This window comes from Mytilus galloprovincialis, chromosome 2 (genome assembly GCF_965363235.1).
Source record: "Mytilus galloprovincialis chromosome 2, xbMytGall1.hap1.1, whole genome shotgun sequence".
NCBI classification, from domain to species: Eukaryota; Metazoa; Mollusca; class Bivalvia; order Mytilida; family Mytilidae; genus Mytilus; species Mytilus galloprovincialis.
This window is the reverse complement of record NC_134839.1, coordinates 35,383,355-35,527,533: the sequence shown is the minus strand read 5'-3', so window position 1 is coordinate 35,527,533 and position 144,179 is coordinate 35,383,355. Positions and strand designations below refer to the sequence as shown.

Below are 144,179 nucleotides of genomic sequence, written 5' to 3'. Positions count from 1 at the left end.
TTTTTTACACTTACTTTTCTATGTGTAAGTTAATTTAATGTTTTAATTTACTACAGAACGGGTCATCGTTCTCAAAGATGTTGTAAAAAAAATGTAGGTGGCGCTGTTTAAAGGCGTAAACATTTTACATACGGGTCCTTTTTGAGTCGACAAGTTGACCTTTATCTGTCAGATTCAGGCGTTTGCCGTTCAGCGGTAGAACAAAGGAATGAAATCAATTTTTAATAATTTACAAATTTCTGTCAGTAAGCGCTCTTACTTTTAAATGTAAACCTCTAGTCATCAAGTTTTATGATCGATTATTGATAATTACGATTTTCACTTTCACGTTTTGTTATCTATTGATAACTACTTAATTTATTTTTTGGTCCATATAATATATACTCTAGGGATGGAAATTAAAATTGTCAATAGTTTGGTGGACTATTGTTATATGATCAATAAAAAATGTCGAAAAAAGGAAGCACACCTCAAATTTTAGGGGCCATATGCTGCTGGGCACTTGGTAATACCAAACCCTGTGCTCCACCATCAAGATTATTTGTAGGCCCTACTTAGGAGCATTATGTTTTCCGGTCTGTGTATCCGTTCAATTGTCCCTTGGTTCGTTCGTCCGTCCGTCCCACTTCAGGTTAAAGTTTTTGGTTAAAGTTATTGGTCAAGGTAGTTTTTGATTTTAATGTCAAATTAGAGTTTTGAACCAAATTTCAAGGTCAACTGAACATAGAAAATGCTAGTTGGAGTACTATGGACACATTCTTGTTTAATTTCTTAGTGAGAATTAGGTATACTACATTACGGATATGTAAAATGAAGGCCAAGTTGTTCAAACTGGTTCAATGTTCATAGTTTTCATTTTACTTATTCAGAGTTACGGCACTTGGTTGTTTTTGTTTTGTTTCTAGATTTTTTACCCCTTAACAGAATATTTTTCCTAAACATTTTAAAATTCAACAGATATTCACAGTGAGTTAATACAGAAACAAAATCATGATCTCTCAGTTGCTGCAGGCAGGGCTATCTGACCACTAGATCATTTCTCTAGTTTCAATTGGATTGTCAAACTGGTTTTTGTTCCTCAAAAGAAATAGCAAATTCATAAATAATGAATTTAAAATTGCATTTACCATATACGTATGTTATTTTATATGTTTTTTAAGAAAGACCAAAAAGACAAGATAATTCATGATAGCTTTTTTTTCTAGTTTTTCACAGACTGTATCCTGTTTTCAGGACTTCAAATTGAACAAAACTATCATATATATATATATATATATATTTATATATATCCAAATCACCATGTTAACCGCATGTTTTATTTCTTTTCAGTTCACCATAGATTGTACCATTTCTATGATAAGATAATACAAGACACCGTTCTAGATAAGGACGTTCTTGATCTATTGATTTCCAAATGTATCCTTAGGATTGAAGATAGAGCAGAAATAGAACAACATCCAAAGCTATCTGACCGCAACAAATGTATCTTAGACCTTCTAATACAAAGACCAGAAGATTCCTACAGTGTATTATTAGAGGTTCTTAAAGAGTATCCTACTTGTTCTAAAGATTTGGTAGAATGTATGGAAGGGCAACAATTTTCCCATCATGAAGTTCTTTCACAGTCCAAAGTTAAATCATGTAGTGAGTATTTAGTTTTCATTCTGATTATTTGTATGAAAGGCAGTGTCTGGTAAATGCCAATCAGACAAAACCAGTTATTTGAAATTTCAAACCACCCTAATTTGTCCTGGGCATGCCTTTATCCTGAATAGTGGAATTACAATAGGTACAATAAAAAGTAGTACAGGAAAAGCACTATATATACAAATCAGAAGATGTGATATCATTGCCAATGAGACAACTATTTACCAGATACCAAATGTACTAGATGCAAGTAACTATAGGTATGAAAGCTATTGCCTTCAACAATGAGCAATGTGTAGAAAGTTATTAAAGACAAACACCTTATTCAAAGAGGAAAAGTAACTGCCAAAAAAAAAAGAAAAACAAATACGAAGAAAGCAAACAACTACCACCACTAAATTACAGGGTCCCATATTTCTATGGATACCACTCGCGCCCCTTTAATAGAAGACTTGTTCCTGTATTATAAATCACAATGTATGGCTAAATGATGGAAAGATTGGTCTGAATTACATTTAATTGATTTATAAAATAAAACAATAAAGACAACAACACCCATCAATTACCGCATGGTAAGAGTTTTGTGTTTTGTGGTTTAAATGGTTCATTTTGTTTCTGGTTCCTTCCTTTTTCACTAAGTAAAATGCCTGGTATTCCGAATTATTTTGACTTCGTGTACTTATGTATGGTATGTTAATCTTCAGTGATGGACTGCTTCTTATCTGTATGTTTCTGTAGTTGCTTCTGTTTCCAAATCTCCAATTCTTTTTTCCTCCCACATTGTTAATAACTTTATTGACTAACTTTCACTTAACTATACTATATTCCTATTTTACTTTCACTTTCTATTTATATCTATAACGTCGTCATAACAACCTCTATTGTTCGGCGAACCACAGAACCGCAAAATTTGTACTTCACTTTTTGATTTTATGTGTAATATTGTCCTGAAGACGCCACCCTTGTTGGCAAAATATGTCGACCAGAATAAACTCTTACCATGCGGTACTTGATGGGTGTTGTTGTCTTTATTGTTTTATTTTACTTTTATAGTGAAAGACAACTGTGAATACTTTTCGGTATCCACCCAATATTACCCAACCGCACAATAACCACTTCAGGTGTTGGTTCATCTTGTTCAAATTAAAGTTAATTGATAAATGTAAGGACTCTTGCCGTAACCTTGATATCATTTTGCATTAAATAATACAATGTAATACAAAATGTATTAATTATACTGGTCAAATTTACCCAAGTGAACTAACTGTGATTTGGTGTTAAAGCAAACCATAAGAACAAACTTTAAAAATCATTTGACAAGGGCATGATTATCAGATCAACAAAAAGCACAAAAAACAAAAAGACTTAAGACACAAAGTACCGACCGAAGAGTACTCACAGCTACTGAATGTTAGTTAAAAGCCAATTACAAACACTACAAACCATTAAAGTCTGAAATGGCCTATATCTGTACTAGACTGTACTGATTTTTACTCGACCAGTCTGAATTGGTCTGACTTTTTCTCGACTTTACTCGACCCCAGTCTGAACCATACTCGACTGTACTGAATCGTACTTGACCCTTTTCTTTGCTATATAAAATAGTCTGAACTACTACTCGACCAGTCTGAAACAGTCTTGACCCATTCTCGACATGAACTCGACCTATTTTTCAAGTCTAAACCATACTTAACCAAAGGTCTGAACAGTACTCGACCAGTCTGAACCATACTAGACCAAATAACCTCTACTTTTTAACTGACATATATAACAACAGCGAAAACAAATTATAAATTGTTTAACCTTATATAAGAAATAAATTTATTATTATATTTAGGATAAAAAATATCATATTATATATAATTTATATCAAAAAGGGATAAAATTAAATAAATAAATAAAATAATTTTTCTGATAAGTGGTGAAACATAAAGTATTACCTCTGCTTGGGGCAAACTCATAAACAAGATGACACCTGGTCAGAGGTATTAAATTCTAAATAACATTTATTCAAAATTGCAACATCCTGTTTAACTTAAATAACAAGGCCTTTCAAATATACTAAATAAGTAATATACGAATTTAAGAAAATAGGACTTTCTTTTTACCTGTAAAACACACATGTACTGAGGTAATTAGACCATATTAAAGTGCTTTATTTATGCCATGTCTCTAATTTGACAAAAATTTAATTCCTTAAATTAATTGATTTAAATTTTAACTGTTACTTTGGAACACATTTCCTTTTTTAAAAAGGTTATCAAGGATAGCTATGGAAATTATATTATCATGATTATATTAAATTCTTGGTTTGATATAACAAAACAACTAAGGTCTCATTTTTAAAAATCTTTTAAGTTGTTTGATATACAATGTACTATTTTATATATATATATATATTAATAAAAAAAAAATATTCACTGCATTATTAACTGAACTCAACTGACACCAGAAATCGATACTAGGGTTAAGTCAAATAGTGCAACTAGTCTAGTTACCATAAAAAATACTTCTGAAATATTCATAAAATTTTAAATAATATTAAAAATATTAGTCACATTTCATTTGTTTGATTATCATGATTATTTGATCAGCGTGTTTTTTTTATATTTTAAAGTTGATGTATATTATCATGTAAATGTTGATTAATATTGTGTTGAAGTTAAATTATGATTGATTATTGTGAAATTTTAATTCCAATACTATATTGAATACATTTTAACTTCATTTTTATTAAAGATATTTCCTTAATTGATAAAATTCAGTTGATAGATACAAAGAATAGGTCTAGGTTGGTTAAGACTTGGTCGAGTATGGTTCAGACTAGGTCGAGTACGGTTCAGACTAGGTCGAGTACGGTTCAGACTAGGTCGAGCATGGTTCAGACTCGTATAAAATGGTTACTACTGGTCAAGTACAAATTCAGACTGTTAAGTATGGTTCAGACTACAGTCGAGTATTACCAAGTAAATTTCAGACCATTTCAGACTGGTCGAGTAAAAATCAGTACAGTCGAGTACAGATATAGGCCATTTCAGACTTTTACTGGTTTGTAGTGAAATAGATGTATAAATTGTTTCCCAGACTAAAATATCAATTAGTACACATCCAACAGATTTAATTATATGTAAAGACATTTTAAATAATCTGTGAAAAAGACAACCTTGGGCAATGCTAATATACAAGTATTGACAGGATGTAAGACCATAAGAGTGTATTCTATATTGCAGTATATATTTAGTTATGTTTAATTTATTAATAACAAAACCACTGTTAATATTGATAAAAAGTGATGAAAATTTAATTGTCTCAATTGGAGAAATATCGAACCACACTTGATGCAGTGGTGTAAGCTATATTTATAGGCTCTATAAAACACCGTAAACATAATTTATCTTGCATTGATATTGGCGTCTCATAATTGTGCTCAATATTTAACTAAACAAATGAAAAGTCATAGCTTAAGATAATATGACGACTGTTAATTCCTTCTCTTTGATTTAGTTACAGGGAACCATTCAGTCAGGTTGCAAAAGAACTACTACAATCTGATTCAGAATTTATCTGATGTTAGAAATGTCATTGATTCATTAATATCAAAGGGAGTTTTAGAACCAGATGACCATGCAGATATAGCTTCCAATGGAGTGTCAGCTGAAATGAATAGAAAACTAATATCTAAGATCAGAAGTGAACAAGATTATATGTTGTTTCTGGATATTCTGAAGGAGGATCCTGTGTCAGCTAATGCAGAGCTGGCCTCTGTCTTAGAATCAACTGATGTTAACCAAGATGAATTAAATCAAACAGGTTCAGTTATTTCATAAACTATCTAACAGAATGCACAGCTGCATGCATAATTCAAACAAAATAATCTTAAACGTTGAAGAGAATGATAAAGCGAATGAGGGGCACCAGAAGGGCAATCTTTTTGTTCTACTTGGTTAACAACTCAAGTTTTATCAGAAGTAAAGTGGTCAAAACTATAAACTGTTTTTGGCCGAGTTGTTGTCTCTTTTACACATTCCCTGTTACCATTCTCAGTTTCATGGGTAAGATACATACATATCAAAATGGTTTGGTCTCCAAAAATGTAGACTTTGTGTGTAACCAATGGTAGACTTGCAACTATATAGACATGATATATGATTTGATAAAACAATGAACTGTTAAAAATAAAAAAATATATATTAGTTTTGTCCACACTTTAAACTAGTAAAAATAAGCAGACGGTGTTTATATATCTCAACTTGTACGATTCGCTCGTGTATGTAACAATGTTTTAGATTTTAACGAGAGAAATTTATGTATTACTGACAAATTATTACACCAGGGTTTTCGATATCATAAACTAGTCAAAACATTTACTAAATTTTATCATCGGTATAAGGACATCATTCGTAAATATAGCTCAACATGCAGACTTCTTATACGTTCAGGTATTTCACATCCAATTTTTTATAAAAATATTCTTTATAAAGCACAAAGGTGTCAGTATTCACCTCAAAAACTAACAAAACCTTTGAATAGACTTATTAAGAAGGGATATAGTTACGATACTGTTGTCAGGTCATTAAAGATTGCATATTTTGGCGTTAATATTGATTCACTTATAGGGTCTTTACATCGGAACTAAACACATTTATTCAAAAACCAGTTGTTGACATGACACGGGTTATGTTCTTCTCATATATGTTATGATGGTAGGATACTAATCCCCTAACGGGAAGGATTGTGCCTGATGTTCATATGATGAAATCATAATCTTTCAGTCAGTTTAATTGAAGTCTGGAGCTGGCATGTCAGTTAACTGCTAGTAGTCTGTTGTTATTTATGTATTATTGTCATTTTGTTTATTTTCTTTGGTTACATCTTCTGAGATCAGACTCGGACTTCTCTTGAACTGAATTTTAATGTGCGTATTGTTATGCGTTTACTTTTCTACATTGGCTAGAGGTATAGGGGGAGGGTTGAGATCTCACATACATGTTTAACCCCGTTGCATTTTTGCGCCTGTCCCAAGTCAGGAGCCTCTGGCCTTTGTTAGTCTTGTATTATTTTAATTTTAGTTTCTTGTGTAAAATTTGGAAATTAGTATGGCGTTCATTATCACTGAACTAGTATATATTTGTTTAGGGGCCAGTTGAAGGACGCCTCCGGGTGCGGGAATTTCTCGCTACATTGAAGACCTGTTGGTGACCTTCTGCTGTTGTTTTTTTCTATGGTCGGGTTGTTGTCTCTTTGGCACATTCCCCATTTCCATTCTCAATTTTAAGTATTGACAAACAACAATATTTTTATATCCTTTTACAAGATTGATACGATTGTTGACTGTTTACATCCAGTGGCAAATATTTCATGCTTGTTCAGGATGATATCCTTTTACAAGATTGATACGATTGTTGTCTGTTTACATCCAGTGGCAAACATTTCATGCATGTTTAGGATGATATCCTTTTACAATAGGGCTATGACCAAGATAAAATATATGTGTGTGTCCTATTACATGCCCAAAATGGCAGTTAGGAAAATCATTTTATTTTGAAATTATTTTTTCCGTATTGAAAAAATGGTAAATTGCCAAATGTCCATTTATGAGCTCTACATCTGTTGTAATTGACAGCAAGTACTCAATATTAAACCTATAAACCTATTTGAACAAGAAATAATGCATTTAAATATATAAAATGCAACGTGTGTATGCATTTTCATTCTAGTCAGAACACAACTTTTTGTGGTCTTAAGTTGAGCTTAATTTTATCAAATTGGGGGAGGGGGAGGAGTATGTGTCCGTATGCACACAAATGTCATGGCAGGATAATCAGTTCGTTGATAGTGGCCATTATCCGCAGAGAAAAAAATATATACCATATGAATGAAACAGTTGCAAGGCTGGGTTAGGTAGATAATGGTGAAGGTAGAATACTGTAAACGAACTTATTTTCGCGGATACTTTCTTTCCCGGTTAGCCCTTACTAGCCTTTTTAGCGAAGATTTAATTTCCTGATTTTCACTTTTGCTTGATGTAGTTCAATGAAGAAAGATCCAAATTTTACATATTCGCGAAGATCTATATTCACGTTATAATATTTACTTGCAAAAGACGTAAGTGTAAATTGCTGGCGAAAATTAGTTGGTTAACAGTACTTTGACAGACATGTATCCTACCCTGAAAGATTTTTAGATTTCAATTGTATACTCTAACTTCTTGATTTTAATGGGAGGCATCTTCCTCAGCTATCAACAGTTGAAAAGCGTTCACTGCTTGCTTGGTTGCTTCCTCTGTAACATCCTTGAAACTATGGGATAAGATTTCAAGAGCATCAGATACTGGAACAGTTCACTTGAATTTAAAGTCCCTCACATAAAAAAGCTGTACAACTTTCCCAATCGTCAATGTGGGAGACATTTCATGGATTTTTCCGGTTAAAATTCATTCAGTAAATTCCTTTTTTTTTTAATCCAGTCATGATACTGAATAAATATATCAATACAGGTAGTAGAAATTAAAAATTGGGTCAATTGCTCACCTGGTCCTAAGGGCCAAGTGAGCTTTTCTCATCTCTCCATTAACTTTTACAAAAATCTTCTCCTCTGAAACTACTGGGCCAAATTTAACCAAACTTAGCCACAATCATTATTGGGGTATCTAGTTTAAAAATGTCTCCCATGACCCCGACTGCCAACCAACATTGCCACCATGACTAAAATTAGAACATGGGGGTAAAATGCAGTTTTTGGCTTATATCTCTGAAACTAAAGCATTAAGAGCAAACCTGAAATTGGGGTAAAAATGTTTATCAGGTTTAGATCTATCTGCCCTGAAATTTTTAGATGATTCATACAATCTGTTGTTGAGTTGCTGCCCCTGATGTGGTAAATTTAATGAAATTTTGCAGTTTTTGGTTAACTTATCTTAAATAGTATTATAGATAGAGATAAACTGCAAACAGCAATGATGTTCAGCAAAGTAAGATCTACAAATTAGTCAAATAACCAAAATTGCCCATTGACCCCTCAAGGAGTTATTGCCCATTATAGTCAATATTTCATAAATTTTCTAATTTTTACAAAAATTTTCTCCACTTAATCTACTGGGCCAAATAGAATTAAAGTTAGCTACAATTTTCAATAGGGTATTTTGATGGAAAAATTTATCCGATGATCCTGTCATCCAACCAACATGGCCGACAGGGTTGAAAATAGAACATACGGGTTTTACACCAGTACCCATACCCTCCTTCCTTGATGGGTGCATTTTACATAGACAAATATAATCGTATAATATAATCAAAATGAGGATGTTAATTTGATGTATGCCTTTTTGTGCTTCTTCGTTACATTTGTTGTTTTTATAGTGATTAAGATGATAACACAATGTTGACTGCTGTACCCCTATTTTTGACATTTTTACCTATTATGTCTGTTTGTTTTGTTCACGCATCGGTGACTATATAATGGAATTTGATGCGACTGTCATACAAGTGAGAGGTTTAGCTAGCTATAAAACCAGGTTCAATCCACCATTTTCTACATTTGAAAATGCCTGTACCAAGTCAGGAATATGACAGTTCTTGTCCATTCGTTTTTGATGCGTTTTGTTATTTGATTTTGCCATGTGATTATGGACTTTCCGAATTGATTTTCCTCTGAGTTCAGTATTTTTGTGATTTTACTTTTTACTATCGAATTCTATGGGAAAATTGTAAAAAAGAAAATATCAAATGTCAAATGGGCAGTTGAAAACTAATTTAAATAATAATACTTTGTAAGGGGTGTTCTGTAACTATTGTAAGACTACAATGGGATTACCTGCTTTAAATTAACCACCGTGCCAAAAAAATTTGGCCTCAATCATTATAAGGGTATCTTGTACTTTTTATTATGATTTTAACCTTATTTCACATGATTTCGAAAACAACAGTAGATACAAGTTAGCGACACAGGCTCTTGGGAGCCTCTAGTTTCTCTTTCCTGTGTGAACACTCATAGACAGTTATTGATAATACACTTTAACTAAAGGCCATGGTAGTTGCCATGCTGTTTTTTCAGCTTCACTCTATATCATACAAATGCTGATTGTATATAAAATTTACAATGAAATCAAACGTTTAAATTTAGATGCGAGTCAAAAGCTATTCTGAATGAAAACTCTTTCCTGAAGAAAAAAATCTGGTTTAAAAAAAAAAATTTTTGACGTCAATAAAATGTTTCCAATCATGGCTGAAAGTCGGTCGTGTACCTGGGAACACCCATATATGTTATCTTGGCCATACATCATGTACATAATTGGTTAATAAGATAAACGTATCAGATATCAAGTTAAGAGATAAACTGTATTGTATTTTCAGCTTATTTGTATGCTTTGAAAAAAAGGAACATTCAAGGGAGAAATGTAAATATTTGTTTATTATTTAAAGAAATCACATTAATTCAATCTGGATTGTTTACCAAGCCTTTTCACAATTCTTATATTTGGAAAAGTTAAATGATGTCTCCTAGCACAATCAAATCCATGTGGACTGTACATATAGAAAGCAACTCAGACAAATGTTCAGATCAAATACAAATACATTCAATTGAATATGACCAAACATTTCTCGTGTTAGATATAATATATAGATTAAGTTTATTTATCATGTCTTTTTTTTACAATAGCCAACCCACCACAGCTAACAAACAGACCAGGATTCCAGACACTGGAAACATTAGTTTATATTGTTAAAGCTGTACAGAGTTTAGATACAGAACCAGAGAGCCATGATACGGGATTAGCAGCAGACTTATTTAGACTACAGTCTTGGTATAAAAAGATCATTAAAATGTCATCGATGGATTTAGATAAATATCAACAATTTGCTCAAACAGTAAATGAAGTAAGATATTTTTTGTAGTTTACACAACTGTGCAGTTTGCCATTACTTTCCACAAGCTAACTATTAACTTTGACATCTATGTCAACTCTGAAACTACAGTGTCAATTTGAAACTGATGTAGCAATAATCTATTTAAGATTCTTCTTTAAATAACTCATTTGTTCCATGTGAACAAAAGGGCTTTTATATGCCAATACATATCTTGATTGTGCTTTGTCCATTCTCAGTTTCTCGTACCTGTCAAGTGACCCGTATTCTGCGAGGTACACCCGTGAATTTCTCCGTTCACATTGGATTTTTTAAATAACAGACGGAAATTCGAATAACCCGGGTATTTCTGACTAGTATTGTTTCTGGTATTTAGAAATGAAAAATATGTTTCGGTTTTATCGGCTCATTTCCTGTGAAAAGGTAAACAATTGAAAGTCAAAACGTAGGACTTGTTTATTTACCGTGCTGACGAAAGCTATCAAAACATTACATTTGATTCGAGACTTGACTCGTTAATTGTACCCCACTAAGTTGAAGCCAGTCAAGCTTAACGTACAATTCTATGTACTGATTAAAATATTTGCCGTTTGCAAATATCAATTGTCCCATAAAAATCATTCTAAAACAATTTGAACCTTTTAATACGTTTCTGTCAGAAAGAATAGTTTTAATATGACTTAAATGTAAAATCTTTTAATCAAATCCTATATATGCTCTAGATATTACACTGAAAGAAAACACACTAACTTCTTTCGATGTATCTCCCTTATGTGTAAAGGAACACATAAGCTGTTTTCTAATTACATGTATAGCTGGGGTTTATGACATTCATTGATACGAAATAGTGTGAATTAAACAATAAGAAGGCTTCCTTTAGAAAGATATTAAATTAATGGTAAATATTTATATTATAAACCAATGCAGAAGTAAATATTTGCTGGAAACTCAGTGGTACATGTTTATGTTATGGTATATAAAAAAACCTCTAAAATTGAACCAAAACAAAAATTCTTACACGTAATGACATTTTCTTCTTTAATGTATTTTCAGTTTCAGAAGTTGACATGTATGGTTTCTTTTCTTTAGACATGTTAGACTACAAACATGCCAAAGACAAATTGGGTCAATACAGAAAATTAAGATAGTTTTGCTCTGTTTTAATTATAGCGTAAATTCCACATGACAGGTTATGCAATAATTTTAAAAGACTCACATTTTATATTTTGAAAGCATCATTTGTATTCAGCATTTCTTGAAATTGTTATAATTTCCCCCTATGGAATGCAGTGAAGGGGACATAGAAATACCAGACGTCCATTGGTGGAGAGTTATGGCCTTTATATTTTTGATACAGGTAAAAAAACATAGGATTTGACAAAGGGATTAGTAGTGCTTTGATTTTTAGGAATATAAATTTATTCTATATAATCAATTTAATGTTTAGGTTGATTTGTAAACAGGTATTGGGAAGAATCAGTGGAAAGAATGATCCTGTTGTTAAAGAAACCACACTAAGCACTGTGATGCAAAAACAGGTTAAAAAGATGCTTCATAGTTTAAAAGGTAACTTTAGTGACATGAATTAAATATAGCCAAAGACAATTTATTATCTCTTCTAAGAAAGACAAAGTAAAAAGGTATTATGAAGGTAGCATTCACGAAACACTAGACAAAAACATAGAAGTCTTAGCAGCAACAGTCCCAATAAAATTGAAGTTAAATGCAGGGGACATTTTCTTTCTTCTTCATTATTGCATTTGGCACTCTCTTTTTTTGTTTAAATCTAATACGTATCAATTTGTCATTTGTTGAATAAACAATAACTTTTAGGGGCATGACAAATGTCTTTTAGTAATACCCATTTCAAGTTTTACTTATTGAATATATAAGGTGCGGGAGTTTCTCGCTGCATTGAAGACCCATTGGTGGCCTTCGATGGTTGTTGTCTCTTTGACACATTTCCCATTTCCATTGTCAACTTTATGTTTGCTGTTTTGGTAACAAAATCACATGACCTGAGTGATAGATGTCTGCTTCGTACGACTTCATCTGCTGCAATTTATACAGTTATGACAAATTATGAAAACAAAATCTAATGAGATGTCGGCTTGAGAAGATTACTGATCCTCTTTAAGTCTTTGTTATCTTAAATAAAGAACAATTGACATTAACATTATACAAATGTGGTATGATTGCCTATTAGATGACTATCCACAATAGTTAGTTAAAGGGAAATTTACAAAAAGAAAGAAGGAAAAAATGATGTTATACAATTTATAGAAATATATATACATTCATCAATGGTAAAGTTTTATTCTCCTGGATAAGGGATGATAATAAATTGTAAATCAAGACTATCTATTTTTGAAATGGGGCTATCTTGACAGCATCTTTGAAAGAAATCATCATGTGATATCTAACTTCATCATTTTGACAGTGATTAAAACCTTGGTATATATGCCATGTATGTTTTGAGACTCTTAAGGTACAGTGAAACCTGAAAAAAATTACGTCGTTAGCACAATCATTTGTACAATTCTTGCCAGACGTTTATGAAACTTATACCATAGGTTTAAATAAGCAATGTCTGGGATGAGTTCAAAAATCAGTGTCGATCATTTTTTTTTAAAAAGAGTTATGCCCTTGGAAGCATTAATTATTTGTAAAATTGCATTGTTAGCGCTCATGTGTTCAATTCTTGCCAGATTTTTATGAAACTTATATCACAGGTTTATATCAGCAATGTCTTTTACGAGTTAAAGAAAATCAGTGACGATCAATTATGTTTATGCCCCCACCTAGGGGTGTCATGTTGTTTGGTCTGTTCGTTTGTCTGTCTGTCCTTTCCTTCATTCGTCTGTCTGTCTGTCCTGCTTCAGTTAAAGTTTTTGGTTAAAGTTTTTGGTCAAGGTAGCTTTTGATGAAGTTGAAGTCCAATCATCTTGAAACTTAGTACACATGTTCCCTATCATATGGTCTTTTTTATTGTAATGGCAAATTAGAGTTTTGACCCCAATTTTACAGTCCACTGAACATAGAAAATGATAGTGCAAGTAGGGCATCCGTGTAATATGAGCATATTCTTTTTAAAAGAGTTAAGTCCCTTGGAAACATTCATTATATGGGAAATTGCATTGTAAGCCATCTCATGTTTACAATTCTTGCCAGAAATTTTGAAACTAAAATCATAGGTTTATATTAGCTATGTCTTTGAAAAGTTTAAAAATCAGTGCCGATCAATCATTTGTAATAGAGTTATACCCCTTGAAAATATTGATTATGTATATGGAAAATTACCTTAAGAGGCCTCTAATGTGTACAATTCTTGCCAGATGTTTATTAAATTCATATTATAGGTGTATATCATCAATGTCTTTAGAAAGTTTAATAATCAGTGGGAATCAAATATTTTTTAAAGAGTTATGCCCATTGGAAATATTGATTATATGAAAACTTGCATTGTCAGCGCTCTCATGTGTACAATTATTGCCAGAATTTTATGACTCTTATATCATAGGTTTATATGAGCAATGTCTTTGACACTTTGGAAAATAAGTGCTGATCAAATATTTTTAAACGCGTTATGCTCCTTTGAAATATTAATCATAATGGAATTCACGTATTAATGCACAGCGAGGAATCAAATAATTGCATTAGAGCGTTCCTTATGTGGTAATTGAAAAGTGCTTATGATGCATTTTATGTTATTATGAACATATTAAAAGATGCTAGTAGAATGCATTTTTTAATACAATTTCCTTGTTTAATAAAGTATAATTTAAACATTCTTTTCTGATTTCAGAAAAAGAAGAAAATTCAGATCTTAAAGATAAATTGAAGAAAATGGAAACTGAGCTGGGTGAAATAATTCCAAAGAATATTAAAGGTATATTATAAGTTTATGTATTTTGACATTTTATAATTTGACAAGAAAAATGGACTGCACCCTTGCAATCTTTGGACTTGCGTGTCGCTTTGTATGTTTGATATTTAGTGAGATCAAAGGCTTTTGAACCGACCTCTAAAATAATTTGTCAAATGTGGAAATAGATAAAATATATTTGGTATATTGGACCATTGCAGTCTCCATGGCTGTAAGACAGAGTATATCTGACCTTCACCTCATTGAAATCAATTAGATGAATCATTGATGATGTAAAGTTTATGTGATACGTGTAGTAAAACCTCTTTTATTTTTAAATCCCCATTCGAAAAAAGTGGGGTTATACTGTTTTAACTCTGTCTGTCTGTCAATTCGTCAGTCCTTCCATCCATACGTCAGTTCATCCGTCAGTCTGTCCGTCCGTCCCATGAATACTTCCGTCGCATCTTTCTCAGGAACTACATTACAAAGATTTCTGAAATTTGGTTTCAGGGTTTATATAAGTCAGCTATACTGTGTGATGCATTTTCAGATTCATCACTCAATAATTTCCTGTTTACTGAACACTTGTATCATTTTACACATGATAGTCAAGTTGAAAATTTTCGTCACATTTTTTCTCAGGAACTACAATACATGGATTTCTGAAATTTGGTTTCAGGGTTTATATAAGTCAGCTATACCGTGAAATTCGTTTTCAGATTCATCACTCAAAAACTTCTTGTTTACCGTCAAGTATGTGGGGGGTATAATTAGTGAGCAGCTGCTCGCAGTTTCATTTATTACTCTTGTTTTTATGTTCTGGTCAAATAACAGGTTTTAGGCAGAACAAGTTAAGTACACTCGTGCAAAGCCCATGCACAGTCAGATCTCAGTAAGCAAATGATACAACTTTTGTCTGTTTACATTGACTTATGATACTTGGGACGGTGTGTTGTGTATTGTCATGACCTTTATATGACCTTGACCTTTGACTAAAGGGTCAAATTAGTTGATTTTTGAGAATGTAAATTTAGTACATGGATTCAACACCTCAAATCAATGTATCCCATACCATTGAAGATGATCTCTACCCTTTAACAGTTCAACTCAAGCGCAAACAATTTATTTGAAGAATTCTAAACTATTTTCATATAATTATACCCCTGCTTTAAAAAAAATGTGGGGGTATACTGTTTTAACTCTGTAAGTCCGTCCGTCAGTTCATCCGTCCATCCATCAGTCTGTCCGTTCGTCCCATGAATATTTTTTCGTCGCATCGTGTTTAGGCACTACAGTACAAGGATTTCTGAAATTTGGTTTCAGGGTTTATATAAGTCAGCTATACCGTGTGGTGTGTTTTCAGATTCAACACTCAACAACTTCCTGTTTACCTTATACTTTTAGCGGGGAGGGGTATCATTAGTGAGCAGTAGCTCACAGATTCACTTAATTTGAATGATTTTACAATTATCTATGGTTAACCAAGACAATGAATTATTGTTTTGCTAGTAAGAAATTTTATGAAAACAAGCAGATGAGGTATGATGCCCAATTCAATGGGACACCTATCCTCATACGGACAAGTATATAAACATTCACAGGTAACCATCCAGTCTTCAACAATGAGGAAAACTGGTGAAGTATGATGGTCAATTCAATGAGACACCTATCATCATAAGGACAAGTATGTAACATTGCGATAAGACGTGTCACGGTACTTGTCTATCCCAAATTCATGTATTTGGTTTTAATGTTATATTTGTTATTCTCTTGGGATTTTGTCTGATGCTTGATCCGTTTCTGTGTGTGTTACATTGTAGTGTTGTGTTGTTGTTCTCCTCTTATATTTAATGCGTTTCCCCCAGTTTTAGTATGTTACCCCGATTTTGTTTTTTGTTCATGGATTTATGAGTTTGAACAGCGGTATACTACTGTTGCCTTTATGTAAGCATTCAAGAGTAACCATCCAGTCTTTAACAATGAGGAACATTTGTACGGTTAAATAAGGTATACAAGGTCCTGAGAGAGTCAAAATGTGAAACAACTTTCAACATAGTCTCAATACATTATTTTACGTCTGTTTGAAATAATCATATAAATAGTAATTTTCTTTAATTAGCTACATTTATATATTTTTCAGAGCTGATAAAAAAACAAATAGAAGACTGGGAAAAGAAAGATAAAATGTTCGTGTCTACAAGAGCCAGTGATTACATTCTAGAACGTTTACAGGACAACAGTTGCTTGACTATAACCGCTCCATCAGGAGTTGGAAAATCATTTATTGCCAGACATACAGCACTTGTTTTAAAGAAGGAAGGATACAATATAATACCAGTGTACTCACCAACAGACATTAGAACTTATTATCAACCTGGAAAACAGACAGTCTTCATTATAGATGATATTTGTGGAAATTTCACGGCAAATCAACAACAGATTTATAACTGGAAACAACTGTTACCTGTGATTAATACTATTATTGAAGACAAATGTTGTAAGATTATTGTATCTTGTAGGTTACAAGTTTATAAAGATGAAAAGTTTAATACATTATTACCTTTTAAATCTTGTGAATGCAATTTGATATCAGATAAGTTAGGTCTTACATATGTGGAGAAAACAAATATAGCAAATACTTATATAGGCACAAGCATGACAGATATTCATGATTTATCACAAAAATGTGATTTTTTTCCACTATTGTGTAGTTTATATCATGAAAAAAAAGATGTAGATGTAAAAGATTTTTTCAAAAATCCTTTTGCTGTCTATAAAAATGAGCTAGACAAGTTAAATGAGCATGGCGATGAAGGGAAATATAGAACATGTAGTCTTGCTTTATGTGTTCTCTTTAATAACCACCTTGAAGAGAAATGGTTCCTGGGTAAAGTTACAAAGAGACAAAAACAGATGATAAAAGACACATATAATGCTTGTGGATTGGACAGAGGTATATCAAAGGCAAAACTGCAACATGCCCTTGACACCCTAGATGGTACATTTATATGTAAACAGATTGGTATTTACAGAACTGTACATGATAAACTATTTGACTTCCTTGCTCATTACTTTGGTCAGAAAATGATTGAATGTTTAATAGACCATGGTGATAGTGATTTAGTACATGAGCGTTTTGTTTGGCAGAAATTACCAGATGACAAAAACAGTAATATAGACTTCATTATAGAAATACAAGAAGATTATTTTGAATCCTATTTAGAAAGGTTGATAAAGGACTGGTCAGTAGGAAAGGTAAGAGTTATATTCATGAACAACAATATGACCGTATCATCATTTAGACAACAGTTATTACAGCACTTAAAACAACTGACCATATCACAACAAGTAACATTAGCAAACACCAAGGATACAGTGTTACCAAAAGATCACCATGGATCTGGTACTACTCCACTAACAGGGGCTTGTTATGATGGTTATACTGATATAGTACATTGGTTGTTACATTATGTTGCTGATGTGGATCAATGTAGAGATGATGGGGTTACTGGACTGATCATGGCAAGTCAGGAAGGACATACTGATATAGTAAAGTTACTACTAGAGAGGAATCCTAATGTTGATCTATGTGATAAGGATGGCTGGAATCCACTGTACTTGGCAAGTAGGGATGGACATACTGATATAGTAAAGTTACTGTTAGAGAGGAATCCTAATGTTGATCTATGTGACGAGGATGGCTGTAGTTCACTGTTCTGGGCAAGTAATACTGGACATACTGATATAGTAAAGTTACTGTTAGAGAGGAATCCTAATGTTAATCTATGTGACAAGGATGGATGTAGTCCCTTGTTCATGGCAAGTTATAAGGGACATACTGATATAGTAAAGTTACTGTTAGAGAAGGATCCTAATGTTGATCTATGTCACAGGGATGGCTGTAGTCCTCTGTACATGGCAAGTTGTAATGGACATACTGATATAGTCAAGTTACTTTTAGAGAAGAATCCCAATGTTGATCTATGTAACAATAATGGTTTCACACCACTAATCCAGTCATGTGCCAATAACCACACCAGTATAGTCCAGCTATTAATGAAACATAAACCAAACATTAATGCCCAGACATTTGATGGTGGTAATGCTTTATATTTCAGTGCACTAAATGGAAACATAGATATAATAAAGTTACTGTTAAAGAACTATGCTGATTGTGATATATTTATCCTTAGTAAACAGTCTGTAACAGATACATTATATAACCATCCAATTAAAACATTGGACAAAGAAAAACAAGAATTATTTGATAGCCTGGTAGAGAATACATCATCACATGTAACAGATTATGTCAGTAAGAAGTCAGTAGATTATGCCTTTGATGTAGTAGCTGGTTCCTCTCCATTACACATAACCTGTTTTATGGGTAGGAAAGATGTTGTTCGTTGTCTTCTGGACCACAATGCTGACATCAACATGACAAAAGAAGATGGAACTACACCATTATTTTATGCATGTGAAGTAGGACATGAGGATATTGTACGTTTATTGTTAGATAAAGGAGCAGATACACAGATAATTAGACTTGATGGAAAATCCCCTTTAAACATTGCTACAGATAATGGACATACATCTATAGTAATAATGTTAACAAATCACACAAAGAAGGAGGACAAACTGTCTTCTTAACTCGTGTTCTTTTATCAGTGGTTCTCTATGACATTTGAAAAAAAAACATGCAAGGGGTGTTGAAATATCTTCTTTAAACTTTTGTTCTTTAGTCAGTGGTTTGATGACATGTAAAAATCATACAGCTGATTTTTATTTATTTTCTTGTCGATTGGTGTTTGTTTATTGTGTTTTATATATACAGTACTATACTCTTTCCATTAAATTGTTTCTAACTTTACTAAACACATGCAGCTTTGCGTCCCACTACACGGAATAATCCTTGGTTTTATCACACGGAACAGAAGAACCTATTTGATTTAGATGTACTAAAACTGTTCTGGTCATGCCAATTAGCACACCGCTATACTTGGTTAACATTGTAATTCTACCATTACTTAGTAGTTGTTTTCTAAAGACATATTTCTTTCTACTTGATGAGTTCTGTCAGTTTTTGTCTTATTTGATGCTCATATTAAAAGTTTCTTATTTTTACTGATTGTATGACATTGTTACACTATTGACTACCATTGATGTTTATTGCTATATTGGTTCATGTTTTCTTTGTATATGTATATCTTTCGATATCACAAACTAGTCAAAACATTTACTGAATTTTATCATCGGTATAAGGACATCATTCGTAAATATAGCTCAACATGCAGACTTCTTATACGTTCAGGTATTTCACATCCAATTTTTTATGGAAATATTCTTTATAAAGCACAAAGGTGTCAGTATTCACCTCAAAAACTAACAAAACCTTTGAACAGACTTATTTAGAAGGGATATAGTTACGATACTGTTGTCAGGTCATTAAAGATTGCATATTTTGGCGTTAATACTGATTCACTTATAGGGTCTTTGCATCGGAACTAAACACATTTATTCAAAAACCAGTTGTTGGCATGACACGGGTTATGTTCTTCTCATATATGTTATGATGGTATGATACTAAACCCCTAACGGGAAGGATTGTGCCTGATATTCATATGATGAAATCATAATCTTTCAGTCAGTTTAATTGAAGTCTGGAGCTGGCATGTCAGTTAACTGCTAGTAGTCTGTTGTTATTCATGTATTATTGTCATTTTGTTTATTTTCTTTGGTAACATCTTCTGACATCAGACTCGGACATCTTTTGAACGGAATTTTAATGTGCGTATTGTTATGCGTTTACTTTTCTACATTGGCTAGCGGTATAGGGGAGGGTTGAGATCTCACATACATGTTTAACCCCGCCGCATTTTTGCGCCTGTCCCAAGTCAGGAGCCTCTGGCCTTTGTTAGTCTTGTATTATTTTAATTTTAGTTTCTTGTGTACAATTTGGAAATTAGTATGGCGTTCATTAGCACTGAACTAGTATATATTTGTTTAGGGGCCAGCTGAAGGACGCCTCCGGGTGCAGGAATTTCTCTCTACATTGAAGACCTGTGTGTGACCTTCTGCTGTTGTTTTTTTTCTATGGTCGGGTTGTTGTCTCTTTGGCACATTCCCCATTTCCATTCTCAATTTTACTTCATATATATATGTGTGTCCCTTGTATAAGTGTGACATATACTTGTATCGTCAAGTTTTTAGAATGGCAGCGTTTACAATTTTGTTGTTATGTTGCTGTAGATAAATAATTTTGAAAATCTACCAATTGATAAATTACAACACAATGATGACAAGATGTTGAAGTCTATCCATGGGGTCACAAGACAGTTATCAAATATAGCTAGTAGACTTGAATGTAACAGGAATCCAATATTGATTTTCTCATTATGTTTAATGTATAATTATTATATGCGACTACTTAAAATACATAGACATGATAGAGAAAGAATATTATATAGTGTGTTTACTAGAATATTATATAGTGTTTTTACTGCAAATCAAGAATTATCTGAACAAATTCAAAATGCTGGTTTTCTACCCTAATTAAATATCTAAAGTACTTCCATTTGATAGATAATAGTGTTTTAAGAATAGTCTAATAAGATATCATAATCAGCACTCTGACTCACACCTACAAAAATCATATCTAGAGATGTGGACAATAAATTGATGCTTTTCAGTAATATTTTTGTTGTAAATTTTGTTACCTTCCTATCTTGAAACTACCAAAACTATAAAAAGGAAAATTAACCAACTACGTATAAGGGCTAATTGTTTAAATATAGGGCGGGGTAGATATAACAAACCCAAAATTCCAAGAGAAGAACGTTTTAGCAAACTCTGCACTGAAGTAGAGACAGAAGAACATTGATATATAAATATAAAGATAAGGCAAACTTTTTTCCAATCTTATGGTTTAAAGATTCGCATAATAATTATCTTTCAGTTTCTAACCTTTTAAATCCACAAAATATTATATTAAGAAACAACACTTAAAATTATGTGTTCAATTGTATTATTATATACTACATGTGAAACCTTGAAATGTTGTTTTCTATATTATCATATGATTTGTAATGGAAAACACTAATTAATAAAGAACCTGAATCTGAGATAGTTAATTATTTTTTAAAAGTTAATTTTCACCATCACAGCATTTACTGTTTTAAGGTTCGTGTAACGTCATTTGTTCTCTGGTGGATAGTTGTCTCATTATAACTTGCTATACAGTATGGTTTTTATTCATTGTTGAATCTGTACAGTGACCTATTTTTGCTTACATGTACGTCATGTGTTCTCTGGTGGATAGTTGTCTGATTATAACTTACTATATAGTATGGGTTTTTATTCATTGTTGAAGCTGTAGAGTGACCTATTTTTGCTTCTATCTACGTCATTTGTTCTCTGGTGGATAGTTGTCTCATTATAACTTACTATACAGTATGGGTTTTACTCATTATTGAAGCTGTACGGTGACCTATTGTTGCGAACAACTACGTCATTTGTTGTCCGGTGGATAGTTGCCTCATTATAACTTACTATACAGTATGGTTTTTACTCATTGTTGAAGCTGTACGGTGACCTATTGTTGCTTCCATCTACGTCATAAGTTCTCTTGTGGATAGTTGTCTCATTATAACTTTCTATACAGTATGGGTTTTACTCATTGTTGAAGCTGTACGATGACCTATTGTGACTTACATCTACATCATTTGTTCTCTGGTGGATAGTTGTCTCATTATAACTTACTACAGTATGGGTTTTACTCATTGTTGAAGCTGACCTATTGTTGGTTACATCTACGTCATTTGTTCTCTGGTGAATAGTTGTCTCATTATAACTTACTATACAGTATGGGTTTTACTCATTGTTGAAGCTGACCTATATTTGGTTACATCTACGCCATTTGTTCTCTGGTGGATAGTTGTCTCATTATAACTTACTATATATTATGGGTTTTACTCAATATTGAAGGTGTACGGTAACCTATTGTTGCTTACATCTACGTTCTTTGTTCTCTGGTGGATAGTTGTATCATTATAATTATACGTCAATTTTTTCACATTTATCAACAGACTGACGACGATCAAGTAGGATCGCTTTTTTGTTTCCGTGACAACAGGTCAGGGTTAGGGTAAGGGTAAGGGTTAGGGTTAGGAATAGGGTTAGGGTTAGCCCTAACCCAAACACTAACCATGACCCTAACCCTAACCCTAACCCTAACCCAAACTCGACCCTAACCCAAACACTAGCCCTAACCCAAACACTAACCATGACCCTAACCCTAACCCTAACCCTAACCCAAACTCGACCCTAACCCAAACACTAACCCTAACCCAAACCCCAAATGTGTTTAAATTGTTGTTTTGGAGGCCTAGCTTTATTTCGGAAAGGATAAATCTAGGAGGATAACCGATTGGATTTTCGTATTAAGTTTCTCAAAAATCAGAGTTTTGGAGGGATGGGGGGACAGGTTATGGTTTTTTGTACTTTTCATAGTCGATCTTTCCAATATTTCAACATGATCCTATGCTTCGATTGGCTTGACGTTAACAAATCGGACCCACTAGGGGTAGCACTTTTTGACAATTAAGCCCGTGATGAAGACCGAAAGTCTTTATCTTTTGTAGTTTGGGAGTTGGGGTTTATTTCGGGGTTAGGCTTTACTCTCGCATAAACGTTTCTTCAGTGATGTAGGAAAGTGCGGCCGTACACTACAGTGATACCAATAAGTTTTCGTCCTCTAGATCGCCTTTCTTTCTTTTAGGAACAGTTACCTTTATGAAAATTTCTCTATTCAAATCCATTATACAACTGTTTGAAGATTGAATTCAAAGGCACTTTTCATACTCTATACTAAGAAAATATTTTTTGAAATTTCTGACGCATGCGCAGTCACAATAAAGGCAGACATGCGCAGAAGTGACAATGGTCACCTCACTAACCCTTGTAAAAGTACACTACCCTGTCCCAATCATGACCCTAACCCTAACACTTACCCTAATCCGTACCCGTAATCTAATCCTGACCCTAACCCTGACCCTGACCCTAACCCTGACCCTTACCCTAACCCTAACCCTGACCCTAACCCAAACACTAACCCTGACCCTAACCCTAACCCTAACCCAAACCCTGACCCTAACCCAAACACTAACCCTAACCTAAACCCCAAATGTGTTAAAATTGTTGTTTTGGAGGCCTAGCTTTATCTCGGAAAGGATAAGTCTAGGAGGATAACCGATTGGATTTTCGTATTAAGTTTTTTCACGAACTTCTCAAAAATCAGAGTTTTGGAGGGATGGGGGGTCAGGTTATTGTTTTTGGTACTTTCATAGTCGATCTTTTCAATATTTCAACATGATCCTATGCTTTGATCGGCTTGACGATAAAAAAAATCGGCCCCGTTAGGGGTAGTACTTTTTGACAATAAAGCCCGTGATGAAGATTGCAGGCAGGTCTTTAACTTTTGTAGGTTGTGAGTTGGGGTTAATTTCGGGGTTAGGCTTTACTCTCGCACACACGTTTCTTCAGTGAGGTCGGAAAGTGCGGCCGTACTCTTCAGTGATACTAATAAGTTTTCATCCTCTAGATCGCCTTTGCATCTTTTAGGAACAGTTAGCTTTATGAAAATATCTCTATTTAAATCCATTCTACATCTGTTTGAAGATGGAAGTCAAAGGCACTTTTCATACTCTGTACATAGAAATATTTTTGGATATTTCTGACGGATGCGCAGTCACAAAAAAGTGCAGATATGCGCAGAAGTGAAAATGGTCACATCACTAACCCTCGTCAAAGTACCCTTACCCTAATCATAACCCTAACCCTAACCCTAACCCCTAACCCTAACCCTAACCCTAACCCTAACTTTGGACAGCCACATACAAACATCATGTGGCAAGGTTAAACATGTTAGCGGGATCCCTATCCTCCCTTACCCGGGACATTGGTATAACAGTACAACATAAGAACCAGCTATAAAAATCAGTTGAAAAGTCTTAACTCTCAGATGGATAAAAATACAAGTAGACGTGGCCTGGTACTTGTACATCCCAACAACAAAAAGACAGTAGGTACAAATCTGAGAGTACTCGCAGTTATCTGACAGCTAGTCTTTATATCCCTCGGTACAAACAACAGTACGGACATGTTGGTATGTATGTAGCTGTCAGTAAGTCAACCAGTTCCAAATACAGGGAAGTAATTATAAAATAAATCTTTAAGAATTCAAAAGACCTGTACTCCTATTCATCCGTAACATGAGGAGACCATTTAGATTTTGCCACAGTCGACTGTAAAAGCAGAATATTTTTTTGGCGGATCAAAATATGGTTTATTTCTTGATTAACAATTATTTACGCGCATGCGCAATCAAATACTAGGTAATGGACTGGATGCGCAGTCAGTCTTCCAGGTAAGAGTATATTCAAGCTAAATCCAGTTTCAGATTTCAAAAAGTCTTTTTTTAATTATAAGGCTTTATCGACATTTGCAAAACAATCAACAATTACGGATAAGTTTTAACCGCGACAAATGACGATCACTTAAAAATTCCTGCATACTGAAGGTTCCATACTGTATGTTTCTATGTTTTGTATCCTTTTCTTTTTCCAACTTATAAGTTTTAAAGTTTATCCTTTAATTTCAAAATTCTTCGTTTAATTTTTTTCTTACGCATGCGCAGTCGATCCTTCACTTAGGATTATAACGACCTATGCGAAGTCTTTTTTTTTCAGTTACACTTTGGTCTCTCCTCGTTTTTCATGTCCATAAATAACAATAGCAGGTTAGGGCTATTCGCCATATTAAGAAAGCGGTGCTCCTTATATAATAAATTTTAATGTCACATGACATGTATTGGCCAACTGTGACAATGAAAACAAAAATGGTGGTGACAATTTGAGCCGGGTAATTGCCTGAACTTTCATGAATTTGGAGTTACTTAAGAGGAAAATACTTGCCCGGGTGTGACTCTTTATTAGCTATGACTTTAAGGAAATCGAGACTATAGGTAAGAACGTCGTACAATACGTAAATTTTAAATCGGGCAAGCAAAACATGGTTTGGGATCAAGCGCTTAGATACGAAAAAGGCGTAATCACATTGATAACATGTTTAGTGTACAAAATAACCAAAAGGCGACAACCCGAACCATAACCCTAACCCTAAACCTAACCCAAAAACTGCAGAATTAAATTATCTTTCTAAAACGCTAATCAGTTCATAAATTGCACAACTAACGACAAAGCTACGTTTTTTTACAAAGATTGCTTATATTCATTATCAGATTATCCCCCCTGCTTCACTATATGCTAAAAAGTGTACTTTTTTAAGAATACCCTTAACCTAACCCTTACCAAACCATAATCCTCATGCATGCGCAAAAGGCAAAAAGGTGCGTGCATGCGCAGAAGTAAAAAAGGTGCATCAATCTCGCAAAAGTCCCCTTCCCTAACCCTAAACCCTAACTCTATCCCTAACCATAACCCTAACCCTAACCTTAACCCTAACCCTAACCCTAACCCTAACCCTAACCCTAACCTAACCCTAACCCTAACCCTAACCCTATCCCTAACCCTAACCCTAACCATAACCATAACCCCTAACCCTAACCTAAACCCTGAACCTCAATCCGTATCCTAACCCTAACCCTAACCCTAAACCCTAACCCTAACCCTGACCCTAACCCTAACCCTAACCCTGATCCTAGCCCAAACACTTACCATGACCCTAACCCTAACGCTAACCCAAACCCTGACCCTAACCCAAACACTAACCCTAACTCAAACCCCAAATCCCAAATGTGTTAAAATTGTTGTTTTGGAGGCCTTGCTTTATCTCGGAAAGGATAAGTCTAGGAGGGTAACCGATTGGATTTTCGTATTAAGTTTTATCACGAACTTCTAAAATATCAGAGTTTTGGACGGATGGGGGGTCAGGTTATGGTTTTTGGTACTTTTCATAGTCGATCTTTTCAATATTTCAACATGATCCTATGCTTCCATCGGCTTGGCGTTAAAAATCGGCCCAATTAGGGATAGTACTTTTTGACAATTAAACCCGTGGTGAAGACCGCAAGTCGTGGAAAGCCCTGAAAAGCCTCTCTAGGATGAAATTATTGTTTGGTCGTTCATTTAAAACTCCTCCTTTTTCATCCAATCTGTAACATTGCAATTTGGCCGTGTTTGCCGGCTCGTATCTTTGCCGTTTCTCAAGCAATCGGAAAAACATCTAAAGAAATTTCACTCGTTTTTTTCTAGTTCTTTTTGAATAACCTCAGGTCGGAGACTTCATTCCTGTAACAAAAAAGTTGGGTTCAAAAATCAGCCAAATTCTTTGTCAGATTTGCATTTTTGCCACAAGAATAACGAAATCTCTGTCATTTTACTACCTTAATGCTGAAACTTGGTTGTATACCCAAGGTGACAAAAAGTGGCAGTAATTGGTGTAGATAAGACGTGTATATCTAGCGGGGTTATTGAGTAACAACATGAAACGTGTTTGAACAAAATCGACGAAAGACGAAATACGCCGGCTATTTCACACGGTCAAAAAGAGTTTTTCATGGTTTCTCACTCTCAGAATTAGATGTATGAAATTTAAAATGTGTGGCTTACTTGCAAAGAGGAAATCAATATAGTTAACAAAAAAAGAATTATAACAAAAACTTTCTTCAGTGAGGTAGGAAAGAGCGGCCGTACACTTCATTGATACCAATAAGTTTTCATCCTGTAGATCGCCTTTTCATCTTTTTAGAACAGTTGATTCTAAGAAAATGTTTCTATTCAAATCCATTCTACATCTGTTTTGAGATCGAAGTCAAAGCACTTTTCATACAATGTATTTAAAAATATAAAAAAAAAAAAAAAAAAAAAAAAAATTAAACTCATTCACCCCAGCATGTGGCATTCAAGTCCTCATTTATTAGACCAGTACTTAAATATCAAATGAAAGAAGAAATGTTGGCACTTTTTATTTCTGTGGACAAAGTTTTTAGCCTCCGTCGACTCAAAACTATGGTCCAAAAAGAATAAAATAGGATTCCGGTATGGAATCAGCAAGAAAAAGGTCAATGTTGGCACCCTATATTGATGAGAACAACACATTTAGCCATTTGAAACTTTAAATCCTTCACTTTAATGTCTAACATTCAATTTTGAGGTACAAAAAGTACTCAATTACCAAGCCGGTACAAGAATATTAATCAAAAGAAAGAAATTATATCGTCTTTTATTGTTATCTACACAAATAAAAGTAACCGTAGACTTATACTGCTCTCATTTTGTGTCAAATTATGCATCATAAGAAGAAAATGTTCATGCCGGCACAGAAGTATCACTAAAACGGATAGATATTGGCACCATTTATAGATACAGCCAACAAATACAGTAACCTGACACTATCATTTCTTCACTTTTGTGTCTGAGAATCCATTTAAACTTAAAAATATTACTTTATTGTCAATATATCATAAAACATTTGCAATTGTGTGGCTATTAATTGTTTTGCGACATAAATATAGACTTATAAACCTCAAATTATGCATTATTATAGTTATCTTCAAAGGTTTTAGTAACCATAACTTCAAACCTGTGTAAAAATATCAATCATGAGGTACTGACAGAATAGAATGTTAATGCCGGTAAGTAATAACCCAAAAAATGGTCAATATTGACACCTTATATTGCTGAATGCAACAAATATAGCAATTACAAAACCTTTATTCTTTCATTTATATGTCTGACAATCCATTTTTAGGTATCAAATGTCCTCTGTGATCAGACCAGAACAAGAATATCATAATAAAGTTGAGACATTATCGCTTTTAATTGTTTCGCGACATAAATATAAGTAATCGTAGACTTATAAATTCCTCAATATGTGTCAAATTATACATTCTTATAGTTGTCGACAACAGTTTTAGTAACCGTTGACTTCAAACCTGTGTGAATCTGTCAATCCTGAGGTACTGACACAATAAAATGTGAATGCCAATAAGTAGTAACCAAGAAAATGGTCAATATTGGCACTCTATAGTGCTGAATGCAACAAATATAGCACTTCAAAAACCTTTATTGTTTCATTTTTATGTCTGACAGTTCATTTTTAAGTGTCAAATGTATCAAATCCTTTTTAATATCGAACACAGTCGTCTTTTAACCTGACTTTTACTGTTCTTATTTTTGTGTATTGTAGTGTGATATTCTACATCGGACAGAGATATAGGGGAGATGGTTGAGGTCTCACAAAACATGTTTAAACCGGATTATCTTTTGCACCTTCCTCTGACCTTTGTAAATCTTGTGTGTTATTTGAATTGTGGGTCATTAAATGTTTTGGAGTTTATTGTCAGGTCCATTTTCGCTGAAGTACTAAAGTTTTGTTAACGGGCCAGCTGAAACTCACCCGGGTGTTGGATTTTCTTGCTGGGTTTGAGTGACTTGGGCTTGTATCTGCCATTTTGTCGAGATGTTGTCTCTTTCACATACTCCCGGTTTCCATTATCAATTTTATGTATTTGCACTCTTTGCCTCTATACATATTTTGCTGTGATTTTTTTCTCTTAATGATCAAGAAGCAGTTTTTTCGTGATCAGAGCCCGAATAAATTTGTCGTTTCTTAGTTGTTGTTGAAGACGTTAAAGTTTGTATCACAGAAAATAAGGTATTATGGTAGTATGGTGGGAACATTGAATTCCTTGAAGATCAGCTGTTACCGCATTGCGTAAAGCGAAAAATACTAAACATGTATTAACGTCAATACGGTATAATTGTATTATAAACAAGTCATAAACATGTTACATCTGTCTCTATATTAAAAACTAAGATTATGCAAGGAAATTCGAAATTAAACGAAATTGTTTACGGTAATCAAAGATACCAGGCTGTTACTTTGTTACAGAAATTGTTGGTCTTCAAAGAGGATTGTAAATTACATGAATATGTGACATCACAGCAATATCAGCCATACTTAGCCAAGCGTCGTTAATAATATGTTTACAGGAACAAAAAGAGTATTTGATATAGAAACTTTATGTGTCAATATATCAACAATAACAAGTTTCCTAATCAAAACACATCCTTCAAAACTTCATAAGATATAAGTCTATCAGCCGTTGGGCAATTATGTTTTAGTGGGGTGTTACATATTTGCATAACGTCATTAATTTGAAAAAAAGCCTTGTCTTTTTAAAAATATTTGAATGTAACATTGGTTACAATTCCATTCGATTCAGGTTTTTGTTTCGCCCTTTTTTGTCACTAGCTTTTTTTTTTTAAACAAACGGACATTTAAGGTCAAAGGGTTTAAATGCGACATGTTTATAGCAAAATACTGACATTATAAGTACTCTTTCTATGCTTTTCCGATTGCCATAAAACATACGAGACTGCACCAATTGGGTGCTGCTAAACACAGGTGCCACTGGTTAACCAGGCCATGCAAACACCTCAGGTTACTCATGGGTTTTTGTAGCGTATGCTACGTTCAGTCTAAGGTGTAATATAGGAATGTAGTGTGATATGGACTTGGAGTGTTTTTGTTATCGTTCCGGTATTTTGCATGGTATTGAATTTCAACTTATAGATTTAGATGTTCCGTTATTAAACGCTGCCACTTCTTATCAATCTTTGTAGCAGGATATATGCTGGTAAAACGAAAGCAGGCTAAATAACAGACTGTATGTTAAAAGATCAGACATTAACATAAATGCAAACGAAAAGTTAAATCAACGTTACTAGTCTGATATCAAAAACACTTTATCTGCTACATCGATTAATTGAAAATATATATCAGGCCGTTAGTTGTCTGAATGAAATTGTTATATATTGATTATTTTGGTGTCTTGTAATAGCTTTCTCTGAGGTATTGAGTTTTTTTTCTTATTGCTGAAGGCCATATGGGGATCTATTGGTGTCAATGTCTATGCCATTGTGTCTCAGGTAGAGAGTTACCACATTGCCAGTCATATCGCAGCTTCCTGATACTCTCTCAACAATTTAACCATTCTCCGAGCACACCGAGAGTATTGGTGGATTTCGAAACTGCGAACTGTAATGCCATCATTGAAGCATTTACTATTGTCCGTCTTGCAGCTTTGAAAATGAAATCAAGTTATAGTTAAAAGCTTCTCAGAAGTCTATATGATAAATAATAGTTTTTATAATATACGTATTTATCCAAATGCCTTTTAACTTTTGTGTTTTATTTAAAAATTGGTTGGGTAATTTTCAATTTTTACCTCCATTCATTTCTGTCAAAATTAATGTCATTCATGTCTCCTCCAACTATGACCATCACTTAACCTTTTTCATTATCACATATTTTACTTCTTCCATATAAATTATGGTCAATCTGGAGCATGAACTAAAGTGGATCTGCTATCTTTAATTTCTATGTTGATTTAAATCAAGTCTGAATGTTATCAATCAGTTTATTTTCTATTTGATAATTTTTGTGACCGAAAGCTCCCTTGGTTGTTGATTGCCATATTTTTGATAAATATCTCCTCAAAAAAGAAATGATACCCAATTTTTTTACATAATATTTTCTATCAATAAAAAAGATAAGTATTGCGACTAGCTGTATGTTCGAAAAGAGTCATAAGTCTGTAGGTAACTGCACTTTTGTTTTTGTTATATCAGAAAATAACGTCATTTTAGCGAATTTTTAAATTTTAAACGGAACCACATTTATGTCGTCCGAACACCTGTTTTTAATTTAATGAGGATGATTAAATATCCGGTCAACACAAGTAAACAAAAAGTTATTTAAGGTGACATCCAAAAAAGCCGGGTTCATATGCCTCGTCTACGCCAAAATGAGCGTGATAGAGCAGTGGAAATGGTACAAGCAGGTTTGTGCCATATTGTCGTTGCAAACGACTTTGGTGTTTCCAAATTGACAGTAACAAGATAAATGAGTCATTTAAGACAAACTGGGTCCTCTAAGGACAGACGACGTAGTGGACTTCCAAATGAAACGACATTACGCTAAGACCGTCGAATAAGATTCACTCATCTCAGGGATCGGTTTTTGCCAGCTACAATAACCGCAAGACAAACACATAGGAGGCATAATCCAAGGATATTCACTCAAACTGTACGTTATAGGCTAAGAGAGGCTGGTTTGCGTTCACGACATCCAGTAGTAGGAGCCATTTTAAAACTGCGCCATCGAACTGCACGCCTACGTTGGGCAAATGCACGTTTGTATTGGAACCGTGTTAGGTGGCAAAACGTCATTTTTAGTGACGAGTCCAGATTCCGCTTATAACTTAGAAGTGATGGAATAATGAGACCGTACAGACGCCAAAATGAACGTTATGCAGACACTGGTGTGCATGAATGTGTGACCGCTTTGGTGGTGGTGGTGTGATGGTCTGGGCAGGAATCACCCATTGTGGACGCACTGACTTGAAGTTCATAAACGGAAGTCTTACTAGACTTCGTTATCGTGAAGAAATTCTTTCTCCAATTGTACAACCATTCATTGCAATGCATGGAAATCGGCATACATTCGAACAGGAAAATGATAGGTGCCACGCGGCACGTGTATGCACACACTATCTTAGGCAGAATAACATTGACATTCTTTCCTGGCCAGCTTTATCGACAGATCTAGCACCCATTGAACATTTTTTGAATAAACTTGACAAATGTGAACGCAGACGTAATCAGCCAACCGAGTCAGTCTACCAGCTACGAGCCGCCTTGGTGGAAGAGTGGTATAACATTCTACAACCATTTATTCAGCCTTTAATTGGATCAATGCGTCGGAGATTGACTGCTGTTATCAACGCAAGGGGTGGCCATACGCGATATTAACTTTTCAACTCTTGGTTTTGACAACATCTTTAAATGGTCCGTGCAATAAGGAAAATGAATTGTTATCAGTTATCTTGTTAAAGTTTGTATGCGTTTTTATATAAAATAATATTATATTTATTGTTCCATAAAATACAAAACTCAAATTAAATTGTTGACAAATAAATTAACTATTTTTTTATAAAATCTGGGTATCGTTTCTTTTTGTTGATAGTATATAAATGTACAGTGAAAAATTCAAGTAACAAAAATACAAATGAGAGGTTTATCTAGCTATCTATTAAATCAGATTTAATCCACAATTTCCAACGTCAGAAAATGTCTGTACCAAGTCAGAAATCAGTTGTTATCTATATGTTGGATGTGTTTGAGCTTTTGATCTGGCTATATGATTAAAGATTTTCCGTTTTGAATTTTCCTCGGAGTTCAGTACTTTAGTGTTCGTTTGTCGTATATAAACCAAAAACAGCAGTGCTGCATTTTGGTTGGCAAAGACCTTTACATTTGATGATTACATAACACACAATTCTTACTTGGATAATTTTCGAAGGCACATGTCTGTATTCATTCAAAAAAGACAATATGCAATATGGTACGATGATAATTTACCTTCTTCTTTAGAATGTTGTGCCTAAAGAAATTGTGTTTTCTTCGTCAAATGTAATTGCTCTGTTTTTAAATTGAAATACAGAAATTGCATGTGTATTTTCGTCGCTATTCGGCTTTTTACCACGATTCTGTCGGTTTCTATCCTACACTAATGAATTGTGATTGACCCTAGTATTTCTAAATTCATTGATAAGATAGAAGAATCAAAATACTTTTAGTCTTCGGTATGCATATTCTTCACATACAAGCTATTTAAAACTGTGTCAAAAATGCAGTCTAGAGGCATCTTTCAGTATAAAACAGTATAAGTGCTTACTCAGTACAACAAACGCTACACGTTATTTTATGTCAAAGAACTATTCTTCATGACGTTCACAAGCTCAAAACTTTAATTTTACATTATAACCTTTGCTTTTATCGTCATTTATAATTCTTGCCTGATCACGAAGGGGTAGTTTGGATGTAATTTGAACGTAAGGGTAACGATCCTGATTATTGATTTATAAATAAGAATAAGAATCAAAATGTCTTAGATCGGAATCGGTTAAGATTGTACAATTGGCTTGATTAATCTATGAGAAAGATGTGACAGAATCAAACACATTACACATGATGTCAACTGTCTATCTTTTACCGTAATGATATTTTGATGTACACATAACGGTTAATTAAAATGCAGTGTGTTCTACAATTCTATAAAAAAAGTTGATGCAATTGCTTCATAAAGAAAGAATAAATAAATCAAAACAGTAACGTCTTCTTTCATCCGCACACTTAGCTGTCCGGTATAGCAAGAAATGTGGATTTTGCTTCGTTTGTATGAATTCACTAATGACTTTGCAGTTCAACACTTTCAGCACCAGCGTCAGTATTAGGACTACTTTGGCCTGATTTTTGAGCATCTAATAATGTAGTGTGTTCCCTTTGTGGGGACAGAGATAGATTGTTTCCTGCATTTTGGCGTCTTCTAAAACAGATGCATAAAATTTCATACTTGCAAGAAACTTTTGTTAAAATTTACGTAGAGAAAGTAAAATCATGATGATTAAAAAAAAATGTTTTATTTGGTAATATATCAGACCTGATTTTTTCGAATGAAACAATTTATAATAATAATTTACATGGTCTACATCTGGAACTTACTTTCAAATACTTCTTTACCACTCATTGTTTGTTTTTATTATTTGCGTAATTTGTATGGCAATTAAAGTACATTCATTTTCTTTGGTGTTTTTCAGGAATTTACCCTGGGTATAGATTTGCGGATTCAAGCCTTTTCGGCTGATTTGTTAAGTTTTGTCTTATGCTATATTTAACACCACTGTTCGAGATTAGGGGAGGGTTCGGCATGCTGCATACATGTTCAAACACCAACATTATGTACGTGCTTGTCTCGAGTGAGGACCGTTGAAGCTGTATTTCATAATATGTTGTACGTTTATCATTTTGTACATAAATCAGTCCGTTGTTGTTGTTTTGGTCTGTTTTTGCTTGAACTGTATTAGATTTGTCATTTTTAGACTTTTAAACCAGACTATACGAATTGGGCTTTGTCTTTTGTTGGGCGATGTATGGGTATCTATATTAGTTCACCTCTGTGCCGTTCGGCCTCTAGCTGGAGCTGGTTCATTTGCAGTATCCATTCGCTTGATATGTTTGAGCTTTTGATTTTGTTATTTGACTTTTTTCACGATGTTCAGTTTTTTATGCTGTTACTTTTTGCAAACATGCCACATCTTCGTATTTGCTTATTTGTGGTCTATATTTAATTCCTGTCAAAGTAATATTTACTGATAACAAAGGCGACATTTGTTAACCAATGTTCAAGTCTCTTTGAAAAGTGAAAATTCTAGGTTAAAAACCAAAACTTAGACAAGAGTTTCTGTGAAGTGAGATAGGGTGCATAGACAGAGTATGATGTGCAAGACAAAACATTTTATTCACTACCTACTTAGACTTCATATATAATATTTCAAAAACGAATATCATTCTGCTTACTAAAGTAGTTATTGTCTCACAAAATATTGCACATCAATTATAAGTAGAATGATAATTCTCGTTATGTTGATATACCTCGTAATAACCCTTACCCTAATCCGAACATCACTCATCTGTGTATTGAAAGAAACCATAATGCCCTCTTATACATTATCTTAACGCGTATGAATTAGAAATAAGGATGCAAATTGATTCAAATAAAATTTTGCCAGTGCAATTATTTTTAGAATCATTTATATTTTAGAAATTACAAATGTGTATAATGTTTTAAACCAATCTACCAATTATTGTTAGAATACTAATTACTGTCAGACCTTACCCTTTATATATTATCTTTCCTCCAACTGTTGTCAGATGCTTATTAATTTCATACCTGACCCCTTTTATATTATCTTTCTTCCAAGTATTGTCAGATAATAATTACTGTCGAAACTAACATTTTTTTTACTACTGTTACTAACTACTAACTTACCGGATACAAAATATCACTACTCCAATTATTGCCAGAACACTAATAATTGCTAACACTGGGATAATTATTGAAACACTTACTGAAAAAAGTAACAATGTCAAAATTAAATAACCTAACTTTTATAAAATGGTATATATTTAAAGACTAAATTATTTCTTTCAACAATTTTATGTTAAATCTCTTGCACAAAAACTTTCAAGAAAAGTAATGTTATTGACAAAACGAACACTAGCACAACCGGTGGTAACACTAGCAAAAATTTGATTCTGGGGATATTTTTGCCTAATCTCTTGTTATTAAATTTATAAATTCTGTGGTAATTAAACTCTTTCCAAACCCATTGTATAAATATAGATTCTACAACTGCATCGAGTGTAACGTCATCAGACATGATTGCATTTTTTTTTCTTGACAAATAAATATGAAATTTAGAGAAAAGCAAGAAAACCCAACGTCATAATCGGATTTCGACCAATAAAGAACTAACATCAGACGAAACATACGTTCATCAAATAGAACAGTCAACAAGTCAAGAAAAGCACAAATCGTTCAACAATTAGCAAAAAAATTAAATCAACGTATGGTTTTCGATGATCTCAGAAAATGATGGAATAGTTTACGAATAAATCAAAATGTTCTAAAATGGAATATTGAAAGCAGTCGAAAAAATGTCATAAAATAAAAATGTATTTGAAAATCATTTAAGAAACAGGTTCTTGCATAGTTACTCGTTGATTATCGTATTTATCCAATCTCCATACAGTAGTTGAAATATGAATTTTAATTACCTCGATTGGAAAAATCCGATAATCTACTGGTGACGATGTATGTATGTGTGAGAGAGATATGTCAAATATGGTCTAGTCTCTTTTTATTGTTCACTCTGAAAAACATTTTCTATATTCCTTACATGTCGAAAAAGTTAAATTCCCAGAAGTAGTTAAAATCATCATTACGTAAATCCTTATATTATCAAAGTTAAGCAAAAAATGAAAAAGTTAAATTCCCAGAAGTAGTTAAAATCATCATTACGTAAATCCTTATATTATCAAAGTTAAGCAAAAAATGAAAAATTTAAATAATAACAAATGTTCAGAGAAAAATTGTAGGTCTTTCACCCAAATTTACTTGAGTAACAATTTGGATGAAAAACTATGCCTGGTGTTAAATAGCATTCAGATCCTAAAAATAAGGTTTTTTTAAATACACTTTAGGTGGAAAAAAAGCATTTGCTTGAAATAAGGGTGATAAGGTTCTAATGTTTTACAACCTTTTATTTACGGTATCATATGATATATTTCTTCGCACTAATACAACAAAAAGTATACTTCTTGTTTCTTTTAAATGAATTCAAAGCAGAAGATGTCTACTTCCAGTTTACAAGTTCGTCACCCCCGGTGAATTTTTTTATGTGGATATATCTTCCAGCCATATTCTAAAGACTCCATGGCTTTATCAGGTAGAAATACTAATTAATATAAAAGTTTGACTGTAGAACTCCAAATTTAGTTTTGAATTTGACCTTAATATCAAGGCCAAAAAACAATAGCATCAAATCAAAAGAACCTTACTCTTTACAAAAGATGGTTAATGAGTAATAATGTAATACAGATATTTAAATGCATTAAATTGGCATGTCATAATAATATATATGTTATTGCATTTAGTACCTTGATAAAATCTTTTTGTCGATATCTGACGAAAAGTGATAATAAGATAAAAAGAAAATTTAGAACAAAATATTTACATTAAGCTGTTGCCTCATTACCTCATTACCTCAAATCAAAAGATGCTCGATCTCTTACACGAATGGTTTGTGATATACAAATACATTTCACTTATATCTTCTATCGTTTCGGTCATAATTTACAAAAAAAACTGAGAATATAAATAGCAATTTAGAAAAATTAATATGTTGCTCACTTTCTTTCACAACGACAAAGTTCAGAGTAAAAGATATAACAAATAAAAAAAAGTGTCCGGGGATATAACTCATAAAAAGGAAGCTTATCGGTTAAACTATGTCAATTTCATAGCGTATAAATTCTTCAATATTATATAGTAGATATCTTAGCTACATCTTTCGAAAACTACTCATAAGAATCAAAGTGGCGGAAGAAAACAAATATATAAGTTTTCATGGAAAAGTGAAAAGACCCAATTAACTCTAGACTTTCCACATAATTGAAAGTTCAAATGGATGAAATATAAAAACAACGATGTCAATGGATGTCTTAAAGGCATGTCTTTTTCAAATTTGATCATGAAAAATAATTTTCTTATAAAAGGAAAATATATACCGGTATCTGGGATCAACGTAGCCATGGTGACACTATTATTGGTGGTGGTTGTGGAAATATTAACATCTGTGGAAAAAATAGCTGTTATTTGAAATGTAACTCCTGGTGAGGTTGGAGATAATTTGGTACTTGTCATCTTTGTCGAACTACTTGGTGTTGGTGATATGGAAATTCCTATTTGAAAATAAAGATCAAAAGTTCAATTCAGTACTTTTAGTTAATATTCTTTTCGGTGCAATCAGTAGTTATTCCAAGAAGATATTGTCTCTTTGTTTTCGCCATGTTATTAGGACAACTGTTATAAGGAAGGGGATCATAATGAATTTTTAGAAAATAATTAAGCGTTTCAGTGAGAATACCACTTTTCGAAGAGATTAACTATCACTTTATCTGAAGGATGTACTTAGGTGAGGGTTTGTGAAATTAAAAAAAATCAAGAATTAAAAATTGATACTATAAGTCGAAAGAGCATTGATTAGGAATCGAAATAAGCAAAAAATATTGATAGGTCATGGACCTCCTTTTCGAGATATTTGATATTTAAAATATGTCGGGAAAAGGTTGACTCGGACTTTTACCTTATATTTGCATTGGTATTATTTGGGTCTCAAATCAAGACAAAGAAAATTAACAATCTGCTATCATTTTGGTAAATGACCCAATATGAGCTATAAAATATTGTATAAAAAAATAAAGGGGTGTTATGGGGCGAAATAGTTTACATTGTATTGAATGGAAAAACGCCAAGGAGTCCGAACATTTGATACAAATGCCAAAACCTCACCTAAGTACATCCTTAAGTGATAACTTTTACGTTTACTTATCGTTCCACCAGATTGTTATTTTGACAATACTATGGAGGCATTTAAATTAACATATATTTGTCTGTGAGCGTACATGATGTTAAAGCGTTTCAGACTGAGGAAATTTATAAAGTGTTGTTTTCATATCTTTCAGGAATTGTAAGAGTTGAGTCTACATCATGCTACCTGTATTTAATTTTCTTAACTTGACCTAACATCGTGCATTTCCTTAACATAGAGTGAAATTAAAGAAATTGCAATGAAAATGACTATTCTCTTTTTCAATGTTTTTAGAACCCTTATAGAGATAAGTAATCTAATTTTGACCTTGAATCTAGTTCAGTGAAAGACAGTTATAAAAGCATTGTGTACAATTTGGAGTTTAGTAAGGCGTTCATTATCACTGAACTAGTATATCTATTTGTTTCGGGGCCAGCTGAAGGACGCCTCCGGGTGCGGGAATTTCTCGCTACATTGAAGACCTGTTGATGACCTTCTGCTGTTGTTTGTTCTATGGTCTGGTTGTTGTCTCTTTGACACATTCCCCATTTCAATTCTCAATTTTATTTTAAAATGTGTGCACATGACATACACCTTTACATTTAAACATTGCACTGTCCAGTTGTCACTTAAACAATAAATAACTATTCATTTGGTTTCAGGTTTTTTTTTTCATTACTAGTATTAAATTCAGTTTGATACGTCATGTTTTTCATATATCTCTGCAACATTTCGTTTTCGAGTACTGTTGACCGTGTTTGAATGTATTGGCTTGTTTTGCATAAGAACTTATTGCGTCGAGTAGAAAATACTTCATCCACATGTTTATGTGACATGTAACATAAAAGTTTATCAGAAGGTTACAACAAGGATTGTATAAAGATAAATGCTTTTGAATGGGATTTTAAAGGTAATCATTTAACATTATTCAAGAACTAAATCTAATATTTTGTCTAAGAATAGGTTGCACTTGTTTTGTTTGGGAAATTTTTCTTTGAAAATGAAAAAGATAGTGTATTCTTTGGATTAATCATATATACTGATTCCATGACAAATATAAGTTTTTTTGTAAATATTTCATAACAGTAGGATTATATGTTTTTAAACGCAAATAGGAAAACTGGAATATAATATCACGTGAATATGTAAATAAAAAAAATAAACAGTTCATTCTTTAGCTATTACTCTGAAATTTTACAAGTGCAAAAACACACTGTTAGGTTCATGCCAGTAGAGTTTGAGCAAAAGACTTAATGAAGGAATGCACTCGGTGATTCTGTTATCTTAAAACATTTGTTTATCTTAGAAATAATGGAAAAAAATAGTATTCCACATTGATTATGACGATAAAAGAAAACAGTTTTTTTAGTTATTTCCTGATAGATATCTATATATATATATGTCAATATTTGCAATCACTAAGTTTATTGACGTCAGAGACTTATATGACTTTAAACCATCATCTACCCAGCATTATGTAAGTGCCCGTAATTTACATAGGGGCACGCTACATTGATGGAACACATTTATAAAAAAAAAATGCTTCAAAGATACTTCAGCCGGTTACAAGGCGTTAAGTTCCGATACCAAGGTAATTTCCAGATCAAACCAAAATCTGCCACAGTCGATGCAACCTGGAAGCTACCTGTACCTTTAATAATTTACGCATCACTACCTATGATTGGCCTAAATGTTTTGCTACATTTACTACGATGCTTACAAACAATTAAGGCACCGAAAAGGGGATCTTTGTTTAACTAAGTTTAACTAAAGTGTTCTGGTAGGGTTTTATGTGAATTATATTCAATTTTGTAAAAGTATTGAACGTTGTGTATATAATGAATTGTAGAGCTTAATTCAATCCTGTTATCTGTTTACATGTAATAAGTAGGCCAATATTAATGATTTTCTGTGCTTCTTTATTGAAACCAGTGCCTTTGGTGTTTTCTGCTTTAATACATCTCTATTGCCGTTTAAGTCAGCTACGTTACCGGTAAATACTTAGATTGTAATTCGACACCAGGGTTAACAAATGTATACTTTAATTTATCAATAACAGTCACCAGAGTGTAATCCTACATAAATACAAATACTTTTGGATCACACTCACCCATCCCGAAAGAGTACAAAAACTTTGCAGAACTAGTTTTATTACACTTTACTTTTTATCAACTTTCATGACAAAGTTAAATCAATCTTTAGGAACGCTCAGAACATGTATGCAATAAAATGAATTTTACTACATCATCGACATAAAATAGTGCTTTCTTTACCTTTGCTAACTTTCTAAAGATATTCCCTTTATTTTTTATCAGCAGTCACCACATGATTTATTATTGTTGGTTGATTGTACATTAGGGATTCATGATGTATAAAGATAACAGCAGAATGCTGCTGTTTACATGTAAGTAATAGATTCAGTGAAATCTTATGCGGGTTACCAACTAAAATCGAGGAAACACATTGCCGGCAAGAGGAAAGCACTGATCTGCAACAAAAACTAACGAAAACATACATAGAAAAAGAACATTTGATAACAACTGCCTAATTCTGACTCGGTTCGGGACATTGAAAGAAAAACATGGTTGTCGATCCTGGTTACTGCTAGCTAAATCTCCCGCATATATAGTAAAGCTATAAAACCGTAAAAATGACAACACAGCGTGACAGGAATACAGTACAATAGACGCATAATTACTCAGCACTGAGAAATGTCTTAATAAATATTATATATGTAGTTTACAACATGCAAACCGTAAAATGACAACAGTCACAAAAACGAGCACGACTTCAAAGTTTAGAAGGATTTTTTTTTTTGCTTTTCTTTTTTGTTTTAATTTTAAATTTTAAACATATTTTAATATTCACCTGTTACATCAACCCTAAGTTGCCCAGCTTAGAATGATTTGATTGAACATGTTCTTGAATATTAGTATCACCAGAAACTAGTTTCATTTGAATTTAGATAACTATGTATAGGTGAACAGTCTAGAATGCTTGAAATTTAAATAGATTTATTTCCCTCTCCGATGTTAAAAAACAAGGCTTTTCTAATGGCAGATCCTCTTCTCATCGTTTGCATACTCAAACTTTAAAGCAAAACTTAACCCTTTTCTGGAACATCCACCATCATCAAAATACTTGATTTAAATTGCTGTCAGCTAAGCTAAAATGTTTGGAAAATTCAGAAGATAAAATGCTTACCTGGCCATTTATTTGTTGGAGCATGTTTGGAAATACATAACGTATACAACTTAATGGAGCAATCAAATAGTTTGATTGAATACACCTTTCTGTGTCTGTGTATAGCGGCACACCTTGTTGGGTATAATGGTAATGCTAAAACAATAAAATTCACTGAACTAAGATCTTAATTCATTAAATTTGCATGAAAGACAATTTTCTGTTTTCATAAAAATTTGATATACCAATTTATTAACAACTTATTTTCAGGTTCTTACAACTTTAGAGATTTTCGGAATCATTTAGCTTGATCTGTTTGAATGCCTTGAAACATTTTGCCCATTGACTCCCATATTTTCTTTTATAAATCTTTTACCTCAAGAATAGATTACCTTAGCTGTATTTGGCAAAACTTTTAGAAATTTTCGGTACTCAATGCTCTTCAACTTCGTGCTTTATTTGGCATCTTAAACATTTTTTGATTCGAGCGTCACTGATGAGCTTTTTGTAGACGAAACGCTTGTCTGGCGTAAATTTAAAACTTTAATCTCAGTAATTATGATGAGTTTATTTACATGTATAAATATAAGCAATCTGTAAAAAGTCTTATAAAATCGTTGTTATTTTCTAATAGTTTTTGAGAACGTTAACTTGCCAATGATAAAGCTATGAAAAATTTAGAGAGAATAATTTCCCACCAAAATTTCAATGGCTTATATCTCAAAAACAAGTACATTGACCTATTTTTATTTTGTTTTTCTATTTGGTTCCTTTATTGATCCCCTATTAATATATACTAGTGTTATGAAAAGCTTGTTTTTTTGAAACTGAGTAGCGAACTTCCTTAATGTACCGATTGTGTTATACTATCTATTTTGGCAGTTGGTGCATTTTGAAATTGTAACACGATGATGACTGCTGAACACATATTTTGACTATTTTATTTATTATGTCTGTTTAGTGCACGCATCATTGTAAATTTAACAGAATTTGATGACACTGTCATAAAAAGTGAGAGGTTTATCGCTATAAAACCATTTTTAATCCTCCATTTTCTACATTTGAAAATGTCTGTACCAAATCAGGAATATGACTGTTGATGTCCATTCGTTTTTTATGTGTTTTGTCATTTGTATTGCCATGATTAGGGACTTTCCGATTTGATTTTCCTCTGAGTTCAGTATTTTTTTGAATATACTTTTTGTTTTACCTTGATACGTTTTGTTTTGAATAGATATATGAGAATTCGAATTGCGCCTGTGCAGGTCTCAATTAGGGTTGTAAGTCTAAATATGGACATTCCTACAGTAGCAGGACGAAACTAACGACTTCGTGTTATTTAGTTGTGACTTTTTATACTTCTAGATGAGGTTTTTATATTTGTTTTCCATCTATATTTTTATATTTTTATAAAGTTAAGTACATATTTAACAACGATAGTGGTTAAACAGCCGTATTAATGTGTCCCTCGAAAACATGTTATTTCCGTTAACAAGTAAAATACTCACTCAGGACAAAACAGTGAGCATTATGAATGGCATCTAATGAGTTAAATTTGTTTTAAAGGTCAATACAAATATGTATGAATATATCAATGGTCATTTAGTTCGATTCATATAAGTCTAGAAAACAGAACAAACTTGAAACTGGTTGAGATTTGTTAAGCATATAATCTCCGTGGAATGGTGTTTTATAAATTTACGGCAATTTTGAATATACATTGCACATCCAAAAGATATGAGTCGGTGCCCATATTAATATTTATTAAAACTTTCCCTACAATGATTAATAGTTTGTACACATGTCGTGCGTTTCGTCCATAAAAGACGCATAAACGAAGTTAACGAATCAAAATTAGTAAATTAGTAAATTGTTAACAGCAATAGTGTGCAATAAAATAAATAAGTCACGTTAACAAAATAGAAACAAATTACGTAAGAGATGATGATTCTTGAAGACCAAAAATAAGAAATCGATTCCTCGGGAAGAAATCTTTAGTATTTCGAAAATTTTAAACGTTTTGTAGTTATTACCATGTTTGTGGTAATTTAATTTCTATACAAAAGTGATGCTAACTTGGTTGGTGACACCGTAGAGGATTAAACTCCAACTAGCAGTGGCATCTACAAAGTGGTTGTTAAAACACATTTGATTTATCTTAGAATGACGTTCTTACAATCAAAGTTCGGTATGTGTGTGTGTTTTTTATTGTAAATAAGAAATATGACTTTGAAAACAAATTAATAAAAGACCACAAAACACTTTAACAAATCATATATAATAGTATATGCCACAAACATGTGCCTGAACGCCTATTACAAGTATCCAAGATAGTCAGCTATGCAATATATAAAATAATAAATGTTTATTGAATTCAATAATATCATTTCTTTTTTAACATTAAACCCAAGAGGATGACATTGACAATTCTAAGGTAGTTGTAATCTAAACTCGGTATAATGTAATTTTTCATAATCTGGATTTGTTGATAAAATCACGTCCTGAGGAAAGGGTTTTATATTACGTCAGATGATTTCGTATGTCCATCCCAGTACAGACAACTTTTATAAGTCAATTTTAGTTTATCATGTATTCATATACGATCAAGCAACTTACGTTTTTGAATGTCAAAATCATTATAATGTAACCCATGCAACCAATATTGTCCCTTTGTTGAAGAGGATAATTCACCTTCGTTTAACAACCTTGAGGAAATGTCCTTACATAATTTCTGTGCGTCATACCATGACATCGCATTTCGTTCTGAAATAACAAAATAAAGGTAAGTTTTATTTTATGTTTCCGAATTACCTTTAATGTTTGATGTTGGTTAGTCTTACCTTTCTTAGTGTATTCCGTAGATTTTTGTGTATCTTTTTATCGCTTTCGTTGATTTAGACATTGAGGTGTCAGTATCTCTTCGATGATGTTTAAATGTTCATCGATATTTTTTGCCTCTATTGTATTATTGGCATTTCAAGCACTGTTTGAGAAAATATGCAAATAAGATGATTAATAGATACCACGATTCATTTAATTTCCAGACGCGCGTTTTTTTCTTTGTTTTTTTGGGTTGTTTTTTTAAGCTCATCAGTAACTGAATTGCAATATGAACAAATATAAGATCCAAAAATAGTAAATATTTGAAAGCAAAATGTCTCTTGATTTGACACCGCTGTTTTGTTAGAACGAACACATTGAACCACGCATTTATGTATGGATATACATAAACCAAGGACCTCAAATCAAAAGACTCTAGTCCTCTACTGTATATTGTTCATGAGTTATATTACCATACGTATGATATTAGATGTAAAAAGGGGAAAACTCGCGTCAAATGTCTACGTACCCTTTCGACTAAAATTTATGTGTTACTACATGTCGTAACTAACAATTTTATGAAAATATTTTGTCAATATCTTATATGATTTCTGAACATAAGAGATCACAAGCCAAAATCAAAATTTTAATAATGACCTTGACCTTTGACCTTGACCTCATTTTCATTTTTTTGGACCAAGGACCTCAAAACAAAAGACCCTAGGCCTCTAACACTTATGGTTTTCCGGTGAAAAATGCATATCACTTATATCAAATATAAAAGGGGAAATAACTCTCATATGGAGTCTCCGGATAGCTTCGGTCAAAATAAATCAAATCATCCTGAGGATATATCGAGCAATTTGGTAAAATAAATTTGTCGGTTTCTTATACGGTTGCGAATATTAAGTGATCACAAGAAAAACAGTGTTTGGGGAGATAACTCTTACATTGAAAAGATTTTGGTTACGCGGTGTTAGTTACAAAAGCGTAATAACTGTTCGATATCATGTACCATATGTCTAAGCAACATCTTGCGAAACAAAAAAACTGTGAAGGAAAAAAAAGTTGGCGGAAGAAAAAAAATAATAATTAAAAACCAATTGTTCAAAGAACAATTGAAGGTCTTTCCACCAATAAGGATCTATTTTGATATGAAAATATTAAAATTCAGTTGAAAATGTCAGTTCCTATGGCTAAATGATATATAAATATGAATTTCAAGCAAAGGTCAAAATCTAGAACGTCCAATTAACCTATGACTTTGACCTCAATTTCAAGGTCATAAACCAAGGATCCCAAATTAAAACACCCTAGGTCTGTATTATGTATGGTTCATGAGTAATATCACTTTACGCATAATTCTAAATATAACAGGGGCAAAAATCCCATTTATTCTCTTCGCACCCTTCCAATCAAAATTTATAAGTTACGACATGTCGCAACTAACAATTTAGTAAAAATAATTTGTTGAAATCTTATAAGGTTAATGAAAAAGAGTGAAAATAAGCCAAAATCAAAATTTAGAATTTGACCTTGACCTTTGACCTTGACCTAATTTTCATTTTTTTGGACCAAGGATCTTAAATCAAAAGACCCTAAGCCTTTACTTTATAATGATAATGAGTTATATTACCATACAACTAATATAAGATATAAAAGGGGGAAAAGTCGCATCAAATGTTTACGTACCCTTTTAACTAAAATTTACGTGTTACGCCATGTCGTAACACACATTTTGTGAAAATATTTTGTCGATATCTTATAGGATTTCTGAAAAGAAGAGATAACAAGCCAAAATCATATTTTTGAACATGACCTTGACCTTTGACCTTGACCTCATTTTAATTTTTTTGGACCAATGACCTCAAATCGAAAGACCCTAGGCCTCTATCACTAATGGTTTTCCAGTAACAAATTTATTTCATTTATTTCATTACAAAAGGGGAAATAACTCTCATATGGAGTCTTCGTAAAGCTTCGTTGAAAATAAAACGTAACATCCTGAGGATATAACGAGCAATTTGGAAAAACAAATTTGTCGCTTTCTTTTACGGTTGCGGAGGAGATCTGATAACAAGAAAAACAGTGTTTGGGGAGATAACTCTTACAAAGAAAAGTGTTCGGTTAAACAGGGTCAGTTTCAAAAGCGTATAGACTGAATAATATCATATACAAAAAAACTAAGCGACATCTTTTGAAACATTTTTACACCGCAAGAAAAAAATTAGGCGGAAGAAAAAAAAAATAATCAGAACGAATTCAATAGGTCTTTCCACAAGAAAGGTGGAAAGACCTAATTAAAAACCAATTGTTCAGAGAACAATTGAAGGCCTTTCCACCAGTTTATATCTATTTTGATATTAAAATATAAAAAATCAGTCTAAAATGTCAGTTCATATTGCTTTATGATGTATTGATATGAATTTAAAGCAAAGGTCAAAATCTAGAACGTCAAATTAACCAATGACCTTGACCTCAATTTCAAGGTCACAAACTGAGGATTTCAAATCAAAAGACCCTAGTCTCTAATATGTATGGTTAATAAGTGATATCACTTTAAACATAATTTAAGATATGATAGGGGCTAAAACTCCCATTCATTGTTTACGCACCCTTTCAACTAAAATTATTTAGTTACCACATGTCGCAACTAACAATTTATACAAAATAATTTGTCGATATCTTATAAGGTTAATGAAAATGAGTGAAAATAAGACAAATTCAAAAATTAGAATATGACCTTGACCGTTGACCTTGACCTAATTTTCATTTTTTTGGACCAAGGACCTCAAATCAAAAGATCCTAGGTCTCTATCACTTATGGTGTTCCAGTTTAAAATACATTTCAAAATTTCAAATACAAAAAGGGAAATAACTCTCATATGGAGCGTTCATATTGCTTCGGTCGAAATTAGACAAATCATGCGAACGATATAACGAGCAATTTTATAAAATAAATTTGTCGTAATCTTTTACGATTGCGAAGGAGTTGTGATCACAAGGAAAACAGTGTTTGGGGAGATAACTCCTACAAAGAAAAGTATTCGGTTACGCAGGGTAAATTTCAAAAGCGCATAAACTGTTCGATATCATATACCAAATATCTAAGCGACATATTGCGAAACAAATGATTATCGCAAGAACAAAATTTGGCGGAAGAAAAAAAAAATAATCAGAAGAAAAACAATAGGTCTTTCCACGGAAAAGTGGAAAGACCTAATGATGATTTTAATAGATCATAAGTATAAGATGATTTTGTAAATTATCGCTTTGTTAATTTTGTATACATATTTACCAATTGCTGTGCTACCATAGCAATAGAACTTCTTATATGTCTGGCAATCTTCTTCTCCAACAAAAACATTCGAGGTGCCTAGCGAATATCCTACAGGACATAAATCTTTGTCTAAAATAACATCTGCAAACAAAACAATTAACAAATTGGTCGAGAAAGCGCACAGTGAGGTAATTGATTACACAAATTTCATCAAAGCTACCTAAATTTTATTTCTGTAAGCCAGTGCACGTTTCGTCTATAACATGGATCATTGACAATGCAATAAAACTACAGTTAAGCCTGCTTAATATTACGTTAAAATCTATTTTTTACATATCTTCTTAATAACGACACTTGTTTGGAGTTTACAGAAATTTCTTTACGTTAAATATTAACCATACACATGATTACATGTGAAAGAAGGACTGATGGTTCATCTGTTCATAACATTGCAATTTTCAACTGTGATTTAAGCAAACAAACTAAATCATTTGAAGTCTGTCTGTGGATTAAGCATGATAATTTATCGCATCATATTTTTATTAGCAATACCATATGGCATCTGAAATCATTTGTCTGAACAATGAAGTTTATATTGACTAATATTTATTACATGCCCATGTATATGAATAGTATAAATACGATTGCGTTTTTAACAGCTGCAGTATTCTCACCATGTGTAAATACTTAACATACGCAAACTAACTATATCGTTACTTTAATTGAAATTAAGAATTATAACTGCTGTTAGAAACTATGGATTCCGTGTGTGTTTTCATTTTACAATGCAAAGATCAGCTCTGCCGCTACATTTTTGAGAGGATTTAGATCAATTATAATGCCAAAATGTGATTATACAACAACGGAAAATATTATCTCATAATTCAGTCAATACAATTAATTCACTAGATACGTATTACGACTGTCAGACATTTATTTGACTGCAAACTGCAAAGTTAATCTAGTTGACACGCACTCAACATTGTTCAAAATGAAAACAATACTCAAATATATTTTCAACATTCATGCAAACTTTTTTATTAATGAAAATGTCAATTCAAGAAAACATAAGTTTATAAACAATTTGGGATTTCCATGGCAGAATCATCAAGACTTTTATCTAAGTGATAAGTAACCTGTCAACTATATGTTAAGAATGTGAATTTAAGCCCAGCAGCTGTCAAAGCATATTAGACATCAATCCAAATTAGCCAGGTTTGCCAGTTTCCGGTCAGAACTTGGTAGGTTTTTATAGTTATTCCGATTTCCTCTGCCAAAAGAAAACCTGTTCGCCATTATAACGATGAACACGCTTAAAGATGCGCTATATACTGACAAAAAAACAAAAACCAAAGCTTTATATGTTCTTTTATACCACTCCTTTTCTAATAGGTCTTAAAATTAAGAAAAAGATAAGAATGTATGTTATGATTGCTAACTAGATAACTCTCTTCTAGATACCACATGACGTATCAGCTAGCACATATACGTCACCGTACAGTCTTCGATAATGATAAAGCCCATACATCATTGTAAGCAAATATTTACTGTCTGCAATGTGGATAAGAAAATTTTGGCTTACGTTTTTTAATGTCGTAAACTTTCATTTTTAATGCATTTTCACTATTTTCACTATGACAGGAATCCTCCGAAATAGCATGGGGGTCGTCAATAACCAGTTCATTATCTGATATACAATAACTATTGTTTACCTGGAATAAATTAAAAAAGAATTTACATTGCAATCAATGTTTCGTTATCATTCTAAAAGATATTATTTTAAGAATATTAGTCAACTGGCTTTTTAAATAGCCTATTCAACTGTAAGACAACAGGGACTAAGCAAAACAGTAGTATGCTTAAGGTACGAGATACAAGATGTCTGTTAGTGTCCAGTTTGACGGATTGAAAAATTGTACTTGATTTGTAAATAGATAATATAAGTCACGATTTCAAGAAAAATATTCCGTCTTCAAAATGTTTCGATTTTCTCAAAAACACTTCAATAAGATTTTAGAAAAACGTCTTGCTTTAAGCGATAGAACATGTAGCCGACTGTGTTTCCTCACTTGATTTTTAATGTATACAATTTTATAAACGTTCTCTTCGAAATCGAAATTATAGAGAGTTAAATCGAGTATAAACTGTCGCATCTGTTTCTCTTGTCATATCTAAATGTTCTATTAAACAGGAGAATGAATTGTTGAAGACAGTTCTTTATTGTTTCTGTAACATCTTTTAGCAACTATAATAGACTTAGAACAATTTAAACCTATACATAATCTATAGGCACATGTCTGTAGGTGTTAATTTCCTTCTAGATGTATGTTGCTAATTATGGAATCTTGCTTGCTGTCATTGTCCATTTCATTCGTATTATTTTTTTAAAGATGGCTGGTTTATCAAATGCATAATTTTATATTAAACACAAACTAAGAGAATGTAACGATCGAGACCAAAAAAAGTATAAAATAGAATTCGAGATTTATAAAGAATTCTACCTTCTTATCCTGATTTTAATAATTTCATGCCTACGAAATACAGGATTCGATTAACTTAAAATTCAAGTTGTATATATGTTGTCTGTTCCAATTGTACAATCAAAAAAATGTTACAATTGATTTCATCTCCAGCTTCGTATATTTCTAGGGTTGTTTTTTTGGTAAACGTACGTCATTAAAAAACATAGCGAGGTTTTTATTGACGCAAATATTGCAACTGGCTAAGTACATTTATATCGATTCTTTACTCGTATTTAAAATTGCACGCAATAATTTATGAATTAACACATGATTTTTGAAACAAAATAACCAATCTACTATCGAGTGTATCCTATTTTGCACTTCAGAAAATACAGCACTTTGCTGCCAAATTGTCAACTCGATTTCTTTTGTTCTGATCATCACTGATTTTGCTTCGTGTATTGGAGGAGTTTTTTTTTTTTGGTTTTCGGAGACATATGAAATCAAGTAATATACACATGGAAAAAAGTATTGCAACACCTTGATTTTTTAAAACTTGAAAAATCAGTCTCTTTTTTGGGATGAAATATAATAAAATATGTGTACAATATTATTGAAACATAGTTTATGATAACATTGGCATTGAAACGAACAAAAAATGTTTGAAAAAAAAATGATTTATATAACCACAATTTTAATAACAAAATGAAGTGTTTTTTGTACAAAAAAATGCATTTTACAACTTTTACTGTAGTCGAACTTTACAATGTCAGACATTTCAAAATTAGTCTTCAGATGACTGTTCGCATCATGGTTGAAAGTTATACGCCTAAGAATAAGTACTCTGTGCGCAGCCTCCATTCAAACGGATAACCGCATCTAAACGTCTTCTGATTCCTGCCTTAAATCGACTAATTTGTTGCTAAGGTAGCAGCAACCATTTCTGATGAAGGGCATAGTTTATTTCATGATGTGTTTGAACTGGGGTGTCCTTTCGTGCACTTTCCGCCCAAAAGTGTCCCAAATATGCTCGATATGGTTCAAATCCGGGCTACGATCGGGCCAAGGAAAATGAACCGAATTCCATTTGAACATTGGATCTTCCTCCACGATGCTAATTTCCAACTTTGACGAGCTCTGCACTACATTGGAACTGTGTGTCTGTTCGTTAGCAAAGGTCTCCGAAATGGTCTTATCGCACGATAACCAGTAGCGATGAGTCGATCTCGAACAGTTCTTGTTAAAAGGCTCCTGTATGGCCACCACTCTCTTTTTAGGATTGTCTTGTATGCAATGGGTTTCCTTCTGACCAACCTTCATTATGCTTGATTTTCCCTAGCAAATGGTATAGGGGGTCTTCATTATCTTGGAAGGTCTTTAACAGCGTTTATTGCCTGATTTTTATTCTCATAACGACTTATAGTGGAATGGTGATGACCAACAATACGTGCAGTTGTTACAGCGACATCTCTGCTTCTCTTATGTTGATAATCTGCCATCTTGCTGCAGTTAAGACTTGTCCAGGACCCATTACAAGGTGTCAATCACATAACTTTAAAAACTTGAGTATTTAAAGTGTTGAAAACAATGAAGATAAAAACATCTGTTTTGCTGTTTACGGGTACAGTAGCTACATGTGCAGATTAAAACTTATCGAGTCGATATTTATTGATTAAACTCAGGTGATACTTAAATAATGTTTAACTAATTCTATTTTACCAAATTATATCACAAAAAAATAAAGAGTGTGTTTTTAATTTTAATTTCAATTTGGTGTTGCAATACTTTTTTCCATGTGTATAGATCAAAATAGATCGATAGGTGTCTGTTTGTCAAAAGAAAAATTATATTTGCTTTTTCTGTAGTGTTTCTGTTGCTTCGTTGTTTTCCTCTTATATTTGATGTGTTTCTCTCAGTTTTAGTTTGTTACGCGGATTTAAGTGTTTTTCAATACAAATATGACTTTTGAACGACGGTATGCTACTGTTGCCTTTATTTCTGACGAAGAGATTTTCCCTGCTTTTTACGCAAATATAAAAGCTCGTACACAAAAATATCCATTGGATTTATTTCAAACGATTTTATGATATAATATAGTTGTAGACATTGAAGAGGATGCACACATTACTGCAGACTTGCAGAATATGATGTTTCAGTTAATTGATATATAAATGTACCAACGTTTGCTGGTTTAATTGGCCTTCTGTGTATTGAACCAATTTATTCGATCTAATGTCATCAAGTCATGTAATTGACGATAATGTATAGTTTGTTTTATCAGAATGCATTAGTTCATACAAGGAATTAGGATGATAATAAAACATTTCAAAGTGAATATAATAATTATGAAAAGGCGAGCGTTATCAATTCCATTGTACTTTTTTAAGATTATGATGACAATTAGAGAAAAATAAAACATCAACTAATTAAGTTTTGGCATTTGATATCATTTTTAACAAATCGATTCGTATGTACTTACTTCAATCCCCAGTTTAGTATGTTTAGGATTGTCACACAGCCTGGCACATGAAATAAGATCGGTTGCATTACAATCTATGTGATCCAATCCGTTTGAATGAGGGTAACAACCTAAAAAGATAATCTTGGTAGCTGTTTATTATTATTTGATCTCTAGAATCTTATCGAAAATAGACAGATTAGGCGTTTTCTGTCACTTAAGTGGCACTTCTCGAATTGCTGATGCTGCAAACAATTAAAGTGACATGATTCTATGCGTTGATAATGTCATAAATGAAAACTGGAGAAATCAATTTTAGTTAGGACAAATGGAACATATTTTTTTTCTTTTTGGCAGTAAAGAAACAGGGAACTCTGTCCCAAGACTATAACTACACACAAAAAAATGGTTCGCATTTAAAGATTTAAAGATTACTTTTTGACATGGACTTATTGTTTTAAAACAAAATGAAGACATGATATTATTGGCAATGTGATAACTCTCCCGGTTAGGGTTTGGATTTGGGTTAGGGTTAGGGTTAGGGTTAGGGTTAGGGTTAGTTGTGCCAAATACGGCTAAGGTAATCTATGCCTGGGTTAAGAAAATACTTAGTTTTTCGAAAAATTCAACGTTTTGAAAACAGGAAATTCATAAAAATGACCACATTACTGATATCCATATCAACACCGATATGTTGACTACTAGGATGGTGATACCATCGGGAACGAAACGTCCACCAGCAGAAGCATCGACCCAGTGGGGTAAATAGTTATCAAAGGTACAAGGATTATAATTTAGTAGGCCTGAAGCGTTTGTCGTCTATATAAGACTCATCAGTGACGCTCATATCAAATATTTATAAAATCAAACAAGTACAAAGTTGATGAGCATTGAGGATCCAAAATTCAAAAAAAGTTTTGCTAAATACGGCTGAGGTAATCTATGCCTGGGATAAGAAAATCCTTAATTTTTCGAAAAATTCAAAGTTTTGTTAACAGGAAATTTATAAAAAATGAACTGTTGACTACGGCGCTGGTGATACCCTCGGGGACGAAACGTAGACCACACATGGCAGGATATTTGAATATCCCTTACAACTAAAAAGACACAAAGTACATATCTGTTCATTCATAGCCCATAACAACTCGTAAAAAGCATGTCCCTCAGTTTAAAAAATCTGTCAATACACCTCTAAAATCATTTGATTGTGTAAAGAACATGATCAGAAGATGTGTTGATAGGAGAGGGAATTAGTTCATATTAAATTGCTTATACATTTAGGGGTATTTTGACATCTCAGTAATGACGTCATTTAAATTGAACATAACATAAATAAGGAAAGAAATTATAGATTAATAAAAAATATGTTTTTTTACTTGATTAATATTAAAAAGTATGCTTGTCACAATAATGAGAGTAATTTTAGTACAAACAATTTATATAATGTCTAAATATAAGCAATATTTTTGTAATTAGATAAAATACATGTAATAGTGGCATTGTCCCTGGACATTTTAATCTGATTAATTGCTGGGTTTTTTTACAGCTTTTAATTTTTATTTTTATAATCCTTTTGTGTGTACTAATTTGACAAAAGATTGTGTGCAGTGATAATAAATTATAAATGAACTGTCTAAGAAAGATCTTTCACACATTGTTTTTGTTTTTGTTTAACAATTAACCAGGGGATTAGTTACTTAGCAATCCATTTAGTTAACATGGTTAAAGATTTTTTATTTAAACTGAACAACACTAATATAAGATTCTTACATTATTTTTTTTAAATTATAAGGATATTCAGAAAAAATTTCTGTGGTTCAAATAAAAAATATAAAAATTTCAGAATAAATTACAGACTTCACGTATTAATAAAATATGTGATATCAATATTTGAAAAATAAATATAGTTTTACAATTTATATTATTAAACATAAATTATTAACACCATAAAAGTACATGTAATTGAAATGTAATTCAAAAGTAATTGAGCATTACATGCTTTTTTCATTGTAATTGATTAAATTACCATTACATGTAATTTTAAAAATGCTGAAATACGCATTACATTCAATTACATGGAAAAGTTTAATGCATTACACTTAATTACCATTACATTTTCAATTATCCCATCCCTGATTATGACGCAACAATATTTTTCATATAAAATTAATGTTAAGCATTAAGCTCCTCGTCAAACACGTTTATGAAATTTCTTTCTAGTTCTTTGTGGTATTATTTTGGTGGTTCTGTACATTTGAAGAAAAGGAAAATTTGGAATTTTGAATTTTCCTCAAGCACAAATGTCTAAATGTCCGCTCAACGGAATTTGTCTGTACTCGGGTTGCCATATTTGCTGTTTATGGATAGTGACCCATTCGCACACAATTTTTTTTTACCTATGTAACTTTCTTTACAGTTGTTTCATTTTATACGATAGAGTAAATTTTCTGATTTACATGTTATATTTGCGTTTATTGTAAATTTCTCACATTTTTTTTAAATATTTCGTTCTGCCGATTTCTAAATAATTATTATTGTTTCATTAACATACTCAACAGCGGGAATCGCCATAAGGACGTTTTGTTTCCAACTCTATCGAATCGCGCTCGTATAAGTTGGCCTTTTTCAAATTTTTCGGTTGTCGTCTACTAAAAATGATTGATACTTCTGTTACCAAATTTTTCATAGTTTCATTTTGATGTATAATCGGAAAATTCAACCTTGAAGGCATTTTGAAATTTGATCATGAGTAGTCACAAAGGGGAGGACATCAATATCGGTTTCTGTTCCTTATGTATACATACGCATTCATTTGTTAATGTAGGGCAAAATAACGCCCGAGAGGGAGAAAACTCCTGAAGAAAAATAGGTCTAAAACACATCTAACAGTTGATCCAAAAATATGAATTTGTCCAGCATAGCGTTGAATGACAATGAACTGAAACTTCCTAATAAAAAAGGTTTGAAGTTTAAGCCAACTCCCTCTGTGGACAATGGAGAACTTAAAAATGACATGTTGACATTTTGTCGTAGATTGAGACTATCTGAGTAATTCGTCGATAAAGAACGTGAGGAATTTTTTTTAGTTGGAAACAAATCTACTTTTATTCCTAGAAGTGGAGGAAACAAGTGTTTGTTTATATGATTATATAGAAAATGTGTCCAACTATCCACTTACACAACAAAGTCAACAACAACTTATTTAAAAGAGAAAGGTCAGCACTCCAAAATCTGAAAACGATGAAAACATAGTAATTAGACAAGCCGATTAAGGTGGGGCAATATTAATAATGAATTAAGACTATCAAAGAATTAAAGTGGAAGAACAACTCAATGATTCACATTTTTCTCTACAATTATTGACAATATAAATCATCCAGTCACGAGAAGAATGAATACCGTACTGAACAAATACACAGCAGCAACTACGGAAAAAGTATGAATATTTGACACATTTTGAACGGAAAACGAGTAACTTTTATGGCCGTCCATGAATTCATAAATCAAAGGAGATATAATAGCCGTTACCTCTCAGAATAAAAAATACATTAAAGTGCTAAACCCAACCGATCTTGAATTATACCATCATTGCTGGTCCAGCGTGTTACAACCAAAGACTTGGCAACTTTTTTAGACATAATTTTGAAACCATTATGTACATATGAACCGAGCTATATAAGAGACGATATAGATTTTCTCTCACATCTGCCAAAAATATCCCCGGCTAACGCTCGTTTTGTAAGCTTCGATGTCTCAAGTCTATATATGAACATTCCGAAATATTGAAGAAGAAAGGCAATATAAAATGCTCGAAAAATATCGCGATGCAATACCAGATCGATTTACTGTTGACTTTATACTCGATTCTGATAAATTATGATCAAATGAAGAAATTTACAAATTATCCTATACTAGTACTAGGGGTGGATATACTATATATCATAGTCAATCCTATGCAGTATTGTCGTCGGAGATTACTATCAGGAATCATAGATCACGTGTGTTACCATGGGTTATTCACCATCATCCATTATGTGGTGCTATCGGCGGATGTAACCGTATCAGCGACAATTGGTTGATGTAACAACAAAAAGTAAGTTTCTTAACAACAAAAAGTAATCTTAACAACAACAAAAAAGTAAAATATATCAATCGCAACCGAAACTAATTAACATATGTCTAACAGGTAGCTAGTTTACCTTTGTATACAATGCTGAATGATCGTACCAGATAGGCATGGATCCAGGCAGAAAAATCATCAAGAAAATTTGAAGTATCCATACTATATATAGGTGTTACATGACATTTGTAGATGTCTTTGATTTCTGAGCAAAACAAATTCGAAACGTCCGAAACTGCATTACAATTCGTCTTTAAATTCTCCCACTTTGTTCTTGTGCTTGTTATCGCAAGAGTTTGACTGTCTGCAATATTGTCTGTAATCATATAAACAAAGTGAATAAAAAGTTTTGTAATATATATCTCTTAGAAACATTTTTAAAAAAAAGTACAAGATCACAAATGTATGAGTTATTGATATGGTATGGTCCTAATTGACTGTCAGATACAATAACACATTGCCTTATTTAGATATAATAAGAAGTGGTATGATTTTTAAAAGAGACAACACCTACGAGAGAGAAGGAAGGCAACTATGTGTCACCATAAAGTATTCAACGAGGAGCAATTTATACTTACAAAGACAAAATCAACCAGATAAAGACAATATTCAAAGTTTACTACTGGTAAAATTTATATTTTTTTAGTTTATTCAACATTTCCAAAAGATCAATAAGGTTCACATTGACTATATCTAAATTTATGGACTCGATAAATAACCTCAATGCTAAAGATTTCTTGGAAAATCATCCATGATAAAAACATATACTAACATGAATGATGCAGGTGCTGTGTAATATATTTTGATTCAAGTGCTCGCCAAACTTTTATAAATTATTTTTCCACACAAATGTGAAAGTTAAAAAGTAGTTACAAATATGGGTTTTTTAAAAATTCTATCTGTTAATTGTAAGGGACTCAGAGATAAAGTTAAAAGAAAAGATGTCTTTAAAATGCTGAAGTCAAAAGCATGTAATATTTACTGTATCCAGGATACACATTTTACAAATGATTTAGAAAATAGTGTTAGATCTATGTGGGGATATGAACGTTATTTTTCTTCTGTCAGTTCCAATTCTAGAGGAGTTGCTATATTATTCAACAATAATTTTGAGTTCAAAGTCTTAAAAGAAAAAAAAGATATAAATGGTAACTATTTGATTTTAGAAATTTTTGTAGAAAGTCAAAAAATTACTTTGTTGTGCTTATATGGACCAAATATGGATAGTTCTGAATTTTTGAATAATATTATGGCACTGTTGATGATTTTGAAATTGAAAGTTACATAATTTGTGGTGACTTCAATCTTGTACAGAACCCTTATATATATTATTGTAACTACAAACATACTAATGATCCTAAGGCTAGAGATCGTTTTTTTAGAAATCATTGAAGGAAGAAGTTTAATAGATCCATTTAGGGAGCTTTATCCCAATCTCCAAATGTTTACTTGGAGAAAAAGAACTCCATTTAAACAGGCTAGATTAGACTTCTTTCTTCTTCCAGATAATATGTGGAATAGTATCAAAAACTGTGAAGTACATCCAAGCTATAGTTCAGATCATTCTATGGTAGTACTTGAACTGGAATTTAATCCTTTTATTAGAGGAAAAGGTTTATGGAAGTTCAACAACTCCTTACTTTATAATATAGAGTATATAAATACAGTTAAACAAAAGATTAGTGAAATCAAAGCACAATATTGTGCACTAGTTTATGATTTTGATAATATTGATGAGATAGATAATGAAGATATTCAAATGAGAAGTAATCACCAACATTTTCTTGAAACTTTATTAATGGAAATCAGGGGGAAAGTATTTCTTATTCCAGTTACAAAAAAAGGAAACAACTTTACGAAATGAAATTATACAGTTAGAGGAGAATGTTGACGCATTTTCAATAACTAAACTTGAGAGAAAAAAAAATGAACTTGAGCAATTACGTTATAACAAATTAAAGGGTAAAATAGTCAGATCACGTGTTCAATGGATAGGAGAAGGTGAAAAACCAACAATTTATTTTTTTGTTGACTGGAGTCAAAAACATTTATGAGTAAAATTATACCAAAAATTGAAAGAGATAATGAGGTAATACTTACTGATCAGAACAAAATTTTAAAAGAAGTAAAACTTTCTATGAAAATTTATATAAAAAGAGCGATAACTCAAGTTCAGTAGCTGATCTGAAAGAAGATCTTAAAAATGTAAATGTTCCAATACTTTCAAATGATGAGAAGGAGAGCTTCGAGGGTAGAATCACAGTCAAAGAGGCTGAATAGGCATTAATAAATATGAAAAATAATAAAACTCATGGCTCTGATGGCTTTTCTACTGATTTTTTTTTTATTTTTAAAAGATCTCCAATTTTTTGTGGTTGAATCTTTAAATCATGGTGCAGAACAGGGAGAATTGTCAGTAACATAAAAGCAAGGAATTATTACTTGCCTTCCAAAAGGAAATAAACCTCGTCATTTTTTGAAAAATTGGCGTCCTTTTTCACTTTTAAACACTGTCTACAAAAATTGGGTCAGCAGTAATTGCAAACAGATTTAAGACTGCCCTTGACAAACTTATTAATCTAGATCAGACTGGTTTTATCAGTGGGAGGTACATAGGAGAAAAAATAAGGCTTTTATATGATATCATGCAATACACAGAAGATCACGAAATACCTGGACTCTTGTTGTTAATTGATTTCGAAAAGGCTTTTGATTCTATTTCTTGGGATTTTTTGCTAAATGTTTTAAAGTTCTTTAATTTTGGGAAATCAATTATCAACTGGATAAAAGCTTTTAATAATAATATCAAGTCTGCAGTTATACCAGTGGGTAACCTTTCTGAATTCGAGGATGCCGACAAGGTGATCCGCTTTCACCTTATCTTTTCATCCTTTTTGCTGAGATAATTGCACTAAAGATAAGAGGAAATAAGGAAATTAGTGGTATTGAAGTTACTCAAGTTGAACATAAGTTGTCACAGTTGATTTTTAAATTGTAGTGAAAAATCTGTATATGAATCCTTATCTGAATTGGACTTGGTTTAAATATAAATTTTGAGAAAACACAAGTAATTTGGTTTGGAAGTAAAAAGTATAGCAATGAAATTTTATGTCCTGACGTTAACCTTTCATGGGGAGACAACTTTTAAACTACTTGGGATAAATTTTGATGTGAACTTGGACAATATTGTCAACATCAACTATAATGATAAAATTATACAGATTAAGAACATATTAAAACAATGTTCAGAAAGAAACCTTACAGTAATAGGTAAAATAACGGTGATAAAAACTCTTGTTTTACCGATTTTAAACCACCTTATTATTCCTTCCAACAGTGTATTCCAAAAAAATATGACATTTTTTATTCGTTTATATTGAATTTTCCTATTCATAGAGTGAAGAAGGACGTATTGATTAAAGAATATTTGAAGAGACGATTAAAAATGATAGATCTTTATAGTTTTACCATGGCACTAACATCATCATGGATAAGAAAGATTTTTCAGACAGATAATATGTCTGATATTGATAGAAATAAACTTTTTAATTGTGTTGTTCAGTATATCAAACAAGTTAGTTTATATATCAAAAACAGTTTTTGAAAAGATGTTTTCAGAGCATGGGAAATGATTACTAATAAAGAAAGAAATATGGACTATGAATATTTTTTATCAAGTCCTATTTGGTTTAACAATATGTTCAGAATTGGTAATACACCTGTTTTTTATCAACATTGGTTTAATCATTGTTTACAATATGTTAATGATGTAAAAGATGAAAATTGATGTTTTATTTCATTAGAATTGTTACAGCAATTTTATGATATCAATGTAAATTTTTTGAATTACATGAGTGTTATTTCTGCTATTAAAAAAGCAGCAAATAATTACAAATCAGGTTCATATAATTTATGTTGTCCATTTATTCCAGCTTGCTTACAAGTCATTTTTTAAAGTAGAATAGGTTCTAAAGATATGTACAAAATACTCATAAGTAACAAGGTGACACCAACAGGACAACTGAAGTGGAGTGCAATATTAGGTGAAAATCTCATTTAGAAACATATATTCAAACTACATTTTACATTCACTGTCAATACTAAACTTCAGTGGCTTCAGTACAGAATCAACCATAGATTTCTTGCCACAAATAAATTTTTATGTTAAATCAAACTTATCATTAACCCTCTATGTACTTTTTGTAAATAGGAATATGAAACCATTGAACATATTCTGTGGAATTGTGAGATTATCAAAAAAAATTTACAAGATGTAGATTATTGGTTCTTATCTGGTGGGGTAGGCCTGCCATTGAATAAGTTGATTTTATTTTTGGAGATATATAAAAAGTTCGAAAAGGTGACTCATATAATTTGATTTTTCTATACATGAAACAATATATATAAAACAGTAGATGTTTTTCAAAAGATCTTTCAGTCAGTGCCGTTAAAGAAAAGTTAAGATATATGTACAATTTAGAAAAAATAATGGCAATCAAAAAGAAGAGACAAAAGCACTTTGATACTTTTAACTCTAATTATATTTTCTTCTGTATTTTTTTACTTCTTTTCTTTTCATATAAATAGAAAAAATGAATTTACAACACTGTTTATTGTCATAAATAAACATATATTCAGACCTATCGCTAATATTACTGTATGTATGTTTGATGTGTAATATTTGCTGTAAATCTTGAAAATAATTTAAAAAAAAGTAAAAAAAAGTAAATATGTCATGACATTAATGTCACATTAATGTCGATGTGACTGTGTCATGCATTTAAGTGCATTAACGTGTTTAAATGTATATTGTGTCTGAAATGCTTTTTGCTAAGGTTAAGGTTTGAATTTATTGAGCGTATTCGATCTGAAATGACTTCGTAAGTTTAACTCTTTTCGATTTTGTTTTCTCTACCGCTTAATTGTTTTTTGGTTTTGTTTTCTAAAGTTTACTCTCCAGAGTACATAAAAAGCTCGGAAAGCCTGTCATTTGCATTTTGCCTTTTGTCGACTTTTATATAAAAGATTTCAAGATGTGGTATTATAGCAAATTAGACAACTATTAACCTAAGTTAATGTTAAGAGGTAGTTAAAATTATAGGCAACCATACGGCTTTTAACAATAAAAAAATACGTGTAGCTTGCATTAACAGACCTCGACATAAGACAGTTCAAACGAGAAAAATTGTTGCCTTTTATGAAATGTATGAAAAAAGATAACAATAGACACACATAAACGACAAGTGGCGTACTACAGTCTCGGGCACATACAGATTGGTAGGGTTAAACATAATTGTGAGCTTTCCTTCTCCATTGATCAGTGGAGTCACAACACAACTTAAGAACATATTGCAAAGAATTGTTGCAATTGGCTTAACTCAAAAGATTGCTACGAGACACACAAACAATTCTTCTTAAGTAAATAAAGGCAACAGTGGTATACCACTGTTCGAAATTCATATGATTGAGATAAAACAAATCCGGGTAACAAACTAAAACTGAGGGAAACGTATCAAATATAAGAGAACTACGATACAACAGAAACACAAAACCGAAATGTAACACACACAGAAACGAACTATAATGTAACAAAGGCTATTTTTCTGACTTGGTATAGGGCATTTTATGAAAAAAAAAGTGGGTTTAACCTGGTTTTGTGGCATGCCAAACCTCCTGCTTGAATGGCAATGTTAATTATAACATTAAAATGACAACATTACACGACAGGGATACAATAAATAAATGGGAGAAAATATAGGACAGAGAAACAAACGAATAATAGCCATCAAAAGGGAACAGGTTAGAAAAATATAGCTTTGTCGGGGTTTCTTCTGATATAACTGCAAAACAAATATATCGTGTAAATTTCGTAAAATCGATACAGAGTACCAAAAAGAGAACTACGACACAATAGAAACATAAAACCGAAATGTAACACACACAGAAACGAACTATAATGAAACAATGCCCATTTTCCTGACTTGATATAGGGCATTTTATGAAAAAATGGTGGTTTAACCTGGTTTTGTGGCATGCCAAACCTCCTGCTTGAATGGCAATGTTAATTATAACATTAAAATGACAACATAACACGACAGGACTACAATAAATAAATGGGAGAAAATATAGGACAGAGAAACAAACGAATAATAACCATCAAAAGGGGACAGGTTAAAAAAATATTTTCATACGCCAGACGCGCGCTACGTCCACACAAAACTATGCTCAGATGGAAAAAGTTTGAAAGCTACAAAGTTGAAGATCGCCGAGGACCAAAAGTTCCAAAACAATGTGTATCCGCCTTGGACAAAAACATCATTAATATCAAGAATAATACATAGTTTTGCAAACAGTAAATTTTATAAAATGACTATATGATAGATATACATGATTAAACTGAAATGGTGACTAGCTATAGAATAAAAACGAATACATTACAAAATCACAGCCGTTTTAGCCATAGTCATTGCAACGCCAAAAGTGACGTCACATTTAAATTTCTAAAACATGTTCTGAAAATTAAGAAAGAATTTGGATGAAATTCAAGATTGGATTTGTATGACTTATTTGTATTTCACTATATTAATAACAGTGAAAAGTATAATACTAATTCATATATTATTGTAGTAGTAACTAGATAATTAAACCAAAGATGAAGAACTGGATCTTTCATCACTGTATTGGATACCTAAACTACATAAGTGTCCTTACAAATAACGGTATATTGCTGGGTCTTCCAAGTGCTCCACGAAACCTCTTTCTAAATTATTTAAAACATCTATGTTATCAGTAATAAAAGACGGGCTTCAAAGTTATTGTGAAACTACATATTCTAGAGGTGGCGTGAATCAGATGTGGATACTTAAAAATTCCAAAGATCTTTTAGAGTACATACAATCTAACTCTCTTTCCTCTTGTAACAGTATTAAAACATTTGACTTTTCTACTCTACACAAGTATTCGACATTCCAAACTAAACGACAAATTGAAATAGTTGGTATTGCTTTGCTTTATAAAATGGCCAACGTAGATACAAGTATCTTGTCTTAGGGAGGAATAAATCCTACTCTGTAAAGGATCACTCTGATTCAAACAAAAAATTCTCTGAAATTGATATTATCAAGATGCTTGATTTCTTGATTGACAACATATTTGTTACGTTCGGAGGACGTGTTTTTCAACACACTGTCGGCATTCCAATGGGAACAACTGTGCCCCTCTTCTTGCCGACTTTTTTCTTTATCATTATGAGGCTGGCTTAATGCAGGAACTTCTTAGGACGAAAGACAATAAGTTAGCAATATCCTTTAACTCTACTTTCCACTATATAGATTATGTTCTTTCACTAAATATTTCAAAATCTGGTGACTATGTGGAACGCATCTATCCATTCGAAATAGAGATAAAGAATACTACAGATACAATTAAGTCAGCCTCATATCTTGACTTACATATAGAAATTGACACTGAGGGTCGGTTGAAAACAAAACTTTACGACAAAAGAGATGATTTCCGCTTTCTAATGGTGAACTTTCGATTTTTAAGTAGCAACATTCCAGCAGCACCTGCATACGGGGTATATATCTCCCAATTGATACGATATTCCCGTGCTTGCATTTCCTATCATGATTTTCTTGATAGAGGGTTGCTGCTCACAAGGAAGCTATTAAACCAAGAGTTCCAAATGGTGAAGTTGATTCATCCCTTCGTAAATTTTACGGACGCCATCACGAGTTGGTTGACCGTTATGGAATACCCGTTTCACAAATGATATCGGATATGTTACTTACGTCGAAACTACAATCCCCTTCCCTTTCATGAATGTGACCTACCGAATTAGACTATTTACCGGATTTGTTATCACATAAGCAACACGACGGGTGCCACATGTGGAGCAGGATCTGCTTACCCTTCCGGAGCACCTGAGATCACCCCTAGTTTTTGGTGGGGTTCGTGTTGTTTATGCTTTTGTTTTCTTGGTTGTGTCATGTGTACTATTGTTTGTCTGTTTGTCTTTTTCATTTTTAGCCATGGCGTTGTCAGTTTATTTTAGATTTCTGAGTTTGACTGTCCCTTTGGTATCTTTTAATTGTATTATCTAGCTTTGTCGGGGTTTATTCTGATCAAACTGCATACCAAATATATCGTGTAAATTTCGTAAAATCGATAAGAAGTACCAAAAAGAGGAGTACTTGCAGTTACTGAAATTTATTTCAAGGTCAATTACAACTAATAAATCAATCTTGTTCTCCAAGGGTAAAGTACCAACCAAAATTTCATTTCTGAGTATATTGGTGTTTGTTTTTTAGCAGTTCAGTGTTTCTATATTACAATTGAACTCACGTCAAACACATTGTTTGGGATTAGTGTTAGTACTTTGCTTTGTTGTGTAAATGATTAAAGACATGAATAAACTTTGACTGTTTACTATTCTACATGAAGATGTTATGATATACAAAGACGTAATAAACATGTGACGTTACAATACGTTACGTTAACAACAAGCAAGTTTCTCTATGTTGCGGTAAATCCGTAACACTCCGGCCACAGGAAAGTGAAAAGGAAATAAAACTAAATAAATAAAATCGAAAATTTCAAATATTTAAAATGAATAAGAATCACTTTAAATTCCATGTATATATAAAGTAGGGATGTCAAAAGATCTGAAATTTAATACTCGGATACTCGGTCATGATACTCGAGTACTCGCGAGTACTCGGGTGAGGCTTAAATGTTTATTGAAAAGTTTAGATTTTAGGTGGGATGCAGTATTTTTGTTAATACCTTTCATAAACATGTTAACGAAAGACAAACGTAGTACTACAAACATAGCTTGATGCTGTTTTGTTTGTGTCAATTAAACAACGAATTACCGACTGTCGTTTCTATAAATAACCTATAATCATAAAACAGCAATAATTGTTTGTGTTCGTGTTCATGAACCTTGTTCCAAACAAAAATCAAAAATATTTACATATAAAGTCCGACAAAGTAGACAATATACATGTTTGTATCGTCTGTTTCTTAGGAGTTCGTATTTTTTTATAATACGACTTGTCCATTTATTGGCAACAACAATATTGGACTTCAGTTACTTGTGCTTATTCGTGTTGTTCAGTCTTATTTTTTCTGTGTTTTTTTTTTTTGCGCTATCGTTTGTCTGATCATTTGTTTTAGCCATGCCGTTGTCAGTTTATTTTCGACTTTTGGGTTTGAATGTTGCTCTCACCTATATCTTTAAAATGGAAATAAAACAATTAAGGTTCAGTTTCAAATACAGAGTAATTAAATTAATTTAGATATACATCTCATACCAATTACGTTTATATAGAAATCTTGATTAACAAACAAAGGTAAGTTTTTACGGCTTGTGATGAGTTAATTATTAATCCATGAAGTGTTGATCGTGTACAAACACCGTTAAAAATGTCTCTAATCAGTTGTGTAGGGTTTAACGCAGGTCATTTTGTTCTTGTTTAGAAATATGATCTGGTCAACAATTTCTGACAAAAGACTGTTTGACTTTCTGTTTTTGTTTCAATAAATGTATATGAAAAAATTCCCTCGGAAGGAAAGGACGTTGCTGGTACTACTATAACAAAAAGTAGCCTCAATATATTATATTTATGTTGTTAATTGATTTTATTTAAGTATTACGAATGGGTTATTTCAAAAGAACTAAAGTGAGTGGGAATGTGAAGAGAAATATCTCAAGATGTATAACAGTCAAACGAGTATCCGAGTACTAAAACTGTACTCGAGTACTCGGCCTTTCGATCGAGTACCCGAGTACTCGAGTACTCGTTGCCATCCCTAATATAAAGAAATGAAATTTACTGAAATATGAGATCGACGAAATTTGGTTGCGTTTATACGATATGTTCATTAGAAACTTCAAGTCAATGAGTATATTTGTTCAATCGGACGATAAGTCTATCCGTTTTTTCTTTGATCGGCTACTGTATGATTTCTGTATTTCTGGTTCCGTGTTCAGTCTACTGATAGTTCTTGATGTTCTGTTATCGGTTACGTTATAGTTCCTCGGTATCTCAGGCAAATTCTCTTTACACGGTAATGTTGTTTTATAGTGATTGTCGCGATGTAATGTAGTTGACTTGTATGTCTCGAAGTAGTGTTTGTCCTCACGCGTTACTCTTTCAGATTCCAATTTCCAAAATAGCTCCAGATCTGCCTCTTCCTTCTTGTGGTGTGCCAATTCATTCAGTGTAGTAGCAGCTGATTCTGTTGAATCTTTTATTGTTGGCATTGGCCATGGTCCAGACAATAAATATCACAGTTTTGACTTAACTGCAGTGGGACCGATTCCTCGTAGTATATCGTTTTCGACGATGTCCCAGTAGTAATCTGCTCCAATCAACATAGCTATTTCAAAATGTTCATCCTTACTCATAGGATGGGCTAATTCTATACCTTGAAGATATGGCAGCTTTAACGCTTCGTAATAGGTACGATTTGATAGTGGTGCGGCGATTGTTGGTACTATGAGTACTTCCATCGATAATTTACCTCCATGTATAGTATCTAAATGAACAACGGCTTTTTCTAGGTTTCTTACGTTACGAGTAGTTTCTCCACAGGCAGCAAGACTGAGTGTACTCATTTCACAGGGCTTCCTACTGAAACTTGTGAGACCGCTGTTTTCAAGAGTACATCGGTTTTCTGTTTTTCGGGATTTTCATACAAGGTGTAAACTGTAGCTGTGTGTGTTTCTACTTCATCATTCATCTTATTTACGGCTGCGCTGGTTTGTCTTGTTGTTTGGTTCTCTGTGTGTTGTTTGTTATAACATTAGCTAGTGTGATGATTTCTGTTGCATTTGCGACACGCATATTTAGACGTACACTCTGAAATTTTGTGACTTCCAAAGCAGTTAAAACATAGATTGCAAAATGTGGTTCTTGGCAATAAAGATACAACTTTACCTTATATGCATTATTCTTATCTTCTCTGTATTGTTGACTGATAGTGCTTTAGCTTAATTGCTACCTTAGTTTGCTTTTAATAAGTATTGAAATGTTCATTGTTATTAAATGTAATATCAGTATTTAGTTCAAATATAATTTAAATCAATCCTTATTATATCTTATTCATTCAAAGGTGACGTCATTTTTCATTTTTTGAGGATCTGTTTTACAATTTCAAATGTGACGTAATTTTTTTGTCATTTTTTACAATTTCAAATATGACGTCACTTGGCGTTGAGGTTTAAACTTATTCGGATGTGCTGCATTTCGTCGGGTTATGGATTGTATTTCGGTTGTTTCCTGTAATTATTTAATACGTCAGTTTTATCATATATCTTTTGTATAGTCATTTTATAAAATTTACTATTTGCAAAAGTATAAATTATTCTAAATAATAAGGATGTTCTGGTACCTAACAGAAAACCCTGGCCGTTTTTGGCACAACTTTTTTGAACTTTTGGTCCTCGATGCTGTTCAACTTCTACTTGTTTCGGCTTTCAAACTTTTGTATCTGGGCGTCACTAGTAAGTCTTGTGTGGACAAAATGCACTTCTGGCGTATCAAAATTTTAAACTTGTTGCCTTTTGTTAGCTATTATTCGCGTGTTTCTTTGTCAATTATGTTCTCCAATTTATTTATATTGTAGTCGTGTGGTGTTGTGTTGTCATTTTAATGTTATATTTTACATGGCCATAAAAGAGGGAGGTTTTGCATGCCACAAAACCAGGTTCAACCCACCATTTTTTCCTTTAAAAATATCCTGTACTAAGTCAGGAATATGGCCATTGTTATATTATAGTTCGTTTCTGTGTGTGTTACATTTTAACGTTTTGTTTCCGTTGTGTCGTTTGTTTTCTCTTATTTTTGAGTGTGAATTCACATTATAGTACGGCGGCTTTGTAAAAAACTGTGCACATCCTGCTACAAGCATAAAATTTGGCATAGACCTTCCTCAACTATTTCTCTTTCATTTCAGATAGGGAGGCATTTGAAAAAAATGCCTCACTTCCGGTAAAATCCAAAATGGCGGACATCATACTTAAATTAGCCCAATATCGAAGGCTAGTATGTGAAAAGGTGTTATTGACATGCTACTATCATAATATTTGGTACAAACCTTTGTTTTGTACTACTTTTGGATATATGATATAGATAAGATGTCTTCAAAAACCCTACTTCCGGTAAAATCAAACATGGCGGATATAGTACTACAATAAGCTTATTTTTAGGAAGGATAATTGAAATATGTTTTAAAGTATTGCTACTATCATTATATTGTGCAGGAACCTTTCTTTGGTGTTTTTCATTGATACAATGTATAAGACATATGTCTTTAAAACCCTTACTTCCGGTAATATCCAATATGGCAGACATAGAAATATTGATAATTTTTCATTTTTATATTCAACTTTTTTCAAACTGTAAATAAAATGAATTTTTTGGGGTTGTCATTAAACTTTTGGCTTTCAGTCATCCTCAAAACCACTAATTCTATTCAATTGCATATGATTCAATACAAAATTAACACTTCCGGTAAAAAATCAATATGGCGAAAATTACAAAGATGGATCCTCAATCCATATATTCGATGTAGAGTTTTGGATAGATTGATTAAAACAAAATAAAATCACTAAAGTTGTTAAACATCTTTAGAATGACTTATTTATGGCCGCATATACATGTTTACTCACAATAGGTGAGCTTATTTTCAAAATTTACAAAGATCGTGGTATTGTTTCCTACATCTATAATGTACAAGCTCCTGATAAGATTAAGAGGCCTCACAAAAGAGTTGTTGAAAAGGGTGCCATGGCTAATATTTTCCCCTTCCCCATTCATAAGGGATGTACTAGTTAGAAAAGGAACCAAAACCAAGCTTGTTACCGATTCACACCCGCCATGGTATATTGCACATTTTACTTGCTGAAAAAGACTAGACCGAGTCGTGGGAATAGCCACAATAAGTATTTCCTCTTCCAAAAACACATTTTTGTCTTGCTTCGTTAACCCCATCTGACAAGTTTGTTCGATCGTACAACAAAACCACGTATCGTTCTACCAATGACATTGTCAAATCCATATCTGGTGATGTTGGCTGATCAATCATCATTCTAAATGATAGAGTCACATCTTTAAACACCATCCATGTCACCAACGCAGTTCCTTTTCCAGCAAACGTGTAATATCTCAATGCCTAGTGTATTTGAAAGGTCATGGATAGATATATATCTGAAGCTTTTCCCACTTCCAAATGCAAGCCAAAGTTTGTCTGCCCCTAGGTCACTGAAAAGCGAAACTGCAATGACAGCAACATCAGTATCCAATGTTCGAGTCATGACTCAGTTAAGTCTGTGTTTCACTGCATCAGACACATGCATCTTGATTCAAGTGTCAGCCTCTTTACGTGAACGTGATGCTAAGCTTGAAACATCATCATGTGATGGATAGCCCAGAACATCCTGAGTAATTGTTGCTACAACTACCTTTCCCTCAAAATCTATCGAGCAAGCTGTTGCGAATGAAAACTTAAAAGTTCTTTCTTATTGTCGTAATTTTGTTTTAAGTCTTGATTCGTCAGTGTATTCCCTTTCCCCTAAATGTAGCTCTTGCTTCTTATAACAAATGCCTAGGATATTCAATCTTATCTACCTCGAGATGTATTTCAAGTTTATCACCATGTTCACATTAAGAGGCTGACAATATAATCATGGTGCATGTGTTTGATCCAATGAACCCCGAACTTGCACGAGTCATGATTCGAATAGTCGTTATTGTTTCGCTATTCCGTGACAGGGGTAGACGAACTATGGATTGTGTTTGTGCTCCATGTATTTACCAGTTGTGATACGGTTCTCTGATTGCTTGAAAAGGAAAATAAGACTGCGTGGGAGACATTGATGGCATTTGAAGATGTGACTTTGACATAAAGAATGATGATTGATCAGCCTAAATCACCATGGCTTAACTGTAAAAGCACACAAACTTATCAGATGGGGAAAACATGGTTAACGAATTAAGAAAATAACTATTTGCGCAAAAGGGAAGACTAATTGAGGGTAAAACGTGCAATATACTAAGGCAGGTGTTTAGGGGGACAAGCTTGGAATTGACTCTTATGATACCCAGTTCAAGCGCTTATGAATGGCGAAGGGACAGAGAGGATAACTTTTAAATAACTCTTTCTAAGGCCTCATCATTTTGTCAGAAGCTTGTACATTGTGGATGTACTTTGGAATGCGGTTTAATGTCAAAACATGCTACATCCTAAGCATCAGAAACAAAAGCCATCAAATCTATAGTGTAAATGGACACATACTACAACAAGTCAAGCATAACCCATACCTATGCCTACAAATTTCGGAAGACCTCAAATGGACCACCCACATATTAAACGTGGCAAAGAAAGTAAATTCAACACTAGGAAGAAACTTGAAATACTGCCCACAAGATTGCAAAAAAAAACAGCTTACATCTCGCTCGTTCACCAACGATGGAATGTGGAGCCATAGTATGGGACCCCAACATGGTAACAAACATAAAAAAGCTAGAAAGGATACAAAGTCAAGCGGCAAGATTTATCACCATAGGTTACAAGTCAAGAGAAGACGGGTGTGTCTCCAATATGCCTGCCAAAAAGGAACTACAAGACCTCCAGACAATTGCAATTCGAACAAGCTAGAAGTTGATACTTATGTACAAAGTGGTTTAGGGGCTGATTCCCGCTATTGAACCAAACGAATTTTCTCCAAAAAGCACGTCCTAAGAGAAACATAACCGCAGAGAAGTTCGAAGAATACCACGCAACAAATATTGTGGAAAAGCAAGTAAAGAATCACTCTAAGTGTTTTGACATTCCACTAAGAAAAACACGACAATACTCAAACTCATTCTTTGTAAAGACAGTGATCGCGTCGAATCAGCAAGACGACACTGTAGTGCGCACATCAAGCGTATAGGGCGTCAAATCTGCTCTTACTGTTCATCAATAAATCGGCAGCGCTCTCTCAAACCGTAATATTAAAGCCAGAATTGGTATTGACAACGCATTCATACAGATACAGATACAGAGGATGTCGCGGTCGTTGTTAATGTGGAAAATCAGGTCTCTCGTGCACCGTTTTGTTTACATGTGGTGACTGTGAATAAACATGTATTTTCAGCCAAATAGTAATAATTTGAAAAATGTTTGAGTACTTGAGTAATTTTATTTTGTTTTAACCAATCTATCTAAAACTCTAAATCAAAGATATGTATTGAGGACTCATTTTTGAAGTCCACCATACTGGGTTTTTTTAATACCGGAAGTGTGATTTAAAAATTTCATTAGAAAAAATTTAGTGGTTTTGAGGATAATTAGAAGCCAATAGTTTAATGACAAGCAAAAAAAAAAACCAACAAAAAACATTTTCTTTACATTTTGAAAAAAGTTGAATATTAAAATAGAAAATTTATATTTCTATGACCGCCATTCTAAAATTTACCGGAAGTAAGGCTTTTAAAGAGATATGTCTTATAAATTGTATCCATTAGAGGCACAAAAGAAAGGTTCCTGCTCAGTGTAATGATAGTAGCAATACATTAAAACACATTTCAATGACCCTTCCTAAAACAAAGCTTGTTGTAGTACTATATCCGCCATGTTGGATTTTACCGGAAGTAGGGTTTTTGAAGACATCTTAACTATAGCATATATCCAAAAGTAATACAAAACAAAGGTTGATACCCAATATTATGTTAGTTGCATAATAATAACACCTTGTCACTTAATAGACTTCGATATAGGGCTGACTTAAGTATGATGTCCGCCATTTTGGTTTTACAAATGCCTACCTATCTGAAATGAAAGACTAATAGTTGAGGAAGCTCTATGCCAAATTTCATGCTTGTAGCAGGATGTGCACAATTCGTCTGAAATATGCTTGTAGCCGGCGGACTATTACTATAAGACGTGTCACGGTACTTATCTATCCCAAATTCATGTATTTGGTTTTGATGTTATATTTGTTATTCTCATATGATTTTGTCTAATGCTTAATCTGTTTCTGTGTGTGTTACATTTTAATGTTGTGTTGTTGTTCTCCTCTTATATTTAATGCGTTTCCCTCGGTTTTAGTTTTTTACCCCGATTTTGTTTTTTGTCCATGGATTTATGAGTTTTGAACAGCGGTATACTACTGTTGCCTTTATTTGATTACTTCTTTGTTTTGATTGTTATTGTCTCCTCTGACTAATATTTTCATTTGTGTTAGTTGTATATCTGCCTAACTGAAACAAACACAAATGACATTTAATGCACATTTTTAATTCTGTCATTGATGATGACATTGTCCGTTTGTTATTTGATTATTTGTCAAAAACCAGGAAATTTTGCTTTTAACAATGATTAAATGTCAATCATTTTTTAGTGCTACCATCAATTGGCAGACAAATTAGTTTTGTAGATAAACAATTTTCAAAGCGTGACAAATTAAAACAAATGAGTGGCTTTATTGTTTGCAAACTATTTGTCCTAAATTGTCACTTCTTTGTACTTGACGGAATATAGTACTTTCAGTTAGCAATGCAATCCTCTCACTGATAAATAAACATTAAGATTTAGAATGGAAACAGGGAATGAGTCAAAGTGACAACAACCCAACCAAAAAGCAGTACCGTTATGTTCCCTTTAACATGCATATATTTTTATGATATTCTGAATAATTATAAAATACTTACATAATGTTAACGTCAAAATCCAAATTAGAATAATCAGTCTTAATTTACCACAATTGTCAATGCTGAGAGACATTTTATACTGTAGGCATTCTCCAATTAAACAATGTTATATTTCTATGCTATAAAAATACACCCGCAAAATAGCATATCCTCTTGCATTCAAAACAATTTCACCTACATATATATAAACGATTATTGAATTGTTGTATCAGACGCACTGGCTATTTCCACAGACAGAAAAAATCCAATTGAAATTACTTCCGTTTCTAAAAAATCATTTCAGCTTTCGATTCTACTGAAACTATCATACCAATGTTATTTACCAAGTTCTAGTTTTGTCTGCTTTTGATTTGCGGAATGATAAAACTAATTAACATAATCATTTCTTTTGTAGCTTTATAATACGATAAGTAGATAGAATTTCATGTTAGAATAAAAGCATAGGTAGATCCAAAGAACGAGTGGAGAAAGCCGAAAGATTTTAGGTCATCTTTTTTTTCAATAACCTTTCATTCTCTTTATAAGGAGAATGATTACGCTCTGTGCATATTTTCTTCAGATATATTCATAACCTGCATTACATTATTTACTTCTGTTATCTTTATATAAACCTAAATTTAAAATACACATGCTATAAAAAGTTTTAAGTCAGCTACTTATTAACTCATAATTACACAGTTCAGCATTTAAAAATAAATATTAGAATTTCTTCCGAACATTAATTTGAAGTTACTTTTAGTAAACAAGTGTTTTGGTATATCAAAATAATAAACAATGTTCCAAATATATTCTTTTACCTATAAATGTTTTCCGAGTGAGTGTTAGTATTCTGTAATTTAAGTTTTTAGAATCGTGCGTCATCACGTACAAACGTATATAACTATAAACATCTGTTAAAAAGTTGTTTCTACATCGATAGACTACGCAATATTGTATGGTTATCGTATGAAGGCACACACATCTTAATTTTTACTTCCTTGTTATAATGTGACGAGTTGGTGATAACAAACTTAAGGTATCAACAACAATCAAAATAAACTAAAACCAATAAAAGAGGGACGAATGATACCACAGGGACAGTTTAACAAATAAATCGAAAATAAACTGACAACGCCATGGCTACAAATGAAAAATACAAACAGAAAAACAATGGTACACAGGACACAACATAAAAAACTAAAGAATAAGCAACACGAACCCCACCAAAAACTAGGTCAGGTGCACAATGAAGGGTTAACAATTTACTTTCATTAAATAAAATGCATGAATTCTTATATAGTTGTTGGTGGATCTCAACTAGCTGTCAGTAACTCTCAGATCGGTTATTCAAAGAAAAAAAGTACCAACATTGAAACTGAAACAAAAGATAATCATTTGATTGACTGATTCGATCCACAAAAAAAATCTTCTAAAACCGGTTTAATCGATGATTTACTATCAATCTATAATATAAAATAAAACAGACCTAGAAAAATCATATTGCACGAGTTACTTTTTATTTATATCTATATTTATTTTTATATCGCTAAAATACCATGTTATTGATCAAACATGGCATTGTAATGTTTACATAAACTGATATTGAATATGACATTAACAAGGACATACCGAATACACCAAAACATAAACAATCCAAACAAAATTTTACAAATTAGATAAAAAAAACTGGGGAAGATAACTTGTTTTTCAAATCTGTATGTTATCAGCTATTGTATCGAGTAACTTATCTTATCTTATAAGTAACAGAATGGTACAATTTTAAAATTTCAATACGATAAGTACAATCCTACTCGAACTAACTGTCCGATCTATCTTTATTACATGAGGTAGAACTCTATTTGTTTGCAGTGGTTTACACGTTCATGTTTTTATGTTTGATTTATTAAGAAAAGAATTGTAAAATCATATTGCTTTTTGCCATGGGGTACGGAACTTACTTTGTAAGGAGTGGTAGGGCCTACCTGGGTAAACAGGTCACTATTGTCAGACTTGCAATTAAACACCATTGTCATAAATACATAAGATACTTAGATATATTTGTTAACATAAAAGATTAGAAATGTTGATAACGCATTGATTCATGTGTGTGTGATAATGAGTCATTTCACAACAACAAATAAAGATATCAACAGTTTAATCATACACATTTTTTGACTCTGAAAGAACAACAGAAACTGGTGTAATTAAAATTCAAAACAGTTTTAGAAACATGTTCGGATACGTAGTTCTATTGGCAACTATATGCTTTACTTTTCGGGGCTCTGGTCTATCACAAGAAGGAAAAGCTGAACATTATGACATCTTACAGAATATTAATAGAGTAGCCAGCATGGTTAAGTCTATCAATAAATCTCCAAACAGTTTTGCGATGTATACAAAAACTGCAGCTAAATTATTAACTGCTGGAAATATTTTCAACTATGTTAATTCAGGACATAACATGACAACTTATAATCGTGATGATGTTGGCACAGAGAACTTTGTTGCAGAAAATGTAACAGACGTTCCATTGAATAGTACAACAGAATCTACAGAAACGACAGTATCACCTACACCAACAATATCAGAGCTTTGTTTGAACCATTCACAACTCGTTTCACAGGCGTTACAAAGGCAAGATTACTGGGCAATGAGAAGTAAGGGTCTGTAATAATATTTGTGTTGCTTAAGGGACACATTCTGCACTTTATTTTAATTTCATTTCTTAGAAAAACAAATCAATGCTTAATACTGGTGAATCAAAATATTTAAATACTATATTACTTGATTCTCTCATTCAATTGTATGTAAATCGTGTGGTTTTCTTACTTACTGCTGAATACGTTAAAAAAAAATATGATAACCATGTAAAGTGTTTGCTCAATGTCATTTATCTAACATTGAAACTGTAAAAAGAGAAGGTATCTATAACATAAAGGAAGGGAGATGATATCACAGGACAATTATCTATAAAAGAGGATACTATGAATGATGATATAAAAATGAGGGAAAATAAACCTATCGGTGATGATCTTAAACAAAAGGGAGAACATTCCAAGAACCGATAATTCGAAAGAGGTGGAGAAGTGACAATGTAGATGCTTGTAAAACTCTGGTTAATTCCCTTGTAACTTCCAGACTTGACTACGCAAATAGTCTACTCTTCGGCGTTAACAAGTGTCAAATTGAAAGGTTACAGAGAGTTCAGAACACTGGAGCCCGTCTTGTTACGAAAACTAGGAAAAGAGAACACATTACACCTATTCTCGCTGGACTGCACTGGCTCCCTGTTGAATTCCGGCCAAAGTTCAAAATCCTTGTCTATACGTACACGGCACTGCAAGGAACTGCCCCGGACTATATACAGGAACTATTACATCTCCAAACAACAACTAGGGCACTACGATCAGAGGGCAGCCTTAGACTCGAACTGCCACATGTCCGAACAAAAACGTACGGCGAAAGACAATTTAATCGTGCTGCCGCTACCCTATGGAACAATCTACCTGTACAAATTCGTCACTCTAAATCTGTTCAGTGTTTTAAAAAACAATTGAAGACATATTTTTACAGACTTGCGTTTAATAAGCTGTTATCTTAATTCTTATTCCTTTTATTTGAAAATGTGCTGTGATTTTTGTTTTTTTTGTTTTCTTCGCACAATTTTTATTCTAGCAAAAGTTTTCATGACCATTTCAATTATTTATTATAATCTTTCTGCTAAATTTTTAATATATTTTCGCTTTCTATGTTTTAATTATTTTGTACTTATTATTGATTTTAATTCTATTATTTTTCTATCAATATAATTATTTATGTTCATATATCTTTCATATATACGTTTTTAGTTCTTTTAAACATAACATTTTTTTATTTCATATTGTTTTGTGGTTAACTTAATATATTTTTATCATGTATATATGTAAAGCGCCTTAGAGTGATTTTATTGTTATATAGGGCGCTATAGAAATTTTTACTATTATTATTATTATTATTATTGGACATTGACATAAAAATGACGGAAAATAAACCTATCGGTGATGATCTAAAACAAGAGTGAGAACATTCCAAGAACCGGTAATCCGAAAGAGGTGGAGAGGTTACTATTGAACATTGACATAAAAATGACGGAAAATAAACCTATCGGTGATGATTAAAAACAAGAGCGAGAACATACCAAGAACCGGTAATCCGAAAATGTTGGAGAAGTTATTATTGGACAATGACATAAAAATAAGGGAGGTTATACAATTATATCTTTTTAAAAGTCGGGAAAAGGGGCAATTGCTATGAATGTTTCATAATTATAATAAAACTTAATTTTTGCAGTGGTGGACGCTGCAGGTAAGCCGTCTTCCAACATTTTAAGCGGCGGATTAATGTGGTTAGGCAGCTATGATGAGTGTTTAGAAATAAAAGTTGTAGCAGAAAACAATAATATCACATATAGATTTGATGGACAGTATTGTAAAGTATACATAGTGCCTCAAGGTGAACTCAGTAAAATATTGCCTGTAAGTTTTAAATATTTTATTAGATATATTTGGAAAGGGGATGATGTCTTCCTGTTGGTTGTTTTAGAACTAAACTAACCCAAGATACTATAAAAGAGGGACGGTCAATCTCATAAATTGAAAATAAATTGACAATAAGATAAGATATAACTCCAATGTAAACCTTTCATTTCATCTAACATGTTAGAAATTTGAAATTTGAAGCTTTCATATATCATTCATTAAAGAACAAATGTACCCCCCCCCCCCCCCACCCACATCCTTAAAAATGTTTTTTTACAAACATTGTAGATTCGCACTAAATTCCGACTATGACCTCATCACTTTCAAATCCTGTATTTAATTATTGAGCATTTTTAAACTTAGTTTTGATCCATCAAAATTCCTTTATTGAAAACTTTATATACCAATCATTGCAGCACAGGTCTTCAATTTTATACTGAAATGACCTATATTTATTTATTGAATTTACCCCTACAACCAATTAATAGCATTCGACATATAGCAATTGAAAAGCCGAATATTTGGGGACGTTTGTGGCAGTGAAAACGAACATTGTGTCAAATGTTACGAAGCACATTTACGCCTTAACAATGTGTGTTTAAAATAGCTTAATGAAAATTTCATATTCCTAACAATAATAATAAAAAAAAATCAAAAGATATGGGGTATCCATCCAGTTCATGCAAAGCAAAAAGGCAAAAAAAACACGAATGTCAAAGTCTTACAGTGAGACTTCACCACGGAACAACATACAAACACTCATCTTACGTAACCCTTTGCAAAAATAATTTGGATAAACTTTGTAACACCACCTAACATAATAATAGTTAATTTCATCAACAAGTGCTGACTTCTTGATTGCTGATTTTTATATTTTAAACTATATCAGGCATCATTAGATTCCGTATCGTTCATATATTCATCATCTCAGTTCCTTACTGATATGCATTAAAATCTTACCGGGAAACATTGATTCGTGGTAACTTTCACTTAAAGATATTCTATATAAGTAAAAAAAAATGTATTTACCAAAAGAATCAAATATTCATTTGAAGTAGTATGTATTAGCACATGTTTGTATGAATGTGTATACTTTTCAGGCTCAATCAGTTATATACTTAGGAGTACGTGTTCCAGATAGCTGTAGTGTGTATCAATTCTTGTTTGTATGAATGTTTATACTTTTCAGGCTCAATCAGTTATATAATTAGCAGTACGTGTTCCAGATAGCTGTAGTGTGTATCAATTCTTGTTTGTATGAATGTTTGTACTTTTCAGGCTCAATCAGTTATATAATCAGCAGTACGTGTTCCAGATAGCTGTAGTGTGTAACAACTCTTGTTTGTATGAATGTTTATACTTTTCAGGCTCAACCAGTTATACAGTTAGGAGTATGTGTACCAGATAGTTGTAGTCTAATTAGCTCATATTTGTATGAATTTTTATACTTTTCAAGCTCAATCAGTTATACTGTTAGGAGTATGTTTACCAGATAGTTATAGTGTAATTAGCTCATGTTTGTATGAATGTTTATACTTTTCAGGCTCAATCAGATAAACAGTAAGGAGTATGTGTCCAAGATAGATGCATTGGTCATCAGCTCATGTTTGTATGAATGTTTATACTTTTCAGGCTGAATCAGTTATACAGTTAGGAGTATGTATCCCAGATAGCTCATGTTTGTATGAATGTTTATACCTTTAAGGCTCAACCAGTTATACATTTAGGATTATGTGTCCCAGATAGATGTAGTGTTCATTAGCTCATGTTTGTATGAATGTTTATACTTTTCAGGCTCAATCAGTTATATAGTTAGGAGTATGTGTCCCAGATAGCTCAAGTTTGTATTATCTCATGTTTATACTTTTTCCGGCTCAATCAGTTATACAGTTAGGAGTATGTGTCCCAGATAGCTCATGTTTATATAAGCTCATGTTTCTACCTGTCAGGCTCAATCAGTTATACAGTTAGGAGTATGTGTCCCAGATAGCTCAAGTTTGTATTATCTCATGTTTATACTTTTCCGGCTCAATCAGTTATACAGTTAGGAGTATGTGTCCCAGATAGCTCATGTTTATATAAGCTCATGTTTCTACCTGTCAGGCTCAATCAGTTATACAGTTAGGAGTATGTGTCCCAGATAGCTCAAGTTTGTATTAGCTCATGTTTCTACCTTTCAGGCTCAATCAGTTATACAGTTAGGATTATGTGTCCCAGATAGCTCAAGTTTGTATTAGCTCATGTTTCTACCTTTCAGGCTCAATCAGTTATACAGTTATGTGTATTTGTCCCAGATAGCTCATGTTTGTATTAGCTCATGTTTCTACTTTTCAGGCTCAATCAGTTATACAGTTAGGAGTATGTGTCCCAGATAGCTCATGTTTCTACCTTTCAGGCTCCATCAGTTATACAGTTAGGAGTATGTGTCCCAGATAGCTCAAGTTTGTATTAGCTCATGTTTCTTACCTTTCAGGCTCAATCAGTTATACAGTTAGGAGTATGTGTCCCAGATAGCTCAAGTTTTTATTAGCTCATGTTTCTACCTTTCAGGCTCAATCAGTTATACGGTTAGGAGTATGTGTCCCAGATAGCTCAAGTTTGTATTAGCTCATGTTTCTACCTTTCATGCTCAATCAGTTATACAGTTAGGAGTATGTGTCCCAGATAGCTCAAGTTTGTATTAGCTCATGTTTCTACCTTTCAGGCTCAATCAGTTATACAGTTAGGATTATGTGTCCCAGATAGCTCAAGTTTGTATTAGCTCATGTTTCTACCTTTCAGGCTCAATCAGTTATACAGTTATGTGTATTTGTCCTAGATAGCTCATGTTTGTATTAGCTCATGTTTCTACTTTTTAGACTCAATCAGTTATACAGTTAGGAGTATGTGTCCCAGATAGATCATGTTTCTACCTTTCAGGCTGCATCAGTTATACAGTTAGGAGTATGTGTCCCAGATAGCTCAAGTTTATATTAGCTCATGTTTCTTACCTTTCAGGCTCAATCAGTTATACAGTTTGGAGTATGTGTCCCAGATAGCTCAAGTTTTTATTAGCTCATGTTTCTACCTTTCAGGCTCAATCAGTTATACAGTTAGGAGTATGTGTCCCAGATAGCTCAAGTTTGTATTAGTTCATGTTTCTACCTTTGAGGCTCAATCAGTTATACAGTTAGGAGTATTTGTCTCAGATAGCTAATTTTTATATTAGCTCATGTTTATACTTTTCAGGCTCAATCAGTTATACAGTTAGGATTATGTGTCCCAGATAGCTGTAGTGCTACAGATACGTGGCTCCTCGTCAATAACGGTAATAGATTATCTTTACAAACCAAATCCTAAGTGGACATTCATTATAATTATTGAAGTAAATCTGTTTATACTTTATCCTAAAATCACATAATTGTTTTTAGAATGGGATTTTAAAAATTGCAATAACAGGCTTTATTTTGTTAACGTTTATAAATATATTGGTCTGTGTAACACTGTTTACAAAATTCAAGAAATAAAAACAAAAGAGAACTGCATCATTTATAAGTGAAACTATCATGACAATGGAAGAAGGAACAACCTTAGATTTATTTCTAACTTATCTACTTATCTATTATTTGTTTTGTCCACATATTGTATAGTAGATAAAGGTGTTTTAAGTTGGATCATGCTACGTCTTATCCCTTTCGTTCTGTTTATTACAAATAAAATTTATCTTAACTTAACCTTTCCATATTTTGAATTTATATTACAAACGTAACAACATACAATACAATTCATTAGTAGCGCGCTACTCAAAACCATTCAAGGACAAAATACGATTCGATATGCCGGTATTGATAAATAAAGAACTTGCCAAGTTACTCAAAATTGGTGAAGGCTTCATTATCGGCAAAATTGCAGTTTCATCTGATCCAACTGAATCAAAACCGTTTGAAGGCAAGCTATAAGGCGAAATTTCATCTGATATCTGCCTGAATTCAAACAGTTTGAAGGCAAGCTGTATCGTCATGTGTAGTTTTATTTGATCAGTCTGAATCAAAACAGTTTACAAGTAAGCTATAGCGTTATGTGTAGTTTTATCTGATCCTCAAAACAGTTTAAATGCAAGCTTTAACATAATCTGTTGAAGGTAAGCTATAGTGTCAACTATCTACATAAGAACATGCCTGTATCTGTGCCTGAATATGAAATGTTGTCCATTTGTTTGATGTGTTTGAACTTTTGAATCTGCCATTTAATTAGGGTCTTTCCGTTTTGAATTTTCCTCAGAGTTCAGTATTTTTGTGGTTTTCCTTTTATCTATGCTATAGGTTCAAATGTATCATCACATAAAATAAACAAGTGTTTCGACTACAACTTTAAATGGTTTTAAATGTATGCCCGATAAACAAGATATCTCTCAACAAACACGTTTTTCCATACCGTTTTGAGTAATGATTCTATAGGATTTTCATCAATTCCTGTCTGTTTTCTATAAATCATTAATAGACTTTGTGAATATTTTGGAAACTGTGCAACGAACGTTCTCACTGCTAGATAATTATTTACTAATAGTAACATGTATTGTTATCTAGTTTTACCTGCCATTTCTGATGGTGCAGTTGTGGCATGGCCTGGTGAATGCATAGCACCAGATCAACCATTCGATACTAGAGCAATAGTCGTTCTGTGAGTATTAACAAACGTTTACGTTTAAAAATGTTGTATGCTACAATAAACGACAATAAACGACAACCAAACACAACATATACTAAATATACAGTTTTCCACGTATATGACTTTGTGCCATCATGTTCCTTTTGTTCGTATAACTCTTCATGTGACTTGGTAGTATGCATCTTATGATGGGTTTTTTTTCTTCATTTTTTACATTCCTTGTGCTGGTGGGTCCAGAGGTGCGATTCGGACGCAAGAGCTTTTACAGTGTTGTTTTCATTTTATCAACCCCTGTATTTATAAGCACTATCAACTATACAATAATGTTTTTCATACCGACTTTGGTAATTTTTTATTGACCTCACTTTTTTGAATTCGGGTACAATTCGTGTTTATGTTCTTTTACTCAAAAGAGAAACCTTATGAACAAAGCAGTTGGAATCACATCAAACCCAAGTGGAATTGATTTCTCCGAAAATGTAGTAAAAGTAATCAAAGATGCTAAACATTATTCCATTTCAAAATCTTATCATACAGTTTAATTATTACTTATTGTAAAACATGATCAATCTTTTCTTTTGTACAGAGTTTACACTGGTTACTTTTCAAACTTATTATGAATTTGCCTTTTTTTTTCGGTCAGATACATTTGATGGTGTGTTTTGGTATAATAAATACAAACTGTACATAGTTATATTATAAATATACCGAATTATCCATATGAATAACCAATTGCTCCATTTTAGGGTTGTTCTTTCAATATTTCTGGCCGTAATGACAATTGGAACTGCTTATGATGTTGTTATCATACAATGGCCAAGATGGAAAGAGACCAAAACCATTTCTGAAACTAGTGAAGAGATTGCAGTAGAGGTAGATGAAAAGGCACCATTAATAGACAATCAGAAGAACAAAATAACTGAAAACCAGCCAGGTTAATAAATTAACATATCCTTTTTTTAGTAAAAAAGGCAACCAGACACGTTCACATATCTCAGTTGGCACTTAACTCCCATAAATATATATGGGCGTTAAGATGATACTGACTCCATGAATGAGAGTTTACTCACAATGACCAAACACATAACGTTCGGTTATGCAGATGAACGACATAAGTTAACACCATAAAAGTTATTGGGTAATTTTGAATTATTGGTTGACCATAAAACCCGTTTTTTTTCCATTACTTTACGTTGATTTATCTATTCTTGAACGCTTTACAAGATTTGGACGTTGACAGGCTTTTGTCGCCTTGATTAAACCATCGATGCAACCCTCAGGGCATTGGAATGTAAACAGTAAAACTTTTTGTTTTAAATATATGTATTTCTTTCAATATTTGCTGTTTAAGGGTTGATTGGAAATCTGTTGTTAGCCTTTTCTGTATATACCAATGGAGCTAAATTGTTAAATACCACGCAACATAAAGACATACTGACATGCATAAATGGAATAAGATTTCTTTCCATGACATGGGTCATCCTTGGACATACATATACAATGCCTTTACAGATGTCAGGTATGTAATATTGTTTATATAAGTCACGATTATATGTTACCTTATTTAAAGCATCAAAGTAAACAAACAATTATAATACCTTTAAAGGGAAATCAATGTACAAGCATCAAATCAATAAGCCTTAAAATAGAGCTTTCAAAATCTTTGTTTCTTTTTTGGTTGGAAAATAAAGAGAGAGAAGATATGAGATCATAAGTAAACCAAATAAACTCATCATAGATACCAGGACTAAATTTTATATATACGCCAGACGCGCTTTTCGTCTACAAAAGACTCATCAGTGACGCTCGAATCCAAAAAAGAAAAAAAAGCCAAATAAAGTACGAACTTGAAGAGCATTGAGATCCAAAATTCCTAAAAGTGTTGCCAAATACAGCAAACACCATGACGAAAGGACAAGCAACAATAATACAAAATAACATAGAAAGCTATAGACTGTATAACTCAAACACCACCTAAACCAAGGGTGAACTCATGTGCTGCAAACAAGTATGTAGTCCATGCAATACAGGCAGCACCCGTCGTGTTCTACATACAAGTACAAATCCGGTGAAATGTCTCATTCGATGATTGCACAATCGAGAACAAGAGTACGGATTTATGGACAATGGTGACAAAGATTTAAATGTATGCGTGGTCATCTTTGACACCAATACAAACATCATGTACATAGGTAGGCATTGATTAAAAAGAAACCTAACAATACATGGACAGCAAATCATAGTGTTGCATTGTTTCAATTTTGTAGAAGTGTACATACATAAGGTTGACAGTCTTGTAGACATTGTTATTTAAGTGCTTACTAGAATCGTATTGCTGATATGTTTTATTTGCACAAGTTTCAATTTATTTTACGGATAAAATGAGCAAAGCATTTTTTTCAGAATAGTATTATATTTTAATAGACAACATGGTGTCTTTCTTCCCTAAGATGTTAAAACGATGGACATTTGGAGCAATAGCTAATGCTACAGTATCTGTGGATACATTTTTTACTCTCAGGTAAAAAATATTTTGATAAATGTAATCCGTTATCATTATCTTTTTTTTTTAAATTCTTTTTTTTTTTAAAACGTAAATCTCATGTAGTTTCTAGTAATCTATATGAAATAGATATCTATGTAGATTAGCTTAAAAGGATTAATAGGTAAATGTGATTGAAAAATAACTGTGCTGTACAATTAGATAGCAGAATTGGATGGTTCATTTTGTATTCACTGTGGTTGTCGACATATACTAACGCTTTCTAATGAAGTTATATTTTGTTTTCATAACGATTTTCTGTATCTGTATATGCGTCTGTATTTTGTTTTTATAAAGTGGGTTTAGCAAAAAAAAATGTTAAACAAAGGTCATTTTCAATCAAAGCAAGATGTTTTTACCTCCAAATAATATTTGTACAGAATCAGTTAATAGATATTCAGAATATCCATGTCCTCCATAGCATGTCTTTTCTTTTGACAAATTTAAACAAAAACGGTTAGAATTCTTAATTTTAGCCTGTGGACAGCTAATGACCGATTAAAATAGATAATATTTATAATGACTGTTTGTTTTTATTTATTTCAGTGGATGTTTATTAACATACTTGGTGATGAAAGAGTTAAAGAAGAAAAATGGACGACTCAATTGGGGAATGTTTTATTTTCATCGATTTTGGAGGTGAAATTTAGATTTACCTGAATACTAGAAAACGTCACAGTTATGTCGTTATGTTATAAAATATCGAAGCATCCATACATGTTAATGAGTTAATATTTAACTTTCTCTCGAAGATATCTTTCCGGTTGTAACAGCATAGACATAATTCAAACCAATCATAACTTTTTCTCAAGCCGTTCTTACTTATTTCAAATCAGTTTTTATTTAATTGAGTGATTATGTCTGTTAATCTGCTTCCATGATATATTTTATGTATTGAGATAATTTGTTTTGGTTTTCGGCGAAATTCATGTTGACGGCCGGTTGTGGATACTTTCTGGCAAATTAATTTTAAGATTTAAAAATCTGTTTTTGATTTGGAATTTGTAAAGTCTATGTTACTTCTCTATTTTCAAAGTCTGTACTTTGACCTTAAATCGACGTGGTTAGTGTTCGTTCGGGTTTTGTTTTAGATATGTTTACCTCACATCTAGTTTAACACTAGTTCGTTCAAGACAATTCAAAACACTATGAGAATTTGCTATTATGTTTACTATAACTATACATTTTACACAAAATTTAAACAACATTTCAATACTTTTTTTTTTAGACTAACCCCTCCATACATGTTGGTATTGATGGTATACGTGTCTCTGTTCCATTATACTGGTAGTGGTCCAAACTGGCCTAAAGACGGACCTGAGAAGAACCACTGTGAGAAAGCGTGGTATTACAATCTACTTTATATAAACAACTTCGTCGATGATAAAGAAAACCAGGTGCATATCAAATAATGCAAATTTCATTTGAAGAACTAGTTCTAGATAACCAAAATTAAATTAAACTGGCAAGTTAAAAACGCTTTTCAACAAGATAACTAATTAATGAAACAACAATAAATCGATAACGGCTCAACATATTTTTAATGTTCCAGTAAAATGTTTGTAGAATTCCGCGAAGTGAAAAAGCTACGTTGATATACAAACATAAATATAGACTTACAAGAACATGACATGCATCTATTTTTTACAAATATACAGTTTTTAAGCATGAAGATATAAAAAGAAATTCCAAGAAATTGCAAGTATTAAATACATGAATTTTCATTCAGTAAATATAACTAAGTGAGTGCGTTGTACTGTAGAAGACATAAAAGCAAACACATCGCGATGTATCCTATACAAATTATTGTTTGAGTAGATGACAAGCCATGTGTGTGTATTTATTTAGATACTTTTAATTTTTTATCGAAACATTAACAAAAAAAACAATACGTATAGAATGTGTGTCCTGTGTATATAAAAGATTATTAAAAGAGGCTGAAAATACCAAATGGGCAACTTAAATTCCTATGTAGAGTTGAAAACAACAAAAACATAACGTCATAAGTATTCTTTATCTGAATATAACTGAATTGTCAGTCTAATGGCGAAGGAAAACAGTTACGATTCTAAATTAACAATTATGGTTAGAAAATAATAATTGGATACCGCAATGTCTATGAAAAAGTTCAGAGTTAGGAATGATGTTAAAAACAGAATGATTCCCATCAAAAACCCGATCCATTCGAAGATGAACAAATAAAATCAATACTGAATAAGTGTTGTGGTCAAAAGGATAAGTGTGTTGACTGGTAGTGTCGGTGTCTCAACATGAACTCTTTATGTTAGGATTAAAGAGTTTTTCTTGTATTCGGGGTTTCGAATCGAAAAATTGTCAATGTTTTATATCGTATTTTGTAAAAATAAAAAGAAAAAGGGCCTGGAATTCTAACTTATTTTCTTTAGGAAACATGAAATATATTGCTGTGCTTCTTTTTTCATATCAGTGTATGATGTGGTCTTGGTATTTGGCTTGTGATATGCAGTTCTTTGTATTAAGTCCATTGATTATACTTCCACTATATTTGTAAGTATTGATGTTTACAATACACCATGTTAACCCTGTAAGTATTGATGTATAATATACAACATGTCAACCCTGTAAGTATCAAGGTATACATTACACTATGTTAACCCTGTAAGTACTGAGGTATACTATACAACATATGTCAACCCTGTGAGTATTAAAAGGTACACAATTCGACTTTTCAACCATGTAAACACGGTTGTAAAAAGTAAAATCCCAAAAATACTGAACTTAGAGGAAAATCAATTCGGAAAGTCTATAATCACATGGCAAAATCAAATAACAAAACGTATCAAAAATGAATAGACAAGAACTGTCATATTCCTGACTTGGTACAGGCATTTTCAAATGTAGAAAATGGTGAATTAAACCTGGTTCTATAGCGCTAATCCTCTCACTTTAATGACAGTCTCATGAAATTCCGTTATATTTACATTGATGCGTTGAATAAACAGACACAGTAAATAAAATAGTCAAAATATGGGTACATCAGTCATCATCGTATAACAATTTTAAAAGGAACAATTTGACAGAACACAAAAACATCATTCTACTATCTACGAACACATTCATTGATTTGAGTGTCTGACGTCAGAAAATTTTATACGTCACATAAATTTGTCGTTCAATGTGCATACAAACGATTTTAAAATTTTACATAGGCAATGTTTGCATACAGGGTTAAAAAATCAAAAGTATGTAAGAATAAATTTCAGAAATAGACCGAGATTTAAACTAGTCCAAAAGTTATATATAGAATTTATAAGAATCCACAAATAGTTAATTCCACTACGCGATTGAATGATTTAAATGATACAACATGTCAACCTTGTAAGTATTAAGGAATAGGTCTTGCTATCTGCCGATTAAATGATTAAGACAAAGGACGAGACGTTATTTGACATACCCTGGTTGATTCACTTAAAGCTCACACACTGATAAATGCATAAAAAGATTAAAGCATTTATAAGTTTCCTGTACTTCATATCCTTTAAAATGGACATTTTTGATAATATAATAGTTATCATAGACTTATTAGAAACATGTAAACAATGTAGGCCTTTTTTGTTAATTGAAACAAAATAAAATGCATGTTTTTACATGTCATTATATTCACACTGTGTACGCTTTGATATCTTTACTTTTTTCATACTGTCCGGTACTTTGTCAAAATATTGTATTTGTTATATGAATGGTGCATGTAGTAAAACATGTTGTCATACACTACCAACAATTTATATTCATATATGAGGCTTACAATATACATCAATAATATATTTTTAAAAACAAGAATTTAAGACGTTTTTCTTTCAACGAATTATTCAGTGATTACTTGTTAGAAGGCAACGAACTTGACATATATGGTGACACGAATGTTACAGCATAGGGGTAATTTATTTTGAACAATATCGTGTGTACTTGGACTTCTTGGGGAAAATTCAAGGCACGTGGTAGTTTATTAGTAATTTATCATTGCTTAAAGTATCGCGACACAAAAGTAAGAAAAGGTATTGAACAATGTGTACCTCATAAATTGTAGAAAATGGAACCATTCTGAGCATTTTGCATCTAGCATTTTTAACTTATGTTTTAACACACTCTGAAACGGGCAACAACTTTATAATTGATCAAATAAACCACAAATTATTCTGGATACCAAAACTTCACAAAACTCCATATAAAGAACGATACATAGCTGGGTCATCAAAATGTTTGACAACATCTCTCTAAAGTTCTGACTACTATTCTTTCTACAGTTAAAAATAGGCTTCAAAAATATTGTGATGAGACATATTCTACCAGTGGTGTTAACCAGATGTAGATTCTCAAAAATTCGAAAGATCTACTACTTAATCTACGATCACAATCTTTACAATATTGCAGCAACATAAAGACTTTTAATTTGTCTACGCTTTACACTACTATTCCCTATGCTCAGTTGAAATATCGATGTCACCATCTCATGTAACAGAGCTTTTCTATAAAAATGTGAATCGTAGATACAAATTTCTTGTTTTGGTTTACAATAATTCATATTTTGTGAAGAACCATACTGAATCTACAGGAAAATATACTGAAGATGATATTATCAAAATGCTGGACTATTTGATGAACAATATATTTGTTGAGTTTGGAGGATTTATATTTCAACAGACAGTCGGTATTCCAATGGGTATTAATTGTGAACCCCTAATGGCCGATTTGTTTTTGTACTCGTATTGAAGCATAATTCATTCAGAATCTTCTCAAAGACAAAAAGAAAAAGCACCTTCCGAAATTCTTTAATTTTACTTTCCGATACATTGATGATGTCCTATTATTGAATAGCCCATAAACGGGACGTTTTTAACTTTCCAATAATCAATTTCCCATTTCTCAGCAGTAACATACCCTCTGCCCCTTGTATGGCGTCTACATATCTCAATTGATACGTTATGCTCGTGTATGTTCAAAGTATACGGACTTCATATACAGGAGTGTGCTACTAACGCAGACACTACTCCAACAAAGTTATGAGGAGGACAGATTAAAAAAGACACTCCGTAAATTTTACGGACCCCGTCACGAATTAGTTGATTTATACGATGTGTCTTTGTCCAAACCAACGAAACACATTTTTACAACGCGTTAAATTGTGGTTTTTCATTACGTCGTCTGATCTTTTAATTACTGAACGTGACTTATTGCCGATTGTGACTGTTTTGCTGAGTGTGAATTCGCATTGCAGTTTTACAGGGGATTATAATTGTGTTAAGGTAATTCATCAATTTATGAAAGTTCATTGATGTGATCATTTTCTTAAAATTTGCCTTCTATGTAACTCCCATCATTCAAAACACTAAGAATGTTCTACCCCAGTCATTAATTTGGCAAAAAAAAACAGTTTATGCGAAAGCCATTTGTGAAACTAACACATATGGGACACTTGTGTTGTGTATATCAAGTTACACTATAAAACACTAGCATCTGTGTTCCTTCGAGTCACTATGTGTGTTTTTAATAAGATAAAATTGTGTATTTGATTTACAGACAAGATTGTTGAATTATTTCAGTTTTCCTATCGTTGGTTTTGGGATTATGATGGCATTTCTACTAGGAACATGGATAGCTACTGGTATAATTTCTTCACATTTTGACATCCCAGCATCTTCGTTTAATGGGTATGAATTTCATTATGTGAACGCTATTGTATATAATTTCTTTTCCCGATATAATGCATTTTAATGGGAGCACATTCTTGTTCTGCTCTCCTTTTTCAGTTATTTTAGAAATGAAATTTCTTGTCACTATTTCCCAGTAGGAGTAATTAAAAGGATTCATCCATTAAGCTGATATCCACGATACAGATCCTGGAATCGATGTCAACGATACAGATGACGTAATCGAACTGAATAATTCAAATTTGATGACTGTTGTGTTCGCATTTATCGTACCGAAATTGATAATTAGTTATCAAAGGTACCAGGCTTATAATTTAATAAGACTCATCAGTGACGCTGAGATTTAAATAGTTAGATTGATTATATATGTAATAATATGATTTATATGTTGACTTACAGCTAGAAAGTAACAATGATACTCATTCAGTAAATTCACTTTACGAATAAGGCTTTTTACAAGAACTGTTCATTTGTTTTAAGTAGTAGCTAACACATTCGCAAAACGTCTCCCTTTTCAGTCTTTAAAAGTAGATATCTGTACGTAAACAAACTTTTAAATGTATAATTTTGTCATTTCTGGGTGGATAAATAATCATCATCAAGCAAATGAGATACGGAAAATACCGGTAATTCAATTAAGATTATAAATTCCTATTCGTAATTTGGTTTTCAAATAATCGGTTTATGCGTTCCTAGTGAAAGTGAATAAAGAAAAGCGCTTCAGGCGCCTAATTTATATAATGTACCTTGTTATTGCTAACACAGATATTAGTGTTGGAGGACTATCTGTCCCCAAGGGTATAATCAGCTCAGTAGAAAGAGTGTAAAAGAAAGCGTCACACATAAAAACTTGCTGAACTATTTGCATAACTTTATGAATAAAAGCCTTGTCAATAAATTGTGTAATACTGTGTATTTATTGCAGAGGAGATGGTACTGATTCTAATAAGATATACTTTCGATCCTACTGCAGAATGGGTCCATACTTAGTTGGGATGTTTACCGGATATCTGCTGTATAGAACGAGATGTAACATTCGTATGAGCAAGGTATATGTTAGTCTTTGTTTCAAACCTCTGGAAAAGTCAAGCATATTTTATTCTACAGTATAGTCTATAACAGATGAACTTATTTACATCTTACCATAGTATGCATAGTATGCACATAAAACGGAGGTATTGAATCATCTCTATCCCATGTGATAGAAAACAAATATATATTTAAACTCTTAGCCCTATATTGAATTTTGGTAAGGCTGAATACAAATACATTTTTAAAGGATGAAATTTCAGATTCAATAAACGGATATTTAAAGTCAAAGTCGAGAATGAAGAATTTAATATTTAAGCTGGTCATCTCCGAGTGAATGTAAACCAGCAAAGGTATTGACCTAACGATCAAAGTATGAAACTAATATCAGTTAGTACTAAAAGCCATACTTACAAACTAATGAAATGTCTTTATCAATCAGCTGGGTTTTCAACAATACATTATATGGAAAAGACTGATTTCCTACATTAATAAGATAAACTAGATGCAACAATTGTTTATCCGTGTTAAAGTTAGAATATCATAAAAATCTAATAAGGAGATAAACATAAAAGTAAATATAGAAGTAAGCACACGAATGTCAAAAGGTACAAAACCGTGTGCGTCGATTCCTTAAAGGGAACCTTTGACATGACAATGATTGCTTGCATCATACACCACATGAAAAAGTTCAATAATAAAATTACCGAACTATGAGGTAAATTCAAAACAGAAAGACCTTAATCAAATGGTAAAATAAAAAATAAAAACCAATCAAACGAATGGATAAAAACTGTCATATTCCTGACTTGGATCCGGCATTTTCTTATGTAGAAAACTGAAAGACTAAACCTGGTTTTATGGCTAGCTTAATCAAAATATCACTATCAGGAATAGAACAAAAAAGGTAACTTACACTGCAGATAAGACCACTTTTCCTATATTCGAAGACCTGATACGGCACAAAATGTCGATACCGAATTAAAACACAGACGGATCGTATCGCCCAACTGATTCGTGATTGCACGTTTTTAAGTTTCAATTTGAGTCATTCTTCCTTATTACTCTGTAAGGGTAGTTTCTGTGTCTGGAATACACACTTTTTCATGATGTCCGTATAGTGTGAACATGCTATAGCCTAATGTATAGATCATGTAAAAGCGATTATTAATTTTGAATTATTTAGCGAAAGAACATCAAGTATATACTGTGGATTCATACATTTTCATGCCTACCAAATTTCTAGAAATGAGGAAAACTTCCCTATTCGGTGATATGCTATATTATGTATACAAATTGAAAGAAATGTATAAATAAAGGCAACAGTAGTATACCGCTGTTCAAAACTCATAAATCCATGGACAAAAAACAAAATCGGGATAACAAACTAAAACCGAGGGAAACGCATTAAATATAAGAGGAGAACAACGACATAACACTAAAATGTAACACATATAGACAAAATCCCACGAGAATAACAAATATAACATATATATATATAACATCAAAACCAAATACATGAATTTGGGATAGACAAGTACCGTGACACGTCTTATCGCAATGTGAATTTACACTCAAAAATAAGAGAAAACAAACGACACAACGTAATAATGTAATACACACAGAAACGAACTATAATATAACAATGACCATATTCCTGACTTGGTACAGGGCATTTTTAAAGGAAAAAATGGTGGGTTGAACCTGGTTTTGTGGCATGGATTGTAAACGTCCAATTTACAGAGAAAATGTACAATCCATGCTTATAAACTCAGCCCTAATTGTACATGCAAGTATAGTTTCATATTCATATTTCATTACATTGATATTTTTTAACGACAACAAATTCTTTTATTCAAGTATTTCCTGATATATAAATGATAGGTAGACCAGGTCGCATATTTAGGTTCCCTGTGTTTTTAACAGCATCACTTTACAAATGAAAAAATCAAAAGATTTAAATCTCCCTTAGTGTTACCTACATATATTGAAATTACCAATACAAGTACATGATAAGCATCATTTTAATACACAACCTATATGACACTTATCCGATTAACTGACTTTCATGTGTTGATTTTGCATTGAACACTATATTTTTGATTGATAAAAATGAATCATATAATTCAAATTAGAACAATTTCGAGTTCAAATGACCTGGACATTTTCAGCAACGATCAACTGTACGAATTATAGCAAAAGACCATCAATATCATATGCAACAACAATAAAGTAAAGAAAAACTACATACTGTTCTTAACTCGGCGAGAGTCAGCGGAACAAATAAAGGCAACAACAGTTTACCGCTGTTGAAATAACCCTAACTTGACCCATTAAGAAGTCTCCTGAATAGTTGACTGTATGTTTATGATCCGTTCCTATTTCGTATCCTTAGAATTACTTACTGCATTAGAATATCGTAATTTGCTTTCAGTATTTTAATTTGCTGGGCTGGGGTGTAGCTACCGGGGTATCTATGGCAGTACTGTACGGATTGTATGATGATATGAACGGTGAACGACTATCTACAGAAATGTCAGCTCTATACAATACAGTCCACAGAACCGTATGGGGTGCGTGTGTAGCATGGGTTATATTTTCCTGTGCAACAGGTTATGGAGGTAATTATATGATTTACAATCAGACTTAGTTATACTATTGAGATAGTATAAATGTACATAAAACAAGTTGCAATTTAAGTGTTGTATTTTTAATAGAATGATATAATATCTTGGGAATGTTGGAGGTCATAGTTCGGTCCATAAGGGAAACATCGAAATTGCAAATCCAACCTTTGGGTGACAAGCTTCTATTTTGAATCATAAAACTCAATATTTAGGTTGACAAATAATTTTCCCCCTGATTTCTTATTAAACTGTATAAACTAGCCCATGAATATTAATCACGTGAGCTCCCGATGTGTTGTTCAACGTGAAGCTTGATCAATGAAACTGGTGGGCTGTTTGATTTCAAGTTTTTTGTTGTGCTTTGGAATTTATTTAAGTAAAAAAAAGGAAAAAAATAAGGAATCGTATGATGTATTATCTATCTCTTTAAATATCGATCTTTTATCATATCCAGATAGAAACTGGTCGTCCCAAATATGGGCCAGAAGTTTCCATTTTTTCTATATGGACAAGGCTAGGAATTCCTACGGCTCCAACCAAATCTTTGTAAAGACCATGAGACGTCAGAGCAATCTCACACTGATTCAACTCATAGAACGCACATTTGTTGAATCGTTTACGATCATAAAGGCTGATGTGAAACATTAACCTTTATCTCTGGATTTGTAAAATGTCATATTATCATGAAAGGGTTTTATACAACTGAGTAGAACTGACATTAGCTCTTTGTTTCAGGATTTGTTGACGTCTTATAATAATGGAAGGGTTGTATATCACTAAGAGGAACTGACATTAGCTCTTTGTTTCAGGATTTGTTGACTTCTTATAATAATGGAAGGGTTGTATATCACTAAGAGGAACTAACATTAGCTCTTTGTTTCAGGATTTGTTGACGTCTTATAATAATGGAAGGGTTGTATATCACTAAGAGGAACTGACATTAGCTCTTTGTTTCAGGATTTGTTGACTTCTTATAATAATGGAAGGGTTGTATATCACTAAGAGGAACTGACATTAGCTCTTTGTTTCAAGATTTGTTGACTTCTTATAATAATGGAAGGGTTGTATATCACTAAGAGGAACTGACATTAGCTCTTTGTTTCAGGATTTGTTAACGTCATATTATCGTGGAAGGGTTTTATACAACTGAGTAGATCTAACATTTACTCTTTGTTTCAGGATTTGTTAATGTAATTTTATCGTGGAAGGGTTTTATACCCCTCAGCAGACTGACATACATGGCATACCTTGTACATATTATAATCATGATGCACTATATAATGTCATACCAGAGAATGTTTCATTTGACTGACAGTGAATATGTGAGTTGTTTTCTTTATATTATATCACTGCATCGATGTTGGCAAACTAACAGTAATGTTGGGAATACAATAATCCACAACTGCCATGCTTAGCCACATGTACCTGAATATTGATACAGATGTCTAACCATAACCGTTGAAATGACAGTCTTGATTAGATAAGATACAAAAGTAGAGTATAAGTAAATAATATTGATTGAAGAGAAAAAAAATCAAGTTGACAATAAATAGCTCAATACTAGACATGCATTCACACCAAAATCTAAACACGAAAACCTTTACATTTTATTACTATTTAGAAAAAAAGCTAGTTAACAATATGTACCTCAATACTAGACATGCTTTCACAGCCAAAAATAGAAACCAATTTGACACATTTTAATGATAGGTAATTTTGGCAAAATAAAAAGCAATGCTAAATTGAGATACTCTGACAATAAGCATACACACTCAGATAAAAAGTCTGTATATGACAACCATTTACTTAAAACCCAACACTTTATTGTAATAAGCCTAGACACATGTACCTGGATATCGATACGTGGTCTGGATGTTAATAACTGGTATATAATAAACCTGGGTATCTATAAGTGATTTATCCTGAATCTTGATTGTATATTGAAATAATTGATGGCATTATACCGAGATGAACATTTCAAATTTGTAAAACGTAAATATTTTATATATTTTTTCAGATTTATCAATTCCTTGGTAATCTAGGTTTGTCCTACATGGCAGCTTTTGTGACATCGATGGCATTTGAATCACCAATGATGGGACTAGAAAGAGTACTCCTTAAGAAAGAAGAACGCAAACGATAAATCGCTGGCATTTGAATCACCAATGATTGGACTAGAAAGAGTACTTCTTAAGAATGAAGATAATCGAGAACATTTTTGTTCCAACTTTTTAAAATCTTCAAAACGATTTAAAAAAATACTTTGGATTGTGTCCACGTTAAAATATTTTGACTTAAATCTTTGTTCATTGATTAAGATTGAATATGTCTTATAATCTTTTTGATTTCGAGATTGTACGAAAAACCACAAATTAAAAAATGAGTTTCGTGGTTCTAATCATGAGGAATATGAGTTATTTTTACCGTATGGAATTGTCATCAATAATATATACTGTTTTTAATACTGTTTTTGTCATGTGTGTGCCCTTTATTATTTATAAGCATATCAACATCTGGCATATTTCTGCATTTGACTGTAATGTTATGGTTGTGGGTGAAATACTTTGTTCTCAACTAAAATAGTATCTTAATCTGTGTTTTGCTGTAATAAGCATTGTGAATAAGTGTCATAAAAAGAGAGGCAAGGGATGTCAAAGGGGACTGTAAACAGACAATGCTATGGCAAAAAATAAACCAGAGAACAGTATACAAAACAACAGAAAATCCAACACTGAGCAACACGTACAATGCACCAGACTAGCACCTAACATTTTGTGGAGGCAAGCTATAATTAGAGAACGGGAACCGATTTTGGACATTCTTACAGTCAGATAAGGGTGTCACTAAATCCCTCCTTCACTTTGGCAGGGGCATAAATAACTAGACATGCTTTGCAAACAGTCTCTTGAATATGAATAGGACAATGAACATATGTCAGACAGAAACTTTGTAACATAATGCATCTTCATACAATGAATGAAGCATCCATGTCATCTACTTTCGGGATTATAAAGCTTTTTACAAATTGTTTACTCTTTCCACAGCCACCAAATGATAATCCCAGTCTTGTACTCTGTCATAGTGGGAGAACAAAAACACTGAAACTAAGTTTTTCATGTGTTTGTATAACAATCCTGAAACATAGTTATATGATTATATATATATATAACAATAAAAACTAGAGGCTCTTAAGAGCCTGTGTCGCTCACCTTGGTCTATGTGCATATTAAACAAAGGACACAGATGGACATGATGGATTCATGACAAAATTGTGTTTTGGTGATGGTGATGTAGATCTTACTTAACTGAACATTCTTGCTTCTTACAATTATATCAATTTATAATGAACTTGGCCCATTAGTTACAGAGGAAAATATTTTGTTAAAATTTACAAAAAATTTACAAAATTATTAAAAATTGACTTTTTGGTCATGTTGACTTATTTGTGGATCTTACTTTGCTGAACATTATTGCTGTTTACAGTTTATCTCTATCTATAATAATATTCAAGATAATAACCAAAAACAGCAAAATTTCCTTAGTAAATTTCCAATTCAGGGGCAGCAACCCAACAACCAGTTGTCGGATTCATCTGAAAATTTCAGGGGTGATAGATCTTGACTTGCAAAACAATTTAACCCCCATGTCTGAATTGCTATTTATGCTTTGATTTCAGAGTTATAAGCCAAAATCTACATTTTACACCTATATTCTATTTTTAGCCATGGTGGCCATCTTGGTTGGTTGGTTGGCAGGGTCATCGCACACATTTTTTAAACTAGATACCTCAATGATGATTATGGCCAAGTATGGTTAAATTTAGACCAGTAGTTTTAGAGAAGATTATTGTAAAAGATTCGAAAAAATTAGGAAAAATTGGTAAAAAATCACTATAAAGTGCAATAACTCCTTAAGGGGTCAACTGACTTATTTGTAGATCTTACTTTGTAGAACATTATTGCTGTTTGCAGTTTATCTCTATCTATAATAATATTCAAGATAATAGCCAAAAAAACGATATAATTTCCTTAAAATTTCCAATTCAGGGGCAGCAACCCAAAAACCGGTTGTCAGATTGGTCTGAATATTTCAGGAAAGACAGATCTTTACCTGATAAACAATTTTACCCTATGTCAGATTTGCTCTAAATGCTTTGGTTTCAGAGTTATAAGCCAAAATCTACATTTTACCCCTATGTTCTATTTTCTATTTTTAGCCATGGTGGCCATCTTGATTAGTTGGCCGGGTTACGCCACTCATTTTTTAAACTAGATACCTCAATGATGATTGTGGCCAAGTTTGGTTTAATTTGGCCAAGTAGTTTCAGAGAAGATTTTTGTAAAAGCCAACGACGGATGCAAAGTGATGAGAAAAGCTCACTTGGACCTTTGGGCCAGGGGAGCTAAAAAGGATATGGGTTATCAATCCATGAGACATAATCTTCTGTAAAATAGTTCCTGAGGCTAACACATGGACACAGTAGGGTTGAGCACTATCAAACGATTCGCTTTGAAGATGGCATATTTTTGTATAAACGAGAATATGTCCATAGTACATGGATGCCCCATCTGTACTATGATTTTCTATGTTCACTGAACCGTAAAAAATGGGATAAAAACTCTCATTTGGCATTCAAATTAGAAAGATCCTATCATAGGAAACATGTGTACTAAGTTTTAAGTTGATTAAACTTCAACTTTATCAAAAACAACCTTGACCAGAAACTTAAACCTGAAGCTGGGCAGACTAACAGACGAACAAACGATTGAACAGACACACCAACCAGAATACATAATGCCCATAAATTGGATATTGAACTAGAGGCTCTAAAGAGCCTGTGTCGCTTACCTTGGTCGATGTGAATATTAAACAAAGGAGGCAGATGGATTCATGACAAAATTGTTTTTTTGTTGATGGTGATGTGTTTGTACATCTTACTTTACTGAACATTCTTGCTGCTTACAATTATCTCTATCTATAATGAACTTGGCCCAGTAGTTTCAGTGGAAAATGTTATTAAAATTTTACAAATTTTATGAAAAATTGTTAAAAATTGACTATAAAGGACAATAACTCCTTAAGGGGTCAATTGACCATTTCGGTCATCTGGACTTATTTGTAAATCTTACTTTGCTAAATATTATTGCTGTTTACAGTATATCTCTATCTATAATAATATTCAAGATAATAACCAAAACAGCAAAATTTCCTTAAAATTACAAATTCAGGGGCAGGAACCCAACAAAGGGTTGTCCGATTCATCTGAAAATTTCGGGGCAGATAGATCTTGACCTGATAAACAATTTTACCCCATGTAAGATTTGCTCTAAATGCTTTGGTTTTTGAGTTATAAGGCCAAAACGGCATTTTACCCCTATGTTCTATTTTTAGCCATGGAGGCCATCTTGGTTGGTTGGCCGGGTCACCGAACACATTTTTTAAACTAGATACCCTAATTATGCTTGTGGTCAAGTTTGGTTAAATTTGGCCCAGTAGTTTCAGAGGACAAGATTTTTGTAAAAGTTAACGACGCCGGACGACGGACGACGACAGACGACGGATGCCGGACGCCAAGTGATGAGGAAAGCTCACTTGTCCCTTTGGACCAGGTGAGCTAAAAAGGGACAGAAGGAGAATTATAGACAGAAACTATTAGTAATCTCCAGCAGTGAGCGCTTGGCAGGGCACATTAATTGTATAGCCCTGGATTTATAACATTTCTCTTTATAACAGATGACTAATGGCATAATAAACATAGAAAAACTTCAGGTGTGCATCAATATTATTGTCTTTCATTAAAAAATAAAAGCCTTTATTTCTAATTCAAATGATTTAATTATCATTTTAAAGTACATAAAATTACATTTGACAAAATGTTAACAACAAAACAATCTATACATAATAAATATTCACTATGAACAAAATACTACTCTCAGTAGTAAAGATTGTATATCAAAACATGCACATCCCAACTAATCATCAAGCTTGTATATATAAAGTGAGTTACAATTACATCAAAATAATACACATACAGTAATTCAACAGATAAGAAAGATCTCTGTATGGAATACCAGTGTTATCTTAAACAAGAACACCTAAAATGTCTTGCCTGCCTAATCAACTATGAATGATGTTATGTTGAAAGTCCAAAAGATAAAGTTTTACTACAAATATCCCATAAACTGATCACAATTAATGATTCATCAAAATGAGGTCAAGATCATATCAACCAAACTAGACAGACATGTATACCATACTTTACAATCATTCCATATGGAAATATACCAAACTAGACAGACATGTATACCATACTTTCCAATCATTCCATATGGAAATATACCAAACTGTGAAAACTTAATATTAAACAATGAACCATGAAAACAATGTCAAGGTTAGATAAACCCTAGCAAACAGACTGTAATACCATAAATAATTCCAGGAATCAAATACAGTTGAAATTATTGCTTATAGTGTCTTAGACACAGACATATCTAGGAATACATTGACCAATGAACAATGAAAATGAGGTAACAGTCAGATGAAACTTTCCAGATTGATGTACACCACATAAAGCTAACTAACTACTTACAGTATTTGAGAAAGGTAACTTTAACCTTAATCACTGATCCATAAGATGAGGTTGAGGACAGAAGGAAACCTGGTAGCGTAAGGTATCTGAATACATGATATGAAGCATTACTTAAGGTGTTTTACCTTCAGAAATGTAAAGCTTGAAACAAATAGTAAACACACCAGAAGCTGTCACCTGATAGAAATACACATGTCTCCCATACTGTAACCTTCTTTGCAGGACGCTGTCACCTGATAGAAATACACATGTCTCCCATACTGCAACCTTCTTTGCAGGACGCTGTCACCTGATAGAAATACACATGTCTCCCATACTGTAACCTTCTTTGCAAGACACAAAACATAATTTCCCACTTGAAATTCAATAAATCTATGATGAAGTAAATAATGGACTAGAATGTTTTACCCAGGTCAAAGTCCCTTCTAAGCTGGCTAAACAACAGGAAGATTTATCCACATACAACTTACTATGTTATCTTGATTTTCTTACAACTCTATGAATAATATACAGCCGAACCAAGTTTTGTTGAGCTCAGTCACCAGTATTTCACCCAACAAAATCAAAACTGGTCGATGCCTTGATTAAATGAATCGTTATAAATAAGTTCATTAAATAAAAGGATTAAGACTATCATGATAAATTGATAATAATTCAATGTAAAGCAGACATCCTAATCAGAGACTGTTCAGAACTTGTCTCTTTCTTGATTTCATAATTTATAGTGACTATTTGTAAATATTTGTGCATACTATTGATTTATTTGTGCATGATTTGCTTCTGTACTTGTGTGTTTAATCATTATGCAGGACAAAAAATATGGAGATTACATACACAATCATAAAGTGTCATATGGAAACAAGGCACACTGTTCAGAGTATCTAGTTTCCACAATCATAAAGTGTCATATGGAAACAAGGCACACTGTTCAGAGTATCTAGTTTCCACAAATCATAAGTGTCATATGGAAACAAGGCACACTGTTCAGAGTATCTAGTTTCCACAATCATAAAGTGTCATATGGAAACAAGGCACACTGTTCAGAGTATCTAGTTTCCACAATCATAAAGTGTCATATGGAAACAAGGCACACTGTTCAGAGTATCTAGTTTCCACAAATCATAAGTGTCATATGGAAACAAGGCACACTGTTCAGAGTATCTAGTTTCCACAAATCTCAAACATATTTCAACCAATCTAAATTATGTGACAACAGACTCGCTCTCAAATACTTTAGTCTGGTACCTCTGGACTTCAACATAACGAGATTGGACTGTATTTTGATACTTTAGTCTGGTACCTCTGGACTTCAACATAAAGAGATTGGACTGTATTTTTATACTAGATGGATTATAAATGTTACAAATATTGCACATGTTACAATCTTTTATGTTTTCAATTACAAAAAGTTATCACAACAATATAATTACAAATGAACAGGAAGATGAGATCATGTATATAGGAATCAATGTTTATACAATTTATACACCAGTCATTTATAAATTAACCCAAGATTGATGGTAGATATATATATATATATGTTTTCATCTTATCATTTATAAATTAACCCAAGATTGATGGTCAATAGATATATATGTTTTCATCTTAGAAAAAAATATGTGTACCTCTTTCAGAATTTACTAAGCAATAAAGGTCTCAAAAATTTATTAATTTAATCAAAACAGGATAGTAATTCTTTGTTAAACAAATCAGCAGAAATCCTTTATAAAACTATAAAGGAGAGGATAACAATAATAATCACAGAAATCACTGTCATTAATAAACTGTTGACTTAATACAACTCATACATCAATCATTTATAAATTTACCCATTATTAATGGTAGATATACATCTAAATTATCATCTTAGATAATTGACTACATAATAAAGGTATCAAAAATTTATTTACTTTAATCAAAAAAGGGATAATAATTCTTGGTTAAAGAAAGAAGAAGAAATCATTAACTTTACATTACTTCAGAAGAGATTATTCCAATAATAAAAAAAAACTTGAAAAACCAACAAAAGATATAATGGTCTACCAAACATTATAGATTAGTAGATGTCAATTATTGATATTCCAATTCAAACTAATCATTAGTAAGCCATTCTAAAAATTATTGGCTTTTACTCTATCTTAATATCTTAACAGTATAACAACTTATTCAATTATGAGTCATTCTGAATGCATTGTCATGTTCTTGCAACACAATGTTGAGGTTTGGTCGTTGCCAACATTACTCCTCTATTTATAAGGACAACTCAGGGTGAATTATCAAAACCCATCATTTAAAATGGAAAAAAAGTAACTTTGAAGAAAAAATATTTATATAATGCAGGAATAAAAAGGTGATTGCCATACATATCTTCAGTGTTACTAATAAGTAGATATAAGAAGATGCAGTATGAATGCTAATACGGAATAGATATGAACAAAAAGAGTTTGGTAAACAACATATTGGTATTGATTATTTACTGTAAAGGATGATAATTTGAAAGTTATTTATATTTTTTCCCTTTGTGTGAATGCATTTGATTTTCAGTATGACTAGTACCCTCTGATCAGTAGAATGAATACATGATAAGTTTACATATAATTCTGTGCATCAAACAAGCCGTACAATACACACCATAATCTCCCCATAATCTCCCATGATAACAAATAATCCATCACAAATCAATCATATTCATGACTACTCTCCCTTTGTTTTGGAGTTGTTCCCCCTTCTTCAAACTTCTGATTCACTCTGGTGATATTATCATACGCTCCTGACTGTGTTACCCTGCAACATAACAATATATATTTATCATTATGAAGGTCAAACAATGGATAAAGAAACCAACATGCGATTTTAATTTAACCAATATTGCAAAAAAATCCTAATTCTTTCATATATATATATATATATATATAATAAACTGTTATCACAGAGATATGTCTCACCTTTTTGTAATTTTGATTATGCAAATGTTGAAATCCAAATAACAATACTCTAACATCTTACACAAGTTTAGCCAATATTCAAAGTCAATGAACCATGACTGAGTTATATGGCTAAAAAATCTCCATGTAAATGAGATGTGCCAATGCTAATACAACTGCATACCATTGACTTATTATAAGTCGTTCCCAAACCTAAATACAAACATTAACTTGTAAACTATGTAAAAATTTCAAAGTCAATCGGAACCATGAAGAGAGGTGGGGCTATATAATCTCCATGAAAAAAATACTTGCAAATGCCAATAAATGAATGATTGTTTTTCAATCCTATTTTACAAATATAAATGATTCAGATGCTTAAGATGTGTAAAAAGCGGATCCGTGTCAAGAATTGAAAGTTGTTATGAAATTGAAATGCACAGAAACGGATGCGGCATACGGAGGTTCAATATATTTATAGTCGGCACCATAGGTCTTCAGAACACTTGAAGTCTTCTTCCACCAAAAATCAAAGTCAATAGACCATGACTAAGGGGATGGAGCCAAATTATCTCCATGGAAACGAGATATACTAATGCTTATACAACTGCATACCAAATATTATTGACCTACCACTTGTGGTTCCCCACAAACTGACCTAATCACAAACTAATACATGTAAAATAAGCAAAAGTTTTGAAGTCAATAGACCATGACTAAGGGGCAGGGCCAAATAATCTCCATGGAAATGAGATGTGCCAATGCTTATACAACTGCATATCAAATATGATTGACCTACCACTTGCCGTTCACCATAAACAAGACCTAATCACATACTAATTCATTGTTGACAACATCGCCGTCACCGACACCAGAAACAGCATACCTATGTCTCGCTTTTTGACTCTGTCAAGGCGAGACAATTTCACAATGCAAGTTTAAATTATTACGATTATAACCTCTCACATTTTCCACAATAATAAAAACATTGCATAGTTTTCAAATTTCCAGTATTCATATTATCATGATTATAATGTTATTTGATTGATTTTTTTCATTTAACTTCCTTTATCATTGTTTTGAGGAATTTGGAAATATGACCACAGGGATGGTGTCATAGGCTAACAAATATATGAGATAATAACTTACACTTCTTCCATCTCAACTTCTTCGTCACTGTCTTGAGGAACTTGAAGGTATGGATTGTCATTAGCTGGTCTGAACTTATACCCAGTTACTACGAAGAATGTTATTGTGGCTAATTCTTTAAACAGTTGGTCTAGCCATTCATACTGGAAAGGGACTGTAATCTGAAAAAGAAAATGTATATAAGTACTGGTTGTTTATCAGGGTATTTCACAATTGATCATGAATTGAAAGATTTAAAGCTTAACATCAGGGCTTCCAAAAAACCTTTATGCCAGATGGACATTTTATGTTTTATCTTGATTTTAATCCCTCAACATGCTTAAGACTTAGTAAAAAAAGACAATTATTGTAACCAAATCGCCATCATATAACCAATGGTTGACAATGAAATAAACAATACTTAACTTTACTTTGATATAAATTTGAATAATTATATAAAATCATAGGTTTAAGGCTTCAGGTAAGTAAAAATGACTAGTTTTAAATAAATTGTCTTATATATATATATGCAAGAGCAGGCCCAACAAATCATGTTAGCCCTACAAATAACAGCATAAATTGTCAGAAAAGAGATAAATATACTTACACTGATTAAATAGACTATAATTCTTGTAAAGTATATATAACAAACTACCTGCAAAATAACAATAAACAATGGTCATCTCATACTATTTTATAATATAAAATCTGTACAAGATGGTAACACTTTTTAAAAGCTTTCAGTGGCTTAGTGTCACCTTTCCTCAACAGTAGAATCTAGAGCTGCAACACAGTACATAATACATCAGGCATAAACATGGAATTGATTTGCGATCAGCTGAATTATCTATCATAAAGGATCATAAGATGCAGTTAGGGAGATAATTAAAATCATTACCTTCCAGACTTGGGGTCAATTACATTGGAATGTAATCAATTAAATTACACATTACATTGCTTAAATGATCAATTACATCAATTACACATTACACTGTTTTTGAAATGTAATTAATTAAATTACAATTACTTTAGTAAAGTAATTAATTAAATTACACATTACATTTCGTCATGGTATTTTTTAACAATATTATACATGTATAAATAATGCATGTGTAAAATATTCATGTAAGCATAGTTTAAGCATTGCATTTGATAATCATAAGCTATTTTAATGTTTTGTCATTTAGTCTGAATCTCTCTGGTCTGAACACTTTGACATCAATTCTAAATAGCTTTTCGACAGGAGCTAATGTGGCAGATATTTCTTGATCAGAACATGGAAGTTCTATGATCAAAAGATCATCATATTGAAAGGAGGGGGAATTGGTTCCTATTAACTTGCAAATACATCAAGGAGTATTTTGACATCTCAGAAATGAAGTCATTTAAATTAAACATAATATAAATAAAGATATTATACATACATCATAAATATTTGTTTTTACATTAAAAATATCAAAAAATGTGCTTGTCACAATATTGAAAATAATTTTTAATACAAATAATGTATGTATAATGTCTAAATATTAGCAATATTTTGCTAATTAGATAAAAATACACGTAACAGTGGCATTGCCCCTGGACATTTTAATCTGATTAATTGCTGTTTGTTTTTACAGCTGTTAAATTTTATTTCTATACTCTTTTGTGTATACTAATTTGACAAAATGATTGTGTGCAGTGATTTTAAATTCTAAATGAACTGTCTAAGAAAGATTACTTTTTTGGGGTTTTTGTTTAACAAGGTGATTAATTACTTATCAATCTATTTAGTTTAAAGATCTTTCTTAAAAACTGAACACTAATATATGATTTTCACATTTTTTGAATTTATAATTAAATAATAATTAGTAAAAAAAACATCTGTCGGTCAAATAAATATTAATATACATTGAAACTTCAGTATAAATTATAGACTTCATATATTAAAAAAAGTATGCAATGTCAATGTTTGAAGAACAAGTATTATTTTATAATATATATCATTGAACACAAATCCTTATCTTTAACACCATAAAAGTATATGTAATTGAAATATAATTCAAAAGTAATTGAGCATTACATGCTTTTTTCAATGTAATTAATTAAATTACCATTACATGTAATTAAAAAAATGCTCAATTACACATTACATTCAATTACATGGAAAATTGTAATGCATTACACTTAATTACCATTACATTTTCAATTACCCCATCCCTGTTACCTTCTCCTTTTTTTCATTAAAAAGTCCATGATAAGATTAGCCAATCCAAAAATTTACATATTCAAAAATATTCAAGACATATGCAAAAACACTGATATTTATCAGTATGCTACAAGCCCTGGTGAATAAATGTGCTATAAGTCACTTATTATTTTCTATATTTGATTTCTTGCATGGTCTCTCTATAATTCCTTTATCCATTAGTTGCACTGTTTAACAGTTGAGTCTGCTCAAGAGGAAAGCATACTTTGTATTCAACTGTGTCAGACTTGAATCAGGGTGTCAGGTTTTTCCCATTTATTGTTGTAGGCAATGAAGGGACCTGTAGATATTCATACGTTAGTTTTGTCTTATTGGCAACCATATACTACATATACTAGATTAGTTTCTTAGTCTTTAGTTTCCTATATTGTGTTTTGTGTACTGTTGTTTGTTTTTTAGTTCTTATCTTTTTTGAAACTATCTGAATACTTACCATCATATAAATCTCTCTGAATATATACCTACTATTACATATATTTAACTGTCTCAATACTTACCATTATATAAAACTGTCTGAATAATTTAAGTTTAAGGAGACATATTGCAGCTTTGCCATCAGTGTTTGATGCTTCTGTCAGGTGCCTAATAGACCTACAAATCATTAGGTTTCATTAGTATATTACTGTACATATAAACAAGTGTAAGGGGTTTTATAATAGACCAATATAATGATGTCATCATGATCAATTTTTTTTAAAACTTTTCCAAGTTATGTTAATTACCAAATATTTCTACATGTGACACATAACCTACGTTGCTTATATATAATTACACTATAACACATACTATGTAGATCAAATTGACTCTGATATTATTATTGGTCATCAGCAATATTCTATAGACAGTATATAATAGACATACTTATACTGCTCAAAACTATTCATTTCTAAAAAAAAAACATGTAAAATAATTTTCCCAAAACCTGCAGGCCTTTCAGTCATAAATTTTTAGTCAGTTCCTGGAACACCACATACAGTATTTTGATTGGCTGAGTCTAAGCACAATAATAGTCCACTAAAGATTTATGACTTCATGGTCAGATTTTCATGTGAACAAACTATTACTTCACATTGGCCAACAGTTACATTGCAGTTTTAAGGAAGAAGATTTTTGAATATTGGGAAATGGACATAACACATTGCCTCTATCAGTCAACTTTTCATCTGATCATAAGGAAATGCAAATCATTTGTAAAAGACTATCAGAACATTATTCCTTCAAAGTTTAATTTAAAATGGTTAAGTGGTTTTAAACAAGATAAATGGGGAATATGTCCATGGGACACAGATGATGCTCCCATGATTACTAACCATACAACTGGGAACAGTATAGCACCGCAACATAACAAGTCAATCATGATAAATAGCTGTTTCCAGATATGGTACTGTAACTGGCCTTCTTCGCTCTCTTCTATGATAATGTAAGCTATATTATCAAATACCTACAAAATACAAAATTCTCTTAAGACATTTTAACAAATTGATCAATATAATATATGGTTATTGCCTGTAAATAGTACTGTTAAACATTGTCCTAAACAGATTTTTATATTGCATGAGCTAGCTAGTTATATAGCTTGTACAACAATATATTGTTTGAGGGATAATATTCACCAGTTATCAGGCAATTATCATTTGATTTTATAGCAAAGTTTTATTAAATTAATAATAGCCAATATATTCGATCAGCTAATATCCAATTAGATGGAGTCTATTGTATTCACAAAACAAATAAGTCAACCTGTAGTGGTTAGACAAATTCAAAAGGTTAACCTGTTGTGGTTAGACAAATTATATAAGTTAATCTGTAGTGGTTAGAAAAATTCAAAAGGTTAACTTGTTGTGATTAGACAAATTAAATAAGTTAATCTGTAGTGGTTAGACAAATTCAAAAGGTTAACTTGTTGTGGTTAGACAAATTATTTAAGTTAATCTGTAGTGGTTAAGACAAATTTAAAAGGTTAACCTGTTGTGGTTAGACAAATTATATAAGTTAATCTGAAGTGGTAAGACAAATTAAATAAGTTAACCTGTAGTGTTTAGCCAAATTAAACAATTTACCTGCAGTGGTTAGACAAATTAAATAAGTTAACCTGTAGTGGTTAGCCAAATTAAACAATTTACCTGCAGTGGTTAGACAAATCAAATAAGTTAACCTGTAGTGGTTAGACAAATTAAACAATTTACCTGCAGTGGTATGATAATCAGAAACAATTTCTTTTCCTTGTCTGACAGGATATGTTTGACAAACGCCCATCCTGCTCCAACTAATATAATTGTAATAATCATCAAGGATCCTTTGGTTCTGTAAATAATATTGTCATAGAATTAAAACAGAATCATTTATAATTACTTTTCAATTCTATTTTATTAAAGATTACTCTAAAGTAAATCTTCTTGTAACATTCAATTTAATGTAATAGCAATAATATTTTGGTTCATTAATTCAACAATTGATGGTCAGAAAATTGGCCTAGCATGTTTTGATGTGTTTTGGATAGATAACTTTATTTGGTTTAGAACATAAGCAGGCATCAATCACTGATTAACTAAACACTTCAAAATATGCATTCAAATGAGTACGGAGGGTATTTAAGCACATACATATGCATTCTACATGTTCTAACAATATACATGATATAGTAGTGGACTAAATGCTTGTGACAATTTAAGTGAAGCATAAGTTCCTCCTGCTCCTAATGGAGATTTTGAAAAGACAGTGAATGACTGTATCAAATAATTATACAGTCAATGCAATTTCGACTGCACAAAATACAGTTTACATTATAAACAGAAATGTGTTGCTCCCATGATGATAATCACTTTATATAGACTAATTATGATGTTATAACTATTCTCTTCCTTATTAACTTACAAATATACAATATAATATAATACAGCCCAAGCTTCCTCATGAGTCCCTTCTTTACCAATGTAATAGATATTAACCTGTAAAACATATTACTAATGTCAATGATGTAGCTTATGATCATTATTTTATAAGTAAACTGGTCTCTGAAACAAGGAGTAAAGTTCTAACATGTTTACACACATTCTCTCATTTTACTTAAGTTTAAGTGATTTCAACTGTTTCAACTCATTTGTGTGTTCAATTTCATGGAAATATTATTACATTGTCATAACAAGAGACACTCTGCAAGAATTTTTATTGCTTTTAGATCATTTATTTTCCTCATCCTCATCTTATTTTCTGATTTAATTCAATAACAGTATAGCAATAACTAAATAGCTTAAATGACTAAAAGCATCAACCAACTTATTATTGTTATTTTTTGTGTTTAACACTTTCCAGACAATATAGCAGTAATTCTTTTAAATTTTTCAATTAATATTTACGTTACTCAACTTATTGCAAAAGATGCAGAAATAAATTAGTTGATTTACAAATACCATATTATGTGTCATTTGTTCTCTTGTGTGGAGAATTGTCTCATTGGCATTCATACCACATCTACTTTTTTATGTTCATTAATTATATGTTTTAATACATACCTTGGTTAACATAGTACCATTTCTTGTGACATAAATCAGTTATCCCTCTATTTACCTTAATATATCTACAACAATTCTTTCATTCATTCATCAAACATAACCATGATATATATATGATATATAGAGTAACATAACTTACAGCATGAAACATACAGGAAAAACTTTTAACTATAACCACTGCAAACATCAAATAGTGGAGTTTATACACATCATCACTGAAAAATATACATTAAATACACATCATACATTTATAATGTACACCAAATACATCATACATTTATAATGTACACCAAATACACATTATTGCTGAAAAACATTCACAGAATTAAATTACTACTTTTTTACTTCCAAATAAGGCAATAACAAGAATAAAACAATCGATTGAGTTTGCTCCCTTTGTTTACATTCACCACTTCCCAAAGGTATTATGTTATATGACATGTATGACTAATATGAGTTTCTTCTGTTCACATACTTTCCCATTATCATGTCATCATATGCTGCATCTTACTGCATAGAAAAGTTTATATAATTAATTTTATTTATAGACTAGATCAATATAGATGGACTGTTGGTACATTCAAAATACAACAGAAAATGTTTTAGAGCCATTTAGGTTATTTTTTCTGAGGCAAGGTTTCATGAAATATGAATGGGTTTATCCTGAGAAAAGAGATAACTCATTTATTTCATGCTTTGATTGATTAATTTTTGGTGTTTAAACAACACTTTTTAGCGACACTTTTGGGCTGTTTTGTGGCAGCCAGTTTTTATTGGTAGGGGAAGCCGGAGTGCCCAAAAAAGCCACTGACCTTCGATAGGAAATCTGTCTATCCTAGTCAATTAAGATTGGAGGCAAGTGCACCTGAACAAATAGGGTTCAAACTCACAACCTCATTGGCAATCAAATCCCATCTACCATCTATTTATTTGCATATATGCCATTGATATAGAGGGCCACATTGATGCAATGTCTACATTGGTTTTTTATATACAATGTCATGTAATCTGAATAGTTACCTGGATTTCTTTAGAACACTCATCCAGAGACAGCCAGCTGCTAAATACAGGACAAAGAAAGAGAAATATAATGGAGCCAGGGGTATTTCTCCAGCAGACAGATAGGTGGCATCATTTTTCTCAGTTATCTTTAGCTACAAAATATGATTTTATGCTTTATGTTTGATAAATTTAAAGATAGAAATATTATAATGCTATAAACGTATCATTTAATGTATCTTCTATCATGTTCCTTGAGTTTACCAATCCTTTATTTGTGATTTGCCTTTCTTATAACATATTGAGCCACATTCACTAGTTTTTCCTATATTTAACTATAATTTTATGACTTAACCAAACAAAATAAGAAGCTCTCAAGAGCCTGTGTCGCTCACCTTTGTCTATGAGCATATTAAACTAAGAATACTGATGGATTCATGACAAAATTGTGTTTTTGTGATGGTGATGTGTTTGTAGATCTTACTTTACTGAACATTCTTGCTGCTTACAATTATCTCTATCTATTATGAACTTGGCCCAGTATTTGCAATGGTAAATATTTGGTAAAAATATACAACCAGATGCAGGGCGCAGCTTTATACGACTGCAGAAGTCGAACCCAGTTGGGGCAAGTATGAAAACAACATTTTTAAAAGCTTGATACAGCTCTGAATTTTGATTGTGATTAAATAGTTGACACAGCAAAGGTTTCTGACACAGAATGAATGTGGTCTAATGAACTTAAAAAAAATGTTTTTTGTTTTTGAGCAATACACTATGCTGTTGAATATATAAATCCCCTAAAAAAAAATATTTGAAGAAAAATTCTTTTAAATTTCTGAAATCTGAAATGAGCAAAATTTTACCCCTCACCCCTCCCTGTTTTTTTCACCTTCCCTAATTCCTTATTCCAAAAATAATCTCAATTCAAATTTCTAATTAAATTGGCAACAAAAACTACTCATTTAAATACATCATAAAGTATTAAAATATAAAATAACTTACAGTCATGGTTAAAATTAATATTAATTCATGTAATTAACAGTAACTTCTAAAAAAAAATTTACAGCTACACATCTTAAACAATTATCACTTCCTTTAACATAATTTTCAAGCAGTGTAAGGGAGGTAATCAGGTAATCAAACATATAAATAACAGTATTTTTTAAATTTTAAATGGAATTGGATTACCTCCCTTACAGTGCTTTTAAATTGTCTAAATTGTCCTTTAACCAGAAAAATCCTTGTTTCCCCCTTTCTTTGCCCCTAATTGCTTAATGATTTGATCCATTACCCCCTAAAACCAACCCTTTGAAGTATGGAAACTTGATGTATAATCTCATAGAGATTTATACACTTAGACACAAGTTATTGACTGAAAACTACAAATATGCTTATTTGGGCCCCTTTTTTGGACCCTCACTTGTTGAAACCACCCTTGGAGCAAGAACCCCAAAACTCAATTCCAGTTTTTCCTTTGTAGTAAGAAACCTTGTAACAAAATTTCAGAGAAATCTATACACTTAAACACAAGTAAGTGTCTGTAAACTAGAAAAATGCTTCTTTTTGGCCCTTTTTTGGCCCCTTATTCCTAAATGTTCAGGGATATTATTCCAAACTGACACCAAGCCTTCTCTTCATTATATGGAACCTTGTGGTACAATGTCAGAGAGATCCATACAATTAAACATAAGTTATTGTCCCGAAACTTCAAATATGCTTGTTTTTTGGCCCTTAATTCCTAGACTGTTTGCCCCATAACCCTGAAAATTTATCATAATAGCATGAACATTGTGGTACAATTTCAGATTAATTGAATTACTTATACACAATTCATGTTCCTAAACTGATGGGACCATAAACCCCAAAATCAATCCGAACCTTCCTTTTGTGGTTATAAACATTGTGTTAAAATTTTATTGATTTATATTTACTTATACTTAAGTTATTATCCAGAAACCATCTGTCATCGATTTTGGTTAAATTTGGGTCAGCAGTTTCAGAGGACTCACTTGGCCCCTTGACCCTTCAGAGTTGATACACTGATTCCTTAACATGAAAAGGGTGTATCATTCTCTGTACATGAAACACTGATTTAACATTCACATTTCAACAAGAAGAAGCTGTGTATACTTCCTGCACAGCCTGACAGACAACCCACGTTAGCAATGGTTTTACACAGCCTGACAGATGACCCAAGATAGCAATGGTTTTACTAGCCTTTTTTGTATATATGTTTATAGTATCTCAGCTTTTTTGAATTTACATCATACTAACATATTATCTGATTGTGGGAATGCCTAATCTGCTGGACAACTAAATGTTACTTACATTCATGTCAACGGAATAAGCTGCTTTATAAGATGGACAATTATGGAAATACAGGTTATATAATCCTTCTTCTTCCTTTCTGTTGATGTTTACTCGAAACTACAAAATATATCAATGAAACCATATTTACTTGAAACTACAAAATATATCAAAGAAACGATATATACTCAAAACTAAAAAGATATATCAAAGAAAGATCAACAATAAATATATAAAAGTATATCAAATTCATATGACTATAGAAAATCAAAAATGTCTTTAGCTTCAATTTACAGAGGTCAAATAAGTATGACATGCCTAACTTGTAGATTCCATGACTGGTCTGAGGAATGATGGTTGTCATATTTGTAACCAGTGTACTAGCAACAAAATTTGAACAGGGTGCAGCACTCACCCTTTTTTAATGACGGCTGTGCCTTTTTTCTGCCGTTTCTCGAGTGCCCTGCCATTTTTATTGCGAAAATCTCTGCATTTTTCTCCCTTTACAATACCGGAAAAATTCGTAATTCTTCCATCAACAGGAAGTTCAGCTAGCTGTGTAAACTGTCAAATTAAGTGACCCATTAAGTGAATGGCTTCACCTGGCAGCTTTGGTGTCAAAATCATTTTTAATTAATACCAATTACCTTTATACCTTAATTAGATATAGAAAGATGTGGTATGAGTGCCAATGAGACAACTCTCCATCCAAATAACAATTTAAAAAGTAAACCATTGTATGTCAAGGTACAGCCTTCAACACAGAGCCTTGGCTCACACCGAAAAACAAACTATAAAGGGCCCAAAAAAATTAGTAATGTAAAACCATTCAAACGGGAAAACCAACTGTCTGATCTATATAAAAACAAGAAACCAGAAACATGTATGAACTACACAAACGACAACTACTGTACATCAGATAAGGTCATAAATAATTTGTGTATTTCAAAAAAAGTTTGACAAACAAATTTGAGTTACTTCCCCTTTTTTATCACCATTCACAATATACACTTTAAAAAAAAAAAAAAACTTAATGTATAAGCCACAATTTACATTTTACCCGTATGTTCTATTTTTAACCATGGTGGCCATCTTGGTTGGTTGGGCTGGTCACCGGACACATTTTTTAACTAGATACCCAAATAATGATTGTGGCCAAGTTTGGTTAAATTAGGCCAACGACAGATGACAACATACGACAAGTGATGAGAAAAGCTCACTTGACCCTTTGGGCCAGGTGAGCTAACAAGGATCTAAATATTGCAACATTTAAAACTGTTGAATAATCACTTTGAAACATTGAAAATTTATACAATTATTGGAGTGATGATAATAATATCTTTTATAACTGACTAATCATGCTAATAGACAGCTTATCTATTATCTATATTACTGAAAAGTAGAAAGCTACTGTAAATTCTGTTTAACTGTTTACCTCACCACACGGCAGTAATTAACTGTTTAACTGTTTACCTCACCACACGGCAGTAATTAACTGTTTAAATGTTTACCTCACCACACGGTACAGTAATTAACTGTTTACCTCACCACACTGCAGTAATTAACTGTTTAACTGTTTACCTCACCACACGGCAGTAATTAACTGTTTACCTCACCACACGGCAGTAATTAACTGTTTAACTCACAACACGGCAGTAATTAACTGTTTACCTTACCACACGGCAGTAATTAACTGTTTACCTCACCACCAACAGTAATTAACTGTTTACCTCACCACACGGCAGTAATTAACTGTTTAACTGACTAAACAACAGAATTTAGATGTTTAAATAACCAGACAACAGTATTTACAAACGTAGCTGTTTAAATGACCAAACAACAGTATATAGCTGTTTAAATGACCAGACAACAGTAATTAGCTGTTTAAATGACCAGACAACAGTAATTAGCTGTTTAACAATGTTTAACTGACCAAACAACAATATTTAGCTGTTTAACTTACCAAACAACAGTAATTTGCTTTTTAACTGACCAAACAACAGTAATTTGCTTTTTACTTGGCCAGACAACAGTGATTTACTGTTTAACTGACCAAACAACAGTATTTAGCTGTTTAACTGACCAAACAACAGTTATTTGCTTTATACTTTGCCAGACAACAGTAATTAACTGTTTAACTGACCAAACAACAGTAATTTGCTTTTTACTTGGCCAGACAACAGTAATTAACTGTTTAACTGACCAAACAACAGTAATTTGCTTTTTACTTGGCCAGACAACAGTAATTAACTGTTTAACTGACTAAACAACAATATTTCTTATATTAGCTGTTTAAATGACCAAACAACAGTTATTAGCTGTTTACCTGACTAGACAACATGGACAACAGTATTTAGGGCATAGGACATTTGAGCGAAAAAGAAAAAAGCACATAGGGTCATTTGAGCGCCGACTTCATAGGACATTTGAGCGCCGGGATATTAACCTTACCTGAGTTTTCAGACAGGACATTTGAGCGAAATTTTCCCTGATAATTTTACACGAATTAAGATTTTTTTTTAAAAGTAAGAAAAAAAAGTAAGATTTAGTTATAAATATTTTTTATTTTATTTCACACCCGAGTAATTCGACCGGTTATGGCTGGTTTATGTAAGTGAAATCCTAAGTTGATCTCTATTTACCAATCAATTCTACTATAATTCATTGGCTATGCAAATTTTCTTTGTTCTAAAATTCTTATATATATATCTATTAAGTGAAATGTCCCTTGGCACTTGAAATCTTAATACTAATAATACATGTACGTGTTAAAATGGATATTATTTTGACCGAGACTAATAAGGGAAAAAGAAGCCTTGTTTGTGACAGTTTCCGATATAGAGTGGACAAAACACTAAAAGGAGAAGAAATATCCTGGAGATGTACAGTAAGTACCTTTTTTTACGAATTTAATGTTAATGTAAACTACTTGTTCGTCTGTTACGCTTCAACTTCCATAACTTCTTTTAATTTTGATTTATATCTATATCATTATATGTCTATCTTATACCTCCTTTAGATTAATTTTTTAACACATTTGAATATAAGCTACCACATATAGGGTTAGGTATCAAGGCTCCATGTTGAAGGTCGTACTGTAACCTATATAACATTGTTAGGTTGATTTTCTAGGCACTTTACAATATTCATACAATACACTGTAAAAATTGTGCTTAGAGCCTAAACATGTTTAGGAAAATGTTTAGAAGCTAAACACATAAATGTCTGTGGTGTTCCCATTCTAAACATGTTATGAATTTCATTTCATTTCATTTCATACTACATCTTATTTTTATGTCTTGCAATAGCAAATGAAAAAGCATTTAAACACTTCAATTGTATTTGTCCTTTCAATATTTTTCAGGCAAAAGGTTGCAAAGCAAGACTGAGGACGGATTGTACCGGAACCGTTATAATTCAACAGAAAAATACTCATAACCATGATACCAGTGATCGTGACAATGAACGTCACTTGCTGCGGGTACGATCAAAAAGAAAAGCGGATGATGATATTGCTCAACGTCCTTCAAAAATTATCCGTACAGAGTTACAGAACATGGATGAAGCAAATCTAAAGTCTGAAGACATTGGCAGCGTTTCAAAGGCTATATATAGAAAGAGGCGTAAATCTCACCCTGCACTTCCTAAATCTAGAGAGGAAACACACCAATCATTAAAGAAGATTAATATTCAGTCAAATAAATTTGAAAATTTTGTGCAGTTTAATGATGAACAAACTGGTATAATTATTCTTACGTGTCCAACCAATCTTGAATGTTTATGCAGTGTGCCGGAAATTTTTATGGATGGTACTTACAAATATTGCCCAAAGTTCTTTAAACAGTTATATACTATTCATGGCTATAACAAAGGAAATTATGTCCCTCTTGTATTCTGCTTACTTCCTGGAAAGTCTGAAGAAATTTACGTGAATTGCTTTTCCTCAATTGTCAAGCTATGTTCCGATCAAGGTCACACACTTCAACCGAAAGCAGTACACGTCGATTTTGAAGAACGGGTAATGAAAGTTATGAAGGATTTTTTCCCGTCTATAGAGATCAAATGCTGTAGGTTTCACTTAGGCCAAGCCTGGTGGCGAAAAATCCAGAAAGTTGGACTTAGTCAACAATACAAAGAGCTTGATTCAGACATTAGTAAATGGCTTAAAGGGATTTTTGGGATAGCCTTTTTAGCTCCAGACGAAGTAGCCGACTGTTTCGTAGAAGATTTTATGGCCGTTGTACCTAACGACAAGCCTTGTATAGAATTTGCAGATTACCTGACTGATACTTATATAACAGATGAATCGTTATTTCCCCCTCATCTCTGGGCCGAAGTTCCATCCTCGTTAAAACGTACTAACAATGGGCCCGAATCATTTCATGCCCATTATAACGAGCAGTTCTATCACAGTCATCCATCAATTTATATTTTCCTTGACACTATTATCAAATTGCAATCTGTGACTTACATAAAAATTCGGAGTTTGAACATTGATGCACCGCAGAGCCGAACAGAAAAGGAGAAGGAACAGAATCTCCGGGATTTGCATTCGAAATACTGCCAGCAGGAAATTACGAGGGATTTTTATGTCAGAAGCCTGGGATATAAGTTCCAAGCCCGAACAGACTTGTAAATAATGCCGTTGCCGAGTTTTATGTTTTATGACAGTGCTTTGTTTTTAGTGCTTTGTTTACAATTAAAAGATGTTTTAATCTTTTTGTTGGTAAACTCCTGTTTTATGACTGTGCTTTGTTTTTAGTGCTTTGTTTTTTACAATTAAAATATGTTTTAATCTTTTTGTTGGTAAACTCCTCATTTAATGAACTATATTCGTAAGAAAATGTGGTATGATTGCCAATAAGACAATTCTCTATCCAAGACTTGTTTTCGCTCAAATGTCCTACGCTTATTCTTATTTTCGCTCAAATGTCCTAAAATTTAGGCGCTCAAATGTCCTATACTTTGGCGCTCAAACGTCCTTTTTTTTTCGCTCAAATGTCCTGTCAATGCGCTCAAATGTCCATTGCCGAGTATTTAGCTGTTTAAATGACCAAACAAAAGTAGTTAGAGATGTTTTTACTGACCAGACAACAGCAATTTTACTGTATAACTGACGGAACAACAGTAATTTATAGCTGTTTTACTTACATAAATAGTGTATGCCTCCATTGAATTATTATCGAATTTTGACATAGGAATTTGCTTAAGCACTGAAGCTGCTTTTATTTTGGCTGGTTCTGATGGTTTCTTTGTTTTACTGGTTTCTGTTTTCACTGTTTTTAATGTTGTTGTTGTCAGTACTGCAGCGGTACTTGGTGCTTTAGTCAGTGCTGCAGTGTTACTTGGTGCTTTAGTCAGTACTGCAGTGGTTCTTGGTGCTTTAGTCGCTTTCTTCTTCACACTAGAAGCAGTAGCATCCCTTTTATGCCTTTTTCCAATGAGGACCAGGTCACTAAATGGTGAATGAGGAACATGTCTTTTACTTGGAGAATGTGGCTCTGTCAAGTTATTAACAATTTCCAAATTCTTCACATCACTGCCGTTTCTTTGTATTGTGACTCTGAAACATTTTAAATAATGCCATTTTTTAATTTTTTTGAAATCAAATGATTGCCATGTTTAAACAGAAGAGTTATTAAGAAATAAGCTGTCTCCTTGAGTATGATTTACAAGGTTGAGTGGTCTGTAGCACCAGGTAGAAGTTTTGGATGTCTGAAGCAAGGATCCAGAAATTTTTCACATAATTTCGGTCATTATCCATGTTAGCTGGGATCTTTTTTTCAAACTTACAAAATTATTAATATTAGATTTACTGCATCAATAATCTAACACTACTGCTCTGGTGAATTTAATCATGAAGTTTTTTACTGTTTTTCTAAAACATTTAAGAACAATGTATGCCATGCAAAAGTTTAAATAAAAATTACTTTTGAATACTTCATACAATAAGTTTCTCAGGAATTGCAATTGAAGACCCCAAAAAAACAGAAGTTTCAAGTAAATACTACTTTTTTTTTACTTGATTTTCTGTGAAAATGTGTATAAATATATAACTTATAACAGTTTCAAATGTTTAATTTGGCATAACAAATAAGTTTCAAATGTGGTTTTCCAACAAGCATATTACATAGTAAACAAAGCAAATGTTTGACTTATGTGAACATTTTTTTCTACATACATGTATGTAATTTGATAAAAGTTTTAATTTTTAAACCAGAACTGTTGAAAGCATAATAAATGAAGTAATTTGTCATTGAGTAGAATTTCTTTATAAGAATAGTTCTGAATTTGACCACTACAATGGTCATGACTGTCAAGTAATTAAATGGGGAGAGTCTCTATGGTATGGGACAGAGATGATGCCACAGCTTGCATAAAACATTCAAATGGGACATAACTGAAGAAGATAATTTCCATTTGTAAAGGGGTATAATTCTAGAACAGTACAAGTGACAGTACCAAAATTTACAATTAATCTGTGTTTTGTGATAATAAGCATTGTGTGTAAGACTCATAACATTTGGTTAAGGCAAAATTAACTTGAACAATTGAAACGAAAAATTCAAAGTTGATCAGTGTTTTGTGTCAATAAGCATTGTATATTAGTTTCATAACATTTGGATGAGGTAAACTAAAGTTAGAGAGTGGAAACCAATTTCGGAATGTATAGACAGCCAAGGTTTAAACTAAATGCCCCTTACACCACAGCATAAAAATGAATAGCAATAATCAGAAAATTTCTCCTTCAGGCATTTTTATGGTAATTCTGAGGGCCCTCAACATGCTCAAGGCAAGATTTAAAGTTATTTTCGTGGGTACCAGTTTTTGATGTTTGAGGAAAAAAAACATATTCGTCGATGTTTAATTTGTGGTTTTGGCTAAGTCTACATACATTCCTTTACATAATTTGTAATTGGTTGAACGTTGAACATTTAAATTCATGGTTCCCCTGTACCCACAAAAATTGGTATCCAATGAATATTAATGAATCCACAATAATTATTTCCCATTTTTTTTTAAAGACTTCTGATCTAGCCAGAGATATGGCCTTTATATTCCCAATTATGCTATGTCACTAACATAAGGATTTATCTTAAATACAACAGAAACAATAATATATATCAGAACTATCTTAACAATTAACTTATCTGAAACAAAACTTACACCATTTTATCAAAATCTATTTTAAAGAAGATAATAGACAAACTATTATTCTTGTTGTTTTCTTTGCTGAGTATACCAGCTGGATTTTTCAACAAACATTTCTTCCCTTGTGCATTTTCCTAAAATTCACAAAAATAAATACACTTTGAATTTCAACAATAATATGTGTTTATAGAACGCCATGCTCTGCTTCCACTATCACCATTCCGTCTTAAGTAAATCTAATAATCTATTGAAGCCTAAACGGTAACTTTTAAAGGTTTCTCATGATCATGATGATAAAGCAAAGATCTGTACATCATGTACATGGTGTACTCAGTTCTCTTTCAAGTTATATATTTAATGTGAAGTTGTTGTGACTATACCATGTATACTGTTGTATACTATGTTACTGTATAACTACTCAGTTCTCTTTCAAGTTATATATTAATGTGAAGTTGTTGTGACTATACCATGTATACTGTTGTATACTATGTTACTGTATAACTATTCAGTTCTCTTTCAAGTTATATATTTAATGTGGAGTTGTTGTGACTATACCATGTATACTGTTGTATACTATGTTACTGTATAACTATTCAGTTCTCTTTCAAGTTATATATTTAATGTGGAGTTGTTGTGACTATACCATGTATACTGTTGTATACTATGTTACTGTATAACTACTCAGTTCTCTTTCAAGTTATATATTTAATGTGAAGTTGTTGTGACTATACCATGTATACTGTTGTATACTATGTTACTGTATAACTACTCAGTTCTCTTTCAAGTTATATATTAATGTGAAGTTGTTGTGACTATACCATGTATACTGTTGTATACTATGTTACTGTATAACTATTCAGTTCTCTTTCAAGTTATATATTTAATGTGGAGTTGTTGTGACTATACCATGTATACTGTTGTATACTATGTTACTGTATAACTATTCAGTTCTCTTTCAAGTTATATATTTAATGTGGAGTTGTTGTGACTATACCATGTATACTGTTGTATACTATGTTACTGTATAACTACTCAGTTCTCTTTCAAGTTATATATTTAATGTGAAGTTGTTGTGACTATACCATGTATACTGTTGTATACTATGTTACTGTATAACTACTCAGTTCTCTTTCAAGTTATATATTAATGTGAAGTTGTTGTGACTATACCATGTATACTGTTGTATACTATGTTACTGTATAACTACTCAGTTCTCTTTCAAGTTATATATTTAGTGTGAAGTTGTTGTGACTATACCATGTATACTGTTGTATACTATGTTACTGTATAACTACTCAGTTCTCTTTCAAGTTATATATTTAATGTGAAGTTGTTGTGACTATACCATGTATACTGTTGTATACTATGTTACTGTATAACTACTCAGTTCTCTTTCAAGTTATATATTTAGTGTGAAGTTGTTGTGACTATACCATGTATACTGTTGTATACTATGTTACTGTATAACTACTCAGTTCTCTTTCAAGTTATATATTTAATGTGAAGTTGTTGTGACTATACCATGTATACTGTTGTATACTATGTTACTGTATAACTACTCAGTTCTCTTTCAAGTTATATATTTAATGTGAAGTTGTTGTGACTATACCATGTATACTGTTGTATACTATGTTACTGTATAACTACTCAGTTCTCTTTCAAGTTATATACACAACATATAACTTCATCATGTTCATAGTCACGATCCAGTACACTTCATCAACAAACGTATGAGATAATTAGCTTGATATGAACTATTATTTATTGATAATATGTTATAGATTTGTAATAAATATAAAAATCATGCTTTAAGGACTACTGTGGATTCATTTATTTTCGTGGGGACCAATTTTCGTGTCTTAAGAAAAAATGCATTTTCATGGATATTTAATTTCATGGTTTTGCTGAAGTCTGCATACAAACCTATAGAAAAATTATCATTCGTTGAATATTTAATTTCGTGGTTTGACTGTGCCAACGAAATCCATGAAAATTGGTATCCAACGAATAATAATGAATCCACAGTAACAGGTGACTACCAGATGAAGAGTAGTTTTCCTTTGCTTAATGTCTGTGTTTTTTTCCTGTGTATGTACTGATTTTATGTCATGGATGGATACCTCATATCCTTTGTTTTCTATCAGTTTAGATTAATATATGCATGAATTTGTTCAATTGTTTTAATAACATCAAATTACAAGAAAGTTGTTTCATACAGTACGCCCAGAGAGTATGTAATCGCGAACTCTAATCACCGATTTCCGAGTGTAGCGGTGTGACACCGCGAATCACAGATCATACTCCCAATTTCCTCCAAAGATTCTCTCCCAACACCGTGTGGCTGTTTATTGGTTTATTGCCCATCGGATGTACTGAAAATTAATGACGTGTGACAACATCATCGGATTAGCCAGATTTATTACCTTTGTACATTTAATCGATCTCGATTGCACCTGTGTGCTTTAAAATACGTTATTTAAATGTCCTTTCATTGTCAGATAAAAGTGTGACATTTTTTATTTAAAATAAGATAATTATTCTTTTATGTATATGCCCATGTCATTGTCATATGATATACAATGTACAAACGTATAAAAATACGAATAAAACACTTATTTTGTATTTTCATTATAGTCCGATCAGGTCATAATTTTTGTTTTTTCAACAAAGACGATTTTACCACAATTAGAACCTTTTATGACCTACTCAATGAGCAATATTCGGTTCATTAATAGTTCAATATTATATAATTAATATCAACTGGCTTAAAACAAAATGATGTTTTTTACGGTAATATGTCCAATCTAAATTAAACCCAAGAGTTAATTTATCGGATCAACAAGTGAACTCTGTTACTTTCAATTTATTTTGAAATGTAAAATATTATGTTTCACTACCTCGGTAGATTACCGACTTGAAATATTTTAATTTAAAAAAGAAAAGTTCTGTAAAGTGACAAATAGTTTTGTATGCAATGTGGCAGCCCTATATTCATAAATACTTAGATACATTCGCCGCCCAGACACAACACAATAATCACAACCTTTGAATATTTAATTATATGGAAAAAAAAAATCATGTGTTTTTTATCCGTTATGATTTGTTATTGATCTTTAATTATTTAAAATAAAATTGGATTGGCGCAATCCGTATTTTACTGCTCGTTAAAAGTCCTCGGCGAAATATAAAAAGAAGTATTTCAACAATTATAAAATAGAATATTTAAATGAAATTATATCGTGTTCTACAAGAAAGAAACATGTAAAAAAAAATATGGATCAGATTTTTATGATTGGCAAATTTTCACAGAGCATCTCTACCAACGCCCATCAGGAACTGAACGACATGCATCCTGTTTTCATCTACCATTAATATATAGTGTTGACTATGGACGTATAAATAATGTCCGGTTTTATGTCCTCTGTTGACTGAGAAACGTAAAAATAAAAGGCTGATGTTGGTTAATTCAGAAAAGGAATACAATTTAGAATCCGGTTAATCAATTGTTAAAGTACCTTCTAGAGCCTCAATCTTAACGCACACAAATTTATGTCAATCATTACAAAGCAAGTTTAAACCTTGAATGAATTTTCCCACGGTTATCCAGAAAGGTCACCTGAGTTTACTGTTACATGATACTATTTCCCGCCAAATAAAAATCTCGTGGACAAAATTGATGTCACTATTTTTAGCATTCAATATTGTGAGCAAAGTCAAGTTCAAGTTCAACTACGCACTGTTGACCACTGAGATGCGTATCGTCTTCCCACAACAATTAATTGCTTTAAAAATATTTAAAGATCACTGTTCTAAATACAACACAAAAGTTTACATTCATTGTGCGTAAAAAAATATTATGCAACGACGAGTTGAAGCAGCTATAGAAGTATTCCTGTTGTAGCCGAAATGTATTATTTATCCTAAAGTAATGCTAACAAATCGTGAAGAGAAAATGCCGTAGACTTATTAAGCATAAGGAATGGTTAAAAGTATTTTCTTTTTTTCTTGCATATATGCAAGTTTTAAGAAACGTAATTTTCTTTCTTTCTCACATTTAATTCCTTCAGCGTTATAAATTTCCGTTTATTTTCACGCAAGTATGTCTCTTTTCGTAAGTTATATAAATTACCGATAAAAAAAAACCCGAGGTCATAATCAAGTATAGATTTTTTTTATAAAACTTTAATGCAATTGAAAGCATTAACAACAACCTTTTGCTTTTTAAAACTTTTATTTTGTAATCGTAAAATGGAAATGGCGTAGACTTATTAGCATAACAGATAGTGAATAATATTTTCTTTTTTACTTGTATAAAAAACTTTGAGACGTGTCACTTTTCTTTAAACTACCCTAATTTATTCAGCGTTAGTCTCCGTTTATTGTTACACAATTATATCTCTTTTAGTAAATTAAATATGTATTTACTGATAAAAAACGAAAGTCAAAATCAAATATATTTGATTTTAAAAATTGGTTTTAAATGTACAGAGTAATTAAAAGAATTAACAACAACGTTTTTATTTTTATTTTAATCTTTCATTTGTTTCAAGCAATCAGATATAAACTGATAATCAATAGACAGGAAATACAATTGTTTAATTACATTAGAAATCTCGCACACCTTGACTGTCGCGTGCCGGCATAGATCAGAAGGATTAGGGCAATTAATTACCTGGTGTGACACCGCGTCACTCCAGACTGGGAGAGATGTCGCTAATACAATAAACAAAAGGTAACGGATTTACACGGAAGTCGGAGGGAATACTCCCAAATTTCTCCGAGAATTTAGGGAGTGATGTCGGAGTTTCCTGGTGTCACACCAGGAAAAAACTCGGTGTATTGAGTTTGTGATGGCTTTCGCGAAAATTGTACTGTATGACTTTAACATGTTTACAGTTAAAGGTTGTCATGTGGATGTTAACACAATAGGCTCATTAAACTTACCAAGTAAGCAGAAATACCACTACTTCCACTCTTGTCCAGTGTAAAACCATACTGAAATAAATAGAATGGTTTCAAAATTTAATAAGAGAGTTCCGATATCCAAGGTAAACATGGTAAAAGGGCAATACAGGTAACTAAAAAAATATCTTTTTTTTTGTTCTTTTAAACTTTTCATAAATATATATATCTAAAAAGAAATGAAGACTTCAGTGCAAACACAATGTGCTTTCTATATCATTAATACATGTAATACATGTATGGTATTTACCAGCATGTCTTTTTTATTAATAGCAACACCTTCAGGTACTTTGTAACGAAAGAAACTAATGCTGACTTCCAAAAATCCTTTCTTCAAAAAACCAAATGTACTCATCTGTATAATCTTCCTTTCATCATCCTGAAAAAAATATAACAAAATAAGTAAAGGAACATAACTTAATATATCCTGAAAAACATAAAACAAAGTAAGTAAAGGGACATAACTTAATATATCCTGAAAAACATAAAACAAAGTAAGTAAAGGGACATAACTTAATATATCCTGAAAAACATAAAACAAAGTAAGTAAAGGGACATAACTTAATATATCCTGAAAAACATAAAACAAAGTAAGTAAAGGGACATAACTTAATATATCCTGATCATGCTGATAAAATATAACAAAATAAGTAAAGGGACATAACTTAATATATCCTGATAAAACATAACAAAATAAGTAAAGGGACATAACTTAATATATCCTGATCATGCTGATAAAATATAGCAAAATAAGTAAAGGGACATAACTTAATATATCCTGATAAAACATAACAAAATAAGTAAAGGGACATAACTTAATATATCCTGATCATGCTGATAAAATATAGCAAAATAAGTAAAGGGACATAACTTAATATATCCTGATAAAACATAACAAAATAAGTAGAGGGACATAACTTAATATATCCTGATCATGCTGATAAAATATAACAAAATAAGTAAAGGGACATAACTTAATATATCCTGATAAAACATAACAAAATAAGTAAAGGGACATAACTTAATATATCCTGATAAAACATAACAAAATAAGTAAAGGAACATAACTTAATATATCCTGAAAAACATAAAACAAAATAACTTATTATATCCTGAAATAAATTGCTTCACTGAGCAAAAATGCTAAGTGCAACTGGATACGACCGCTGAGGTCCAGCCCTGAACAGTTGGGGCAAAATTGAAGACAATACTCGTGCTTGATACACATGATACAGGTCTGAATTTGAATTTGAAACATAATAGGTTTCTAACACAGAATAACTGTTGTCAAAGAACTTAGAACATGTGGAATTGATACAGGACTGAATTTGGGGTGTAATTAAATATTTTACACACAACATTGCCCAATAGGTTTCTGACACAGAATATTACTGTAGTCAAATGAATTTAGAATTGGTTACATGGTTTGAATTTATATATTTTTTGCTTTTGCCCAATACATCAGTCAAGGGTCTAACTTAAATAAGTTATCAGGGAAAAATAACATGCATGTGTTTTTACAGAAACTTTCTACTCTATTTTCCTTAATCTGTAATAACAGTTGAATATATCATAAATATTTTATCTTTAACATGTTTAATGGGCACATGGGAATTCTTAAAACTTTGCGCAGAAACTTAATATATTTTCTTGATACATTTGGAACTAATTTTCTAATTCCATTAAAACAATTTTGATCAACCAAATTACCATTGTAAATCAATGAGACAAGGCCTTTAAGGGAAAACTAAGCTACATAATAACAAGGCTTAGTTATTACAAGAATGTAATTTACTATATGAGAGTAAATGAGATACTTGGAATCTTGCGCAGTGCCTCATTACAAGCTCTGGTCATCATTTTTTACAATGAATTGAAATATATTGTTATGCATGTCAGAGCAAAGCCTCTAAAGAGATATAGAGAAGCTGTAATAAAACCCTTTGGTTATTGCAGGAATATATTTTCTGTAGTAACATAAGTGTACTATGCATGATTGATAAACTATGAGCTGTTCGTCCCCTATTACAGTAGAAAATTCAATAAACAAGAGGCTGTCACAACGACAGCAAACCGGATTTATTAATATTTATTTGTGTCCTGGCAATATCACAAGAACCATTACTGATGAATGGTGAAAGTGAAAATCGTCAATATCAAATTTGACCTCCATTTTGTCATCAGTATCAACATATTAAAATTTGAAATCTTAGATTGAATGGTTCATGAGTAAATGCAACAATGTGAATGGAAACGCCATTTTACAATCTTTCAAGAACCATAACGCCTGAACGGTAAAAGTCAAAATCGTCATTTTTTAACTTGACCTCTATTTTGTCATCAGTAACAACATATAAAAATTTCAAAAGCTTTGGTTGAATGGTTCATGAGAAAATGCACGGACACGACTGGAAACACCATTTTTCAATCTTTCAAGAACCACAACTCCTGAACGGTAAAGGTCAAAATCTTCATTATTGAACTTGACTTCTATTTTGTCATCAGTTACAACATATTAAAATTTGGGAAGCTTTGGTAGAACAGTTCATGCATAAATGCACGGACACAACTGGAAACTCCATTTTTCAATCTTTCAAGAACCATAACTCCTGAACAGTAAAAGTCAAAATCGTCATTATTTAACTTGACCTCCATTTTGTCATCAGTAACAACATATTAAAATTTGGGAAGCTTTGGTAGAACAGTTCATGCGTAAATGCACGGACACGACTGAAAACTCCATTTTTCAATCTTTCAAGAACCATAACTCCTGAACGGTAAAAGTCAAAATCGCCATTATTGAACTTGACCTTCATTTAGTTGTCAGTAACAACATATTAAAATTTTAAAAGCTTTGGCTGAACGGTTCATGAGTTAATGCACGGACAACATTTGATTGCCGCCCGCCCGACCGCCCGGCCGCCCGACTGCCCTACCGCCCGGCCACCCGCCGAGCATCCCCAAATCAATAACCGACATTTTTGTCACAAAAATCCGGTTAAAAATAAAAATAACGTTAAAATTTCCCAATTTTTCATTGTACTAAAAATATAATGAACTTAAAATCATTCAAAATTATTTTTTTTCGCGTTTTTGAATTTATGGATCTGCGCAGAAATCGACTTCCGTTTCCGGTCTTGTTTGCATGAGACTTTGAATAAAATGTATATTTATCAGTCTAAGAAAGGAACTTAATACTAATTCCTTTTTAAAAATCAGTCTAAGAAAGGAACTTAATACTAATTCATTTTTAAAAGTTGTTTGTTATAAAAAAAAAAAACGTCACCTGATGACAGCGTTTCTTTGTTTACATTAAATATGATGTCATAACTTAAATAATATGACAGCGTTTCTTTGTTTACATTAAATATGACCATGATGACATCATAACTTAAATAATGTCACAACTAAAATCCCTAACAACAGAACCAAAATTGGAAATGTTACGGTATTTCCTTTTCTCTTTTGAAAATGTTTGATTTTTAAAAAAAATCATACAGACTTCGTTCCCATTCACAGGTAATGCCTGCCTTATATCATCTTTGCAAAGATTAGTAAGAAAAATTTAACAAAATAAAGGTTGTATATATATTTTTCCCTTTGAAACATTTAACATACATATGTTATCACAGTTTTTTGATAATTTAGCCCACAATAACAACATGTTTTTTATTTTCTCTAATAACTTATTTAAGTTATACCCTTGACTGTACACTATGCTGTTGCAAATTTACCGGTACAGGCCTCTACATTAACATTTTTTCTAACTTGTCCCTTCGGACAAGTGGCAAGAAAATCAGCTTGTCCGAACTCTTAACTCACTTGTCCGAATTCATAATTGAAAATCTAACATATTGATGATTTATGCAATAATAACACTTGGGCTTTGATTGTACCTAATAAAAGGAGCATTTTGTAATGTTATATGAATACCGCATCAAAATACATTTCATTATTTCAGAATGAAAGTTTTTTTGCAAGACTGTGTTCTCTGACTCAATGTCACTATAATTTGTCAATCATAAAATCATCATTTCTTCCAAAACCACTACGTTCCCCTATGGACCTATTCATTCTTTAGTAGTAGTAAGGGTTAAACCAAGGATGTAAATACACCTGGCCACCTTGAACATGTATATGAGTAAACCTTTTTAATTTATTAATGATGTCAAAACAAGTTTTTACAATTTATTTTGATTTGTATTATACATTGATATATGATCATGAAGTACATACACATTTCACTAAAAAATCTGCTTTTTAAGATTTTTTTTTTTTTTTTCATCTTAAATTTTTATATCATAGATCTTATCAAATAAAACCTCTTTTAATGTATTGTTATGCATAAAAGCAAAATCAAATGAAACAAACTTTAATTTAATATTTTAAAGTTTAGGTAAAACTCCATATGGAGGTGCTCCTAATTCAAGGAAGCTTATACTAAGAAGATACATTAACATTGGTTTCTTTCCCCTTACTTATATCCCCCTGGTCAATGGCTGCCAGCACGTTCAATACTCCAAATCAGAGACATATTATACAAGTTTTATATGTCTCTGGTTCAATCAATGAATAATTATTTCATTAAGTATGATCAATAAAACAATCATTCATATTTTTGGGAATGTATAAGTCTTGAATTTGATCTATTTTTATCTGACCTTGATTTTTCACTTGTCCCATCGGACAAGTGGTATGGTGAATCTACTTGCCCGACACCTGTGTCCACTTGTCCAGGACAATCGGACAAACGTTAATGTCGAGCCCTGCGGTATCGGGATCGTTCGCCCTGATTACATGTTCGCCCTAGGTTCGTTCGCACTGAGTTTGTTTGCCCTGGTAATCCGTTCGCCCTGGGTTCGTTCGCCCTATTTTCATTTATGTATGATATATATATATATGTATATGTTATATACATGTATTATATATTTTATATTTAAAATTTATAATGAAAGAAATATATATTTATATATATGGACCATAATTTGGTATTCGGCCTTTGGTTTCTTTTTGTATCCTTTTTTATAAGTTCTAAAACTTTAACTTTTATTCTGTGGGTTGTGTTGGTGTTAGAATAGTATTAATGGAACAATTGAGTTTTTCAAGAAAAAAATAATACATTTTGATTCACCGTTTACATGACAAGAAACCAAACAGGAAACCAATCTTTATTTTCTTTATTTTGTACAATATATTTGAAAAGACATAAATGAACACCATTACTAGTGTTACTTGCTTCATGTTAATATTTAAAATTTATTTTCAATGTTTAATTAAAGTTTTTTTTAAACGCGATAGGAAACCATAAGAAACAGAAAGCATTTTTTTAGTTTTATTTTATTGCAAAATCTGCTTAAAATAGTCAGAACAGTATACTTTTTCTTAAAATCCATCTTAAATGTAACAGTATTATAAAACTCCTAAATATGTGCTTGTTTTGAAAACAATTAGTACAATTTATTCAGAAATTTCCATATTTTCTTCATTGATACAGGATACCATAATCGTTGTATCTTGATGTTTTAGCCAAAAAAAATGTATTTATATTTGGTTTTGAAATTCCAGTTATATACAATTTATTCCAAATCTTTGGCAATGTAAAATTCTTTAAATCCAGTAAAGAAAAAAACTTTCAACTTGGAATTAAAATCTTTAAAATAGGCACCATGTGATATTTGTGACCTGTACACCATCTACATGGTTTCCACATTTTAACCTACTTTAGTGGGCTAAAATCAATAAAGTACTTCCTTTCAAGTCATGCATGGTAAAAGTTTACTTCTCCTTTGACAAGTTTATTGCGTTTCTGAAAAGTGTTTGCAGAACATGAATAAAAAAAAATAATTAAAAATTGTGACAAAGATGCATGTACCAACTTTGTACATTCCAAGTGTAACGGTATATTAACATGTATTTTTTATTAAGTTATCTTTATTCACCTAAAATATCCAGTAATATTTACTGCTGAGGCAAAATCAATCCAACGAGCATCGGCACAATGATAAGAGACGTAATGTCGATTGAATTTTCCAAGGACCCTTTACATCGTTATCAGGAAACAAAGTGTGTCAAAACGTCTGTCAATTCTGAAATCGATTTTGTCAAGTCATTGGGCATTTATTTTCACACAAGATCGTATGTAACATTATGCACATAGGAAAAACAATAGACCCCCGGTGCAATCTCTTTGAAAATTGTATTTTCCTTTTTTAAACAAGACGAAACAAGTCTACAGATTATGTTTGCTAACCGTTGGAAACAAAAACAATGTTTAGACCTAGTATTTCATACATCCGGCCGTAAGGGCGTGATCACATGTTAGTCACATGTTTCACATATGACCGGAAATGATTAGAACTTAACGACAAAAACAATTTTAATAAAAAAAGGAAATAACTGGACTTCTGTTTCGTTTGAAATGTAACGCATAACGATAACGTCATTTTCTAACTTAATTATTACGAAGAACAAAACTAGAATGTAAATCATCTCTGATTTACCTGTTTGAACATCTCGCGAGAGTTCATATTTGCATATTGTTATAAAGAATTCTATTACAACAAAGCAGATTTCATCATCTAAAATTTGCGTTACGAAATTGGAAACCAAAGTAACGCTAGTGTTCTTACACCTGCTACAGAAATACTTATAGTTCTCTGCATTTTCTTTTGACTATTCTTATTGGTCGATGTTCTTTATTATTTGAAAGCAAAAGTTACGAATTTGCCGGTGACGATTATCTATAAATCAGTCAGCGTTATGCACTTCAGAAGCGAAAAGTAACGCGAGAAACGACACAAAAATACTGTCGTATAATCTTTGAAATTTGTTAATTTCAATTTTTTTTCTAGGGAAGAGTAGCATACACTTGTATGTTGATAAAAATAAAGGCATCTTTAGATGTAGTTACAACTTTTCTTACAGTAATACACATTTTTATCACTTATCTATCGTTATAGGAAACGAGCCCAATAGCAAATTATGGTCCATATTAAAATTGTAGACTGACTTCAACATATTCAATTAAATACACACAACACAACACTATACTAAAAAATAAAAATCGTAAATATTTGGCGAAATTGTAGACTGACTTCAACATATTCAATTAAATACACACAATACAACACTATAATGAAAAATAAAAGTCAGGGCGAACATACCCGCCGGGTCAGGGCGAACGGTCTCAAGGTGAAACGGAACTAGGGCGAACAGTAACTAGGGCGAATCGAAATAAGGGCGGACGGACCCGGATTCAAATTTACCCCCCGCCGCCCCCCCCTCCCCCCCCCCCCACCTGAGAAAAAAAATAAAATATAACAAATGTTGAATCCATAATTACCTTGAGATTAAATGTTTAACTACAAAAGGTACTAAATAGCAGTCCAAAATTTTAATTTATAATAAAATTTAGAATGGAAATGGGGAATATGCCAAAGAGACAACAACCCGACTTGTTTACTTTTTTTTGTCTTGTTCAAGTTGTTGGATCAGGAATGATGAAAATGTCAATTATAAAATTTAATAAATAAATGACAGTTACATTTTGTAAATGTCAATCTGTCACATCAAGAAACACAATAAATTACCTCTAATTTCAGCTCATGTATTCTACACTGACTAGAAGAAACACAAAAAGCTATAAAAACAGTTAGTTTAAAGACTGTCATCGTCATGTTTGTCTATTCATCATACTACTTTAGCTTCTGTAATTCCAATCTGTTACAGTTCTTTCCATTGGTCGATATAAATTAGCGAGTTTAAGTAAACTCCCCAAAATACTATACATATAGGAGAGACAGCAGCGTACTGTTATTTCTGTAAAAAGAGATAACAGCCGTCTCGCAAATCACTTTCGCTCCCATTCACATTTACCCCTTTCGTGTTTTCAGCCAGGTTTTTTTGGCACTATTTCAAAAGGTTAATAGTCTTTAGTATATCGCTATGATAATGTAAGAACTAAACTTTTGCGGATTTGTCTCGTTCCCGGAATCCGACCGAGGATTAGAACAGATATTATACTTCCTGTGAAAAGCAAAGCTCGCATGTAAAATAAAAAAAATGTTCTCTTACAGAATTTTCGCAAATAGAGCATCGAGTCAATATTTAAACAAGGGTAATATACATTAGATAAAATACATTTAATAATCCAGTTTTGGTTTCCAAGGGATATAAGGTTATAGCAAAAAAAGAAAGAAAATTCAATAAACAACATGGATAAATGACAGAAATACACCTTATCGCTAATCCCGGCTGACCCGGCCGCTTGAACTTTTGACGCATACAATAATCACTTTTCCATTGTGGCGTCAGATATTTTGTTTTGCAACGTTAAAATTTTACCGGAACCTGTGTGATATCCAGTAATGGCAGAAAAACAGCGATATTAAAGGTGTATTGAGTAAACCTGGCAAAATCTTTCAACATTGGAATCACACCTTTTTTTTTTTGTTAAGCTTTCCCACACGATTTTCAAGGTATCAGATCTGTTCGCTCTCAATAATGTATGAACCCAAAATATAAATAAATCATAATCTTTCGATCAGTTTAATTGAAGTCTTCTTCTACTATATATTATAATGACCGCCTTTAACACGTTGAAGTTTACGTCACTTGTACTGCGCATTGCTTTGTGAAGATAAATATAACAAATTTGTGATAATAAACAAAACAACAATTTCAATGAATTTTTTACATAGTGGTAGTGCATATTTTTAATTTATTATTTATAAATATTAAGATAAAACTATTTCATACGTCGGGTTGTTGTCTCTTTGGCACATTCCCCATTTCCATTCTCAATTTTATAATATACTGATAATACAGTATACATGGTATAATTATTTGTCCATTAAGAAAGCTTGAAGACAGTGATACTATGAAGAGGTCTAGTACATGTGCATTTTTACCTGTATATTGTTGAACCAGTATAATTAATTGTCATGTTTGTTGTAGCTTTAAGACAGTGTAGTGGTTTGAAGGGATGTAATTCACAGATCAGGAAGATACATACAAGTAGACAATGCAATGGGCTAGCATCTGGTAAACTGCAGGAATTACAGTCAGAATTTAATCTGCAGATTAAAATGGAAAAAGATGAAGGTAAAAAAAACCGGATCAGGTTATTTAAAGTTAAAAAGAGTCTGATATCTTACAGCTTATATATATATATATCATGTATATGAAGGTATATCTTTACAAATGCACACACATGTAAATTGTATATAAATGCTCCAACTCAGAATATGGACAATTTTATGTTTGACAATTTGACACCATCAAAATCATTCAGGGAAGTTGCCAAAGTTCTGATTCTATATTTATCAATTTCACCTCCATGACCTCTTAGGTCAGAGACCACAGTCATTTCATAGTGCATTGCTTTTGGACAATTAATGAAAATTTAGAAAATCCCAACTCTTACTCAGTGTGGGTTCTCAATAATATTTTGCAGGGATGGGGTAATTGAAAATGTAATGGTAATTAAGTGTAATGCATTACAATTTTCCATGTAATTGAATGTAATGTGTAATTGAGCATTTTTTCAATTACATGTAATGGTAATTTAATTAATTACAATGAAAAAAGCATGTAATGCTCAATTACTTTTGAATTACATTTGAATTACATGTACTTTTATGGTGTTAATGATACAGATTTATTTTCAATAATATGAATGGTAAAATTATATATATTTTTCAAATCTTGATATCACATACTTTTTTAAATATATGAAGTCTGTAATTTATTCTGAAGTTTTTTCTTTAACCTACAGATTTTTTTTCTGAATATATATTCATATTATCTAAAAAAAATGTGAGAATTTTATAACAGTGTTGTTCAGTTTTTAAGAAAGATCTTTAACTAAAGAGATTGATAAGTAACTAATCACCTTGTTAATATAAACAAAAACAAAACAAAATGTGTGAAAAATCTTTCTTAGACAGTTCATTTAGAATTTAAAATCACTGTATACAATCATTTTGTCAAATTAATAGACACAAAAAGGATTATGAAAATGAAAATAAACCGCTGTAAAAACAAACAGCAATTAATCAGATTAAAATGCTCAGGGACATGCCTCTATTAAATGTATTTTATCTAATTAGCAAAATATTGCTAATATTTAGACATTATTTACATTGTTTGTACCAAAAATATTTTTAATATTGTAACAAGCATACTTTTAAATATTTTCATAGTAAAAAAAAGAAAAAAATTGATTTATTTATAATTTCTTAATTTATATTATGTTTAATTTAAATGACTTCATTTCTGAGATGTCAAAATACCCCTTAATGTATTGGCAAGTTAATATGAACAAATTCCATGTGCAATCAACACATTTTTTTTTATCATGGAAGTATATTAATTAGATATAGGAAGATGTGGTGTGAGTTCCAATGAGACAACTCTCCATCCAAATAACAATTTTAAAAAAAGTAAAGCATTATAGGTCAATGTACGGCCTTCACCACAGAGCCTTGGCTCACACCGAACAACAAGCTATAAAGGGCCCCAAAATTACTAGTGTAAAACCATTCAAACGGGAAAACCAACGTTCTAATCTTTATAAAATAAAAAAACGAGAAACGAGAAACACGTATAAATTACATAAACAAACAACAACTACTGTCATGACTGTACATCAGATTCCTGACTTAGGACAGGTACAAACATTTGCAGCGGGATTACTTCAATGTTCTTATAAAGCAACATCTGTAACATTAGCTCCTGTCAAAAGACTATTTAGAAGTGATTTCAAAGTGTTCAGACCAGGGGGTTGTAGACTTAATGAAAATAACATTAAAATTACAAATGATCATCAAATGCAACCCTTACTATGCTTACATGAATAGTTTACACATGCGTTATATATACATATATAATATTGATAAAAAATATTATGATGAAATGTAATATGTAATTTAATTAATTACTTTAGTAAAGTAATTGTAATTTAATTAATTACATTTCAAAAACAGTGTAATGTGTAATTGATGTAATTGATCATTTTTGCAATGTAATGTGTAATTTAATTAATTACATTCCAATGTAATTGACCCCAAGTCTGATATTTTGACAGTGTAGTCACTAGTGTACTACTTTTGGGACAAATTATATCAAAATTATAGAAAACTTATCAGCTCTAACTCAAAATATGGACAATTTTATGATAGGGGGTCTTGAAATCTTTTGACAGCTTCCGAAGTGCTAATTTTAACCTTTTTCCGCTGGACCAAATCACTGCTTTCTTTAAAATTCATGACCAAAATATTTTTACAGTGTCATATTGTCCAAATTGCCTTTTGCAGATATTTCTCTTTCACTGCAATCATGTCTTGCTTCTCTTTATTTGAAGGTTTTTCAGCAATTGATTTGAATCTTACAGAATTTTATTTTTATCAATGTAGTTGTAAGATGTTTAAAAGAAACACGTTGCTGATCATGCTGATTTAGACTTGTCAACTTTTCTCATTAAATTACAGAATGCCTTTTCGATAATTTGGGATTGAGTTTTGAGTAAACTGTTTTTTTTGCTGATTCAGTTTTCAGAAGTTAAGATTCTTTCTATATTAAAAAATAGTATCTTTTTATGCCCCTTCCGTAGCAGGGTTTCCATTCTCTAACTTGAGTTTGCCTCAACCAAATGAATTCAATGCTTATGACCACAAAATACAGATCAAATTTGAATTTTGGCCATGTTGGTGGGGTCTGTTTAACTATTCTCTAGTTATGCCCTGTATAGATGGGGGGAAAATGCAAAATTTTAGTTTCCGTTCACTTACTGAAGTTGCCTCAACCAAACTTATACACTGCTTATTACCACAAAACACAGATTTAGTTGAATTTTGGTGGCATCAACTTAACCATTATCGAGTTATAAATCGAAAAAAATGCAAAATGTTTAGTTTTGGTTCTGTAACTTAAGTTTGCCCCAACCAAACACTTTGAAACCTATACACAATACTGATTACCACAAAACTCAGATCAAGTACAAATTTGGGTAGCGTCTGACGATCACTTTCATCATTCTTGAGTTATGTCCCTTTATAATGTTGTATGCAAGTGAGGGCATCATCTGTGTCCATGTGGATACATTTTCCTTTTTTTTTGAAAGTGAATTTCATGAATTCAACTGAAAAGAATATCAAACTATTTATTTTACTGAATACCCTTTTGATGACTTTGAATATCAAAATATTTATTTTACTGAATACCCTTTTGATGACTTTGAAGATCAAACTATTTATTTTACTGAATACCCTTTTGATGACTTTGAAGATCAAACTATTTATTTTACTGAATACCCTTTTGATGACTTTGAAGATCAAAATATTTATTTTACTGAATACCCTTTTGGTGACTTTGAAGATCAAACTATTTATTTTACTGAATACCCTTTTGATGACCTTGAATATCAAAATATTTATTTTACTGAATACCCTTTTGATGACTTTGAAGATCAAATTATTTATTTTACTGAATACCCTTTTGATGACTTTGAATATCAAACTATTTATTTTACTGAATACCCTTTTGATGACCTTGAATATCAAAATATTTATTTTACTGAATACCCTTTTGGTGACTTTGAAGATCAAACTATTTATTTTACTGAATACCCTTTTGGTGACTTTGAAGATCAAATTATTTATTTTACTGAATACCCTTCTAATGACTTTGAATATCAAACTATTTATTTTACAGAATACCCTTTTGATGACCTTGAATATCAAACTATTTATTTTACTGAATACCCTTTTGGTGACTTTGAAGATCAAACTATTTATTTTACTGAATACCCTTTTGGTGACTTTGAAGATCAAATTATTTATTTTACTGAATGCCCTTCTAATGACTTTGAATATCAAACTATTTATTTTACAGAATACCCTTTTGATGACCTTGAATATCAAACTATTTATTTTACTGAATACCCTTTTGGTGACTTTGAAGATCAAACTATTTATTTTACTGAATACCCTTTTGATGACTGAATATCAAACTATTTATTTTACTGAATACCCTTTTGATGACTGAAGATCAAATTATTTATTTTACTGAATACTCTTTTGATGACTTTGAACATGTTGAATATCTAACTATTTATTTTACTGAATACCCTTTTGATGACTTTGAATATCAAACTATTTATTTTACTGAATACCCTTTTGGTGACTTTGAAGATCAAATTATTTATTTTACTGAATACCCTTCTAATGACTTTGAATATCAAACTATTTATTTTACTGAATACCCTTTTGATGACTTTGGAATCAAATTATTTATTTTACTGAATACTCTTTTGATGACTTTGAACATGTTGAATATCTAACTATTTATTTTACTGAATATCCTTTTGATGACTTTGAAGATCAAACTATCTATTTTACTAAATACCCTTTTAATGACTTTGAATATCAAACTATTTATTTTACTGAATACCCTTTTGGTGACTTTGAATATCAAACTATTTATTTTACTGAATACCCTTTTGGTGACTTTGAAGATCAAACTATTTATTTTACTAAATACCCTTTTGATGACTGAAGATCAAACTATTTATTTTACTGAATACTCTTTTGATGACTTTGAACATGTTGAATATCTAACTATTTATTTTACTGAATACCCTTTTGATGACTTTGAATATCAAACTATTTATTTTACTGAATACCCTTTTGATGACTGAAGATCAAACTATTTATTTTACAGAATACCCTTTTGATGACTTTGGAATCAAATTATTTATTTTACTGATTACCCTTCTAATGACTTTGAATATCAAACTATTTATTTTACAGAATACCCTTTTGATGACTTTGAATATCAAACTATTTATTTTACTGAATACCCTTTTGGTGACTTTGAAGATCAAATTATTTATTTTACTGAATACCCTTCTAATGACTTTGAATATCAAACTATTTATTTTACAGAATACCCTTTTGATGACCTTGAATATCAAACTATTTATTTTACTGAATACCCTTTTGGTGACTTTGAAGATCAAACTATTTATTTTACTGAATACCCTTTTGGTGACTTTGAAGATCAAATTATTTATTTTACTGAATACCCTTCTAATGACTTTGAATATCAAACTATTTATTTTACTGAATACCCTTTTGATGACTTTGGAATCAAATTATTTATTTTACTGAATACTCTTTTGATGACTTTGAACATGTTGAATATCTAACTATTTATTTTACTGAATATCCTTTTGATGACTTTGAAGATCAAACTATCTATTTTACTAAATACCCTTTTAATGACTTTGAATATCAAACTATTTATTTTACTGAATACCCTTTTGGTGACTTTGAAGATCAAACTATCTATTTTACTGAATACCCTTCTAATGACTTTGAATATCAAACTATTTATTTTACTAAATACCCTTTTGATGACTTTGAATATCAAACTATCTATTTTACTGAATACCCTTTTGATGACTTTGGAATCAAATTATTTATTTTACTGAATACTCTTTTGATGACTTTGAACATGTTGAATATCTAACTATTTATTTTACTGAATACCCTTTTGATGACTTTGAATATCAAACTATTTATTTTACTGAATACCCTTTTGATGACTTTGGAATCAAATTATTTATTTTACTGAATACTCTTTTGATGACTTTGAACATGTTGAATATCTAACTATTTATTTTACTGAATACCCTTTTGATGACTTTGAATATCAAACTATTTATTTTACTGAATACCCTTTTGGTGACCTTGAAGATCAAACTATTTATTTTACTGAATATCCTTTTGATGACTTTGAAGATCAAACTATTTATTTTACTGAATACCCTTTTGGTGACTTTGGAATCAAATTAATTATTTTACTGAATACCCTTTTGATGACTTTGAACATGTTGAAGATCAAACTATTTATTTTACTGAATATCCTTTTGATGACTTTGAATATCAAACTATTTATTTTACTGAATACCCTTTTGGTGACTTTGAAGATCAAACTATTTATTTTACTGAATACCCTTTTGGTGACTTTGAAGATCAAATTATTTATTTTACTGAATACCCTTCTAATGACTTTGAATATCAAACTATTTATTTTACTGAATACCCTTTTGATGACTTTGGAATCAAATTATTTATTTTACTGAATACTCTTTTGATGACTTTGAACATGTTGAATATCTAACTATTTATTTTACTGAATACCCTTTTGATGACTTTGAATATCAAACTATTTATTTTACTGAATACCCTTTTGGTGACTTTGAAGATCAAATTATTTATTTTACTGAATACCCTTCTAATGACTTTGAATATCAAACTATCTATTTTACTGAATACCCTTTTGATGACTGAAGATCAAACTATCTATTTTACTGAATACCCTTTTGATGACTTTGGAATCAAATTATTTATTTTACTGATTACCCTTCTAATGACTTTGAATATCAAACTATTTATTTTACAGAATACCCTTTTGATGACTTTGAATATCAAACTATTTATTTTACTGAATACCCTTTTGGTGACTTTGAAGATCAAACTATCTATTTTACTGAATACCCTTTTGGTGACTTTGAAGATCAAATTATTTATTTTACTGAATACCCTTCTAATGACTTTGAATATCAAACTATTTATTTTACTAAATACCCTTTTGATGACTGAAGATCAAACTATTTATTTTACAGAATACCCTTTTGATGACTTTGGAATCAAATTATTTATTTTACTGAATACCCTTCTAATGACTTTGAATATCAAACTATTTATTTTACTGAATACCCTTTTGATGACTTTGGAATCAAATTATTTATTTTACTGAATACTCTTTTGATGACTTTGAACATGTTGAATATCTAACTATTTATTTTACTGAATACCCTTTTGATGACTTTGAATATCAAACTATTTATTTTACTGAATACCCTTTTGGTGACTTTGAAGATCAAACTATCTATTTTACTGAATACCCTTTTGATGACTGAAGATCAAACTATTTATTTTACTGAATACCCTTTTGGTGACTTTGAAGATCAAACTATTTATTTTACTGAATACCCTTTTGGTGACTTTGAAGATCAAACTATTTATTTTACTGAATACCCTTCTAATGACTTTGAATATCAAACTATTTATTTTACAGAATACCCTTTTGATGACTTTGAATATCAAACTATTTATTTTACTGAATACCCTTTTGGTGACTTTGAAGATCAAACTATTTATTTTACTGAATACCCTTTTGATGACTTTGGAATCAAATTATTTATTTTACTGATTACCCTTCTAATGACTTTGAATATCAAACTATTTATTTTACAGAATACCCTTTTGATGACTTTGAATATCAAACTATTTATTTTACTGAATACCCTTTTGGTGACTTTGAAGATCAAACTATCTATTTTACTGAATACCCTTTTGGTGACTTTGAAGATCAAATTATTTATTTTACTGAATACCCTTCTAATGACTTTGAATATCAAACTATTTATTTTACTAAATACCCTTTTGATGACTGAAGATAAAACTATTTATTTTACAGAATACCCTTTTGATGACTTTGAAGATGAAGCTTTGACAAGTCCAGATTTCTTTGAAGTAAAGAATATGGTGACTTTACATGATTTATTTGATGCCAGAGTTCATTTTGGTCACAAATCAGGATGTAGGAATGAATACATGACAAATTATTTGTTTGGATCACGACTTGAAGTTGATGTTTTTGATTTAGACCAAACTTTGCCATTGCTACATGATGCTTTAAATTTCATGGCTCATATTGCTTACAGGAAAGGTGTTATTCTGTTTCTAAGTAGAAATCTACAAAACATGCATCTGATTGAACAAACAGCAAAGGAATGTGGAGAATATAGCCACTGTCGTAAATGGCAGGAAAATCTGTTTACTAATTCAGTGCGACATTATCGTAGTGAAATAAGAATACCAGACCTTTGTGTTATATTTAATACTAAAGACACTACAGTGGAACAACATCAGGTAGTCAGTGAAAGTGCTAAATTATGTATACCTACTATAGGTATAGTAGACTCTGACTGTGATCCTCGCCTTATAACCTTCCCCGTACCAGGGAATGATGATACTCCAGCTACTGTTCAGTTATACTGTAGACTCTTTAAACAAGCTATCCTCAAAGGTAAAGCAGCCAGAGCCAAAGCAGAGAAACAGAAAAAATGATGTGAAAAACTAGAAAGCAATTGATAAATAAAAGTTTATTGTAATGGGTCTTAATCATGTTAAGGCGAAGTGTACGTAATTAAACTACACAATGGATTTTTTAAAAATTTTACATGTAGATTCTGCTTGTAAAAATAAATCGGAAAATAAAATAAAAAAAGGGGGTAACCGTTTTCGTTTTTGAGATACGAGCTGTTGAAGTTAACAGCATCATACACCAAAATTACAAAGGATATATAGGGAAAATCGTGAAATTCGGCAGGAATTGTTACATTTCCAAGATTTTCTATTATATTAGACAATCGATTTTTTTTTAAATTTATGAGACGATTCTAAAATGTCTGAGGAATCGATTGGTGCAAAGAAAGTCCTTAGCAACCGTGCTACTTTTCAAGCTATAACCTGTTAAAGTTGAATCTTGAGTGTAAAAAAACAAAAAACAACGACAACGTTATTGACGTCGCCGCAACAGTTACGACGCTTCATATAGTTCTATACTTGTATGAAATATATACCGTTTTGTTGGAGTAGGTTGTGTTGCTCGGTCTTTAGTTCTTTATGTTACGTCTTGTGTACTATTGTATTATATTTGTCTTTTATATTCGGGTGCGTGCGCCAAGCTAGAAAACTGTCTGGCACAGGATAACAAATCAATATTTAAGCAAATTTAAGTTGTGTGGTAATTCTTAGTACATTTGGGTAAATTAATCTTAT

At 32.0% G+C, this 144,179-nt stretch overlaps 6 protein-coding genes and 1 long non-coding RNA gene across 9 annotated transcripts; 5 read left to right on the top strand and 2 right to left on the bottom strand.

Annotated features, from left to right (window-relative positions):
• Positions 1-1,340: 1,340 nt before the first annotated feature.
• LOC143062219 (uncharacterized) lies at positions 1,341-5,648 on the top strand. The gene is made up of 2 exons (XM_076233991.1): positions 1,341-1,644; positions 5,152-5,648. The coding sequence occupies exons 1-2, from the start codon at positions 1,584-1,586 to the stop codon at positions 5,472-5,474; spliced, it is 384 nt and encodes a 127-aa protein (XP_076090106.1). The 5' UTR covers positions 1,341-1,583; the 3' UTR covers positions 5,475-5,648.
• A 4,658-nt stretch (positions 5,649-10,306) lies between these two features.
• On the top strand, positions 10,307-19,026 carry LOC143062021 (uncharacterized). Its single transcript, XM_076233873.1, has 4 exons — positions 10,307-10,523; positions 11,975-12,077; positions 14,317-14,400; positions 16,520-19,026. Exons 1-4 carry the CDS (start codon positions 10,470-10,472, stop codon positions 19,024-19,026), a joined length of 2,748 nt encoding a protein of 915 aa, XP_076089988.1. The 5' UTR covers positions 10,307-10,469.
• An 11,826-nt stretch (positions 19,027-30,852) lies between these two features.
• On the bottom strand, positions 30,853-73,803 carry LOC143063477 (uncharacterized). Of its 2 annotated transcripts, XM_076235651.1 has the most exons (10): positions 73,416-73,801; positions 56,795-57,031; positions 52,617-52,726; positions 49,258-49,387; positions 47,694-47,816; positions 44,192-44,338; positions 41,597-41,731; positions 37,590-37,763; positions 35,290-35,368; positions 30,856-33,786 (listed from the first exon to the last, which is right to left on the bottom strand). In XM_076235651.1, exons 1-10 carry the CDS (start codon positions 73,486-73,488, stop codon positions 33,648-33,650), a joined length of 1,347 nt encoding a protein of 448 aa, XP_076091766.1. In that variant the 5' UTR covers positions 73,489-73,801; the 3' UTR covers positions 30,856-33,647. The 2 variants fall into 2 exon arrangements, with proteins under 2 accessions (XP_076091767.1, XP_076091766.1); XM_076235652.1 differs by lacking the exon at positions 37,590-37,763 and having other exon boundaries at positions 30,853-33,786; positions 73,416-73,803.
• Positions 73,804-75,554: 1,751 nt separating this feature from the next.
• LOC143063476 (nose resistant to fluoxetine protein 6-like) lies at positions 75,555-96,844 on the top strand. Its single transcript, XM_076235650.1, has 15 exons — positions 75,555-76,051; positions 77,724-77,908; positions 81,140-81,218; positions 82,477-82,570; positions 83,305-83,492; positions 83,910-84,077; positions 84,983-85,079; positions 85,647-85,739; positions 86,329-86,497; positions 87,547-87,626; positions 90,680-90,787; positions 91,713-91,836; positions 94,251-94,437; positions 95,623-95,765; positions 96,461-96,844. The coding sequence occupies exons 1-15, from the start codon at positions 75,625-75,627 to the stop codon at positions 96,584-96,586; spliced, it is 2,268 nt and encodes a 755-aa protein (XP_076091765.1). The 5' UTR covers positions 75,555-75,624; the 3' UTR covers positions 96,587-96,844.
• A 3,363-nt stretch (positions 96,845-100,207) lies between these two features.
• LOC143063472 (protein GPR107-like) lies at positions 100,208-134,006 on the bottom strand. 2 transcript variants are annotated; one of them, XR_012975006.1, is made up of 16 exons: positions 133,857-134,006; positions 126,518-126,646; positions 126,250-126,300; positions 121,321-121,439; positions 119,305-119,716; positions 114,175-114,273; positions 111,865-111,998; positions 110,984-111,059; positions 110,207-110,280; positions 109,519-109,636; positions 108,643-108,773; positions 107,830-107,923; positions 105,692-105,739; positions 105,106-105,266; positions 102,333-103,816; positions 100,208-102,277 (listed from the first exon to the last, which is right to left on the bottom strand). XR_012975006.1 is itself a non-coding variant. In XM_076235648.1 (15 exons), the coding sequence occupies exons 1-15, from the start codon at positions 133,941-133,943 to the stop codon at positions 103,711-103,713; spliced, it is 1,839 nt and encodes a 612-aa protein (XP_076091763.1). In that variant the 5' UTR covers positions 133,944-134,006; the 3' UTR covers positions 100,208-103,710. The 2 variants fall into 2 exon arrangements, 1 of the variants encoding a protein (XP_076091763.1); XM_076235648.1 differs by having other exon boundaries at positions 100,208-103,816.
• LOC143063474 (uncharacterized) lies at positions 116,758-119,083 on the top strand. Its single transcript, XR_012975007.1, has 2 exons — positions 116,758-117,040; positions 117,518-119,083. It is a non-coding gene; the product is annotated as an uncharacterized LOC143063474 (long non-coding RNA).
• A 234-nt stretch (positions 134,007-134,240) lies between the features above and the next one.
• Positions 134,241-143,519, top strand: LOC143063473 (small ribosomal subunit protein uS2m-like). Its single transcript, XM_076235649.1, has 3 exons — positions 134,241-134,383; positions 135,223-135,369; positions 142,813-143,519. The coding sequence occupies exons 1-3, from the start codon at positions 134,329-134,331 to the stop codon at positions 143,463-143,465; spliced, it is 855 nt and encodes a 284-aa protein (XP_076091764.1). The 5' UTR covers positions 134,241-134,328; the 3' UTR covers positions 143,466-143,519.
• The last annotated feature ends 660 nt before the right edge of the window (positions 143,520-144,179 follow it).

Excerpts from the sequence above, each read along its gene's own strand:
- LOC143063476 (XM_076235650.1), top strand. The coding sequence starts at position 75,625 with ATGTTCGGATACGTAGTTCTATTGGCAACTATATGCTTTACTTTTCGG. Across the intron at positions 82,571-83,304 it reads ACTAGAGCAATAGTCGTTCT|GGTTGTTCTTTCAATATTTC; the intron begins GTGAGTATTAAC and ends GCTCCATTTTAG. Across the intron at positions 91,837-94,250 it reads GTAACATTCGTATGAGCAAG|TATTTTAATTTGCTGGGCTG; the intron begins GTATATGTTAGT and ends ATTTGCTTTCAG.
- LOC143063477 (XM_076235651.1), bottom strand. The coding sequence starts at position 73,488 with ATGTCTCTCAGCATTGACAATTGTGGTAAATTAAGACTGATTATTCTA. Across the intron at positions 57,032-73,415 it reads GATTTTGACGTTAACATTAT|ACAATATTGCAGACAGTCAA; the intron begins GTAAGTATTTTA and ends ATATGATTACAG. Across the intron at positions 41,732-44,191 it reads TGATTTTGACATTCAAAAAC|CATTACCATTATACCCAACA; the intron begins GTAAGTTGCTTG and ends TTATTGTTTTAG.
- LOC143063472 (XM_076235648.1), bottom strand. The coding sequence starts at position 133,943 with ATGACGATGACAGTCTTTAAACTAACTGTTTTTATAGCTTTTTGTGTT. Across the intron at positions 109,637-110,206 it reads TTATATTATATTGTATATTT|AACCAAAGGATCCTTGATGA; the intron begins GTAAGTTAATAA and ends TATTATTTACAG. Across the intron at positions 108,774-109,518 it reads TGATTATCATACCACTGCAG|GTATTTGATAATATAGCTTA; the intron begins GTAAATTGTTTA and ends TGTATTTTGTAG.
- LOC143062219 (XM_076233991.1), top strand. The coding sequence starts at position 1,584 with ATGGAAGGGCAACAATTTTCCCATCATGAAGTTCTTTCACAGTCCAAA. Across the intron at positions 1,645-5,151 it reads GTCCAAAGTTAAATCATGTA|TTACAGGGAACCATTCAGTC; the intron begins GTGAGTATTTAG and ends TCTTTGATTTAG.
- LOC143062021 (XM_076233873.1), top strand. The coding sequence starts at position 10,470 with ATGTCATCGATGGATTTAGATAAATATCAACAATTTGCTCAAACAGTA. Across the intron at positions 10,524-11,974 it reads TTGCTCAAACAGTAAATGAA|GTATTGGGAAGAATCAGTGG; the intron begins GTAAGATATTTT and ends ATTTGTAAACAG. Across the intron at positions 14,401-16,519 it reads AATTCCAAAGAATATTAAAG|AGCTGATAAAAAAACAAATA; the intron begins GTATATTATAAG and ends TATATTTTTCAG.
- LOC143063473 (XM_076235649.1), top strand. The coding sequence starts at position 134,329 with ATGTTCTCTTACAGAATTTTCGCAAATAGAGCATCGAGTCAATATTTA. Across the intron at positions 134,384-135,222 it reads GAGTCAATATTTAAACAAGG|CTTTAAGACAGTGTAGTGGT; the intron begins GTAATATACATT and ends TGTTTGTTGTAG. Across the intron at positions 135,370-142,812 it reads TAAAATGGAAAAAGATGAAG|AATACCCTTTTGATGACTTT; the intron begins GTAAAAAAAACC and ends TTTATTTTACAG.